At 45.8% G+C, this 144,179-nt stretch overlaps 1 protein-coding gene and 1 long non-coding RNA gene across 2 annotated transcripts; one reads left to right on the top strand and one right to left on the bottom strand.

Annotated features, from left to right (window-relative positions):
* Positions 1-43,231: 43,231 nt before the first annotated feature.
* PLPP3 (phospholipid phosphatase 3) lies at positions 43,232-125,015 on the bottom strand. The gene is made up of 6 exons (XM_002715957.6): positions 124,435-125,015; positions 82,033-82,190; positions 66,685-66,965; positions 66,217-66,274; positions 57,482-57,658; positions 43,232-45,156 (listed from the first exon to the last, which is right to left on the bottom strand). Exons 1-6 carry the CDS (start codon positions 124,571-124,573, stop codon positions 45,031-45,033), a joined length of 939 nt encoding a protein of 312 aa, XP_002716003.1. The 5' UTR covers positions 124,574-125,015; the 3' UTR covers positions 43,232-45,030.
* LOC138850647 (uncharacterized) lies at positions 122,975-133,697 on the top strand. The gene is made up of 3 exons (XR_011390695.2): positions 122,975-123,539; positions 130,999-131,127; positions 132,246-133,697. It is a non-coding gene; the product is annotated as an uncharacterized LOC138850647 (long non-coding RNA).
* The last annotated feature ends 10,482 nt before the right edge of the window (positions 133,698-144,179 follow it).

Raw genomic sequence — 144,179 nt, 5'->3', positions numbered from 1 at the left:
TCTGGAAAAATGATGCTGAAATTCATATGGAGGCACAGCAGACCTCGAATAGCTGAAGCAATCTGTACAACAAAAACAAAGCCAGAGGCATCACAATACCAGATTTCAGGACATACTACACGGCAGTTGTTATCAAAACAGCATGGTACTGGTACAGAAACAGATGGGTAGACCAATGGAACAGAATAGAAACACCAGAAATCAATCCAAACAGCTACAGCCAACTTATATTTGATCAAGGATCTAAAACCAATTCCTGGAGCAAGGACAGTCGAGTCAACAAATGGTGCTGGGGAAACTGGATTTCCATGTGCAGAAGCTTGAAGCAAAACCCCTACCTTACACTTTACACAAAAATCCACTCAACATGGATTAAAGATCTAAATCTATGACCCGACACCATAAAATTATTAGAGAACATTGGAGAAACCCTACAAGATACCCCACAGGCAAAGATTTCTTGGAAAAGACCCTGGAGGCACAGGCAGTCAAAGCCAAAATTAACAATTGAGATTACATCAAATTGAGAAGTTTCTGTACTACAAAAGAAACAATCAGCAAAGTGAAGAGGCAACTAACAGAATGGGAAAAAATATTTGCAAACTATGCAACAGATAAAGGGTTAATAACCAGAATCTACAAAGAGATCAAGGAACTCCACAACAACAAAACAAACAACCCACTTAAGAGATGGGCCAAGGACCTCAACAGACATTTTTCAAAAGAGGAAATCCAAATGGCCAACAGACATGAAAAAATGTTCAGGATCACTAGCAATCAGGGAAACGCACATCGAAACCACAATGAGGTTTCACCTCACCCCGGTTAGAATGGCTTACATTCAGAAATCAACTAACAATAGATGCTGGCAAGGATGTAGGGAAAAAGAGACACTAATCCACTGTTGGTGGGAATGCAAACTGGTAAAGCCACTATGGAAGTCAGTCTGGAGATTGCTCAGAAACCTGAATATAACCCTACCATACAACCCAGCCATCCCACTCCTTGGAATTTACCTAAAGGAAATTAAATTGGCAAATAAAAGAGCTGTTCAATGTTTATTGCAGCTCAATTCACAATAGCTAAGACCTGGAATCAGCCTAAATGCCCATCAACAGTAGACTGGATAAAGAAATTATGGGATATGTACTCTATAGAATACTATACAGCAGTAAAAAAAAAATGAAATCCAGTCATTTGCAACAAAATGAAGGAATCTGGAAAACATCACACTGAGTGAAATAAGCCAACCCCAAAAGGACAAATATCATATGTTCTACCTGATTGGTGACAACTAACTGAGCACCTAAAAGGAAACTTGTTGAAGTGAAATGGACACCAAGAGGAACAATGACTTGATCAGCCCTTGTTCTGAATGTCGAGGAACAACTTACTACTTTATTCCTTTTAGTATTTTTTTGTTCTACTTAATACCATTGGTTGAACTCTTTAATTAACACACAATTATTCTTAGGTGTTTAAATTTAACTGAAAAGTGATCCCTGTTAAATATAAAAGTGGGAATAAGAGAGGGAGGAGATGTGCAGTTTGGCACATGCTCAATCGGACTTGCCCCAAATGGTAGAGTTAGAAACGTGCCAGGGGATTCTAATTCAATCCCATCAAGGTGGCATGTACCAATGCCATCTCACTAGTCAAAGTGATCAGTTTCAGTTCACAATTGATTATAATGATAGGATTAAGAGTCAAAGGGATCACATAAACAAGACTAGTATCTGCTAATACTAACCGATAGAATTAAAAAGGAGAGAACAATCCAACATGGGAAGTGGGATACACAGCAGACTCACTGAATGGCAGAAGTCCTAAACAGCACTCTGGCCTCAGAATCAGCCCTTAAGGCATGTGGATCCGGCTGAAAAGCCCATGAGAGTATTTCAGGCATGGAAAGTCAAGACACTGTGGCAAAAAAAAAAAAAAAAAAACAACAACAACAACACCAACTGACCTAAATGAAAGATCTCTGCGAGTGAGATCCCAGCGGAAAGAACAGGCCATCAAAGAAAGCAGTACCTTTCTCTGAAGGGAGGAGAGAACTTCCTCTTTGACTATGGCCTTATCTAAGTAAGATCGGAGTTGGTGAACTCAAGAGGCTTCCATAGCCTTGGCAACTCATGACAAGAGCCTCGGGTGATTACTGTCTTCATAAATAAGAGTGTCAATTGTTAAATCACAACAGGAGTCACTGTGCACTTAGTCCCCATGCAGGATCTCTATCCTTAATGTGCCATACAATGTGAATTAATGGCACAACTAGTACTCAAACGGTACTTTATCCTTTGTGTTTCTGTGTGGGTGCAAACTGTTGAAATCTTTACTTAGTATATACTAAATCGATCTTCTGTATATAAAGATAATTGAAAACTAATCTTGATGTGAATGGGAGGGGAAAGAGAGTGGGAGTGATGGTTGCGGGTGGGAGGGAGGTTATGGGGGGGAAAAGCCACTATAATCCAAAAGTTGTACTTTGGAAATTTATATTTATTAAAAAAAAGGTTTTTTTTTTTAAAAAGAAATGATCTATCACTCATACTAGATAGTGTGTACATTGGTGTTTCTTTTTTTTTATTCACTTATTTATTTGAAAGGCAGAAATGACAGAGAGATTGAGAAAGAAAGAGAGAAAGAAATCCTCCATCTGCAGGTTCACTCACCAAATGGCCACAACAGCTATGGCTGGGCCCAGGATAAAGCCAGAAGCCAGGAGCCAGGACCTCCATCCAGGTCTTCCTCCTGGGTGGCAGGGACCCAAGTAGTTGAGCCATCATCTGCTGTCTCCCAGGTGCCTTTGCAGGGAGCTGGAGCAGAAGTGGAGCAACTGGTACTCAAGACAGTACTCCAGTGTGGAATGCCAGTGTCCCAAGTTTTGGTTTAATTCTTAGCACCACAGTGCCAGTCCTTCATCAGTCTTTCCTACGCTCTTTTTTATACCTTGAGTGTATGGAAAAACTCTCAATATCTCTTCTAAATTCTGTCTCAACATGTATTACCTTTTCTGGAAATCACTTGGTAATATGTGTTAACTAAAATATACAAATTTAACCATCAATTTCATTAATTATCAATTTAAAATGTACAAAAATTTTAGCTCTAAAATTTTTCTTGTTGGGGGCCAGCGCTGTGGCATAGCGGATAAAGCCACTGCCTACAGTACCCCTCTGGGTGGTTTGAGTCCTGACTGTTCTACTTCCAATCCAGCTCTCTGCTATGGCCTGGGGAAGCAGTAGAAGATGGCCCAAGTGCTTGGGCCCCTCTACCTGCTGGGAGACCTGGAAGAAGCTCCTTGTTCCTGGCTTCAGATCAGCTCAGCTCCAACCTTTGTGGCCATTTGAGGAGTAATCAGTGGATGGAAGACCTCTCTGCCCCTGCCTCTGCCTCTACCTCTCTGTAACTCTGCCTTTCAAATAAATCAGTAACTCAACAATTTTTTTCTTATTATCTATCCTAATAAAATATTAAAAAATAATGCTCAAAGATTTTATGTTTCATACCATTTATGAGTTCTATGAATTGGAAGAAATTTTGAGTTTCATCAATAAGTAATTGAATAACTTATGGTAAATCCATACAAATAGACTATTATAAATATATGTCATTAAAAATAATATAGCAGGAGCAAGCAGGCATTGAGGCACAATAGGTTAATGCAACACTTGAGATGCCCGCATCCCATATTACAGGGCCAATTTGAGTCCCAGCTCCCCTGATTCCAATCCAGCTTCCTGCTAATGTGCTGGGGGAGGCAATAAATGAAGACCGCACTACTCGGGTCCCAACCACTCACATAGGAAATCCAGATGGAGTTCCTAGCTCCTGGCTCTGGCCTAGCCCAGTTCTGGATACTATAAGCATTTGGGGAGTGAACTAGCAAGTAAAATCTCTCTCTCTCTCTTTTCTTCTCTGTATGTCCCTTTCTTTCTGTCACCCAAACTTCCAAATAAGTAAATAAATCATCATTTAAAAATAATATGATTGATTGTTTTGCAATGCACTGACAGGTTAAAAATATCTGTAATAAAATGTTCATGGAAAGAGGAAGAGGACTGCACCACTGAGAGAATGCACCCAGGCACAGGTCATAGAAAACCTGACGGAGTGACATAAAGGAATTGGTCCTTGTGCTAGAGAAGGTATGAGGAAGGGCCACGATGGCCGCAGTGGCTGCCCGGCTGTCACCGCCTCAGGGCCGTTGCTGCCGTTCTTTACTGAGTCCCTTCCCGGCCTACAGGTGACCTCCGGAACTTCACCTTCACATCTGTTTTGTGCACAGAAGTAGGAGGCAGGCAAAAATTGGAGAGGCACACCTCCTCCCCAAGTCGGCACCTCTTACAAACTTTCTGGGTGCTGCACAACCTGTCTTCCATGCTGTCATTGGCCAGAACCCTGCTAAGCAGACACTTCCGGCTGGAAGGAGTCTAGGAAGTGTAGTCTTTATTTTAGGTCAGAAGGTGTTCCACTCTAAGGGGTGTGGTGTGTGTGTGTGTGTGTGTGTGAGAGAGAGAGTGGACGTGCCAGTGTGTGTAGAAATGTGGAGGTACTTGAAAAGGATTGTGGAACTTTGAGCTAAAGGATTAGCTTGTTTTAAGTGCAAAAAAAAATTGAAAACCATGCAGTTTTTTGAATACTACTTCCCATGAAGACCCTCTCATGTATGTTTATATGAATGTAGAATACCGTTGAGAAGTGTGTATACATAAAAATTCTTATGTCTAGGCAATCAAATTAGAGGCTATACTTTCACTTTCTACTTGATATCATAATGAATGAATAAAATTATCTTTAACCAATTTGTATGATTTTACTTTTAAAGCACTGTTTTGAAAATTTGAGAGACAAGAAAGAGAAACATAGACCCGGAGAAAGAGAGCACCCATCTGCTGGTTCATTCCCCAAATGTTCACAATGGCTGGGGCTGGGCAAGGCCAAAGCCAGGATCCAGGAACTCAATCCAGATCTCCCATGTGGATGGCAGGACCCCAACCATGTGGGCCATCATCACTACCACCGTATTAACAGAAGGCTGTAATCAGGAGCCAGAGTTGGGTACCCATGAGGTACTTAATGTGGGACACGGGCATCCTAACCAGTTTTACCTGCTAGGCCAAAAAGCCACCCTATTATCATTAGAATCAGAAAAATAATTAAGAGTATCTCAATTTTGAAGACAAGACAATGGTTTTAAAATTCCATAGTGGGCTAAGCATCCATATGGGCGCCAGTTCAAGTCCCAGCTGCTCCTCTTCTGATCCAGCTCTTTGCTATGGCCTGGGAAAGCAGTAGAAGATGGCCCAGGTCCTTGTGCCCCTGCACCCACGTGGGAGACCCGGAAGAAGCTCCTGGCTCCTCCCTTCAGATGGACCCTGCTCCAGCCGTTGCAGCCATCTGGGGAGTGAACCAGAAGATGGAAGACCTTTCTCTTTGTCGCTCCCTCTCTCTGTCTGCATCTATCTCTCAAATAAATAATAACAATATTTTTAAAAAAATTCTATAGTGTAAGCTTCAGAGTACATTATGAAATTAGCAGGATTTGGGTATGCAAATGTAGGATCATACGGTTATTAAACATCCTTCAAATCTTCAAAATGTGGTAGGCATTGAATAAGGAAAAGGCCGAACCCAGCCGACATGAAAACCTCTTTTCTGACCTGAAGACATCTGAGTCTAGCGACAACACCTTCAGCATGATGCATTGAAAACTTCCTTTCACAAGCATTTCTGTCCCCACAAAGATTTACCCAGTGAACACTGACATCAGCTGAGTGTCTCCAGGGCTCAGGCAACTGACCAGGTCCTTTCCATCTCTTCCCATTGACTTCCCAACAAAAGTTGTCAGGCAGGTAGCATTGTCCCACTTTATAAATAAGTGAAATCAAGGCTCAGAGAAATGAAATAAGTCACTTGATCAAATTCAGCTCAACCCTGAATCCGACTTCAAAGTTCATCCTTTTCTGCCAGGGCAGAGGGGGAAGGGGAGGACTTTAGGCTGAACCAGCCCTGACCCCTCCCCCAGGGGCCAGTGGAAGGTAAATGACAAAGAATCCTCACCACGTTCCCACGCCCCCTCCCTTGGGTGCCTTGGAGTCTGAGGCTTTCTAAAATTAGGTCTATCGCTTCTTCCTTCCGTACCTTGAGCCAGCTCTAAATCTAGGCTCTCCTCTCCATCTTCCTTGCTCCCCCATGTTTCCTTGGCACTTTGTGGACCATCAAACCCCAGCAGTATTTTTCCTACTGCCCTCTTCACTTCCTTTGGGCGTCTGACTTGTTACTCAGTTTGGACCTAGTATCCCATGAACTTGTTCCTGGTCCTCCTTCCTTGACTGTCAGCCGTGACGCAAGTCAGGGTAATCTTCCTGGAGTTGTAGTCATTTTTTACAGATAGGGCTCTGGGATGTCAGGCAGCCCCTCCGTGAACTCCAGTGAATTTCCTGGATGCACAGGACAGCTGTGACAGGGAGATCAGGCTTGGACCCAAAAGGACTTGTGTTTGAATCTTGGCTAAGTGATTTTTCTTGATTTCCATACGTCTAAAATGCAGGTTTTAATACAACTTTCCCATGAACATGGGGGTTCATTGAGAAAATGTATGTGATTTATCACTTGGCATGTGGGAATTGTTTGATAACTTTTGCTATTTATCTTCCTTCATGTTTTCTCCAGGGTCAGAGTTGTGGTGTAGCAGATAAAGCTGCCCCTTGCAAGGCCAGCATCCATATGAATGCTGGTTTGAGTCCTGGCTGCTCCACTTCCACTCCAGCTCCCTGCTAATGCACCTGGGAAAGCAGCAGAGGATAGTCGAAGTGCTTTGGGCCCCTGCACCCATGTAGGAGACCCAGAAGAAGCTCCTGGCTCTTGGCTTTGGCCTGGCCCAACTGAGGAGTGAACCATGCCTACAATTACACAGCAGAAGAGTTAAAGCATAGGCTCTAAGACAGACTGCCTGAGTTTGAATCTCAGCTCCAGCACTTAGTAGCTATGTGACTTGGGCATTTACTTAAAACCTTGCCAACCTGCTTACCTACCTGCATAATGAGTTTTATGATTATATTGACCTTATGAATTAAATAATTTAGAAAAAGTCTCACTCATAAGTATTCCATTTGTGTGAGCAGTTATGATTATTGCTGTCAAACATTGAGTTCTTTCAAATGCCAGGCCAGATGTTCAACTCTCATGCAATTGCTCTCATTTTCACAGTAGTAAGGGTCATGTTGTTCCCACCCTTGAGATGGGGAAACTGAGCTCACAGCAGGGAGTTGACCTAGCCCCCGCCCCACAGCTAATAGGTGGAACAGGCAGAATTCACTGGATTCTTGTCAGACAGCAAAACCAAAGACCCCTTCCCTTCCAGTATTTGGTTATCTCTCCTGATTTCCAGCGCCAATCCAGGAGCCTCCTTGGCTCCTTCATAACTTCCTATCCTGATATCTCAGGGACATTTCCACATTAATCTTGGTTTCCTTTGCTATTTATGTGCTGTTACCTTGTCCGTACTGTATCACAAGGGCTGATTAGTCAGAAATTATGTCTCAGCGGTTATGACCCTAAAGGAAACATACCAGAATGTTCCGGAACCTCCACCACATGGTCCCTGATCTCAGTCATGAGCGATAGACTGTTTATCAGAGGACAGAAGGTAGCCTATTGTGGGGGTACAAAGGGAAAATGACCTGGTTAAAAGGCTTTGTACAAGACATAGCCCTCAAGGACCTGCTAAGTAAGCTGTGTCTATGTGGCCTTTTCGGTAAACAGGATGGGGCTGGCCCCAGCTGCTGACAGGTCAGCCCTGCTCTCTATGAACTGAGTCTCCTGGGATCAGTGCTGCATGGCCACAGAGGCTGTGATACACCCACCTAGTGATCAGTGATAGCTACAGACAGGGAAGCGGCAGCTCAGGGTGGGCCACTCCATGGTCACAGCCCTCATTCTCGTGCCAGCCCCTTCTCACTTGCTCCAAAGAAGCACCAGAGATGCTTCTCTGGCCAAAGGCAACAGAGAACTCCTTCCCTTTAAGACAAAACAAACCACTAGACAGAGCCCTAAAATCTGCTGTTACCTGAGAACGGCGCTTTTCCTTTAAGACCATAAGCTTTTCTGGAGTAATCAGTTGGAGGTTGGAGAGATGATAAATCTACCAACAAGAGCAGCCCCTGCCACTGGCCTCTTAATGAGAAACACGTGGAGATGGAAAGGACTGAAGGCGGGGATGGGCAGAGCCCAACCAGCTCCTCCAGTTTCTAGTGTGGACGGGGACTCATTGCACATCTCACCCTCCCAGCATTCAGAGCAGAGAGCACAAGTCCCACCGCAGCAGGATATAGTGGGTTAGCAAAGGTAGCAAGGCCTCCTGTCAGTCTCACGGTCACTGAAACATCAATGCTGGCCATGCCCATTGCACAATGGTCCCCTGTTCTGTCCTGGGCCTCGTTGTTCACTTATGGATTATAGATTCAGCCCTGAGAGGTCAAGGTCACATCCAGGAGCAGCTGTCAGCCCATCCTCTGTGTGAAAAAAAAAAATCTTTCAAGCTTGCAAAGCATTTGGGGGATGATATCTTGACACTAGTCTAGAATTGAAGGCATTTGCTCTCCTAAGCCTGCTTCCATTTCCATCCTCTCATTAATGACACCAATATCTACCCATAATTCAGCCAGAAAAATACACAGTATCATCATTCTTGTTCTGTGCCACTTCCAGAAGACTCTACTTGATAAATACCTCTCTCCATTCCTGGGGCACCTGCCTTACCACATCTTTTTGGTCTTTTTATTGCCACTATCCTTCTCTACCCTACCCCCCCCCCAATCAACCTGCCCTACCCAGTGGCATAATCTTCCTGCACAATTATCCTGGTCAAGTCGGTCCACTGCTCTAACTGTTGGATCACAATTCTCCTTGGGATTTGTCCAAACCCTTTATTCAGGAATCAAAGATCCTGTGTAACCCAACCTCCTCTCCTCCTCTCCAGTCACTTCCACTTCCATTTTTCTCTCCAGCAGCTCTAACTTGCTCATAGTTGAAACCACATGGTGTCATTTATCACACCCATTGTTTTACTCTCCTTATGCCTTATGCCTCCTTTCCCCCATCATCTCCTGTCCTTTACTGGTCTGCCTAACTCTTGCTCCTCCTTTGAAGCGCAACTCCGGCATCACCTCCTGGAGGAGACTTTGCTAGACCCCCCTCACCCCACAGGTGTCAGTACCTTCTTTATGCTCCCACAGTCCTCTGGACTGCAGTGTGCATGCAGAATGGCAGTCATTTGTCATTTGCCTTTCTTCTCATCGGGCTCTGAACTCCACAAGGGCCACAGCTCCATCTTACTCACCACTGCATCACCCACTGCTAAACAAAGCCCTGGCACAAAGGAAGAACTGAATAAACTTCAAATGAATGAATGAAAGAAGGAATGAATGGACAGTTGATAGACTCAGTGGAATTTATGAGGGAAAAGGAGGAGTCTAGGGTAAGCTGAGGTTTGAGGATGCAGTAAGTGTCTTGGTCTGAATGTGTTTTATAAGCATAGGAAACACAGGATGAATGAAGGCTTGGGAGAAAGTGGTTGCTCCTTTTTGGTAAAAACACCCAAGAGGCATCGGATGTATGAAAATATCCAGAGTTTAGGAAAGGGCCCACCTGTATGAGAAATGTCCCTTAGGGAATCGCTGCAATGGGGTCTGGAGTGAGAGAAACAGTGGAGGGACCCCAAGGAGTGCTGGCATTGCAGGGTGGACAGAGAGAGGCCATCCCAGGCACACAACAGAGGGGAAGGGTCTCCAGAGGTCAGGGCTGCTGCACAAGGAGCCACATCACCCCTTCCTGGGGGGAGTGCAGCTCTGGAGTGACCAAGGTCTCCAAAGGCAACAGGTGTGGCTGTCCTTCCTCGACAATGGGCGAGGCCTTTTGTCATCTAGCCGGTCTGCATGGCTTAAAGTTCCCTGAAGGGGCCACATCATTTCAGCCTCACATGCATTTGCTTAATCATTTCCTCCATCTTAGGGTTCAAGCCCCACACCCCAACATTGCAGTCATCCATCAAAGGCCACTGTTCCTCCTCCAAAGCCCCTGCTGGGTTGCATGAGTTGACCTTTCCCTCCTCCTGTGAGTTTTGCTGTTAGCTATCACCTGTAATACTACAGTTTTTTTCCAGGCCTATCTTCTCCACCATTTGCGTTCCCTCGGCTCAGGCTATCTTAACTGTCTCTATGCCAAGACCAGATACAGATTCCAGCATAAAGAATTCTACATATTTTGGCTGGCGCTGTGGCTTAATAGGCTAATCCTCCACCTGCAGCGCTGGCACACCGGGTTCTAGTCCCAGTCGGGGCGCTGGATTCTGTCCCAGTTGCCCCTCTTCCAGGCCAGCTCTCTGCTGTGGCCCGGGAGGGCAGTGGAGGATGGCCCAAGTCCTTGGGCCCTGCACCCCATGGGAGACCAGGAGAAGCACCTGGCTCCAGCCATGGCGGCCATTGGAGGGTGAACCAACGGCAAAGGAAGACCTTTCTCTCTCTCTCACTGTCCACTCTGCCTGTCAAAAATAAAGAAAGAAAGAAAGAATTCTACATATTTTACTGAATGAGAAAGAACAAAGGAAGTAATTTGCATATCAACATCAGAGAATAAATCAACAGAAGTGCAAAATTCAGGACATGCATTGTTGTGCAGAAGGTTAAACTGCCCATCTCCAATATGGGCACTGGTTCTAGTCACAGCTGCTCCACTTCCAATCCAGTCTCCTGCTAATGTACCTAGGAAAGCAGTAGAGAATGGCCCAAGTATCTGGACCCTTGCCACCCATGCAGGAGACCAGGATGAAGCTCCTGGCTTCCATGTGGTCCAGCCCTGGCCTTTGCATCCATTTGGAGAATGAACAAACAACTACAAGATTCCTCTCTCTGTTTCTCCCTCTCTCTCTCTCTCTAATTTGGCCTTTCAAATGAACACTTTTATTTAAAAAGAAAGTGCAAAACTGAGGATGGTGTTGTGGCATAGCTGATAAAGCCGCCTTTTGTGCCACTAGCATCCCATGTGGATGCCAGTTCAAGTTCCATTTGCTCCACTTCCAATCCAGCTCCCTGCAAATGGTCTGGGAAAGCAGTGGAAGACGACTTAAGTGTTTGGGCCCCTGCTACCAATATGGGAGACCTGGATGAAGCTCCTGGCTCCTGTCTTTGGCCTGGCCTACCCCTGGCCTTTACAGCCATCTAGGGAGTGAACCGGTAGATGGAAGATTCTCTCTCTCTCTCTCTCTCTCTCTCTCTCTCTCTCCTTCTCTCTCTGTAACTCAAAAAAATTTAAAAAAAAAAAAAACCTGCAAAACTCAAAAATCTGGTTAATTGAAGGGTCTCCTGTGTTGAGTTTCAGTTGACTGAGGTTGCATTGGAAATACCCGGGTTTATATTACACAGGATGCATTAAGCAGCTTTTTCCTTGGCCTGAAAGAGCTCCTGGATGTTGCCTCACATGAACTAATCTGGGTGGGAGGGAGCACCTTTGAGGGGTTGTAGAGAAACATCCGTTTGTGTTGAGGCTGCCAAACTGCCTTTCCCCTGCCCCCACGGCACCAAGGGTGTCTCATAAATGTTAAATAATCATAATGACCACGCTCAAGGGGTGTCAGTGATCATAAAACTAGTTTTTATGGGCGCTTCCCCACATCTCCTGGTGGGTGGTTAGTAATTGAGCAGCCCTGACGGCCAGAGGTCTCCATACAGGCTGCATCTAAGAGACCTATACACTTGGGTGGCAAGAAGGAACTCCAGTCACAAGCTGGGACGGCCAGCCATTGATTGATACAGGAGGCCACACACACTGTGCCTTCTGGAATCCATCGGTGAGTCATGGGCCAAAAGCTTATGTCTTCAATATGGGCCATCCCGCCTAATACTGAGGCATTTCCTGCTCACAGCTTAGGGGAGCTGTCCTTAATGAGGGTGATGACCTTTAAATCCAAGAAATAACCAGACGAGAGGGAAACCCTAGTCTCATTTACACCTCGTGGGATATGGCTTCCTAGGCCTTTTCTGTTTGACTCTATGGTCCTCAGGATCTCAATTATATCTATTTTATCACTTAACATTTACTGTATTCATTAATTCGGTGGCCAATAACAGTACCTGTGTTAGATATCAGAAGGACAGAGGTGAATAAGGCAGAGTTCCTACCCTGACTAGGTCAACTGCACTGAAGTAAGAAGTCAGTTCCTATGTGATGTGCCAAGTATTAACAGCCACAGAGGTACTGGCAAAGGAAAGAAACGGGAGATGACTGAGTTTTGAAGGATGAACAGAATTCCACCAGACAGGTCCAAGGGAGTGAGGAGGGTGTCAGATATCCATGGGGTGGAGATGTTTTACACAGTTAGATACACGGGATGAGAGGATGGCCAATGAGGGTGAGGAGCAGGACCTCCACCTTGCGCAGCTCCAGGGTACACCACAGACATGGGAGCCTACAGAGCTGTACTGGGCATACCCTGGTGGTCCTAGTTAGAAGTCCTGGGTTCAACTCTTGGCTCTGCCGTTTACCAAGTGTATGACCTTGGATACTGTACTTCACATTTCCCAGGCTCTTCAAGCACAGAATAAAAAAAATGGATGGGATGACTTCCAAATATCCTCTCCTCTCTAGAGTATTCTACGAGTCTGTGAGTCCAGGCTAACAAGAGATGACTGAGGTTTTGAAGCTTGTCATTCCAGGGCTGCATTAGGCACTGTTCTTGTAAATAAGACCTTAATCTTTCCCCTAATTCTTGATTTCTGTACATTTTTTACAGAAGTTGGTAAAATAACAATGCCTAGAATATTAGTACTAAAAGAATCATTTAACCCAATGGTTCATTTAAAAAATTGTTTATATCTTTATTTATTTGAAAAGCAGAGAGACAAGGCCGGCACCACGGCTCAATAATCCTCCACCTGCAGCACCAGCACACCGGGTTCTAGTCCTGGTCGGGGAGCTGGATTCTGTCCTGGTTGCTCCTCTTCCAGTCCAGCTCTCTGCTGTGGCTCGGGAAGGCAGTGGAAGATGGCCCAGGTCCTTGGGCCCTGCACCCACATGGGAGACCAGGAGAAGCACCTGTCTCTGGGCTTCGGATCAGTGTGGTGTGCTGGCTGCGGCGGCCATTGGAGGGTGAACCAACGGAAAAGAAAGACCTTTCTCTCTGTCTCCCTCTCTCACTGTCCACTCTGCCTGTCCAAAAAAAAAAAAAAATAAAAAATAAGGAAAACAGAGAGACAGAGAGAGATATTCCACCTCTCTAATTGCCTGCAACAACCAGAGTGGGCCAGGTCCAAGCTAGGTGCCTAGAATTCCATCCAGATCTCCTATGTGAGTGGCTGAGACTTGTACTTGAGCCATCACCTGCTACCTCTCAGGGTGTATATTAGCAGAAAGCTAGCATTGGAAGTGGAGCCAGGACTTGAACCCAGGCACAGTGATATGGGCTGCAGGCAGGCCATGGAGGGTCTTAATCACAGTGCCAAATGTCTGCTTTATGAGATGGTTCACCTTTGAGATGGTGAGGCTGTGGCCCAGAGGCAATGCAAGCTTCACCAAAGGTCCACAGCAAGTTGGGTCAGGACCAACAGTGGAGAGAGGATGGAAGGGTTCCTTTCTCCAAGCCAGGCAGTTATCAAGTTTCACCTTGACTCCCTCTAAGACTTTATAACTTCCCTGATACAGGTTCAGGTTTATGAAACAAAAAAGGAAGTGGGAGACCAAACCAACATTCTGTTAAGAAGCATAGTATAGCAAATGAAGCCTGTGAGCTGATGTTTTCCTTGTCTCCTGTTTCCACTTAGTCACCTCCCAAATGGCAGACCATGCAGGTGACAACATCTGCAGACCTAGGACTATAGCACACCTCCACCTGATATTGCTCCAAAATACAAGCATTCCATGCCCTTTTTGAAATAAACCCCCGAAATGTCCATAATAGTCTGCGCTGGGCCAGGTGAAAGCCAGGAGCCAGAAGCTCCATCCAGGTCTCCCACCTGGGTGGCAGAGACACAAGCAGCTGGACCATCATCTGCGCCTCCCAAGTGTATCATCAGGGAGCTGGATTGGAAACAGAGGCTGGACCCCATCCTAGGCACTCTGATATGTGATGCAGGCACCTTAACCTACAACACCTGCCCCCACACCAATGCTCTTAATGCATAGAGATAAGAAGTACTAGGGCCTAAATAATCCCCCATCCCACCCCAGTTCATATGTTGAAGCCCTAGCTTCAACATATAGAAGGTTTCAACATATAGACAATCTCAATCTCTCCCTGTCTCCCTCCCTCCCTCCTGTGTGTGTCCTTCCTTCTTTTGTCACTCTGCCTTTCAAAAAAATAAATAAATTGTAACTAATCGTTGATTTCCCATGTGTCTCTTTCACTGGCGTCTGCAGGAACCTGGAAAGCCTGTGAATCTGTAGCCAAGTGAGGTCTGGCCTAGGTTTTGTTAGACTCCAGGCTTCTGTTTGAAGTGTGGTGAGCTGTCATTAGGCAACGGATTGCAAATTAGGTACGAGGGAAATTTAGAAGTGGGCGGGTCCCTGAGCTTCACGCTTCTGCTGCCTCCAGGCCCAGTGGAGACGGATCACAATAGGAAACTTCACCTGCACTAGCAGAGCAAGGCTGGGTTGAAGGTCACTTTCTCATTTCACTCCTGGTAGGCAGTTTCACGATCTGCAGCTCAGGATACCTGCATATGTGCAAATAGGCTGTTTTTTTTTTAAATTTATTTGACAGGTAGAGTTATAAACAGTGAGAGAGAGACAGAGAGAAAGGTCTTCCTTCTGTTGGTTCACTCCCCAAATGGCCACTATGACCAGCACTACACTGAGCCAAGTGCCTCCTCCTGGTCTCCCATGTGGGTGCAGGGCCCAAGCACTTGGGCCATCCTCCACTGCGCTCCCTGGCCACAGCAGAGAGCTGGACTGGAAGAGGGACTAGAACCGGCGCCCATAGGGGATGCCGATGCCGCAGGTGGAGAATTAACCAAGTGAACCACAGTGCCGGCCCCATGGTGTGTTTTTTTTTTTTTTTTAAGATTTATTTATTTAAGAGGTAGAGTTACACACACAGAGAGAGAGGGAAAGACAGAAGGAGAGGTCTTCCATCCTCTGGTTCACTCCCCAAATGGTGCACCAGCCAGAGTGTGGCCAACCTGAAGCCAGGAGCCAGGAACTTCTTCCGGTTATCCCACATGGGTGCAGGGGCCCAAGGAGTTGGGCCACCTTCCACTGCCTTCCTAGGTCATTAACAGAGAGCTGGATCGAAAGTGGAGCAGCCGGAACACAAGCCGGCGCCATATGGGATACCAGCCCCGTAAATAGGCTGTTAATACCTGCCACGGAAAGGCTGCTGTGATGTGGTAACTTGGTAGACTGAAGACATATTAACTGTTTGATTGCTTGCTTCTTGTCTATTTCCCCCATGAGGAACAAAGGAACTTGGCCTTGGCCACTGCTGAATGCTTGGTATCTAGGATAGTGCCAGTATCTGCTGATTGAAAGGATGTAAGACCGCCCATTCCCCTGGTGGGTAGGGGGATTCTAATTGAAACTATTACTGTTATTAATGATTCTTGGGTAAATACAGAAGAGAAAGAAAATGCAAGCATCCAATGATATAAAAATCACTGTTAGAGTTGGGAGAGCAAAGTAGTTCAACATTTCCTATTGTCCCAAATGTTTTTAAACAGAATAAAAATATATCTTTATAGAAGGAGGTACCTTTCTCTGAAGGGAGGAGAGAACTTCCACTTTGACCATGGCCTTGTCTAAATAGGATCAGAGTCGGTGAACTCAGGGGGCTTCCACAGCCTTGGCAGCTCATGACAAGAGCCTAGGGTGATTACTGAGGCCATAAACAAGAGTGTCAATTTGTTAAGTCAACAACAGGAGTCACTGTGCACTTACTCCTCATGTAGGATCTTTGTCCTTAGTGTGCTGTACATTGAGATTTAATGCTATAACTAGTACTCAAACAGTATTTTTCACTTTCTGTTTCTGTGTGGGAGCAAACTGTTGAAATCTTTACTTAATGTATGCTAAACTGATCTTCTGTATATAAAGAGAATCGAAAATGAATCTTGATGTGAATGGAAGGGGAGAGGGAGTGGGAAAGGGGAGGGTAGCATGTGGGAGGGACATTATGGGGGGGAAGCCATTGTAATCCATAAGCTGTACTTTGGAAATTTGTATTCATTAAATAAAAGTTAAAAAAAAGAAATAAATAAGAAAGATAATTCAGTATAAAAATCCTTAAATCTTTATTAATTAAACACCACACTTCTAAACAATCCAATGGGTTGTCAATAAAGAAATCCAAAAGGAAATTAGAAAAAAAATATATATCTTTATAAACACACACACACACACACACACTGGAAACCCTCCAGGCAGTAGGCAGAGTAAAACAGAAAAGCCCCGAGAATTTGAGAATTTCACATCATTTCTCAGGTGGCCAGGACAGCATTTGTATTCATTTCTCAGCAGCTCCCTTCCTGGTCCACAGGGTGGAAGTGCTCTGTGGCTGGTTCTGGATGAAAGCAGCTCCAGTCAGCTGGTTAAGAGCACAGCCATCAGCAAGCAACCTCAAATCATGTCAGGCCCCGTCTCTTTCTGCTTAGCTCTGAACTCTTCACCCCAATCAATTAAGAGAGATCCCATCAAAACCTCTAATACGTTTGCTTGGCCTGACCTTGACGAGTCTAGTTAAAGAGACATTGCTCCTCCTGGAAGAATCTTTCATTTTTAAATGGCTGGGGAACACAAGAAAGTTAGACTGCACCCCAGCACTCGAGAACACACAGAGTCCATCTTTTGCTACAGATGGGGAAACTGAGGCAGAGATAATGAGTGAGCTTCTGAAGGTCACATAGCTTCATTATTATTATCGTTAAAGGGAATCCCCTAGCTTGGCCCAGCTTTCTACCCAGTGAACAGGGCCTCTGTTCCACAGGCCTCGCATCCATCTCTAATTTCATTTCGCATGCACTGTGTGAACCTGAACAAGTGACTTCACACATCTCAGCGTCCTTGCCAGCATGGCATAATAACACTGATCTCACATGTGTGTCACCAAGATGAAATAATCTAGCATTTACCTAAAGCTAGTACTTTTGGTGTTTCATAAATGATAATTCCCCGTCCCCTTCCTTTCTTCCCACCTTCCTTCCTTCATTCATTCATTCCTCCCCCTCTCCCTCTTTTCTTCCTCCTTTTTTTTTTTTTTTTTTTTTTTTTGGACAGGCAGAGTGGACAGTGAGAGAGAGACACAGAGAGAACTTCCTCCTTGTTTTTACACTTTCTTTCCCTACCTGTTCTTTCTTTTTTAAAAGATTTATTTATGTATTTGGAAGAGTTACACAGAGAGAGGAGAGGCAGAGAGAGAGAGAGAGAGGTCTTCCATCTGCTAGTTCATTCCCCAGATGGTTGCAACAGCTAGAGCTGCAAGCTGCATCCATCTGAAGCCAGGAGCCAGAAGCTTCCTCCGGGTCTCCCACGTGGATGCAGGGGCCCACAGACTTGAGCCATCTTCTACTGCTTTCCCAGGTCATAGCAGAGAGCTGGATTGGAAGTAGAGTAGTAGGGACTTGAACCAGCACCCATATGGGATGCCGGTACTGCAGGTGGGGGCTTTACCCGCTATGCCACAGCATGGGCTCCTCCATCTCTTCTTAACAGGTACTGTGATGAATGAAATGAAGTCCAACATTGGATCTTTGAACAATGGAAATGAATCTCCAGGCTGCATCTGGTTTCCTCATCTGTAAAATGTGCAGGTGCAAACAGGGGGCTTGTGCCGATTCACCCTCCCCTGACCGCTTCTCTGCAGTCTGCACAGATCGGGCAGAGGACTGAGCACCTCCGCTTGGACAGCTCCTGAAAGAAGCTGCACAGATACACTCTCTGACCTCAAGGAACTCACAGGAAAACTGTAGCCGAAGACAAGGGGAAAACGCTTGCAGTGTGCATGGAATTTAAATAAATATGTTCAGGAGTTCAGAAGTCATGTAGAGGAAGGGGAAAATTGCCACGTCAGGGTTCAGCAATGAGATAGTCAGAGGGGAAACCCAAGAAGGACTGTAGTTGTCTGATTTTAAAACAAGCAAACATGTTAACAGGAAGTAGAAGTTCACCAGTCAGGGCAAACTATTTCTGGACACCAAATTTTCTGAAGAGTATTCAGTATGCACCAGTTACAACAATTTTTAGATAAACTTATATTCATCCATTTTATTTATTTCAGAGACAGGCATAGAGACCATGTCCCAATGCCTACAAGAGCTAGGGCTGGCCCAGGACAGAGCCAGGAGCTCAGAACTCAACCTCGTTCTCCAATACTGATGGCAATGACCCAAGTACTTGAGCCGTCACATGCTGTCTCCCTGGATATGCATTGGCAGACATCTGGAATCAGGAGCCGAACCAAATTCTCCAATATGGGATGTGGCCTTAAGCAGCATCTTGAGAGCTAAGCCGAATGCCTGCCCCCCAACTACAAAGCGTATTTAATCTTCTGGGTCCTGTGAGTATTAAACTTCGTGGGGAGAAAAATAAAAATCATATGAGATTTTAAAAAAGAAGAAGAAAGAAAAGGAAGGGAGAAGAGAAAAAGGGTAGAAGGAAGGAAGGAAATGAACTTTGGTTGATGTTGCTAGGTACCAATTCCCATACCAAGTCCCTTCACTGACATCATTCCATGAATGTGTCAGGAGGAGAGGGGAGGGGAGAAGAGAAAGGAGAGAAAGGGAAGGGGAAAGTGGAAAGGGGCAGGGAAGGGAAAAGATAGAAGGAAGGAAGAAACCTGTGGGTTGGGCATAACCCACTTCATAAACATGAGAAACTAAAGCTAAGAGATGAAATGTGTTATACAATGCCACAGAGTTACAGGTGGTACTACCAGGACTCAAAGGCAGCCATGTCTGTTTCCAAAGCTCATGCTCTGTTCAGGATGTCCTAAGCACTAGGGTAGAGTTTAGTTTTATTGTTTTTTGGCTTGCTTTAAAATTTTTATTTATATATTTGAGGGGTGGGGGAAGGAGGAAGCTCCCATCTGCTGGTTCACTCTACCAATGCCTGCAATAACTCTGGGTCTGGAGGTTGAAGCCAGGAGCTAGTAACTTAATCTGGGTCTCCCACATCACTTGAACCATCACAGCTGCCTTCCAGGCAGCTTCCTTCAGTAGCAGGAAACCAGAGTCAGCAGCCAGAGTTGGGAATCGAACCCAAGCACTCTGCTACGGGGCACAGGCAAACAGCCACCCCCAGAGTCAGCTTTATCCCTTGAATGATGCACAATGGTGAGGTGCAGCCTGAACAGCACTAGCCAGGATACTATGGGAGTAGAAGTCCAAGGATTAGAGACAAGGAACCTCCTGGATGCCAGTGAACCCCACCACTCCTGTGATTCTCTACCCAAAACTAATTGCTGCCTTTACTGTTGACCAAGTTAACCCTGGAGAAGTCGCCAAATCTCTCTGGGCCTCCAGTTGCCTTATCAATTAAATGAGTCCAAAATATCTTCCTCGTGGGACAAAGAAGACTGGATTGGCCAGTCTCTGTGCTCCTCTCCAGCTTGAAGTCCTTAGATTCTAGACACATCACAGAAATTCACACCTGGAAAGGACTGTAGAAATATGGGTTTCTCAAGCTTGAGAAATGATGAGACTGTGGAGAGACTGCTATTTGCCCCCTTCATCACTCCTTTCCTTTGCACAGTGATGGGACTTTTAGTTGGTCACAAGACAGTCTGGTTAAAGAGATTTCTGACCTCCCTGACAGCTCAATGAGACCCTATGGCCAGATAGGGTCTGGGTAGTAGGATGTGAAAGAAGTGATATGTGTAATATGTGTCCCTAAAAGGAAACGGAAGGTTCTCCCCTTTCCCCTTTTCTGCTGGATGCAATGCAGACTTGATGGCATCCAGAGCTGATATCATGAGTCACAAGGTGGAAGCTAAGTGTTGAGGCCCACACAGCAATAAGACGGAAAAAGGAAGGGTCTTGATGCTCGGGGAACCAGCATTCTAGCCCTGAACCGCCTTCCTGGACTGTATATTTGAGGGAAGAATAAATTACTTTCTTGTAGATGTCACTGTCCTCTAACAAAGACATCCTTTTTAAAATATTTCACAATTTGGGAAACATACCACATTGAAAGGTCAATACTCTAGATGTTTCCACGGCACTGCCACACTCTTAATTACAAATTCAAATGGGTCTACTGAAATCTCATGTCTATAAATGGAAATCGGGGATTGGGGGTCCTCTAGATAATGCTTATATTGACTAGGGGGAGGGTCGGATCATCATTTAAATGTAAACACAAAGTTGAATAAATTATTATAGAACTTCTAAAAATATTTATTTTTGATTTATTTGAAAGGTAGAGCAAAAGAAAGAGGAAGAGAGACTTTCCTTCCACTGGTTCACAGACCAAATGACTACAACAGTAACAGCTAGGGCAGGCCGAAGCCAGGAGCTTGGAACTTAATTCAGGTTTCCCACATGGGTAGCGGGGGTCAAGTACTTGGGCCACCTTCCACTGCTTTCCCAGGTGCATTAGCAGGGAGTTAGATGGGAAGTGGGGCATTCAAGACTCAAATTGGCACTTACATGGGGTGCTAGTATCACAAGCAGGGGCTTCATCTGATGTGCCACAACACCAATCCCCTGTCAGACAACTTTTACATTGCCCTAAACCCTACCCTGAGTCCCAGGGATACAGGAACCCATTTGAAGAAACTACAATAATTGCTAACTGAATTCTTCAGTGCTCCAGGGCAGTATCTGATAGTGGCAGAAGTCCTGAGAAACTGACCCAGAACAAGGTAGAGGCAGAATAAGCAGAGCCCTAGATCTGCACCCTTGCCTTAAACATAGCACCCCAGTTTTTATCCTATTTATAGGCTGGGATTCAGAGAGGAGTTCAAAGGAATCTGTTGTGTAAGTTTGAGTAAATCCAGCCTATGGTTAATAGAGGAAGGATCTCTCATCCAGCAAAGGGAAGTGGCTTGCCCAAAGTCACACAGTGAGGGGGAGGCCAGGTTTCTCATGCTTGGGACCCAGCCTCTGTCATGGAATCAGACCTACTGAGCAGACTAGTTCCCTGCTTCTAGCCCGGAAGCCACCTGACAGTGCCTCCTGGAGCCAAGCCTTCAGCCCTCTCTTGCCCAGTAGACCCTGTTTCCCTGCTGTTCGCAATGTGTAAAACACTCTCTGGTCTCCATACACACATTACACCTAAGAGAGTTAGACCACAACAGGTACCACAGCCCGAGGATGAGAAGGTGGAGTCCTAAACAGGCCCCAGGGAGTTACGGGCAGTCCAGACAGTTCCTGCAGCAGGGAGGTGTCCCAGATTCCCAGGCACTGGTGTCCACTCACTCAGATTAAAAGTGTTCACTCACAGGAACGACCCAGATAGTCCCAGTTCACAAAGACTTTTACACGTTCTCTTGTTTGGGGGCTCACACAAGGGTAGAGGGAAGGTGGGACAGAAGTCGACAGGTCCCTCTGATAGCTGACTGTGACGCCAGAGGCCCAACAGGACCTCCCTACAATAGGAGATCCTCAAAGCAGGGGATTCTGTTTTGTTCACTAGCATCTCCCGAGCGTTCAGCACACTCTACTTGCACTGGTGCTCCATAAAGTTTTCTTTAATGAATGGGGAATAAACTGCCCCTACCTATCTTGCTAACCTCACTCTCTTCAATTCCTCCAATATTCTGTACCACGTGGGAGTGCCCACATGTAGGTAGCTCTTTTTCCAGGTCACAGGTTTTGTGTATGCTCTCTTCTTGACCTGAAATGGACTCCTCTGCCTTTTTTCCCTACTGACCCTTTATGTCTCAACCTTGACATTCAGGGCTGAAGACCAGGCAAATTTGACGGGCTTGTGGCTTGGCTTGGGGTGAAAATTTTCTGTTTGTATCCTGCATGCCAACCTGAGCATCCTGGTATGGGGCTGCAAGCACCCAAAAAAGGGGGAACCTTTTATAAATTTTCACGAAGGCCCCAGAAGGGCTAACTATGGTACCATTGGCATAAGTGATTCCAAAGGCCATTGTTCATACCCCTGGCTATCTCAGAGCCCACTTGCAATCTCAGGGCTTGTCTGCTCCCCCCACCCCCAGCTTCAGCAGCAGCAGCAGGAGCTGTCCTGTTAGAAGCCAACATCACACCATGTCAGGCCCACAGTAGGGATTCCAGAAACATGCACTGAACTGTGGTGTGAATGAGTGAATAAGGCCCAAGGCCTTTTCCAGAATCACACAGCCAGTAAGTAGCAGGGTGGCTGGAGTCCCCCAGAGCTCCCGGCATGCAGAGCATCCTTCCTCCTGGGAAGCTCCCCTTGCAAACCTTCCTTCTGTGAGCCAAGCCTTCAGAGACACCTTAGCTACTGGTGGGAACAAGCCAGAGGAACATGGTTAATTTTGGTTCTCTCATGCAACTTGTTCACCTAGCCAGGAAGGGTTGCTGACACACAAAAATAGGGGGGAGACTCGTTTTCCCACCCTGACTTCATAATTCCATCTGCTTGGCACGTTTCACCCAATTCAAGAAGAGCTATGATCAGCAGCCCTCATGCCTACGATGCCAGCTGTGCTGACCCAACTTGGCCCCTTCAATTCTTTTTTAAATTTTTTTTATTATTACTTATTTTTTCATTTATTTGAAAGGCAGAAAGACACACACAGAAAGAGACAGCTAGACAGAGCTCTTTTAGCTGCTGGTTCACTCCCCAAATACCAGCAGCGGCCAGGGCTGGGCCAGGCTGCAGATGGGAGCAGAGAACTCAACCTGACTCTCACATGCATGGCAGGGACCCACGACTCGAGGTATCACCTGCGACCTCCCAAGGTGTGCATCAGCAGGAAGCTAGAATCAGAAACAGAGCCAGGACCTAGAGCTGGGCGCTCCTTTATGGGATGTGAGTGTCCCAAGCAGTGTCCTGCAAAGCAAACCAAAGCTGCTTTACCAGGCGGCTTCTCTAAGTCCAGAAGTCCAAAGCAACTCAGTTAACGTGATCCAGCTCTCCTAGGACAAAGCTGCACAGGGGCAATCGAGGACTGTGGGACATCACAGCGTGGGCAACAGGGAGGGCCCAGGGGCCAGCCTCACGGGAGGTGTGAGGAAGTCTGGTGATACCACGGGGCCAGGGCTGCAGCGACTTTGCCTGCAGAAGCCAACTCTCCTGCGGCAAAGTCATCTTTGAGAGTGGAAGAGCACCCGAGGACACTGTGATTGCTTCTCCATCCAAGGTGGGGCTGAGCCAGGAGGAGTCTAGAGAATCCGGGCTGGGTCGCCAAAGCCGGTCGCCCGCCTTCCCACTCTGTGAGCTTGGGCGAGTCGCTGGACTTCTTTGGGACTTTTCCTCTGAATAAGGAGGCAAAGCCTTCTACGCTGCAAGGTGTTCTTGTTCTGTCTCCTTGCCTTGAGATCTCCCGTCATGAATCGCCCTCCCGGAAACCCCTTCTTTTTATCTACTTAGTGCCATAGCTGAGCGCTGGGCCCCGGGACTTCCTGGTGTGATCCTACCTCCATTTCGTCTCTGAGTCTCAGTTTTCTCCTTTGTAAAACAGCAGCCTCCATGGAACTCATCTAAAGACTAAAAGAAAGCTCGGAAAGTGCTCGGGCCATTGTCTCGAGCTAAGCAAGCGTGAGCGCTCTCACATCACAGCGCTGGCTAGGGAGGTATTGAGAAGCAGGGTGTAGCTCCAAGGGCAGCACAGCTGGCTTTCACTCTTGGTTGTGTCACTCCTTTGCTTTGTGAGCTGAAAAAAAAAAATTACTTGGCCTCTTTGGGCCTTCAGTAAAATACGGAGGTGGCCGCTCCCTGTGGGTCCCCGCCCCCTTTGAACCTGCTGCTCCCTGGGCCTAAATGCCCATCCCAGCTGGGGAGCACCTGCTCCCTGCCCGTCCTCTAGGCCAGGGTAGGTTCTGCTTCCTCCCTGCTTACTTCCCTGAGCCACACAGAAGCACGCGCCACTGGCCTCCCCCCCACCCCCACTTTAGCACGCACCTGGACACTGCACTTCCTATGTTGACTTTAGCATTAGTTTCTTTCGCTTCTCTTCCCACCCACCAAACTGCACTCCCTGCCCCGCCCTCGTATCAGAAAGTAATGGGGCTTTGAGGGCAGATCCCGTCCAAAGGGAACGCCGTCACCTAAGTCGCTTCAACTCTGTAAGTGTCCTCGCCTAAAACGATGGAGACAAAATTCCGGCATGGGGAGGGGGGGAGGGGGCGTGGGCGTCCTTGCTCTGGGACAGGAGGCCTTGGGCCGAATCACGTGGAATGACTGGAAACGACGCCAGGGGGTAGCACGAAATAAAAGTGTGGGTGCACTATGTGCTGTGGACCGGGCAGCCCCGGACACCCCAAACCTGCCTCACCCCCGCACCAGCCACCCCTCACCTGGAGCCCCTCGGGAGGGGTTCGGCCTGGAAGTCGCCCCCTCGGGCCCACCCCGTGCCTGGGCGCCTGCCACCTGCGCCCAGCACCACCACCACCACCACCACCACCACCCCGCCCCTCCCCGGCTTCTCTCATTCTTTCTAGGAAGAAAGAAATGCCCTAGGTGCACACCCTTTCGTGGCCACCTCGGCCCAGACCAACGCGCGGCTACCAACGCCCCAGCTGGCCTCGAAGAGCAGAGCCAGACGTCCAGGTGGCCCGGGACTTAGGGCGTGCCCGGCGCGCACCTGCAGGGCCGGCCGCGGGCTTCCCTGCAGCTCTGCTGCCTCAGTGGAGCCTCAGGACCGGCCGAAAACCTGGGCGGGAAAGCCCCTGCCGGAACACACAGGGAAGCCAAGCCAGTGAGGAGGCGCAGGGGCTACGCTGGCCGCTGGCCGTCAGCTTCCTCCACCCCGCGCTTCAAGAACCGCAACCGCGGCTATTCAGGAAGGAACAGAACTGGAGAGGTGGGAAGTGCTGGCTGAGGGTGCTTTGACGAGTTCGCAGAAAATGGAACCAGAAGATGAGGTTATTTGGGTGCAAAAAACAAATGAAATCCGTGGGTAAGAGGAGTCTTCAAGAAGTTCATGGGCGTTGCATATTACTGGAAACCCCTATCCATTATTTCAAGGTTTTACGAATAAGCAGAACTTTTTTTTTTTTTTAGAAAAAAATTCTTTATTTATTTGAAGGCGGAGTTACAGAGAAAGAGAGAGAGGTAACTCTTTCATCAGCTGGTTCACTCCCCAGATGGCCACAATGGCAGCACAATGTACCTGGCCAAAGCCAAAAGCCAGGAACTCCATCTGGCTTTCCCACGTGACACCTAAGTAGTTGGGCCATCTTCCACTTTCCTGTGCCCATTAGCAGGGAGCAGGATGACAAGTGGAGCAGCTGGGCTCCAACATTGCCCGTAACGGAAGGCCAGCATTGCAGGCATTGGCTTAATTTTCTCCGTCCCAATGCTGGACCGTGTATGTAACTTTTCAAAAGTTTATTCATTTGAAAGATAGAGCAAGACAGAGAGGTCTAGAGAGACAAAGAGGCCTTCCATCCACTAGTTCACTCCTCAGATGCCAAGAAGATGCCAAGAAGTCTCCTGCAGTGGTGAGCCATCATCTGCTGGATTGGAAGTAGAGTAGCTGGGACTCGAACGGGAGCATTCTGATACCATATGTGAACATCCCAAGTAGTGTCCCAAGTGCCACAATGCCCATCCCAAACTTATCTTTTAATTCGATTTTCCACGAACTTTTGGATGTACCCTATGTGTGTATGGAAAGAGAATGAAATTAACAACAACAAAAAAAACCACCAATACTCCACCCAACAATTCCCTAGCCCACAGGGATTCAATAACCCATTGATCATATCTCCTTTTCACTGCCCGTCACGGATCCTCATGCCATCCTCATCTGCCTATCCCACCTTAAAGTCCATGCTCCGTCATTTCCATTATAGTATTGTGCTCTGTAGCAATGTTTCACTTAATTACAGACCTTGAGTACCATATCAACCTGTGTCTGTACAGGCGCACTGCCTTGGCCAGCTGGGGCCAAACTCTGATTGCACTCCATGCCCAAACACTTCTCTAATTCAGCAACACTCCGTCTTTAATCTTGCACATCACTTTCCCCCTCTGTGGGCCATTCTCAGTACACAGCACTGAATCGTTGCTTCCCTCTTTAAAAGCAGAATTTGAAACCAAAGCAAAATGTAAAAATCTCCAGCTCCCTACCCATTGCTCAGCTGTGGCTGACAGAACAATCCATCAAGAATAATCTTGAAACTTATGTGGTTCACCTACCTGTAAAGAAAAAGAATTTTGAAAGATTATGTGTTCTGACACACATTTAAAAGTTATATCTAGGGGCCGGTGCCATGGCATAGTAGCTTAATCCTCCGCCTGTGGTGCTGGCATCCCATATGGACGCCGATTCTAGTCCTAGCTGCTCCTCTTCTGATCCAGCTCTCTGCTGTGGCCTGGGAAAGCAGTGGAAGATGGTCCAAGTGCTTGGGCCCCTGTACCCATGTGAGAGATCTGGAAGAAGCTCCTGGCTCCTGGTTTCAGATCAGCTCAGCTCTGGCCATTGCAGACATTTAGGGAGTGAACCAGCAGATGGAAGACTTCTCTCTGTGTGTCGCCCTGTCACTGTCTGTAACTCCACCTCTCAAATAAATAAATAAATAAATAATTTTAAAAAAATGCTACATCTGAAGCTATTACTGATAGAGGCAGGCATTGTGGAACAGCAGGTTAAGCCGCTGCTTGCGGATGCTGGCTTCCCATATCAGGGTGCTGGTTGAATGCTGACTGCTGTGTTTCTCATCCAGCTCCCTGCTAATGTGCCTGGGAAAGCAGTGGAAGTGGGAGACCCTGAAGGAGTTCCAGGCTCCTGGCTTCGGCCTTGCCCAGCCTAGTCCCAGCCAGTGCAGCTATCTGAGGAATGAATCAATGGATAGAAGATTTGTTACTATGTCTCTTCCTCTGTCTGTCACTCTACATTTCAAATAAATAACAATAAATCTTTAAAAAATAAAAATAGAATACAAAGTAAATAAAGCTGCTGATTAAAGGTGTAAATAGTTACAAAGAAAGCATTTTTTTGTAATTTGTAAATACTGAAATTTTTAAAATAAAAGCACTTGGCCTTAAGTATATATAATTAAATTTAAATACCATTCTGATTCTTACCATTCAGTTAAGAAATATATGAAAGAACTCTTCTTTAGCAACTAGAAAATGTTCATAGTTCTTTATTACTTTGAACTCATAATTCCCTTCCATGTATCCCATTCAGAATCTTAACCTCATGCAAATTGTATGATTGAGTCTTTTGTTCATCGTTATATCATAATCCTTAACAGAAGGCAGGAGGAACTCATTCAATACGAACACAGATTTTTTGAGTTGTTTAACTTTTGGGAGAGCAAAATAACCCAGACCCATGTGCAGCTGAATCATCAGGCACACATTATGACTTTTATTATTGTTGTTTATTTGTGATCAAATACATATAACATAAAATTTCCCATCTTGGGAATGTTAGAGTGTACAGTTGAGTAGTATTAAGTAGACTGACATTGTACAACCAAGCTCCAGAACTTTCTTATCTTGTAGCATTGAAACTCAAATCCTACAAAACAACTCTTCTCCCTGAAGCCCTTGGCAATCCTACTTTCTCCTTCCATGAGTCTGACCATTCTAGGTACCTCATATAAGTGAAATCACACAGTAGGTGTCTTTCTGGCTTATTTCACTTAGCATTTTATCTTTAAGGTTCATTTTATTGCAGCGTGTGTTCTTCCATTTTAACTCTGAACAATATTCCATTGTATACTATATTAATTCTGAATTTTATTTCACAATTAGATGGGACTACTGTTTAGCACCTGCTATGCTTCTGTTTACATCTATGGGTGTAGAAGATGGACTCGGAAGTTGACTGTCTAGCATAGATTTAAAAGTGGACCCACTGTCCTGTCCCACCTCTGTGTTCATCAGTGAAGACTCTGGGGCAGAATATTAAGTGGGCACTGCAATCCCAGTGTTAGGGAGTTGGAGCCTTCATGAATACAGCACGACATCACATCCTTCCCCCCAGAAACTCAAACCTCTGCCTAACTTTTCTTTACTCTCCCATAATTGCCATATGTGTATCTGTATCTCTCATGAGATTGTAAACCTGTTTTCTTTTTCTTTTTAATCTGTTAAGTTCTACTTAAGGTATACAAGCTTCATGCATTTCATAAATACAATTTAAGCACATAGTGATTCTTCCCACCACCACCAGACCCGCCTTCCCACCTGCACTCCCTCCCTTCTTCCTCCTCCCTCTCCTATTCCTATTCTTATTGTTTACTAAGACCTCTTTTCAATTAACTTTATACACATAAGATTAACCCTATACTAAGTAAATAGTTCAACAAATAGTATGGAAAAAAAAAACCTGTTCCTCCATAGTGAAGACAAGGGCTGTTCAGAGTCATCACATTTCAAAGTGTCCATTTCTATAGATGACCTTTTAGGTACTCTATTGGTTACCAAATCATGGAGAACATATGGTGTTTGTCCTTTTGGGATGGCTTATTTCACTGTTTAATATTTTCCAGTTGCATTGATTTTATTGCAAGTGACAAGATTTCAATTTTTTTTACCACTGTATAGTATTCTGTGGTGTACATATCCCATAATTTCTTTATTGAGTCTTCAATTGACAGCGATTTGGGTTGATTCCATATTAGCTATTGTGAATTGAGCTGCAGTAAACATGAGGGAACAGATAACTCATATGCTGATTTTATTTCCTTTGGATAAATTCCCAGGAGTGGGATGGCTGGGCCATATGGTATGTGTCTGTTCAGATTTCTGAGGTATCTCCATACTGTCTTCCACAGTGGCCACACCAGTTTACATTCCCACCAACAATGGACTAGGGTCCTTTTTTCCCCACATCCTCACCAGGTTTTGTTATTTGTTGATTTCTGTATGAAAGTCATTGTAATGAGGGTGAGGTGAAAACTCATTGTGGTTTTGACTTGCATTTCTCTGATGGCTAGTGATTCTGTACACTTTTTCATGTGTCTATTGGTCATTTGGATTTCCTCTTTTGAAAAATGTCTGTTTTAAGTCCTTTGCCCATCTCTTAACTGGGTTGTTTGTTTTGTTGTTGTTCAGTTTCTTGAGCTCTTTAGATACTCTGGTTATTAATCCTTTATCAGTTGCATAGTTTGCAAATATTTTCTCCCAATCTGTCAGTTGCCTCTTCATTTTGCTTAGTGTCTCTTTTGCAGTGCAGAAACTTCTCAATTTGATGTTATCCCATTTGTCAGTTATGTATGGCTTCACTTGCCTGTGCTTCTGGGGTCTTTTCTAAGAACTCTTTGCCTATGCCAATGTCTTGCAGGGTTTCCCCAATGTTCTATAATAATTTGATTTAAGTATTTGATCAATTCTGAGTGGATTTTTGTGTAAGGTGTAAGTGAAGTGTCTTGCTTCATAGTTCCACATGCAGAGATCAAGTTTTTCCAGCACCATTTGTTAAACAGACTGTCATTTCTCCAGGGATTGATTTTAGCTCCTTTGTCAAAAGTAGTTTGTTGTAGACATGTGGATTAATTTCTGGAGTTTCTATTCTGTGTCATTGTTTTATATCCTGCTACTTTATTTTTTTTTCCCAATAGTTTCTTAGTGGAGTCTTTTGGAGCCCCTATATATAGAATCATGTCATCTGCAAATAGGGGTAATTTGACTTCCTCCTTCCCAATTCATATCCATTTGTCCCTTTGATTTCTTTTTCTTGCCTAATGGCTCTGGCTAAAATGTCCAGGAGTATATTGAATAGCAATGGTGAGAATGGGCATCCTTGTCTGGTTCTGTATCTCAGTTGGAATACCTCCAACATTTCCCCATTCAACGGAATGTTGGCCATGGGTTTGTCAGAAATTGCCTTTATTGTACTGAGGAATGTTCCTTCTATACCCAATTTGCATAAGGTTTTCATTATGAAAGGATATTCTACTTTTTCAAATGCTCTTTCTGCATCTATTGAGATAATCTTATGGCTTTTGTTCTTCAGTTTGTAAATGTGATTTATCATATTTATTCATTTGGAGATGTTGAATCATGCCTGCATACCAGGTATAAATCATATGTGGTCCAGTTGAATGGTATTTTTGATGTATTGTTGGATTCAGTTAGCTAGTATTTGGTTGAGGATTTTTGCATCTATAATCATCAGGATTATTAATCTATGAATCTCTTTCTCTGTTGTATCTTTTTCTGGTTTAGGAATTAAGGTGATTCTGGCCTCATAGAAGGACTTTGGCAGGATTCTCTCCCTTCCAATTGCTTTGAATAGGTTGAGAATAATTGGAATTAGTTCTTCTTTAAAAGTGTGAGAGAATTCAGCAGTGAAGCCATCTGGTCCTGGACTTGTCTTTATTGAGAGGGTCTTTATTACTACTAAAATATCCATCTTGGTTATTGGTCTATTTAAGTTTTCTATGTGTTCCTGACTCAGGTTTGATAGATTTTTCTGTGTCTAGCAATCTGTCCATTTTGTCTATATTTTCCAATTAGTTAGCATATAGCTGTTTGTAGTAATTCCTGGTCACTATTTTTATTCCTTTAGTATCTATTTTTACATCTCCTTTTTCATCTCTGCTTTTATTGATTTGGACCTTTCCCCTTTTTTTTCTCTTCTTTTTTTTTTTATTTAGTTGGGCCAATGGTGTATCAATTTTGTTTATTTTCTGAAAACCATCTCTCATTTCACTGCTCTTTTGTATTTTTTTGTTTCAATTTTGTTTATTGTCTAATTTTAATTATTGTTTTCCTCTTACTAATATGGGGTTTGGTTTGTTCTTGTTTTTTTAGGTTCTTGAGATGCATTGTTGGGTCATTTATTTGATGCCTTTAAAATTTCTTGATATAGGCTCTGATTGTTATAAGCTTCCCTCTTAACACTGCTTTTGCTATATACTATAAGTTTTGATATATTGTGTTGTCATCTTCATTTGTGTCCAGGCATTTTTTAAATTTCCCTACTGATTTCTTCTTCACACACTGTTCATTCAGGAGCATATTGTTCAGTCTCGATGTGTTTGCACATTGTCAAGAGTTCTTAAGTTGTTAATTTCCAATTTCATTCCCTTGTGGTCAGAAAAGATCATGATTTCAATGTTTTTGAATTTGGTGAGACTTACTTTACGGCCTAGCATATGGTCTATCTTAGAGAAAGTTTCAGGCACTGATGAAAAGGATGTGTATTCTGTAGCTGTGGGATGAAATGTTCTGTGGATATCAGTTAGGTCCATTTGGTCCATACTGTAGGTTACCTCTGTTGTTTCTTTTTTGAATTTTTGTGAAGTTGATCTGTACATTGATGAAAGTGGGTGTTGAAGTCCCCATTATTTTTGTATTGGAGCCTATGTCTCCCCTTATATCCATTTTTTTTAAGTAGCCAGGTCCCCGGGCATTGGGTGCACATACATTTATTAGTCACATCTACCATTTAAATTAACTCCTTAATCATTACATAATGTCCTTGTTTGTATCTTTTAACAGTTTTTATGTTGAAGTCTATTTTGTCTGACATTAGGACAGCTATTCCTATTCATTTTGTTTCCTGTGAACATGGAATATCTTTTTTCATCCTTTTACTTTCAGTCTCTGTGTATCTTTGATGGTGAAATATTTCTTATAGGCAGCAAATAGATGGGTCTTGTATATTCAAGGTTATTATTGATGAGTAATGACTTGTTCCTGCCATGTTTCCATAAATATTCTAATTATTTGTCTTGGATTTCCTTTGAACTTCTACTAGGAGATTTTCTGTCTTAACGTTCTTTCATGATGGTGACTATCTTTCTGTGTTTCTGTGTGTAGTATATCATTAAGCATCATGTGTAAGGCTGGATGAGTGGTGACAAATTCTTTCAATTTCTGTTTGTTATGGAAGGTCTTTATTTCACCTTCATTTGTAAATGAGATCTAAGCTGAATACAGTATTCTGGGTTGACAGTATTTTTCTTTTAGGAACTTTGTCTCCCCATTCTCTTAGCCTGTAGTATTTCTGATGAGAAAATCAGCTGTGAGTCTAACTGGAGATCCTCTGAAAGTAATTTGGTATTTCCCTCATTCACATTTTAGAATCTTGTCTTTATATTTTACTGTTGAAAGCTTGACTAAATGTGTTATAGTGAAGATCTTTTCTAATGTTGTCTATTAGGAGTTCAGTGTACTTCTTGTACTTGGATGTCCCTATTTTTCTCCAAATCAGGGATATTTTCTGCTGTTATTTCACTGAACAGGTCTTCTAATATACTCTCTCTTTCTACACCTTCAGTAACTCCTAAGACGTGTATATTTGGTCGTTTGATAGTATCCCATGTATCTCAAACACTACTTTTGGTTTTTTCGAATTTTTTCTTCTTTTTTCTGTCTGACTGAGATATTTCAAGGATGTGTCTTCTAGCTTCGATATTCTTTCTTCTGCCTCACTAAGTCTGTTAAGGCTTTCCACTGTATTTTCTATTTGACATATTGAATCCTTCACTTCTAATTTTTCAGTTTATTGAAATATTGAAGTGCTATTATGTTCCTTTTGGGGAGTCCTATTGTCTTCCTTATTCGTGTTTGTTCTGTTTCTACATTTATTTTTAGGAATTTTTGGAAACACTTGTCGGTTTCCTCCTCTGTTGGCTTTGATCTTTGAAATTTGCCTCTGTGGCTTAGTGGACTATTTGCTCCTTCAGTATATTTCCAGAGTCGTATGCTGAGTGGGGCCAGGAAGCTTCCTGCAGTGCTTGAGGGTAGAGCAAGAGTCCAGGGCGACACCCATTTTGGGCATAGTAGATCTCCTGTACACTCAGCAGCATAGACATATGGTTGTGGCAGCTGATATGATCACAGAATCAGCCCCTCTCTGCCAAGGTGAATCAATCACCCAGGGTAAGCCCACAGTGCCCAGGCACCTCACTATGCAGGTGTCTGAACCACACAAAAGATCTGAGCACTCTTCCACAGGAACACAGAACTCCAAGCCTCTGAACTCAGACAAAGCAACTGTCCAAAGATATAGCCACATCCTATCACATCCCCTATGGCACAATCACAGAATTCCCACAGTCACAGGGTGTAGGTATCCCACATTCATAGGGAGTGGAGGATCCACTCTTAGCACCAAAAACGTCCCTGGTCCACAGAAAGTGACATGACATTCCCAGAGTCAGCTCATGCTCAATGAGCCCTGATAGGCTCATTGGCACTCTACCCTGGCAAGTAGAGTCCAGGGGCCATGATAGAGTGAGGGGAGGGTGGTATTTCATGGACCTCTGCCCCCCTGCCAACCCTCCAGGACAGATGCTAAGTCAGTGGGAACTGTGGATTTATCCCTCCAATATAATCCCCCAGTCACACTTGGGAGCAGCAGCCTCTACTCACCTTATTAAAATGGCATTTCCTCCCCGTTGGCTGCCAGGTGTGCCTTGCTCCAAGAGGATGGCATGCCCTCCAGCCCCCAGCTGTGGGAGTCACTGGAGGTTTCCTGCTCAATGCTGCATGATTGTAATGTCCCCACTGCTCCATGGCATCTGTCGTCTTTTGCAGAATTTCCACTGCAAACCTCTCCGCTGTCCTCTGGGATGACCGTCCTCCCCTTTTCTTCTGCTGTCTCCCTGGGGTCGCACCATTTCCCCACTCAGCCATCTTGTTTCTCCCAGGTAAAATTATGTAAGGGTCTTGAGATTTTCACCAAGTTGCCACAAAGTAATTTTTTAAATATGCAAACCTTACCATTTTAAAGTCTCTGAAGTTGGATTTCAGAAAATAGTATCCCTAAATAGGGATACTGCATGATTTGGCTTCTATATTCCTCTCTGATTTCAGCTTCTACGACTTCCACTCATGAGCCCTTTAAAACAGCAACCCCATCAGGCTACATCACATTTCATGGGATGTGTTGGACCTTTGGACAGGGTTGTGCTCTTTGCCTAGAACCTCATGCTACCGCTTCTTGGTCTGATTCCTACTCATTACCTCAAACTTTATTGTTAAACATCATCTACATAAGGTATATAATAAAATGTCTTCCATTTAAGTGTTTGGCTTGCGTGGGACTCTAAGCTAACATATCACTTCATCTAATCATCACAACCCTTCTGCACGGATAAGTCATTTCCAGTGTCCAGTTGAAGACACAGATGCTCAATTAGTGAGTGCCTGATGTATTCAAGGGGCAGAGTGGAGATTTAAAGTGAAGTTTGTCTAACTGTAAGCTCACATTCTTATCAGTGCTATTTGCCTCCTGTCTCATCTTGCTTGGCTTCCCTTTTCATTTCTGTCCATCTCCCTTGTTAGACTATAAATTCTTTGAGGGTAAGAACTGCATCTGATTCACAATGTAGGCCTCAGTTAATATGCGTTGAATGAATGATGAATGAATAAACAAACACTGGTTGTACTCGCATAACTCTGACCTTGGTTTTCCTTAATTTCCTTTGCTGTCATTGCGGATGACTTCATGAGTTTGTCTCCTTAGGGTATCACCACTCATTTCCTCTGGTGTCTTGATTCACGCTGGGGTCCTCCAGCTGAGCAGAGGTGACCTCATGGTCATGAACTGCTCGGCCAATAAAGGTGGACCCCAGACAGCATCCGGGAATCAAGCAGAAAATGAAAGATACCAAGTGAGCATGCCAGTGGAAAGTTTCGGTTTGCCCACACATGTCAGTAAGAGGAAGGGAAACAAAAATTGAAGGCAGAGGCTTAATGAGAAAGCAAGAGGAACTGTGTGTGGCAGGAACTGGCCTCCAAGGATTGAAAAGAAAATTTAAAAGTGAAAATTTGATACATAAACTTCTGCCGAATTTGAAAAGATCCGGTCCAAAGGAATCATTGTCCACTGAGGCTGTATCTTTAGTGTAGAAACCCATCCACCCCCTCTCCCCAGCACCATGAACATAAGAGCAGTGTTGCTGTTTTCTTAGATACAACAGATTCTGCCCCCCACAGCAGGCACCTTCCATAGCAAAAGTTTCTGACTGAGAGCCACTTGGACCACATATTCCACAGTTTGGTCACCAAAGTGCCAATTATCCTTTATTTTCCCTCTCCACACTCACCGCAAACATTGCAGCATCTCCACAAGTGCCACCTAACGGTTTGTGTCACCCACTCAAGAGAAGTAGAGTGAACATGCACATATATGCATCTACCTGGACACACTCATATGCATAGCACCTAGCTTGCACATCCCATCATCTACACAATAATAATTATAACACACATACATATGCATATTTGCACATATAATCACAAACACACACTTTCACATACAAACTAAAGGAGGAACTCTGTAGTCATCTGTTAATTGAAAGAGTTTATCAACTGCCTACTCTGTATGGGCCACTGTGTTACATCCTAAGGAAAAAAAAATGAGGATAAGACATTGTCACTGTCAATAGAGTTCATAGTCAATAGGTGAGATAGATATTCATGTATGGAGTCAGTAGTTCAAGGGCAAGGAGTCATGGGAGGCCAGCAAAACCATCCAACCCAACTTCAGGGCTAGGTTTTCCCACTGATGGTAGAGATGGATGTGATATTTTAATATATTATCAAGAAGAAATAACTGCATATACGAAAGCAGAGTGGTATGAATTTAGGAAAATTGTAAGTAATTCAACATGGCTGGGTTTTAGAGGGGAAGGGCAAAAAGTTGGTGCATTAAAAGAAATAGGAATGGATGGATAGACAGGTCCTAGATCAAGAAAGGAGCTACTGAAAATCCAAATTCTGAAAGTCCAAATCTAGCAAGATGATAGACATAGCTGATGTAGAATTACCTCCTTCAGAAGAAAACACAGAAATGCTGTAATATAGAGTAACAGCTCTCTCCACTGCATGAAAAAGGCAACTTCCCACTCCATTAGCAAGTGGATCAGATCAGAAGAAATCCACACATCAGAAAGTAAAGAGGAATAAAACCCAAGCAGTATCTTCAAGTTGAAGTTGAAGTTGAAGTTGGAGAAATAGAGGCCTGATCATGCAGACTTGCATATTTACCCATGAAGTCAAAAGCATTTTCTGAAAGTCCCAAGAGAGTTTTAAAAGAGAACTACTTGATTAGATCTGCCTACCTCAGGGCTTATCCCTGGGGCTCCTTCTTGGCAGCAGCTAACACAAAACTGCTTTCTACAGAACAGGGCCCGTGGGACTCCCACGGAAAACACCAGCCTGCCTGTAGATAAACTCAGAACAAAAAAATCACAAACCATACAGCTTAACCTATTTAGGATCATTAATGAAAATTAAATCCCAAAAGAATTATACTTATCAGATTGTTAAAATTTAAAAGCCTGGCAGTACCAGTGGTTGAGGATGGAAATCAACTAGACATCTCATATTCTGCGAGGGAGAGTATAAATCGGATACAGTTATTTTGGAGAGCACTTGGCAATATCTATTAAAGTTGAGATATATATGCTCCACCATCCAGTGATTTCATTCCCAAGTATATTGAGACAAAACTCATACTTATTTGGACAAGAGGAAAACAGAGGGTGTCCATTACTTTATGATCCGTAACAATGAAAAATAAGAAGCAATCTAAATGTCCATCAGGATTTTACTGGATTAATAAATTATGATGCATCCATAAAAAATAGTGCCAGAGTAGTTAAAATAAGAGTAAACACTCTAGGCCTATGTATAAATTACAAAAACTTAACATCAAACTGTTAGAGATTATACAAATACATGCCAATTTGATAATACTTCAAAATGTATAAATATATGTGTGTATGCGTGTGTGTATACTCTTCAAAAAAGTTTGTGGAAAATGGACATTACGAAAAAACTGTTGATTTCAAAATTTTTTGCAGTAAAATAAATGTCTTTAAATTCTATTTTCCATTAATTTTTTAAAGCACCCTCATATACATTTAAAATCCACAAAACAGCTTTACATAATTGTTCTTTGCTATATGAATATGTCAAGTAAAATAAAAAATCCTGAATTAAAAGGACATACAGTCAAATTCAGGATAATAACTACTCAGGGAGAAGAACCATATGGAAGAGAGTGAATGGGTTTAACTGCTATCTTTTTTTTTTTTTTTAAGATTTATTTATTTATTTGAAAGTCAGAGTTACACAGAGAAAGGAAAGGCAGAGAGAGAGAGAGAGAGAGATGTCTTCCATCCGATGGTTCACTCCCCAATTGGCCGCAATGGTCGGAGCTATGCCTATCCAAAGCCAGGAGCCAGGAGTTTCTTCCAAGTCTCCCACGTGGGTGCAGGGGCCCAAAGACTTGGGCCATCTTCTACTGCTTTCCCAGGCCATAGCAGAGAGCTGGATGAGAAGAGGAGCAGCTGGGTCTCGAACTGGCGCCCATATGAGATGCTGGCACTGCAGGCCGGGGCTTTAACCCACTGAGCCAAAGTGCCAGCCCCTTAACTGCCATCTTAGTTTATTTCTTAACACCAACATTTGGTCTAGGACAAATAGGGCAAAATGCTAATGTTATACTTGAATAGTAGATACAGAATTCTTGTGTTATGCACTGTATTATATTTTTGGAATAAGTCAAAAATTTAAACTAAATACTCTGCTAGTGATTTTATACCCTAAGCAGGTGCATAACCTAGTTAGAGTTGTGCTAAAGCTCCCTCTGATCTTGGTGTGGAAAGTCTTAGAAAAAGGTGGATGTTGGCAGGGAGACCTCTTAAAGAGCCTGCTGCAAGTAGCTCAGAAGGAGTTGATGAGGCCTTGAGTAAGTTAGAGGCCATGGAGTAAAAGGGAAAGAACGGGTTTGAAAGCTGTTTGGTAGGAAAAATTGTCAATATACCATCATCTTCTTTTAACTTTGTAATTTGAAACAATTTTGCAAGCTCCCCTCTTTCCTCCTTTCAATTCAGTCATGACATGTAAGTAGACAAGTGCATCAGTCATGAGTGTACAGCTCAATAAGTTTTCACACAGGGACCAACAGCCAGACCAAGTGTTCTCCCAGAAAATCTGCACCTCCACAGTCAGCCCTCCCGTCAGAATTCTTTCACCATGGATTGGTTCTGTCTTTCTTAACTTCACACAAAACTTTATACTCAGACAATATGTATGATTTGTGTCTGATTTTATTCATTCAAGATCAATGTTGGGCAATTAACTCATTGTATATATAGGAGTTAGTACATTTCCATTACTAAATAGCATTCCTTGTATCAATATTTAATTTCACAATTGTAATTAAACAATTAATTCAATTGTTGGTGGGAGATTTGGGTTGCTTTCCATTTTGGATTGTGCTGCCATGAGCATTCTTGTATGCCTTTGGCTAAGCATAAACACATCTTTCTGTTGGGTTTTTATTTTAGGAATAGAATTTCTGAGGATAAAGTATATATTTTATTAGCTTTTAGATACTGGCAAAGTTTTCCAAAAGTGATTGCACCCAGTTCATATCCTCACCAGCAGTGAATGAGAGTTCCAGTGTTTTCATGTCCATATCAGCATCTGGTACTATTGGGTTTCATTTAGGCAAGAAGGTCACAGATGTGTGTGAAATCTCATGGTGATTCTAATTTGCGTGTCCCCATGACCAAAAGGTTGAGCATGCATATGTTTACATCGTATTTCCTCTGTGATAAAATTATAAAAATAGATTCTTTTTCTTATTATTACACACTGCTTTGGACTCAACAGACAGCTACCAAAGCCTCCTTGAGACTAACATTCACCTCTGATATGCTGGTAGCATCTTAGAAGGCAATATGGAGGCTCTGAATGGGACTGTGTACACTTGAGTGTTTTGGAAATTGTAAATCTCTGTCAAAGGCCTAATTATCATCATTGAAAGCGTTCATGCAAAACACACACACACACACACACACACACACAAAGAAATGGCACTTTTATTTCAGGTCTGCTTCCACAGGGTGGGCATAAAGTGCAGAATGGAGATCAAAGTCTTTCTGACTCATCCCATTTATGCTACCATAGCACTTCATGAAGGCCCCTCTGCTTATTACAATATTGTGGTTACTTACTCATTTATCTCTTCTCCTGTATTTGACAGGGAAAATTTCATTCATTTTTCAAGGTTCATTTTATTTATTTGAAAAACAGAGTGACAGAGAGGGAGAGACAGAGGAAGTGAGTGAGAGAGATCTTCCATCTGCTTGTTCATTCCCCAAAAGGCTGCAACAGCTGGGGCTGAGCTAGGCTGAAGCCAGGGGCCTCACACTCCAGATCTCCCACTAGGATGGCAGAGGACCAAGCACTTGGGCCATCTTCTGCTTCTGTCCCAGGTGCATTAGCAAGGAGCTGGATTCGCAGCTGAGCAACCAGGACTCCAACTGGTCTCAAATATAGGATGTTGGCGTCACAGGTGGTGGCTGAACCCGCTGTGCCACAGTGTCTCATTCATTTTCGGGGGAGTGATGCAAACTGGCTTTGGCCACAGGCAGTTCTCAGGAAAGCCACCCTCAACAGGGCAGGTTCTCCCTCTGAAAGTTCCCATAGCTTCCTGTTGTCTTAGTTTTTAATCAGATTTGCAATTTGATGCTTTGCATTTTCCTGTAGAATAAAAGCTCCTGGAAACCAGGGTCCTATCCTTTTTATTTATTATTCTATCTATGTGTTAACCAGTACTGATTAATAAATTAATTAATAAATTTTAGTTAATGGATAACTGAAACAACTAGGATATTCAACCTTGATCTATGGCATATTAGCTGTGTGAACTAATGTTATGGGAAAACAGTGGCGGAGAAATTATTTACTATTACCTAGATTTTTTGTCTCACATGGAAGAAGAATTTCCAAGCAGACGAGCAGAGAGATTTAAAAAGATTTATTATAGTAAAGACCTCCAGCCAGAGTGTCATGGAGGGGGGCTTCCAAGAGAGGAAAAAACCCAAAGGGGCTCGTGGTAGTGGGGTTTTTAAGTACAATTTCAAAGGAAAAAACTTGACAATCAGATCGGTGTTCAGTTACCAGGCAGGGACAAAACCCATCAAAAGACCTGTCTGGCTTGCTCATGATAAAACAAAAAACCATCCAGAAGGGTGGGATAGGTAACTTGTTTTCACTATAAGCTGCAAGCTCAAGAAGAGCTCCTTTGCTATTCTCATGGTAAATTTGGAGATTCTGAAGGAAGGAGGGCAGCCTGTTTGTTGTTGCTAAAGATATCCTTTTGGGGAAGGACTTGGCAGAGTATAAGATGAGCTTTTGCTTCTGAAAACCATGGTCTTGATACAGAGCTTTACACATGAGATTTTGGTAAAGCTAAGAGGTTACCGACAACTGCACAGCATGCACTGAGTCAAACCTTGGAAGGTATGGCTAGGACAGTGCACACCTGAACAGAATCTGCAAGTTCAGGGAGCAAAGAGTAGGTATATTCTTATGCTTTATTGTGCATATGAATCATCTGATGAGCTTGTCCAAATGGAGCTTCTGGTTTTTGCAAGCCTGAGTGATGGAAGGGGTCCCATTTTTATATTCCTACTAAGCTTCCTAGAGATGGCGATGTTGTCAGTTTGTGGACCACATTTTGAGACTCAAGGGTCTAGGCTGGGAGAATGCCAAGAGCAAAGAGATCTGAGAGCTGGTCATATTCACAGGACAATAAGGCAATGCTTAGAACAGTTAAGAAATATGTGCGGGGCCGGCACTGTGGCATAGTGGGTAAAGCCGCCAGTTCAAGTCCCGGCTGCTCCACTTCCAATACCGCTCTCTGCTATGGCCTGGGAAAGTAGTAGAAGATGGCCCAAGGCCTTAGGCCCCTGTACCTGCATGGGAAACCCGGAAGAAGACTTTGGCTCCTGCTTTTGGATCGGTGCAGCTCTAGCCGTTGCGGCCAACTGGAGAGTGAACCAGCAGATGGAAGACCTTTCTCTCTCTGTGTAACTCTGTCTGTCAAATAAATAAATAAATCTTTAAAAAAAGAAAGAAATGTGTGCAAGGGCACATCACATAGGCACTAAGTGGCAGAGCCAATGCAGCATCCATGTCTCTTTCTGCCATATTTTACTGCTCATCACAAGTGCTCAGATGCTGAGGTGCAGGTACAGTTGTTTGTTAAGTCCTCATGACATGGGGTTGTTTCTGCTTGGAAGTAGCTTAGTCTGCAAAGAACTTGGAGGACAAGTTTTAGGGATGGACCTGGGGACTGGCAGCAAGAGCCTTGAGTTCTGCTGTGACCAGTTCTTCCATTCCCCCTGGACCATCCCAACCCCATCCCTTACCCCAGCAAGAGTTATTTTCTCACTCTGGATCTTTGTCCCTTTGACTTGAAATGAAAAATCTGGATGCCAGCCTTGGAAAATCTTCCTAGCTGCATCTTGGAGCCCAAGAGTACATGGCCAGTTTTAGAAAGAAATTGCTGGGGCTGGCACTGTGGCCTAGCAGGTAAAACGGGCACTGGTTCAAATCCTGGCTACTCCACTTCTGATCCAGCTCTCTGCTGTGGCCTGGGAAAGCAGTAGAACATGGCCCAGATCTTTGGGCCCCTGCACCCATGTGGGAGACCCGGAAGAAGCTCCTGGCTCCTGGCTTTGGATCAGCACAGCTCCGGCCATTGCGGCCATCTGAGGAGTGAACCAGCAGATCTAGTAGATGGAAGACTTCTTTCTCTCTGTGCCTCTACCTGTCTGTAACTCTGCCTTTCAAATAAATAAATAGATCTTAATAAGGAAGGAAAGAAGGAAGGAAGGAAGGAAGGAAGGAAGGAAGGAAGGAAGGAAGGAAGGAAGGAAGGAAGGAAGGAATCACTGGGCTAGTGTGGGGACCTGGGTGGATCTGCTCTGATAGCAGCAACAGATTGGTCTTGGTGGCCTTGAAACCTAATGGCGCTGACCCATCTGAAGCTTGAAATTGCTTGGGAGCCATCACTCCATTTGTTTGCTGTCACATTCTCCCTTTTGGACTAGGAGTGTCTATCAGTGTTATCCTATGCCTGTCTCATACTGACATTTCGGGAGTGGATCATTTGCTTCTTGAGTTTTACAGGTTCACAAATGGAGAGCAAATGTACATCAGGATTAAACCCAGAGTTTCATCCTTGACCAACTGAGATGGTTTGGTTTAGATGATGAGACTTGGGATGTTTGAGTTTGAAGATTTAGATGAGATTTTGGATTTCCAGTTGATACTATAATATATTGATCCTTTGGATGACATTGGGATTGGATTGAATCTATTTTCTGTGTAGGATAGATGTGAATCTTTGGGGGCCAAAGAGTGAACTGTGGTAATCAGAATAATGGTTCCCCAAAGACTTCCACATCCTAATCCCTGGAATCTGTCAATGTAAAGTGACATGGCAAAGGGGAATTAAGGCAGCAGATGGAACTAAATTTGCTACCCAGCTGACTTTAACTAGGTAGACTACTCTAGATTATTCACGTGGCCCCATGTAATCACCAGGGCCATTAAGTGTGGAAAGGATGACAGAAGAGGAGGACCAGAGACAGCAGAGTGAGAAGGACTTTGCTCAGTGCTGCCGACTTAGGAAGTGGAGTTAGAGGGGCACAAGGCAAGGGTGCAGGTGGTGTGCAAAGCCTGGCAACGGCGGGCTTTCAGGCCACTAAGATTGCTGTTATTTGTTGCAGCAGCCACAGGAAATCGATAAAAGACCTGTCCTGTGATTGACTGTTCTAGGATCTTAGACAAATAGTTTCACCTTTGCATTTCTTGATATTACATATATTCAACACAAGAACTGTCGTGAGGATAAAAACGAATAGAACTGCTGGGTACACAAGTGCCTGGTAAATGTGAATGTCCAGCTTCCCCTTTGTTTCTAGTTTGGGGAAACATAAGGGAGGAAACAGGAGCCACGTGCCACTCTCAGTGGTCCCTCCTCATCCTGACGCGGGCTGTGCACAGGACTCCCTCGTGAACTTCCCAAGCCCTCCTTATCTGGAGCACTGGTCCTTCATCTGCATTTGGGAGTCCCACAGCTCCTACCAACCTGATGAAATCCCCCTGTAGAATACGAAGCTCTTTGGAGGAGTCTGAGACGAGCATAGAGCCTGAGCCTCCCTGTGCAAACAGGCTTTCAGAAATGAAAGAGCAGCTGAACCGTCAGCGTCTACACCATGGCTCCCAGATTTCCCAGGGAAAGAGTCAAGAGGCGGTGTCCCGAGCCCAGACAAGCCCATTCAAAGAGGCCGGCCCCCCAACCCCCTCCCCTCCCACACACCCCACACAGAAATACCTCAAACACTTCAGGCTTGCGACTCCTTAATTAGTTGTGTTATGAGCTTTTATTTAAAAAGCACATTTAATACAGGTATAGTTTCGCAGATACAAGTTTTCACTTTGTATGCTACAAAAGTCTTTGAATATTATTCTCTTTACAAAATGGAACCTTACAAAAATACTGACAATTTAATGTTTTTATACAGTTTTCTCTAGTTGCAGTTATTTCTTTCACTGTAAAACAATGTCTACCACAGAACTACATTTTAGTTGATATTAAAGAAAAAAATTAACTCAATGCTTTTTTAAGCAGCTAATGTAAATAACACAGGTCGAGACACAGTTTATAATCATAGTGGATATAGCTAGAATTGTTTCAGAAATAATATTTTACATAGTTAACTTTTAATGTTTTATACATTATTTATATAATATTTATATATAAAAATCATAGCTTGCTATACGTTGAAATGAAAGGACGGATTCCGGAGTAAGGATGTGCATGTGGTTGATCCATGTGGTTACTTGTAGCCCTTTGAAAGGTTTGCATCCAAGATCTAAAGGCATTTCTTCCTTCTTCATTTCCTCAAAGGTTCAGTAGAAGGGGTCCCCGTCTACTGCCTGAGCGAGACCTTGCTTGGAAGGACACTTAACGGGTAGAGAATGAGGAAAAGTCTCTGCGGAGATTTAACCCCTGTGTTCTGCCCAGCAGAACCAACCAAGAACTGCCCCAGGGGTCAACCCTAAGACAATAGTGCTTTACACAGCTTAGCAGGAGCAAGTCCCACAAGGCCCTCGCAGCTCCCACATCTTGAAGGGCAGCCTCTCAGGCATGAGACAGTCTGCTATTCGGGCTCCTTCTGACTCTGAGCAGCCAAAAGGTTGGTTCAGTTTTTCATTCTGCCTCCTGCCGCCTTCCCCCATTTGTTGTACAGAAAGCTGCTGGTGGCAGCCCGTGCCTCTGCTCATCTCTGAACCCTCCCAGGAAGTCCTGGTGGGCACACAGCAAGGATTGAGGGAGATGCAGTAACACCAAGTCTAACCGGTTCTAAAAATGTGCAAGTGCCTGGCGACTGACATATACAAAATCGGCATCCTGCTGCTGACATTTCAACATCACAGGATACTGTGTCAAAAGAAGGCAAATGAGGGCCCGAGTCCTTGATTTCTTCTGAAATTGTGCTATTTGCAAAGTTCATTCATCCACAAAGAGTCTCCTAATCTGTAACTGAGGAATTGTGGCTGCCGGCCTGGGGAGAGGCCGGGTGGAGGTGATAAGGCCTTAGAAAGGGGGAGTTGGAAACTGGAGATCTGATCACTTGACTGAGCCAATGTGCCCTTGTTTTATGATCAAAAAACAAAACATCTTGAACCAAAGTCACAGTAGAGGAGAGAGTGGGATTGACAGAGAGGCCCACAAGGGGAGACCCTCCCCCGACAGGCTAGCTTCTCTATTCAGTGCTATTTCTGGTTTGGTGTGCTACAATGTGAATTCGCGCTGTACGGCACAGGCCTGGGATTCCTCGGGTCACAAAAGGTGACCAGCAGACTCGACTCGAATGGTTTCAGTGTGTACTCCTAAACCAGCCTGTGTTCACTAGAACATGAACACCTCCAGGATGCTGGTGCATGGGGTTTGTTGGCTGTTGTTTCCGCACAGGTGAACACTACCTATTTTGAAGGCCACAAAGTAAGACTCTTTTTTCTTTTTTTTTTTTCCTTTCTAAAAAAATCAAGTTGGGCAAAAAGTTTTTCCCTACATTCTACTGTCTGATGAGATCGGAGAGCAGCAAGAACTTGCTCTCAGCAGTCATTTTACAAAAACAGCTGAGGAGGAGGCAGCACCTACACCATGTTGTGGTGATTGTTCCTGTCAATGATATCCACAGGGGACAGGATCTCCTTCCTGATGGCGGTGGGAGGCAGGGACAGCGTCGTCTTGCTCTTGAAGAGGTCGGACACAAAGAAAACCTAGAAGCACAAATCAGAGATTCAGATCAGTAACCGACATCTGGGGCTGGGGAACAGGCAAAGACAAGGGGAGGTCAGAGGACTCAGACTCAGGGAACGGGAGCTCCAAATCACAGAACTTTAAGCAGGGAAGAGATCATATAGTCCACCTCTTAGGGAACTGATGCAGAAACTAAGTCCCAGAGAAGGATGGTGACACGCCCCAGGTTGCACAGCAGTGGTAGGAGTAGAACCCAGCTTTGTGGACTCAGTGCAGTGCTCCCTATCCACAACCCATACTTCCTTATTTCTCAAGGCAAAGTAGCAATGACAGCTAAGTTCCTAAACAAAGGAAGTCAGTCATACCTAGTCACAGTCATTAATCTGCTCTGCTTTTCCTTTCTTCCCAAAGGAATCCAGGGTGTAACCAAAAAAGATCAGGCAATATGAAGGCCTACCAGCAAGACTGAGTCAGGAGCAGTGGTGAATATTTTTTTCTGGAAATCCAACAGTATCAACCATTTGATGGGAGGTGAAGAGACCAGGGTCTGGGGCTGGTGCTGTGGTATAATAGCTTAAGCATCTGCCTGCAGTACTGGCATCCCATATGGGTGCAGGTTCGAGTCCTGGCTGCTCCCCTTCCAATCCAGCTCTTTGCTATGGCCTGGGAAAGCAGTGAATGGCCCAAGTATTTGGCCCAAGTATTTGTACCCAAGTGGGAGACCTGGAAGAAGCTCCCGGCTCCAGGCTTCAGATCCACCCAGCTCCAGCCACTGTGGCCATTTGGGGAGTGAACCAATGGCTGTAAGACAGCTCTCTCTTTCTCTTCTTCTGTCTGTAACTCTGCCTCTCAAGTAATTAAATAAATCTTTAAAAAAAAAAAAAAAAACTAGGGTCTCACTGCTGAGGGAGTCAGCAACTTACCCAAAGGCAAGGTCAATGGAAAGTCTCCCATCACTCATCCCCAGCATCCTTCCACCTCCTGGACACAGGACCCCACTAAGTGTCTCTTAGAATCAGGAGAGACATTTATTGGATAGATACCCTTGCAACAGTATGAGGATAGCTCAGATATAATTCCTGTCTCAATGAGCTTATGATGAAAGATTCAAGAACTTGAAGCACTACCCAAGTAAGAAACATTCATGCTTTGTATTGGATGGAAAAATAAGCCCACACTTTGCTTTATCTCCCCCAGTTGCCTTCTGTCCTACTCTGTTATCCTACTGATGTTATCACCTGACAGGTGTAGAAACAATGTCCTTATCGTCACCTAAAAATGATCCTCCCTTTCATCCTTCCCTTTGTCTCCAGGAAGATTTTGATCAATCCCTCCCCATCCCTGGCTCTCGATTCCACTTATTCCAGTTTGGCTAGATGCCTGAAATAAGGGCACTTACAGCCTTAATTTCTTCGAGATCCTTCTCCCAGATTCCATTACACCTGCCAAGAGCAAGACAATCTCCCATCCCCACCAAACACCTTCTCCTTCAAGATCCTAAACACCTACCACCTCCATCAGCTGGATTATTTCCAATGTAATTTTGTGGGCTCATAATCACTACACATTAGGGTACCCATTTCCAAACTAACTACAAGATAGAAATAATATGAAGGCTAAAGGTAATAATGGACTTGAGAGACTGAAACCTGTGTCTGGTACATGGTTCAGCTAAAGGCACTCCTTTTTCTAATGCTCTGGACATCAAAGAAATTACTAGACCCAGGTAAATCATGCTTTCTCACATCTTGTAAACTTTGCTTATTGCCCTTTCTTCCTGCTTGGTTTCTGGAGGACAGAGCTGTAACCCTCATCAACCCACAGACAGCCTTGAGTCTTGCACACCTCAGGGGCTCCATAAAAGTTTGTTGTTGAATTTCTAAAACTCTCTTTACTTCCTAGGAAGTAGGCAGTCTCATCTTGGATCTCATTGAGATATCCAATTCCTATAGACCTCAGGGCAACCCGATACTCAAACACCACGTGCACGTAGCCTGGCGGCAAGATCAAGAATTGAGTCAGCTGCGTTTTGCTTTCAGCATGGCTTGAAGTTACACAAACATGTTTTTTGGAATCCTGAAACATGATCCTTTCAAGACTCATATAGGGCTCAATCTCCCTGATGCTTGAACAGCAGACACAGAAAGGACTAGGAAAACTGGCAACTCCCTGATTTGGAGCAGAAAGAAAGTTCCCTTTCTTCCAGAAGAGGATATCCACCCAGATTGGAAACACAAGCGCCCAGGCTGGGGAGGTTCAGTACAAATTAAAGTAATCATTTTCCATCTATGGAACAAACCCATTCCCCTCCCATAGTCCCACTCCACAGATCCTCTCTGCCAGATGAATGAATGAATGAATAATAATAAAATAACAGTCTGCGCAACAAGAAGAATCTAAGTTGCACTGCTTAGAGCATTCGCTTTCAATTCTATTTCTCCAGTTCCTTATTTATAAAACTGCTTGTTTTGAAAATGTATGAATGCAATCAGGAGACTAGAAGACAGAGTCCTTTTTCCTCCAGGAGCTTACAGGCCAATGAGGGAGAGAGCCACATAAAAAGACCACGAGGACACAGAGTGTGAAGCTACATGACAGAGGAGATACGCAGAAAATGTAGCGTGTAAGTCAGAAGGATGGATGAAGAGCGGGCCTTACACGCCTTCCCCCAAGAGATCTATATGTGGGCTTGGCTTTGAAGGATAAGAAGTTAGCCAGATGGTAAATGCCATGAGTAGTGCTTCAAGAAGGGAGCAGATGGTAAAGACCTGGGAGAGAGAGACCACTGCATGTTCAGGGACTGCGGGAAGCTCCTGTGCGGCTGCAGAGGACATGGCCAGATCACGCAAAGCCTCCTGGGACGTGGTAAGCAGTTCAGACCTCCTCCCTCCAGTGCTAGGAATAATCGCCAAAGCTTAAGAAGAGAAACACCATGTTGGAAACACCTGCATTAATGTGACAATGGTATGTAAACTACAGAAAAGGCACAGTGAGCTTCAAGGTGGGACTGCAGAGCCTGGGAGGGATGAGTCCTGAATGACAGCCATACTGGGAAGACAGAGAAGGTGCTGGGGACAGGACTGAAGCTGTTTGAGGGGGAGAGTTGTGTGTGCACAGCGGGGCTTTTCCTTCTAGTCCAGTTTGCAGCTCTGGGAACCTTTGCATTGGTTCCCATAAAAACTCTTACAATTTGGGTAAACTATTCCAGGAAAAAAAACGATAGCTCTGCCTTCTTCTGTTTTGGCTGCTTCTGATAGTGTCTTGGGGGGAAACGATTCTGATCTCCTGCTGAGTCAGAGTGACCGGCTATGCTGTGCTCCGAAGGCGGAAGAGGACCTGGGCAATGCCACCCTGCCTTCAGAGCAAGACTACACGCAAATCAGGTACCGAGCAGCTACAGGAACAGCACATGCCTTAATGAGGAGGTATACAAGTGGTGGCTATTGTTGCTGTTCCGGCAACACCTTATTGCCATCTCCCACTCTCCATTCAACACCCGCGGTGGTAGGAGGAAGGTTTGCTCTTTAGAGTAGGGCAGACTTGTCTCCACATCCAAATGTTGCCATTTTCAGTAAAACACATAGGTGCAAGGGATGACACCTTTCCCAAGGGATTATTTCAAGGATTATGAGGGGGAATAAAAGGCACAACGATGGCACAGTGCCTGGAGCCCAGGGAGAGGTAACTAAGAGTCACACCACTGACTTGTGTGCTCAGGGCCTGCCTGCACAAAATCACTGTTCCTGTGCCCCTTATGTGGAAAGAGAAGAGGAGAAAGAATCAGAGAGAGAGAAAAATTGGAGAGGGCAAAATCGAAGGGTTGAGGATGTGAATGAATGTGTAGAAGCCGACACCACCTCAGGCTGGATACAGAGGCCGTGCGGATGCTCACACAGGGCACTGAGGGTCCGCTTCCCGGATCCTACCACTTCTGGGTTGGTTTTGGGAATGAGTCAGCACACCGGGAAAGGAAGATGCGTGTGATGTCTTCCTGCCAGTATTCCTGTGCTCCAGAGATGCCCGTCTGCCTTGCAGCACTCACAGCTCGCTTGCTGCTGCCGGGCGGCTGCCTGGAACGATGCTTCAAGCACCCAGAGGCCAGAAGCGAGAACCCTGGTCAGAAGCCAGGCTTCCTCTTTCTTTGTGGTGAGTGGCCAACTCAGCAGGTTTTGAGGGTCATTTTGTTAAGGGCAGATTATGACAGCAAAATTGTCCTTCAAACGTTTCTTTGGACACTGAGTGTTTCAACTTGTGAGTGTGTGTAAGCGAATGCTTTGGAGATAGGAATCATGCCCGCTGAGGTTTCCATAAGCACCTGTTACACTTAGATGCCAGCACAGGGCAGATAACCATAAAAGCAAAGGCATGAAGGATCTCAGAGGCAGGAGAGTCCTGACAGCAGTCTATTCCAGCATTTCCCAAAATGCAGTCCTCAAGTTATCTGCTTCCAAATCACCTGGGTGTTTCCTGCAAAAGCAAATTCCTGGGCCCACTCCAAGCCTACTGAGTGTGTCCTAACATCCACATCTGAAAAAACACTACAGGTGTTTGTTATGCAGAAGCACTGGGAGGCAGTCTGGAGATGAACAGACGGGCTCACCTGCTAGCTGTGTGCCTTGGATAACTTGTCATTTTTCTGAGAGCAGCTCCTTTGCACCGTGGGCATCGGGACACCTTCCTTGAGCAGCCCTTACTCCCTCTTTCTGGTACCCATACTGAACTTTTAATGACCTTCCGTCTTTGCATTAGGCCATAGGCTTTGATGCGTGATGTTTTAAATGCCAGATCATGTTTCCTCTTGCTACTGCAGGGCATGGATCATGTTGAGTCATCTCTCTGCTCACAGCCCAGAAATTACAGGTCTCATAAAGCTGGTGCACCCTCCGTGCGTGTATGGAGACCACGGCTGCCTCTCCTGTTGCACATGCTCTTGTGTGTCTCAGCCTTGGGATTTCCTTTTGGTTTCCTGGTCTACCATACTGAACAATCTCACAGATTAAGGGAAGAAAAACTTTTTTTGGAGGAGAAAGCTTTGGGAATTGGCTCACTCTCATGCCCTAAGTATAGTAAGTGCTGTCTCAAGAAAACTCATCTTTGGCAGCTTTGCCTTTTGACTAGAAGGGAGTTACTCAATTGCAATCACTACTTTTTGACCCCTAATAAAGGGATTTCATTGGCTTTTGACACTAGGAAGTTGCCAGAGTATGTGTTGGGTGATATCCTAGCATATCTGGGAGGGAACATGTTGGAGTGGCTAGAGTAAGATTTGGTCCCAAAATTACTTCTGGGTCTTGACTTTATTTATCTGGAATCTTACTATTTCAGATGACTGAATTTCCTTATACTTGTATGCAAACATAATATATATATATATATATATATATATATATAAAAAGAAACTATCTTCCCATAGTTACAGTAAGGTGTAAATAGAATAATATATGTGAATACACTTTGTGCCCGCTGAGAACGATTCAAATCCCACACCAGTTACCATCAGTGAGGACCATCACTGCTACTGAGAAACATGAAGGCTGTTATCCCACAATAAGAAAATCTGGAGGCACAGGAGAAAATGTGGTGGGAAACTGAAGGAGAACAGGAAGCTGGGGGTGGCCAAAGAGGCTTCCAGGAAGGTAGTCCTTGGCTGTCATGAAGGAGGCCATCTGGGAAGGAGGACCCAGAGGCTGACAGCTCTGTCACTGAGGGGTTGAACTGAGCTCAGGAGCAACAGAGGCTGGGCCACCTCTGCAGTAGGGCCACCATTCCCTAAAATCCTCCTAGCTTGAAGTTGAAAGGAGGACGGGGGCCATTCCTCACTGAGTTCACCTCTCCCCATCATCTCACAAATTCCATTGCTCTGAATCCCATGGTCAGAAGACATCCCATGTTCCTTCTCATCCCCCTCCAAGTCTGTGTGCTCTTCCTTCTGCATGGAATCTCTTCCTTATCTTTCATATTGTATAGAAAATACTCACTGGTCTGCCAAGCATCTTCTCCTCCAGGAACAGTTTCTATTCCTCCCAGCTGCTCAAGAAGAATTCGCGATTCCTTCCCTGTGGCCCCATGCCCTCAGCAGTGGATCCCATTCCAGCACCCATGTCCTTCTAGTTTCTTCTTTGTCTACATGTCTGCCCCCCAGCTCAGCCTCGAGTCATTAGTAAGGTACAATACTGGGTGGTCACTCTCAGCATTTCTAAGGTTAGATAGGAAGCCTTACAATGGCTTATTTTGTGACATTTGGTTCAGTTACGTCTGGGTGCCTCTATTGGATTGTGATGTAAAATACGTTTCTTATTATGAATTGTGGTAAAATTTTGGAAAGTTATTGCACTCTTAAGTCCTTTAAAGACCAACTCCTTTTTGTTTGAAATTCCTAAAACAAACACAGCATGTAACATATAATACACATTTAATCAGTGCATTACATGTGCCAAGCGTGATGTATCCTTTAGTCACTCAATCTTCAATCCAAACATCATGCAAGGAATTATCATCCCCACTTCACAGAGCAGGAAAAGGTGGCTGAGAGGTGAAGTGATTTGCTTAATTGGCATAAATCTGCAATAGGCAGGAATACAACTTGCCTTTATGAGTCTCTGCCTCATCATCCACTCCACTGGTCATTCAGCAAGGGAACAAGACACTTTGCAAACCATGGAGTACGGCAAAGATGCTGTCATCATCTATCAGGGACCAGAGTTGATCTCTGCCTTTGCTTCCTTCCTTCTCCCACATCCACATTCCTGCCATCTCAGTGAGTGAGTGCCTATGGTGGCATGGCCAGGGCCTAAGCTAGGCTTCTGCAAGACTAGCAGAGATTTCTGGGAGATCATTTCTTCTATCTCCCTGGGACAAATCCCGAGGGAATCGAAGGGCCTGTGCCCTGTTAGAGAAGGAAAAGATCTGTGAAATTTATGGCATAGACCAACTGTGCTTGAAATTTACAGTTAGAGCCCTTGGAGCGGGAACCAAGAGGCCTGGGACCTGGCTCCTACTCTGCCACCAGGCGTCACTGGGCGTGTCCAAGCTCTGTGCACCGTGGTTTCCTCTCGCAGGGGCTGTCATCACGGAACTCTTTTTTACACTAGCATTCTTGCTGGTCTCTTTTCCCAAGGTCACCTCACTGGGCAGAGACAAAGAATGCCCTCGCCCTTCCCTGCATCCTGGAGGAAGATAGCAGCACACAAAAGAGCGACTGCTGGCCGAGCCACACCCCTGGGCAGAGGAAGACCAGGAAAGACTCTGCTGTGTGTTTATGAAATCCACGAGCAGCTGCTTCCTCTGCTGACCCCACAGCCATGGCGGCCTGGCCCTCCCCTGACCCCTCCACAAGCCCCCGATTTGCCATCTGTCAGAGGGTCAGGGAGGAGGTGACCAGATATGTGAGTTGTCCCTAGATAGGAAATGAACTGATGTCTGTCCCTTCATCTGGGTCCCCGGTGAGCCCAACTGTAGAGTTCACATCTTTGGTGGCAGTAGCTTTGTGGGTGTGAAGGTGGAAGGCCAGACGTGAGTGTCAGAAGGTGTCTGGGCACGACCGAGGTTGTGAGTTCTGGCAAGATTGTGAGAATGGATGTCTACGTGCCTGGGATCCACTGGGTCTGGCCCCGTGCCATTGGGTCTGTCTGGGTGGTGGCTCTCCACCTTTGCCCTGTGTCCATCAGTGGGCAGGCCTGTCTGACCCTAAGTGCCCGTGTCCTCAGTGGAGTCCGTGACACCATGCCGGTTTTCTGTCTGGGTCGGGTTCCGCTGCCTTCCCTTTCCGGTAAGTGCTCAACTGCTAAGTGATGGGGGAGGAGAGGAGCACTCTCCCCTTTGGCATGTGACTTCCGTCTACTGCTTGCTGTGATGAGATCTGTGCTCAGCAGACCTGGATAACAGCTGGGCTGTCACAGCCTGTCGCCCTAGGCTCCGCAGTGACCAAGCCAACATTCTAGGGTGACACGGCGCCCTGACTTGGAAAGGCAGCCCAGGATCCCGCAGTATGGCGCAGCTTCACAGGCTGTGCAGGAACACGGTTCTGTCTGAGACAGCAGGTCCGGCTCAGCTGCTAAGAAGTCAGCAGCACCATGGAATCCCTGGGCAGAAAGGTCAGGAAGCCACAGGGCCTCCAAGTTCACGTCACAGAGGAGGGAACCAGGCTCAAAGGGGAAGTGTCTTGCCTGAGGTCCCCAGCCATTCATCACTCACTCTTTATCCAGTGCTTATCTATTTGGCAAATAGCACCTATTGTGTGTCCATCACTCCACCAGGCACTGAGAAGAAATAACTAGAAGATGTTGCTATTATGGCACCCTTAATCTAGCTGGGGAGACAGCAGGAAGCTGATAGAACAGGTTAAAACCCAAGGCAGGAAGGCAAAGGGCTGTGGGAGTGCTGGAAGACAGCTGGATAATCTTGTCCTTAGAGACTGGGGAAGGTGCAGTAAGCTGAGCACTGGCTCCCTAGACAGGTCCACACACTAAGCTGCAGAACCTATAAGCCTTACACATGCCTTACACAGCATGGACTTTGTAGATGAGATTAGGTTAAGGATATTGGGATGGGGCAATTACCCTGATTAGCCTGGATTATAAGGGTGACCCCACTGTTATCACCAGGGTCTTTATAAGAGGGAGGCTGGAGGTCAGAATCACAGAAAGAGAAGTGATGATGAAAGCAGAGGTGAGAGAGAGAGAGAGAGAGACGTAAAGATTCTATGCTGCTGTTTTTGAAGATGGGGAGGGGACCAGCAGCCAAGGAATGCTGTGAATGGCTTCAGGGCTTACTAGGCCAAGACCCAGGCTTGTGCAGGGGCAGGAGATTTGGGAGGGAGGGCATTTCACCTGTTCCCCCGTTCCCAGGCAGCTCTGGCATAAATCCAAAGGGAATCAACGGCTATAGTTGAGCAAACCCCATTTCCTACTGCACCTTCCACAAAAGAAACCTGTGTGGCTTTAGTTTCTGGAATCCTGTTACAGTGGCCACAGGCAACCAACACTGAGGCTTCATCAAAGCTGGGGTGTGCTGGACTGTGCTCCATCTGAGGGGGACAGCTGTCTAGGGCGATGGCTCAGGGTGCTGGGAGATCTCTGGGCAGTCCAGCATGCCAGGCATGAGGGGTGTGTCAGGAGCCCAGGGAGGGCGGAGGGGGAGAGTGCAGCGTTGGCTATGTGACAGCCTAGGGTCAGCCCTTGCGACCCTGACGTTTCTCCAAGCTATTTGTTTCTGTGTAGCCCCTGTGTTCTCATTCTTGAGTGAGGACAACAACAGAAACTTGAGCATAGGATTTGAGGGAGTGATGAAACTGCTCTCTGCAAGGCGCTTTATGTGATGCTGGGCCCAAGTGAGCTCTCGGCAGAGCCGGCAAATACCGCATCTCTGTCAAGCGAATGGGGGGAGGGGGGGGTTGTGCATAGAGGTTTGGCTCAGGAGCTTATCTGGCAGGGCGGGAAATGGGTTCTGGGTTGCTTGGCACCCCGGGCAGTAGCTTTTGCATCATTCTGTGCCTCCCTATTCTCAATCTTTCTAACCTCAGTGATGTCTCCCTGTTTCAAGAACACTTAAATCGAGCTATATTCAGGGGTGAGAAGAGAGCGTGGCTCTTTGGCAAGGAAAGTTCTGCTGTGTGGCACTACCAGAGCAGAGGCCACAGAGCTGCCCGCAAAGTGAGGACTGCACTGCCCTGCCCCACCAGGGGAGAGGCCGCCCTCCTCCTCACCAGCCCCTCTGCTGCCACTTGCTTCTCCACGCCTCCTCACAGACCCCCCCACCCCCACCCCGGGCTGCTTTTCTGCCTTCGCTCAGTTGCATCCAGGGCTCTTATGGTGGGACAGGGCTGGCTGCCTTCACGTCTCCCAGCTCGGTACTCCCAGACTCTCCCGCTGAGTGGCCGCCGCTCAGACACTTTCTTGCCCTGGCCTCCCAGACAGCCAAAGGAAGCGGATCCCTCAGGGCTGCGATGCCAAGCCAACTGGGACCACGTGGACCTGCTGTGCGCCAGGCTGGACATGAGGCATTCGGAGAAAATGAGAGTAGTGTGCAACCCTTGGCCTCTCATCTTCACAGCGGAGTGGACAAAAGACAGGCACAGGTACTGGCCAGCCCTTTGCAGATCAGCCTCTCATAGACACATGGCTTCTCTAATTCAATGCAGCTCCACCAGCCTGGGGGCTAGGAAGGACCCTGGGACACATTGCAGCGACATTGCATAAACAGCCGACCACTCCAGCCTCAGGTTAACAACGCCAGCTGAGTTTCAGAAGAGCTGGAGGGCAGAGTGGTGACTCAGAACCCTGGAGGCAGCTCGTGGACCTCGGCAGACCTCAGTCACCTCTCTGAACCTGAGTTACTCCATCTGTAAAGCCACTTCCTGGACTAGAGAGAGACAAAATCTAGAAAGGTGTACGTACAATAAGTGCGCAGTACCTAGAATGCTGGCAGTATACAATAGGTGCTTACAAACACTGGGACCAAATTCCTATCCCACGCTGTGGTCAGCCAGAGCCAAACAGGATAAAAGTCAAGTCCCTCATTTCCTTTCCTGCAAATCTGCCTTGGTCCTCCTGAATACTTCTAATTGCTCCTGGCCAGTGCTTGAGGACATAAAAGAGAAGGCTAAGAAGGATCCCCCCCACTTTCTCATTTTTTTAATTGGGGGTGCAGGAGACTCCAATTAGGGCAGTGGCGCCACAGAGAAGGAAACAGAGCAGCAGGCCCCAGGGCTGTTCTCCTGCTGAGAGGGATGCTCAGAAGGGCACAGTCAGCAAAGGGTTACCCTCCAGTGCAAACCCCCATCCTCCACTGTCGCTTCCTATTAAAGGGCCAGGCACGAGGAGCAAGCTGGACGGTGACAGCTGCTCTCATTAACGGCGGTTCGGTGGTTCACCCCCAACTTTTTTCCCTTCTGGCCTTCACTTGAAAAAGGAAAGAATAAGAAAGCAACAAAGAAAGCCATGGAAACAGCCAGTCTCTTAGGCTAGCATTCCCACATCTAGACTGGCAAGTAGGTCGGATGCTACTTTCTTCCTGGGACCCACGCTGATGTGGGAATTCCCTTTCCCTCTTTCTGACCACACTGGATCAGGCCCTGGCTTGCCTTCGGAAGCACCGTGCCCCAACAGGCTGTACAAGCAGGGAGAATGGGATCACCTTGTGAACAAGGCCTCGGCCTGCATCCTGCCTATGCTTTCCAGAGAACGTTCCCTGGAAAGGTTAGAGACGCTCCTGGACTCAAGCCTTTTGCTTAGTTGGCATACATTTACATACCCTGAGTTAGCATCCCTGAGAGGCCCTGCTAAGACAGGGAGAGTAACATGTATGTTACGCATGGGCCAGGCTCCATGGAATGGACAGCCTACAGAGAAGCGACGTCAATAACGAGAACAGTGCTGTTCCAGTGGGGAGTGGGGAGAGGTCATCGCAGGGAGCCATGGGCCAGCAGCCAGGCTCAGAAATCAGGACAGGATAAGGGGCTGCTTCCCATCTCGCCATTGTTCCTAATTCTTACTGTGATTGAGCAAGGATAATACTAACAGCAATGCAACCTCCATGTGTGGTGCTTAAACACGCAGCCATTACTGTTTGCTGGACTCCTGCTGGGCGGGGGCAAGCTGCTTAGAGGGCCGGGGAGGCACAACATCACAGCAGGTGTTCAGGCAGGTTTGCTGGCTAGGCCCCTCAAAGCTTTCAGCAGGCAGGAAAAGCAGAGAGGAGGAACGGGAGGCTCAGAGAGGTGGTGGGTGGTACTCTATGCTACGCTCGCCTAGAGCCAGCATGGATATAGATGACAAGGACAAGCTAGCCATATCCTTTCAGGGCACGTCAGCAGGAGGCCCACCCCCAGGTCAGACTTGGGAGATTTGATGTGAAAGGTGCCGGGCCTGGGGCTTAGCCTTCAGCACATCTCATTTCCAGTCCACGCAGAGCTCAGGATGTGACTAAGTCACTCCAGGGGCATGGTGGGAAGAGCAGACGGCTCTAAGAAGCTGACCCCAGGGGCTAACAAGTGCCTCCCAGACAGCATGTGAGCCTCCATGCGTGAGCTCGGAGGCCTAGACATGCCGTGTGACCTTGGGCACTGAATTTCCTCATCTGCAAAGTGAGCAAGTTGACAATAAACACAGCATCTTCCAATGCAATCGTCTATGACCCCAAACCTGTATTTATACTAAAAAAGGATGCAAAGAATGTCTCAGCTCCAAACTCACAGGTTGAAGCAAGAATTCTTGTTTCACTGAAGGGGTTTTGGGGGTGACCCCCAGACACCAAGCAGAGAACAGGAACAAGGGTTCCCTAGCGTTAGTCACCGAGAAGCAACGGTCCAGGGATCTGTTTGCTCACTGAGGACAAGATGCTACTTACTATACAGCAGGCCACCAGGGCTCCTTGGGCAAATCCCGCCAGGACATCGCCAGGATGGTGCTTGTGGTCAGATATGCGGGACAGTCCCGTGTAGAAGGCCATCATGATCAAGGTGAACTGCAGCAGGGGCCGCAGCAGGCGGGCCCCTCGCCAAGTGAAGCGGGCCTGCAGGTACAGCTGGAGGGAGGAAACAACAGAACAGTGAGTGACTTCCCGGCCGTGAGCACCAGGTCCACACACACACACACACACACACACACACACTACATTGCTGCTAGATGGAGCTACCCGAACCTTGGCAGCAGGGACTCAACAAAGCACTGGACTTGAACATGGCCCTAAGCCAGTGATCTGAGCCTTGGTTTTCTTATACTAAAAAGTTAGAAACAGAATTTAGCTAGTGGTCTTGGCATACTGCTTGGTGCATAGCAGGCACTCGGTCATCAATGTCAGTTTCCTTTTATCTTCTTGATTAAAACGCATGAGAAGAAATCACCAGGGCTGTAAAGGTTTCCGTTTTACAACCGAAGACGACAACTCTCTTAGGGAACCTGGGAGTTACCGACGCACAATCCCTACATGACCTGCCTCTCAGTACTGCTGTGGAAATAAAATACATTCTGATACCAGGAAGTGATCCTGACACTCCCATGGGGCTGCTTCTACTTCGCAGCCTACCCAAGGACAGGTCCCTGAGCCACCACTTGGAACCACGGGCTTGGAATCAGAATGTAAGGAAACATAGAAACCAAGCAGCCTCCGCCAGAGACCTCGCAGATAGATGCTGACTGCTACTTGGACTGGGTGGAGCAGAAGAGCAACCTGAGGAAAATGGAAGAAAACAAAACCACCTCTGGCCAAGCAGAGAGGTTGAAATGACGTCAACCGGGCATTGTCCCCCTCTAAGTTATCTGGCTACAGTTTCCGTCCTAACGTCTGGGCACAAGCCACTTCCCAGGTTCCTGTGGGAACTTGGGAAAGGAGGGGGAAGAGGCAAGGGGCCCAGGGCCACTTCCGACTCCAAATCAAAGCACTCAGGGGAAGAGCTTCCAGGAGCCCTGGCCTCCAGATAGACCCGGGGCAGTGGCAAGGGCGGGGCCTGCCCTGAGGGAGATAAGACAGACACCTTCTTCCGGAGGTCAGGAAAGAGCAAGTCAGCGCCAACCCTTGGGAGGCCAAAGAGCAGAAGATGCAGGAATAGTGTAGGACTGACTCTTCAACTGCTTGGAAAACTATTTCCAAAAAGCCGGGCGTGGAAAACGCCAGGCAACTTTCTAATCAGTGTGAAGTTCCATGATTGTCTGGAAAATTTAACAGTAACAAATGGAAAACTGATAAGTGGCTTCCGTGATGTTGCTGGCCATTCAACCAGTGCCAAAAATCGATGTTTTTCTATGTAAATAATGACCAGTTGAAAAAAATCATCAAAGCAAATATAATTATTTAAATAATTTACCATGAACTACATAGGGCTTTTATGAAGTAAAGGACATAAAGGACCAATCTTAATAGATAAAAAGCTGGGAATCTTAAAAAAAAAAGTCTAAAATCAACTTTTAAATTCAGAAGTTGGTATGTAAATTCAGTTAGATTCCCATGGATATTCTAAAAATATCTGGGAAAAAAACGTTAAAAAAAAGTTAAAAATTAAGCCAAAGATAACCTAAAGACCAACTTTTTGGTGCAAGCCAAGAAAAAAATAGAGAAAGAAGCCATGAACCATGACAGATGCTAGGGACACAGAACTGAGATGTGGTAATTCCTGCCCTGCGGAACATATAGCTGGGCAATACATGAAAACAAAGACGTGGACTATTGTGTGTTCCAGGAGCTGTGAAAGACGGTGGGGGCCAAGGTCAGTTACACAGCGGAGGGATACTTGACTTGAATCCCCAAGACGAATGGTTGCTGGTAGTTAGCGGAGGATGCTGCAGGCACCTGCCAGCACAGTTGCCAAGACTTTAAATCGTTCAGCAGAGCCAGAGAGGAGGGCACACGGTGGGTGATAAGAAGTCGGGCTGCAGAGAGGAGCTGAGGCCAGCTCGTGGAGGGCGCTGGGTGTCAAACTAAGGAAGCTGGGCTTATTTTTGTTACTTTTAATGCTTGTAAGATTAATAAAGGCCATGAGAAGTCCTGCAGTGAAAAAAGAATTGTCAGACCTTAAGTTGCTGCTTTTATTGACTAGCCATCTGCTGAATGACAACTGAAAAACATTGTCAACAATCATAAAACATGAAGTGGTCCGAAGCAAGTGTCTGGGAAAGCGGCAAGTCCAGAGAACGAGGCGTGGTACGCCAGCAGTGCCCGCACCGCGGGCTGGCCTTGCTGCAGCTACTGTGGGTGGTGGCTGGGGTGGGTCACAGGAAGAACACAGAGGTTCCCATCAGAAGAACCTCACTTGTCTCGTGTGTAAAATAAGTGCCCCAACTTCTGTCTTACAAGCCACTGCGTTCTGGATTGGTTGATGATATACACCAATAAATAATAATGATTCCATCTTCAATCACTTGTCTTAATTTGGGCCTAAGAGCCCCAAGATCGTTTTATTTCCTTTCCTGAAAAATCCGAAGGTCTTCAGAAAAACGCTTGTGTGAATTTCTCCAACCCTTCCCCCGCCGGCTGCCTGCAGCCTTTCAGTTCTGGGCCTTGGAAACCAGGGTGGGGCAGAGGAAGGGTGGGTTTCCCAACCGGACAGGGCCCACCTCTCCCTTTGCACTGACTCAGAGACTTAAGGCTGGAGCTTAATAAAAGGGGAGAAAAAAAATACAGCCAGGAGAGGAACTTGAGGAGAGAGGAAGAGACCAGTTTTCAGAATAGCCCCAGGAAGGGAGGGAGGAAAGGTTTATGAATGAGAGAGGAGTTGGGGGCCCTGGGAAAAGCATTCCTCTGGGAAGCAGTCAGAGGTGGAACCAGGGCCGGTAGACTGGGGCTTGCTCCACCCTGTCCATTAGCAAGGAACACTCTTGGAGGAATGTCTTGAGGTCAGGATGGATCCTGGTGCCTGACGCTGGGGCAAAGCGCATTTTGGGATGAGATGACCCTGATTCCTGTCCTGGCCCTGGCCCTGACCAATGATGGTGTCCTTTAATGGACTTCATCACCTATAAAATAGCTTGAACTATAATCCCCCTCTCAGGATCATCAGAATGAAAAGCAGCAGCATGGAAAGGACCCCGTCTGGCAGAGGACGGAACTCAAGACTCCTCAGAATCAGAAGTGACCCTTGTGCCTTGGAGGAAATTTGCTCAATGATGTGATTTTCCCAGGCTGTGTAAGGAGACTTCACAATGACCTTCCACCCAGTGGCTACATCTGATTTGGGAAGTCATGTGGTGCCACCAGGGTTTGAGGTTGACCACAGGCTCTGATAACCCCTGCATCCCACACCAGCCTCCCTGCTAAATGGACTGGATGTTTCTGGTTCAGAGCCCTGTGCAAGCCACCCCAAGCCAGGGCTGGGACCTCACTGGGATCAGTGAGTGCATTCTGGGGCACAATTGGTAACTCAGAGGCTCCATTCATTCCCATGCCACGGGAGGCAAGTATACCAAATTCAAGAGAAGACCGCAAACATCCCTGATCAGGAGGATGCCACACCCTTATCCCTGACCAACAGAGCAAGGCCACATTCTAAGAACCGAAATGCCTGTAGGGGTCCTAAGCACCCTGACAAAGGGTGGTTAGAAAAAGGGTGAGCAGAGCTAGACAAAAGCAGCAAATCTAAGTGACCGTGACCTCTCATAGTCTGCTTCTGAGGTCCTGCCTTGTCTGTGTCCACTTGCCCGAGGTCTACAGAGGCCTCTGAGCTGGAGACACAGCAGCTGGAATCCACTGTGATGCCCATGAAGGGTTTGATGTGCAGCCAGAGCAACAGACCCGAACCTGCACTTTGCTACACATCAGCTGCGTGACCTGGGCCAGCCACTCTGCTTCTCTTTGTTTTCTCATCTACAATACGAGCGTGGCTTGTTTTTCTTTTTGATGTTGCAAGCACTCAACATGTTCAAAACTGAAAGACACAGACATGAGTGATGCATGTTCCATATGCAAATGATCTTAAAGTCCTTTTCTTGTGCTAAGATAATTAAACTGCTGACTACAGTTTAGGACTGTAACAGATTTATGTCTGCCTTCTCTCCTAACACACCCAAAAGTCCTAGGTATATACAACCCTTTCCATAAATGGAATTCTCTCCTCCTTCCTGTCTTAGCATCAAAACTGGGGTCCTGTAGAATTCCAACAAAGCCTTCTTAGACTGCACTCTGCCTGCTCCTCTGGTCTGAACCAGCAGAGTCAGATGTGTGGGTGAGTCACACTCCCATTCTTGCTAAGTCACTTGTGTTTCCTTACCTGATTTGCATACTGGTGAAACAGGTCTGTACTGTCCTCTCCCTTCATTTCCATTTCTCTAGGGACTGCTCAGCTAAGAGTGAAAAGGAGGCTTTTGTCCTGCCCTGGGTGTTTGCCTATCCTCTGCCTGGAAGCTGCTCTAGCTCACTGACACCCAGCGAGAAACTTTCTCTCTTCTCTCATCTTCTCCACAGCTCCTATTTGGCTCAGGTTCAATGCACCTGGTGGTTCACTGACATGATGCAGAACTGGAATTTCTCTCTGGGAAGTTACTTAATAACTCTGAGGACCGAAGAAGAATTTGTGGTTCATTTGTCCTCCTTTAGAAGAAAATCCAACCTTGTCTTCCGTCACTATTGTGGCAGAAAGGAAAGTAAACGTGGCTAAGCACTGTTGTAGATGTGGCTCTCAGTGCTTTAAATTCCATGCCTACAAAGGTTCCAGAAAGGACACTATTGTGCCCATCTTCCAGATGGAGAAGTCAAGGCTACCATGCCCAAATCAAGGCTACAAGAGGCCATACTGGCTCACGGCTAGAGAGTCATGATTCACACAGGGTAAGACTGCCTCCTTCTGAATCCGTGCTGTCAGCAGCGAATCACCTGGTTTCCTTATGAATTACAGCTTGACATGCCCAGTACCGATGCACCTGTCTTTGCAGGAAAGAAGCAATCCGAGATGACTACATATCTGTCGTAGACGAGAGGACAACTTCCAGGAGATATCGCACCTCGGGCTCCTTTTCTCCACCCATCATAGACTCTCAGTCTAAAACACAGGCATGCCACTGTAACAGAGAATCCTGTCCAGCCTGATGTCAGGCCAAGAGTAGCCCACACTGAGCCAGCATGGAGCTAGCACAGCTCTCGGCAGAGACTACAGCCCCTTCTCCTGCCCCATCTCCCGGACCACCCCTTGCTGGGGATCTTGCACTACTGGTTTCCAGCTATTCACTTTGCTAGTCACACAAAATCAGAAGCTCCGGAGGAGTCACCAGGAGCTCACACAGGGTCCAGCACAGAACAGGTGCTTAGAAATGGATGGATGGATGGGCAGAGGGGCAGGAGGAAAAGTAGGCACAGTATCTGCTAGCCTGGTTTATTTCCCTGGGAAACAATGATCTTATTCTCACAAGAGCTTTCAACAGACAGGATGTGTGAGGATACCTCGTGGGTACACCAGATGCCTTGCTCCGGTATCCCAGTGTTGGACAAAACCTCAGTGACTCACAACCACAGCCCAGAGACCACGGCTACCAGAGGACAGCCACATCTCTGTTTCGTTGGTACCCAACAAACCTGTCAACACATAAATAGTTCTCCTGGCACAGCACAGGAAAGAGGCAACGGGTAATGAGTTGAACAAGGAGGACGCAAAGGTCTTCCCCACATCACGCAGGCCTCAGCCATCTGTTAAGTCAGTGATGAGAAGACACAGGAAGTTTTGATGAGAATGGGAAGGAGTGCAGCCTGGGAGTATCCAACAACCCAAGATCCATTCATTCACCAGGCGCTGTTTTTGGAAAGGGGATACAGTAAGGAGTGGTCCAAAAACAAAAAAATCCTTCTCCCCGGAACTGACAATTTAGTTGGTACAGACAAAACAAGCAAGGGAATATACAATATGCCAAGCAGTAGGAACCTGGGTGGGTGGCAGGAGAGAAAGGCTGCCCAGATGGGCAGGGAGTGCCAGTACCTGAGAGGGGCTATCATTTTCAACTGGTGTTTGGTGTAGGCGTCTCTGAAAATGTGACCTTGAGAAGGCAAGGAGGCAAAGTGCACATTCCCAGGGGAAGGGCATAGCATCTGGGCAAAGGCCTGGATGGGACCTTGCTGCTGCCTGACCTGAGCTGTGGCTGTGGCTCCCAAAGGCGCACCCAGCCCTTGAGGGTGTTTTGCACCCCTGCAGCAAGGCGGTAGTGAACTGCCTGCAGCTCCCCCAAATCATCACCTGCACAGTCTCCCTGTCTTCACAGGACTAACACTGTGGGGAGTCAGCCCTGGCTTCTGCCACCCTTTGCTCCAGGCCAGCCTGGGTGAGAGTCTGAATGTCCATAATAACCCATACTGCTCCTCGCCCCGCCTTTACAAGGTACCAAGCTATTATCATTGTCCACTGCTCCTCTAGACTGAATTCCCCAAAGGCTGAGACCATACCTTACTAATCTGTACCTTCCCACCCTTCCCATGATGCTTGGTGCATAATAGCCACTCATTAAATACATGCTGGATGCAGAATGCATAGGTGAGTTTCCTTAAGGGTAGAACCCGGGTCTGATTCATTTCAGTAGCCCCAGGAGGTAGCAGAGACCCAGGCACGACAGAGGGGCTAGCAGGTGTGCTGTGTGAATTGGTGCCTGCCCAAGTGCTGGCATTTTATCCAGACAGCCACTTTATCCTCACCAGATATGGTCCTCTGCCGTGTAGGCCAAGGCTCAGAGGTAGAACACATAGTTTGGGCTTATATATGCTGTGGGGTTTTTCTTATTAGAAATTGCATTAATCGCTAACAAGTCTTAACTTCATCCTTAGGCTTTCTTGCCCAGAGAAAATTCAGTGTTGAGAGCATGGTTTTCCCAAGCTAATTATCCAGAAAATCTGTGGCAGTGGGTGTCATGATCAGCTTAGAAGGAAGGCAAAAATTGAAGTCAGGGTCAGGAGCAGAAATGCAGTTGTACCAGTACTCCTCCTATTATCGCTATTATCATCACAGATGTCAGCGAGAAGAACCTGCCATCACACCAGAGTCATAACGCCCAGCCTCCTACTATCCCCCGTCTCTCACTGACCTCAGAACTTGTGGTAGCAAACTTTTTAGATTTAGGCTTGTTTGTATCTGAAACCAAGAGCATCCACACACACTTCCTGAGACCACTGAGAAGAAATGTTGTGGCACAAGCTTGCAGACAGCAGGCAGCCAGACAAGTCAGCATTTCACCTTCAGGGCAGCTGTGCCCGGTGATGGCTCCAAAATCCTACAGGACTTTTCTCTTGGAAGAAAATGAAGACACACACACACACACACACACACACAAAACACAGCCCAGACTCCTCCAAGTACCTTTACAAAACACTGAAATTACATTTGTGAAATTGCGTCCAGCCCTGGGTAAAATATACAAGCCAAACAGAACCTAGGTCTCTTGGCTAAATTATCCTCTCTAAGAGCAAAACAAAAACAACAGAAATAGGAAGAATGGAGGGTAGCGCTCTTCATGAATAAATAAGATTCAGGTCCAATGTTTTCATAGCTTGGGGCCCACCTTTCAGTGGTCCCTAACAGGAAGCCCAGCGGCCCCCCAACTTGGACAGGCTTGGGGGACAAACACAAAACAAAAAACGGCCTCTCTGTTACTTTTTCCAATCCCTAATTATGTTTTTCAAATAAGTTGCAATCCAAACGTCCTTTTTTCCAAATCGCTTACGCTCCTCTGAGCTACGTCTGACCTCTCAGCACCTTCTCTCTCTGAACTGCATGAAAGCAGCCGAAAGCAGGAAGTGCCTTGGCACTCGGACCTCATTCAAGCAGAGAGGAAAGGCAGGGAAGCCCGCGTGGAACTGACAAAGGAAAACAGCCCAGCCTCGGTCTGTCCAGCAGCTGGAGGGGGGCTGGGCCCTTCCCCGGCACTGTCCAAGCGGCTCCAGGAAATCAGAGCAGACACCGCGGGGGGGAGTGGGGGTGACCTGGGACTTCAAGCTGTGGTTCCAGCACCAGCTAAAGGACCTCCAATTGCTTAACCACTCTGGGCCTCGCTCGCTGTGTCTGAGAAACGAGGCCACAGTTCGGTACTTCAGGGTTTGTTGTGAGGCCGCAAATCCTCGTGGCTGCGGAAGTGCTGCCCAGAGGCTCTCCATGTAGTCAGATAACAGTGAGCTTTCCACTGATGGAATACGGAGGAGGGGGGCTAGTGAACACTGCCTGGCATGTGATCGGGAGCCTTGGATTTGAGCCAACCATCCTGGCATTTATGCAAATTTTGGCAGCTCACTTGAATTCTCTGAGCCTTAATTAATAATCGTTTCCCACAATAGAGAAAATATTATTTCTAAGGTTGGTCTAAGAATCAAATGGGTTAATGGAGTTTTCAGCAAAGAGTGCTTGTTCCACGTAAATTCCATCACATTATCATTTCATCATGGGTGCACCATCCTCATCAAGCACCCACGACAAATGCTATTTTTACTTGAAAAATGGAAACAGCCTGGAAAGCAAATCACTCCTGCGAAGGCAGTGGCAGACCTCAGAATGAAGCCTAACCTTGCTAGCTAACCTGTTTTTCAAGGATTTCATGATGCACAGTGTCCCTAACTATTTGGGGGGGTTTGCCCTCAGAAGGGATGCAAGCTGTGACTGAACCCTGTTGGAAGCTGAGGAAGGTACTTACCACCAAATACAGCATAGTGTACATGGAGAAGGAGGCGTGGCCAGAGAAGAAGGACCTCCTGCAAGAAAGAGAGGGCCATATTTACATTTCTGATACACACGTGTCTCTCGGTCTTCCCTCCCTGGACTGTGACCTTGAGAGCAAGCACTGGGTCTCGCTCACTTTTGCATCCTTGGTGATGCTTTGGACACACGCCTGGATCACAGCAGGCACCCAGGAATGCATGGATAAACAAAAGAATTAGTGAGCAAATAGACTCACCAATGCTGGATCATAATAATAGTTTATTTACAAATCTGTCTCAATCATTTGATTGTGAGTGGCTCAAGGATAGCGGCTATGCCTTATTTACTCATCTAAACCAGAGCGCACTGCTGCCTTGGCACCTAATGGGAGCTCAGTAAGTGCTCACTAAAACTGCACAGCATCAGAGAGATATGTCGTGGCCATCGGGAGGTTGTGTCTCACCTGGCTTCCTGGACTTTGCTCTCATCACCTCTGCACCTGTAGTTCTGAATGTAGCCCTCAGAGCAATTGATCTGGCTGAAGTCAGGGTTGCAGACACTCAGGAAGTGAGGACGCAGGCGCCCTATGGACACTTTGGCAATGTCTGTGAAGGACTGGCTGATGGCACAGCCAAAGAGAAAGCAGCCCACTTGCTTATAGAGTGCTGCCACGTAGGGATTCCGAATGGTCGACCGAGACTTCTCCTTCAGGTAATAGATCCGGTAGAATTCCCCTATGATGATCTAAAAGGAAACCAACAGGGAAATTAGGCAGGCTCAAGATCCATCAGTGACACCAAGGATGTAAAGAATACTTAATGATGGGGCTGGCACTGTGGCTTGGTGGGTAAAGCCACCGCCTGCAGTGCCAGCATCCCGTATGGGCACAGGTTCAAGTGGAGCTGGCTGCTCCACTTCCGATCCAGCTCTGCTATAACCTGGGAAAGCAGTAGAAGATGGCCCAAGTCCTTGGGCCCCTGCACCCACGTAGGAGACTCGGAAGAAGCTCCTGGCTCCTGGCTTCAGATCAGTGCAGCTCCGGCCATTGCGGCCAATTGGGGAGTGAATCAGTGGATGGAAGACCTCTCTCTCTCTCTGCCTCTCCTCCTCCCTGTGTGTAATTTTGACTTTCAAATAAATAATCTTTTAAAAAAATACTTAATAACATAGAATATTTAGTATTTAGCTACATTTTATATTCTAACCTATTCAAATCTTCTCTTTACAGAGTACATAAACACAAACATGCAGGGGAGGAAAGATCCAAGAAGTAAGATGGTTATTATTTCCCCCTTTTTTTATTTAAAGACCTAAATGAAAGATCTCTGTGAGTGAGATCCCAGTGGAAAGAACAGGTCATCAAAGAAGGAGGTACCTTTCTCTGAAGGGAGAAGAGAACTTCCACTTTGACTACGACCTTGTCTAAATATGATCAGAGTCGGTGAACTCAAAAGGCTTCCATAGTCCTGGCAACTCATGACAAGAGCCTAGGGTGATTACTGAGGCCATAAACAAGAGTGTCAATTTGTTAAGTCAACAACAGGAGTCACTGTGCACTTACTCCTCATGTAGGATCTCTGTCCTTAATGTGCCGTACATTGTGATTTAATGCTGTAACTAGTACTCAAACAGTATTTTTCACTTTGTGTTTCTATGTGGGTGCAAACTGTTGAAATCTTTACTTAATATATGCTAAACTGATCTTCTGTATATAAAGAGAATTGAAAATGAATCTTGATGTGAATGGAAGGGGAGAGGGAGCGGGAAAGGGAGAGTTGCGGGTGGGAGGGAAGTTGTGTGGGGGGGAGCCATTGTAATCCATAAGCTGTACTTTGGAAATTTATATTCATTAAATAAAAGTTTAAAAAAAAAGTCATACAAGGCTTTTGCAACAAGAAAAATATACAACCAAATATATTCATACACACATGCGTGCACACACACACATATAAAACCTTAGTAAAAGAGACATCTAAGTACTTACTAACAAACATTAAATTAATGAGGAATCCAGGACACAGTAGTGACCAGGATCTCAAGATTCTGGGATTTCGGGCAAAGGATCACCAACAATCTAACTCTACTAAGTGACTCTACTTAGTGACTACTTGGTGTTACTAAGCTCAGGCCCTATGCTAACACTGAGTTAATGGTGGGAGTTTCTATAGAAGAGATGACAAATACCAAGGCCAAGTCCTAGGTTTGAATCTGGGCTCTGCCTCCTCTCTGGTGTCCTGCAGCAGTAACTTAATCTCTCCCAAGTTCAGCTTCCTTCTCCAGTGAAGGAAGCCAGTCATCTTCTCAGAAGATATGATAACAGGGATGGGAAATAACCGGACTCAAAGAAACAATGCTTTTATTTTACTTTTTAGAATTCTGGGTGCAAAGAAAAGCACACTAGTCTAAAATCCAAGAAAGCTTTAGTGCCATGCTCTTCTGCGATGGTGAATTGCTTCCAATCGGCCTGTCTGCTCAGGTGCTGCAGGACATCAGGAGAGCCACAGTGTTCACCCACTGCCTCTCTCCCACGGCATCTCCCCTCTTGGTGCTGAGGGGACACCTAGGACTTCTAGAACAATTATTGTATTGATTGCCTGCTGCATACCGGCCATTGCTTCAATGCTAGGCTACGTCGAGTAGTTTGTGGGGACTGGAATTAAAATTTTTTATTTTAGTACCAAAAATATTTTGAAATGCATGCATTAAAAGGCATCTTCAGAATGTTCATGGAAACTTGAGTATTATGAAAAAACAATGCATGAATTTCAAAATTGGTTTTCCTCCAAAATAACTTAGCTTTTCATTCCCACATTTCCACTTTTTGAACTCCCATGATGTTTCACTCCATGAAATCCACACTATCATCTCGAGAGGGGAAGTCCCTCACCCAAAACTGCCTGCTTTGACATGAAGAATGGGACCCAGCGCTGCTGGTCAAGGTGAGTGTTAATGAGGTCTACGTATCCAAGGGTCAAATCAGCTTTGATGATGCACAACTGTGCCTACTGCCCTTATCTTAATTCCACAGCACTTCCTGGTTGCAACCACAGCCCAGGGACAGTGATGGCCAACTCATCACTCACCGCAAACGTCCCTTTCACACTTCCTCATGGGGTGGGATGATGAGCCACACTTGCCCATTCAGAGAGCAGACAGTGTGTTCATGACCACAAGGGAAGCAATACACGCATATCCGGATATTCCTCTGCAAGGGCTCCTGTTACTCTTCTGCAGAAGGCAAAGGCATCAAGGCATGGGGTCTGACCAAAGTACTCACGGCTTCGGAAGCCGGAGGAAGGACAGCCATGTTGGACAGAAATAGCAGCTGGGCCCAGAGGCACGAGCAGGTGCAGGAATGAGAACAGCCACTGCCATTGCCAGCACTGACACAGTAACTCTGTGTTGATAAATGCTCTATATTTGTAAGTGCTCCACTTTGTTTTCCCAAACCACACTGAGTGTCATTCTTCATGAGAGGGACGCGGCCAGCCGGTAGCCTGGCTTAGCCATTCCCCGAGAGAGCAGAACTAGTCCATGGCCCTGCATAGGTGTTCGGAGACTACCGCTTGAAGGAACAAATAAATAAAGGGGCGGATAGGAGTCCTCAGAGTTCCCTTGTTGCAAAATTGGAAGTATCCCCTAAACATTACCAAAAGCCCTTTGATAACTTGTTGCAGAGATTAAAATCCGAGAAGCATGGAAGGTCAGAAATGAAAGGGGCCATTATACAGAGAGAAACCGAGGCCCAAATTAACTCACAGCTGAAGATTGGACCCAGGTGTACGGACTCCCCGCCCAGCATTCTTTCCGACCATTCATGATCTAATCCCCCTTTTGAACCTGTTTATACTTTTACCCTATGTAACCTTACAGGCTAACAAGTTCCAGATGTGTATTACCACAATCATGTTTTTTCTACCCTTTCTTACTCTTCTTTATTTCTAAGTCAGACTCACCTGACTTTATATATGGGACTAGAACTCTGACCTAGAAAAGGCAAGTGGCCAGGGTTCCGGTCCTTCGTCACTGTGTCAATTTTGGATAAGCTGTTTTCTCCACGCGCAAATCATGGCGCTAGAACTCTGTTGCATTGCTTCCAATTGCAATGACATTCACCCTCAACTCTCCTGCACTGCCTTCACCGCTAGCTTCCCAAGCAATCAACAGCACCACACAGGGAAGTTACTTGCAGACAACACCACTGGCCAGGAGCAGAAGCAAGGCCCCAGGCACGTTCCCTGCCCTTTGATGGTCCCCAAGCTCCTGGAATCATGCCCCTGCCAGAAATGAAGAAACTGTTTCTAAGTGGGCTCAGCTTGGGCCCGTCTAGACTTCTTGTTTGACGCCGAGCGTGAACTTGTGGGTTTCTACTTGCCAATCAAACAGCAGCAGTTGTGAGAACACTGACTTGTGTCAGGTGAGTCTCCTCTCTGCCTCGGTCATATCAAGGAGGGGTTTAGATGACAATTCAGGGACGACTCCAAGATCCCCTCATTCTAAATGCCATTTCTTCAAGGGCCCACACGAGCTTCAAATAGTAAACTGGCAATTAACACGCTGCTCCTTCTCATGGGAAGATAAAAAGGCCAAAGAGGAACGTTTTATGGTACCTCAAACTCCTAATAAAAATATTTCTAACAGCAAGCCGGCTCTGACATTTCTTTTGTACTTTAGCTCATTTAATCCACAGCTGTGTGAAGAAGATACACCCATTTTATAGATGGGGATAGTAGGGCGCTTGGGAGAGTGACTCTGCTGAAGGGTCCGAGGCCAGCACGTGGCAGAGTTAAGAGCAGAGCCCAGGTATTTTTTCTCTCCAGTTCCAAGACCCATAGCCGTTCTATCACCACAGCAGTATGGTTTCTATTGTTCAAATATTGTTTTCCATGGTGGAACGGCAATCCCATGTTTCCCGGGACAGGGCCAGGCTGAAGCCACTGAGGAGACACAGGACTCCAGGAGCACACGGCTGCTGGAGCAGCCCTGACAGATCTTAGAGTTAATGAGCAACAAATTATGTATTTTCTCTGTCCTCTGGTCCAGAGGGGTCGGGGAGTCGACAACACAGCCATAAATCATCGTTATGAACCAGCCGGACTTGACTTCTTGTAATCCTAACCCTTAAAAGGCCATTTAATGAAATTTGGGCTGTGAAAGGCAGCGCAAACGCCTCACCTCTGCAGAAGAGGCAATGGCTTAAACTGTTCTCGGACACGTTACACACCTAACTCCGCAGTCCCAGATTTACTGCTTGCGGACTTTATTCATTACTCACAATGTTTTTATTCCCAGGTAATAAAATAAGCTCTTCCCTCTCCCTGCCCCCTGCACAGGCTCTGTCCCTGGCCCCAGAGCCCTCCTTTCTGCCGCAGTCAGCAAGGTTCTGATATGTAAATTTCACCGCTGAGAAACATGCCTTGCACACAGCAAGCTAGAGATTCTAGGGGTGCTGGCCGGCTGCCAGCAAGCACAGGCCGATTCTCCCCTACCTGCCTTTTGCAGCGCTTGGCAAACTAATCAAGTGAGAAAGCATGGCAATTAGGCAGTGAGGGGACAGAGAGAGATCAGTCCTTGCCAGAGAGGGGCTGCAGTTTGCAGGGTGGTTCTCTCCATCACATGGCCCTTCTTCTTGTCTTTTCTGGTGAAAAAGAGCTCAACTGCCCATGGATTGACAAACATCGATCTGTCTGGAAGACGAAACGTGCAGCGATGTGAAGACTGACATTTAGAAAGGACAGAGCCAGGCGGAGAAAGCAGCACCAACGTTGGAGCCCTAACAACCTGGGTCCGAATCCTAAATATTACCTTGGGCAAATGACTCCCCCTGTTTGGCCTTCGGTGTCCTCTTCTATGAAAGCAAATTAACATCTGCCTGGCAGGACTGCCAGAGAGTTCGGGAAGGTCAAACGCCCGGCACCTAGGAGAAGAGCCCTCCAAAAGTTTGGATTTTTTTCTCGTTCCATTGAAGAAAGGGGAGGAAAAATACCCAAAACGCTAGCACATCCTGTGCATTTTCTTAATGCTTGAAATATTTTTGGGAGGGGGGTAACTGCAATCTTTAATGATATCTACAAGATTAAAAGGATATTGAAGTCAGCTTTAGTTAAGAACCAAAATGTTTCATTTCACAGACGGGTGCAGTAGTTTGGACACTAGAGTCAACAACATCCTTGGACCCTGGTTCTAGAGGACACAGATGACACACACTTACTTGACAGGGAAGAACTCGTCCAGAAACTCGGAGGAGCTCCTTGGAAGAGAACAGTCCACACTGAGCATGTACAGCCACCACCACCACCACCACCACCCCCGCGCCCCAGGGTGACCAGACACTGTGGGCACAGAGAATGTTAGCTTTGAGCACTTTATCTAGGGTGTCTCTTGGCGGGGAACAGAATAGAAGCGAAATCTAAACCCAAAACTGAAAGGACAATCCTGTCTTCTGTTTGCAGTATTTTTACTGTTTCACTCTATTTATACACTTTCTCGAGAAAAGTCATATTTTTGTCACATAGTGTCTGGACAGTTCCTCTTTTAGAGGCCGAGCACTCATCTTCTTCCCCCGCTGGGTTTGAAGGCCAAGCTTCCCTGCCTTCTAATCTGCTTTAATAATATTTGCAAATTCCTTTACAGCTTAAAAAGCACTTTCACATCTATGGTGTTGTTTGCTTCTCAAACACCCTATGAATCACCAAATTATTGCCAACATTTCTCAGTGAATCAGGAGAGGACCCCAGAGGCCAGTGAATCATCCTCAATCAGAAATGAGGCAGCAGCCACAGCACCCTTCCCAAAGCCCGGGCCTCCTCGCTCCCATTCCTGGCATAGTTCTGACAGCACCAGGCTGGTTTCCTCTTGGAAGTCCCAGCAGTCCCCGGTGACGTCACTGTTCATGGACCGTCTGACGAAGTCCTGTGATCTGGTAAGATACCTGCAGACCTAAGTCCTCACTGCATACAGGGTGCCAAGTGCTGTCTCAGCTCAGCTGTGTGAGTGGATGACATTCATTCCGCAAGCATTTGATGAGGGAGAATCAGGAATTCTTTGTCAGTTGTTTCTCAGTCCTAAGGGAAAGGAAACTTATACCGTATCTGTGTCCTGCTTCTAAGGATGGAGACAGAAGTACAGCTGTCTTTTTTCTGAAGGGTGCCTCACCAGATGAAGTAGAGGGCAGTATCTTTAGTAACTGGCAATAATTGCTTAAAAACTTAATCTTCGGTTCTCCTCTCGCTCGGTTTTCTAAAGCCTCTTGGCAAGAGATCAATACATTCTGGGAAAGATAAGGAGGACACAGGTCTGTCTAAGGCCACCACTGGAGTTTCTGGACTCTACGGGTGAGGCAAAGCTCCAACATATAGGGTGTGGACAGCAAAGAGGCCAGTCAGAAGCAGGAAGCATCATGCTTTCCCCCCAAACCAGGGACTCTGAGCCATGGGCTTCCTGGACGGCCAGCTCTGCGAGTCCAGGCAAGTGTCTCCCGGCCCTCATTTCTGCAGCCTTGTCTACTACCGACCTCTTTTTCCTTTTAGACGCCGAATTTCCTAGGCTACCGTAACAGGGATCCACTAGGCTACGCTTCCATTTCTAAACTCATTTCCCCTCCCTGCACTGGCTTCCTTCTATTAAATGTGCATCTTTCCGAGGGCTGTGTCCCTGCTTTTTTGCTGTGGTTTCAGCTGCTTCGGTAGCCTCCGTTATTACCTCTGTGAAGTGGCCGAGAGGTCATCATTCTCCCGCGCTCTCCCACCGCAGCCTGGTTTTTATCCTTATCAGTCCTATTTCAACCTTCTGCTCCATCTCCCAACTGGATATCCAGCTATCCCAGACTGGGCTCACAGCCAGTCCCTCTCTGATCGCAGGATTCATTTCTGTTCCCTCTATTCTGCTATTTCTGCTCAAGGTGCCACAATGTACCTGGGAAGGCCTGGACTCCTAGCCTCCTTCCTCTCTGTTTTCACTAGGGCTCTTCTCTCCCTCCATTGTTTGCTCTCTTCTCCTTGCACTGCCACCACTGTGGTCCAAGCCTCATCCTTTCCTTAGAGACTTGGCCAAGCTGGTTCAAAATAATCTTTAGCCACCTTGGAATAAAAGCATCCTTGGTATTCAAATATCTTCACAATCTCCTTTTCCTATCTGGCTTTGTCAGTTTTGTCAGCTCCCTTACACTGTTGTTTGAGACACTGCCATTGTTGAAGCAATCCCTTTTGCCTGCAGTGTCAGGTTCTCTGATGAAAATCCTACCCTTACTGCAAGGTACAGTTCGAGTGCCAACTAATGTACTAGGCTAGAGCTTTGGCTCTGTCATTTATGAATGTTGGGCAACTGAGCTTTCTAAGCCTCAGTTTCCTTATTTGTAAAAATGGGCATGGGGGCTGGCGCTGTGGCACAGCAGGTAAAGCCACCACCTGCAGTGCCAGCACCCCATATGACTGCTGGTTTGAGTCCTGACTGCTCCACTTCCAATCCAGCTCTCTGCTGTGGCCTGGGAAAGCAGTAGAAGATGGCCCAAGTCCTTGGGCTCTTGTACCCATGTGGGAGATCTGGAAGAAGCTCCTAGCTCCCAGCTTCAGATTGGCAAAGCTCTGGCCAGCCCCGCCATCTCTTTGCCTCTGCCTCTCTGTAACTCTGCCTTTCAAATAAATAAATAAATCTTAAAAAAAGAAATGGGCTGAAAACAATACCAAGAGCTTGTGGGTTGCTGTGCTAATTAAATGAGACAAGTGCACACTGAATGATAATGATGAAGGCTTGGTTGATGGAAATTGTCTTAAATGAGCTTCTCCTGAACTCCCATATCATCTCATTTAGACCTCAGACCACCTGCAGCATGGGACATTCTTTGTCTTTGAAGCTCTCATTTTTCTAGGACCCACCCCTGTGCCCTGTGCCCTGTCCTGACTCCCTTCTTATGCTTTCCTCTTGAGGGTCCAATAGTGTAGTGAGCTTTGTTCTTGCCTTCATCCCCTTTAGACCGGAAGCTCCAAGGGCAAGATCTGTATTTTACACATCAGCTGAGAGGCCCAGTGTCCACCACAATGCCTGCAGGTGGAGGTACTCACAGGCATCTCCCTGCATTTAAGAGGCTGTCCCCTTCTAGACAAACCACTGCGTGGAAACCATTGACACGTACACTTGATCTGAGGCGGTCATCAGCCCAATGAGCTAAATGTTTTGTCTTCCTCCATCATTTAGCTATCTAAGCCCAGGAATTAAAAACTGTTCTAGCTAACTAAATAAACAGTACTCTGCATAGCATCGAACACACAAGGACCCATTAATAAAGGTCCATTAAAGGGCCTGGGCTTGAAAGCCAGCCAGACCTGGGCTGGAATTCCCACTCCGATTCTAAGCAGTGTATCCTGCAGCTCTGCAAGCCTCTGTGCTATCCCTCACTTGTAAAACGGGGTAAGCGTTCCTACCTCATGTAGCAGTGGGAGACGGCTTAAGATAAGGCACGCGCTCTTCCAGTCCATTGGATAGCTCAAAGCGTTATCGAACTCCGCACCTCATCCCCAGCACACACTGATGCACACAGGACATACTCCTCAGCCTCACATGCTTATCAAAATGGAGACTAACGTTACCTGTATATGAGGTAGATTCTTCAAACAGTCACGCGTCCCTAGGAACCACACGTACCTAAAGGGGAATTGCTATTGTTCTCACTTCTTCCAGGCATGAAATCAAGCGTGGCTGGCGGGGACAGGGAACAAACAGAATCCTAGATAGCACAGTCCCAATGCCTGCGCTTGTTAAATCACAAACACACACACCCTCGTGGTGTCCCGCCCAGGGATAAGACGGTCTCAGAAGGACTCTGTAGCCATCTGAGCAGGGGACAACAGAGTTGAAGATTAATGTGGCCTCTCGCCGTTGGTGGTCCCGGTAATTGCACAGATGTAGTGGGTTGTAAACGGGGGGACTGGGGTCTCCCACCAACACACTGCTGGGCCAGCACAGCTTCTCTTTTTTCAGGGTTGAAAACTCGACTAACCTTTAATGAGGAGCCAACGTTGGGGAACCTTGTTTTCTTGGCCGAGCTCTCGCAGATAAAGGGAGGTGGGGGAGGGGAGAACTAATGAAGTCCAGATGTGGGCAGCCTGAAGCCTGATCCTGAATAAACAAGTCCTGGGGGCACTCAGTTCTTCTTCGTATCTCTCCAACAAGAAATCGGCATGGAGTCCCGAGTGCCATTCACGTGCCTCTTGGTGCGCGCTGAAGATCTTAGGCAGCAATAGGCTACTTCTCTCCGCTCCGTAGAACTGATATCTGTTGGCCTAATGCTTTTGAAGTGTCTGTCCACGATTTAGGGACTTGGTGATTTTTACAAACTAGGTTGAATATCAAGGTTTGTGCCTGGCAAGTACTACTGATCAGATCAACTCAGTGCCCTCCCTGTGCAGCTCACAAGGTAGCCAGGAAACAGACAACTAAACAGGCAAGACAACTTAGCACAGCAAGTGCAAGGACAGATGTGACCCCAGGGCTCTTGGGGATCTTTGAGAGGTGACAGCTGAGGAATGCTTCCTGGAGAAGATGTTTGTAATTGGTGTCCATTTAGTACCCACCATGTTCCAGAGGCAAAGACTTGATCTTTGTCTTCCAGGTCTCTATCGTCCATCTGGGTAGACCTGGACACAAATCCCACGACAAGGCAGTATGTACAAGAGGGATGGTTGGCCTGCTCCAGATGGGCAGCTGTTGGTGAGTGAGTGATGGCGGACAACGTGCCACTTGTTGGGCTGTTGGTGAGTGAGTGATGGCGGACAACGTGCCACTTGTTGGGCTGAGGCCCACACTGTGTCGCCAGCACCCGACACACCAAAAGCTCTGATAAGTGACTGCGGATGGTAGGCAGCCTGCAGAAGGCAGCTGCGGACCAGTGCTTTAAAAGTCTTGGCTTTCCAATCAGAGGACCCCTGGTCTGGCCAGGCCACTATTTAGTGATCGGAAAGTCACTCAAACCCTTGAGCCCGAGGTGTCTTAGCTGTAATATCAACCTCCCCAGATCACTATCAGATGCAAAGAGGAGAAGGTGCACATACAGATCACTTTGTAAACTGTGCAATACTCCAGAAATGAAAAGCATCACTCGCACCAATTACACGCATGCGATCACTTGATGTGACAACCAAAGCAAGCCCAGGGAGTTAGTAACCCATCGTCACCAACTTGTCACTGCAGGGAGGTCCACTGCTTGCCTGCGGTTGCAGGACAAGGGAATGCAGAAGTTGTGGACCTAAGCCAGGAGGCAGAGCCCGAGCTTCCCCTCTAGTTAGGAATATTCCGACGGAGGTCGGGCACAAGGCAGATCTGCGAGGGAAAAAGCATTTTTATGATCAGAGGCAGAGGGGGAGTCACCTGTGACTCACCCATTTGTCGATGCCTACATAGTAAGAATTCCTATAAACCCCTCTCATGGTCCGACCAGGGCAAGCACTGAGCCCTGTTGACTGGGATAGAATACTGAGCACTTCTCCTGTGTTAGAACCCTCGCCCATAATACTCTACACAAGACACTGCGAGATGAAAGAGAGAGGAGGTGAGAGAGCAGAGGCTATTTCCCTGTTTGCTCCTAATCTCACTGCTGTTAGAGTCATTAAGCCTGCACCCAGCAGGGATAGGAACCATTGCTTTGTGGAGTTGGAAGGAATTCCCATTATGCTATAATTCCAGAACCTGAGATACCTCTGAAAAAGAGGTCAGAATGACTGGCTTTTTCCATCACTGCTGCCACAGAAAGGTGTCTGCTTTCTCTATAACTTCTGGTGATCTGCCTCTCAGCACCATGCTGGTCTCCTCCACGGCCACTCCTTTCGTTTGTTGTGGGGCCTTCCCGAGCAGGCTGGGCTTCTCTCGCTGTTTTAAACAAACCTGACATCGCAGAAGGCCCAGGACAGCAGGCGGCAGGATGATTCGGTTGCTAGCTCTAGGCTCCTTCTGCCCTCCATGACCATCACGCGTGCCCTTGGATCACAAGCAGCTTCTGCAGGGAGGCGGCCAGGCTCCACGGCCAGTCGTTTAGGGGAAAGTAGAAATCTGCTGCTATTTTTCATTAAAGTTGTGCAGCTTCCCCGGACCTGGCTGCAGCCATGCTGCTGAGGCCTCTGCTTTGACTTTTTCCATGAGCACACCTGGGTCGTTAAGACCGGTAAGCAGGCACGCAGATTTCATTAGCAGGCTTCCTCACAGCGGGATCAGCAGGCAAAAGTCCTCTGGTGAAGAGGAGTGAGACTCGAGAGGACCTGGCAGCCGGCTGATCTGCTCCAGGGAGAGTGGGAGAGCGTGGTCAAAGGCCCAGGTTCTTCCTTTCCTATTTTAAGCAGGTGCAATGTCTTGGCTAAGTCCCTTCTCCACTTTTTGACTCCGTTCATGCATTTTTAATATAGTTAACATTTATTGAGCATACTGTGGTGCCAGGCACAGAATTCTTTTCTATACAGCAGCCTGTTTGATTCTCAAAACCTTAGTAAATACACTTGCCATCTCCAATTAACAGATGAGTCTACTGAGGCTCAATGAAGCTGATGGATTTGTTCCATGTCCGACTGCAGAGGAGTTCTGTCCTCAAGTAGAGGGTAGGCCTTTAACCTCATGCTAAATGGAGAAGAGAAGAGCACGTAGCTCTTGGACATTCTTCCAGGGTCAAACGAATCAACATGGTGCATGTGTTTGTCCAGCACACAGGAGAACACGGCACAGGATGACAATACTGAGATGTTTTCTTGCCTGTTGTTGCTTCTCTGACCTCTACAAAAGTCACAGCTAAACCTACTTTGCTGACACTGTACAGCGCACGGAAGCAGTGCCGTCGCTCATCTTCCAGCCAAGGCCACAGCACATGACTGTTTCAAAGAAACCTGGGAGGTCAAGGAGCGCTTTAATTAAAACATCAGCACGACACGAGGAAAAGCACAAGCCACGACTGAGCTCTCCAAAACAGATTCTTCTTGGAAATGCTGGCATCTCTCAAGGAGAAAAAGGCTGGCCTTGGCAAGCAGCAGCGGGAGACTGCTGAGCAGGAGATTTGCTGGGGGAAGAAGGAAGGAAGGGAAGAGACGCAAGGTCCGCAGAGAGGCTCCTGCCGCATTGTCCTGTGCCCATCCTGAGCTCCGGGCAGAGATCCAGAACCACTCCACTCCAGAGACTCGGCGCACTCAGAGCTGCCCACTACCAAGTGCATTTCCAGGGATGACAGCGTTGGACTCTCACAGCAATAGCCCTGAGGACCTGCAGCTTATTCCCATTTCCCAGAGGAGGACAAGGAGGGGTGGGGCAACCGAGGAAGTGCCTAACTCACACACCTGGGAGACACTTGGAAGCCCTGGGGACTCTGCCCCCTGCTGTGCCTGGACTGCAGCCCTGCTAAGCAGGCTGGGAACGATCCCATGGAGGCCGTGAGCCTAGGACCATATCTGTCACTGTGCCTTTCCTATCTCAGCACATTCTAGTGGGTTCCCTGAGGGCATTCAATTAACAGATCCTCCAACTGTCAAAAACACCTGTTGCAATCTAAGCACAAGGTACGGTGTAAATTATTTGTCTTCTGAGACAAACACTTTTTTCAGGAAAAGCCATTCTTCCTAGAGAACTCAGGCCCACGACCATCAGATTGGAGCAAATAGTAAAATTAGACCTTTCATTTTTCAGTTTTGGAACACAAAGATCCTTAGTCCACCTTTCAGAACCGACCACAGTTGCCAAATGCACTGTTTTTCTTTTAAAGGTTGGAAAGAATTCTCCGAGCCTCCCTTCCCCCTCCCCAAATTCAAGCTGTTGATTGTGTGCTTGGTTTACGATGTTATTAAAAAACAAAGAGGGGTCTCAAAGTTTATAACCAACCCCCAGAGTGGGCAAGTCAAAAGAAAAACTTCATGAAATGTGGTTCATGAAACATCAGCAGCTTATATTTATTAGGTCCAGAGTAGGCAAGACAAGCTAACTGCCTATCCCCCTGAATGGTTCATTTGGATAGATTAGCCATCCTGAAATTTAAGTCTGCAAGATGGAATGAGTGCTTTAGAATAAACCAGACACAGACTTGAAGCCCAATGTTTACCAGCTATAGACTTTGAGCTTTAGTCTTTCCATCTGTATGATGGGAATACTAGCACGTATCTCACATTTAATGTTCTTTAAAAAAAAAGATTTACTTTATTTATTTGAAAGGCAGGGGGCCGGCATTGTGGCCTAGTGGGTAAAGCCACCACCTGCAGTGCCAGCATCTCATATGGGCGCCAGTTCAAGTCTCGGCTGCTCCACTTTCAATCCAGTTCTGTGCTATGGCCTGGGAAGCCAGTAGAAGATGGCCCAAGTCCTTGGGCCCCTGCATCTGAGTGGGAGACCCAGAAGAAGCTCCTGCCTCCTGATTTCATTTGGGTGCAGCTCTGGCCCTTGTGGCCAACTGGGGAGTGAACTGGAGGATGGAAGACCTCTCTCTCTCTCTCTCTCTCTGCCTCTCCTTTTCTCTCTGTGTAACTCTTTTAAATGAACAAATCTTTAAAAAAAAAAAAAAAGGCAGAGTTACAGAAAGAAGGGAGAAATATAGAGAGGTCTTCCATCTGCTGGTTCACTCCCCAAATGGCCACAACAGCTGTGGCTTGGCCAAGCAGAAGCCAGGAACCAGCAGCCCTCTCCGGTCTCCCACATGAGTGCATGGACCCAAGCATTCGGGTCATCTTCCACTGCTTTCCCAGGCCATTAGGAGGAAGCTGGATTGGAAGTGGAGCAGCCGGGATAGGAACCGGTGCCCATTTGGGATGCTGGCAACTCAGGCAGCAGCTTAACTGCTACACCACTATACTGGCCCCACATTCAGTGTTCTGAATGTTAGCTCTCTTCTTCTTGGCTTTCTAATACAGGCCGAAGACAACCATGCTCAACAGAAAGGCGACTCCAGGATCCACAACAGAGAATTTATGGCCCTGGTGGAGATGATGCCTATATCCCTTTCACCCACATGGCAGTGGTTCACGGGTAAAGACCAAACTTAGAAAACACTGGAGGTGTGGCATGGGCAGCTGTGAATGCAGGACTCACAGATTCCAGGACTGGATTTCAATGACCCTCCCCTTCCCTTGCCCCAAATGAACACATCTAACACAGAGTGGTGGCCTTCCAAATAGGGCCCAGATCGGCTATGCCCTAACACCTGTGAAGTTACTACTATTGCTGAAAATCATCCAAACCTCATCAAAGTCCATTTTTGTCACAACCTCAATGAGGGCCATGACCTAGAAAGGAAGACCTGGACGTGTAAATCCGGACTTTATCCCTCTATGCAGGTAATCTCAGCAACGAAGCTTGCAGAATATTTCCGTATTCATGATCTCTGTCACTCCTTACTGCAGTGCCCAGAAGCAAGACAATGAGCCTTGGCTTCCACCATGCCTCACTCGAGAGTGGAGGACCAGGTCTAGTTACTCCGTCTCTGGGTTCCAAATTCCATGTACCATGGCCCCACAGCCACTGGGCAAGAGAACTAAACAATGGCAGTGGTGTCCTCACTGTGTGGCAGCACGGCAAAGGTGTGCAGAGAACACACAGTGACAGCAGGCAAGGTTCTCAGAAAAGTGCTTAGCATCTATTTACTTCACAGCAAAGGTTGGCTTTCTGTAATAGTATTAACCACCTGAAATAAAGAATTTCAATCCAATGAAATTCTTGGTAGATGCCTGCTGGCTTGGTTGGCCTGTGCTGGGAGGAAGTCTCAGTTGGCACAGCACCTGTCTCTGTCAGCTTGGGTATCCTACAATATTACACTACAGGAAGAAGTGAGACAGGATGGAGCACGCGCAGTCTGAATGCTTACCGCAAGAATGGCAATGACGATCCCCACGGCGCAGAGCACAGCGTCATTGATGGTCTCGCCAGTTTTCACGGGGTACTTGATGCTTTCGTCATTGCAGTAGAACCCTCGGTGGTAAGGCTTGATGGTGCTGGTCTCGATGATAAGGAAGGGCAGGCCCGCTGCTCGAGGCAGAGCAGGAAAAGAACACAAGGAAAGACAAAAACATCAATGCAAGGAAGACAGAGGAAGGAGTTAGAGCAATGCCAACTCACACTCATCACATCATTAGCTCCTTTCCTTTGAACCATTTACGGCCCACGGAGAGCCTTCTCTACACACACCCCCTTCCTTCATCAGGAGAGGAGCACTTGCCCTTGCCTTGCCCAAGAGTTTAAACGGCGGCAGTGGACGAAACGGGACAGGAGTTTCCCACTGCTCTATGACACCCTGCTAAAAATTACAGACACAGTTGCAAGAACTACTAGTATAGTTTCCAATGCAATGGAAGCTCATTATGCCTGCAACAGCATTCTTTTCTTGAGTCTTCACCATTTCACCCTAAGGCTGTGCTACATGGAGTAGCCAAGGCCTTGGAGTCAGATAATCTGGACTTGAATCCCAGACGCCCCACTTCCCAGCCATGTGACCTCTGGTTCTTACTCCACCTCTCTTTCCCCACGATAAAATGAATTTTAATGACAACTAATGGATATCAAAGCCCACAAAATTTCCAGCACAGGGTCTGGCACTCAGTAACTGCTCAGTGAGTTCCTTGGCAAGTCTTTTCTTTCACTGTTCAGAGAGTCACCAACACAACTGAGCAGAGCTGAGTCTGGCGCTGTTGTTTGCAGACCTGGAGAGGAGCCCAAGGGCATCCAGGACCATCAGGCGGCTCTTACAGCTGCCGCTGGTTATCAGCGGCCAGCTCAGATGCCATTCTCTCAAAGGTCATGGCAAATAGATTCCACCACCTGCCAGGAAGAGCCTCTTACAGTCCCAAAGCAAAACGCAGAGGTCTACAGCTCCCACCGAAACATGACCACAGCCCCCTTCCTTGGTCTGCTGCCCCCTCTGACTTCTAAGTATCCCCACCATTTTACTTCCTGAAGAGCTCTGACCGTGAGCATGGCCCTGCCTTGCTATAGTCTCTTCAATGGCTCTCCATTGCTCAGGGTAAGTTAAAGTCCCCAAGTGTAAAATTAGGCATTGCCCTTGAACTGATCCCCTTCTCTGCAGCCTCCTGGCCTGATGCTCCTCTCCATACACCCTCCATGCAGATGGCACACAGAGACTGGGTTCCTCCTACCCTACCCTCCCAGACAGAAATACCTCTTCTTCCTGACTGCTCAGCTTTAATATCAAGCTCCAATGCCCCCTCACAGGGTAAAAAGTGAAGCACTGAGTCTCAGGACCAAGGAAGATCTACGAAAGCATCTTGGTGGTAACAGTTCCATAGCTGTGCACACGCAGTGTGCTAGGTACTTTATGTTCATTTTGGCATTGAATCCTTACTACCCTCAAGAGATCATTCTAAGGCATCCACTGTGCACTCCTCTCTCATCTCCAAGTGGAGAGAACAGACTCAGTGAGATTATTTAGCTTACTCAGGGCCTCTCAGTCCACCGCCCCAAGGCCTAAGTCCCTAATTTAACTTTGCAAATTGGTTTCATCCAATTGTGAAATTCATTAGCTGAAAAAAACCCATGATAAGCAGTTGTTGAAAACATAAAATTCCACCTTCATGTTTTTCAAAAAGAATTAAATTTGCGTCATGTTGCTCGAAGCCCTAGACCGCCACTAACAAACATGTAGCATGAACTCCACAATTTTTCAATTACTTGGGTCCAGCCCGGCAGCGAGAAAAATGTTCGCTTTCTAAAAAGTGTATTTATGTATCACTGTGCATACACACAGGGATTTATTTGGTTTTATTCTTTGAATTTATTTGAATTCTACGGCTATTTATTTGGTGACCCCTAACTGCTTCCTGCTAGAACAACAATTTACTTTATCAAATTCATACTAGAGCTTTGAAAAGAAGGAACAGCAACACACCACGGTATTGTGTTTGACCTTCTCAAAGTAAACACTGAGGGGCCCTGACAGGCCCTAACCACCAGTGCTGGAAACTCTGTGTCTGCCCTGGAGCAGAGCGGGCAGGGAGGCAGAGGGCAAAGGCGCTGGCTTAGAAATGATGAGCGCAGTCAGCTGATCTTTTTGGGTCGGGGGCCCTGGGAGAGATACCATACAGGCCAGACCATCTTCATCCCACTACTTAAACATTTTGAAATGAGACCAAATTGGCCATGAAAAGTGGCTGAGGAGCCAACAGTCTGATATTAATAGTCTGCTTTTAAAGTTCCACGCATCGTGATAAAAATGCTTGAGCTTCGAGTCCAAGCCTGGCTGTGGCCTCCGTGGTGCCTGGGAGCCAAAGCGTTGCTAATAAACTCAGGAAGGGGACGGACTCTGAGTTCCTTACATTTGTGCCCCCTCTTAGGCCTGCAGCTTCTATTTTTAATACAGTTCACATGATAGGCCTGTAAAACATATGTTCCTGAGGACAATAAAGCACATAGAAAAGAGCTTTGGAGTTAGAACTGGGTTAATGATCTCTATTCTGCTCCGCACAATTTGAGCAAGTTATTTCACATCTCTAAAACTCTCTGCCACCTGTTTCAGGGACAAAGGAACTCTCATTGTTGGGGTAACAGAATAAATTAGTATTCACATATTCACACATTTATTTATTTCTAGATTCATTACTATGCATGCTAAGTACAGGGAGACAAAGATGGCCCAGGCCCTGCCCTCAGAGAGCAGCCAGTCTAGCAGAGGAAGACCCTAGAAGGAAGCTTCAGTTGGATGCAGGCAAGGCGACGTCACCAGGGAATGGTGGCCCAGAGTCAGAGTCACAGTGTGGACACTCAGTAAGTGTTAAAAGCAAGTCTCACGGAGATGGCTAGGGAAGAAAATCTGGCGAGCTCCTCTGCCTTCTCTTCAACTGGGAACAATCCAAATCCTTTTCTTCTTTCTTTGCCTATGGCCTGGGGAGGGTTTCCGCTTCTGATTATGTGGCTGGGGACCACAAACAGCCAAGAAGTTGGATCTGAATATTCGCTGTTGATTTTCTTGAAAGGCATGAAGATAGTATTCAGAAAACCCAATGGCTTTCTCTGTCTCCCCTACACACTTGCAGTATTACTGGGGGTGATGCCAGTCAAATCTTGACTTTGCTCCAAAAAGAGGATAAGCTCAAACTCCCTTCTGCTGATGCAAACAGCATAAACATTGCCCCAGCTGAGCAGCTAGTCAAGAGACAATATCGTGCCTTGCCGCTCTAGGACACAGAGAAGAGACTGTCCTTTCCCAAAGCATTTTCTCTGCCTCTAACACTGGCACCATCTTTATTACCAACCAGTGCAGACCCTTCCCAGTCCATCTAAAGACAGTCCCTAGTGCTAGACTGTGGGAGGACTGTGGAGGGGAGTACAGCATAACACCCGCCCTCAAGAAGTGCATCGAGTTGTAAGAAAGTCCCAAGAACAAGTGCATGAAAATATTTCTAGTGTGATGACTGACAGTGCAGACACTAAACATCACTCTGATAGGGACACCTAAGATGGGCTACATGGACAGAACGTTTGCCTTTACCCTTATGTGAGTAAAAAGAGGTTTCTGGAACCCGGGGGCCAAGTATTCTCCAGAAAATCATCAGTGCAGTTTAGGGAATGTGGAAGTGACAGTCACACAACTGATGGGTACTATAAGACAATTTTTATTTAAAAATTGTAAAGGTTTATTTATTTTAAAGGCAAAGTGACAGAAAGAGAGAGAGACGAACAGACGGGGGAGAGAGAGAGAGAGAGAGAGAGAGAGAGATATGCCATCTGCTGGCTCACTCCCCAAATAGCCACAATAGCTGGGGCTGAACCAGACTGAAACAAGGAGGCTAGAGTTCCTCTGGGCCACCCATGTGGATGACAAGAGCCCAAGTTCTTGACCCATTTTCTGCTGCTTTCCCATGTGCATTAGCAGGGAGATGGATTGGAAGCAAAGAAGCCAGGACTTGAACTGATGCTACAATATAGGAGCCGGTATTGTAAGCAGTGGCTTAACCTGCTGCACCATGACACCGGCAGCCATAGAACAATTTTTACATTTTGCTGTAGAGCTGGAAAAAGTATATAAGTCAAAGAAGGGAAGAAAAGGAAAAACAGCACCAAGGATAGTAGTAGTTAACATTTACTAAACAACTATTATGTGCCCAAATTGTATTGAGTATCCCCACTTAAACTATCACAGTCTGCCAAATCTAGCTGCCTCCTATGCTCTCGGCACTGACTAGGCTACTGGGATGAAACAGGCTAAGTCCCAACCTTCAAGTGGTCCAAAGGCCACTGGAGAAATAGTCATAAAACCTAACACGTTAAGCCACCCTAAGCTTCTAAGAGATTAAAAGGACTTACTGGAGTCACTGTGCAATTAAGTGATGGAGCTAGATGAAGTTCAAGTGGCCTGGCTCTAGATCGTGCGTGCTTCTAAAGTGGGTCACGTAAAACAAAGAGAAGGAAGCACCCTTAAGTGTTAACAAATTAATTGAAGGTCAGTAAGTCTCAGGAGCTCTGCCGATAAAATGCAAAAACACTTTGTTTGGAACAGTCAAGGCCACAGAACTAGCTGAGATTTGCTTTACATTCACCGTGTGCCACATGTGTGCTAATTAGATACACAAGCACCTAATGTGATCAAATCAAAACTGGGAAGCCAATATGCTGCAATCTAGATTCATTAATAAGAAAAGGTGCATTATGAACTTTCTGTAGAGCAGGGCCAGAAACAAAAAGCCTGGTGATTCTAGACCGAGGCACAAGCATTTCTCCTTCTTTTAATCAAGGATCAATTAACTTCCTATACCTCCAGGGACGTCTTGGGACATGTAGGCTGCAGAGGAGGCGAAATACGAACTCACCGACAAACACTTAATGGGCAGAAAATCAAAGCATGAAGAAAGGCCCCTGTGTTGGGTTCAGCCCTTTGAAACTTCTCCAGCTTTGAAAAACTAACACTTGGTCAGGTTGGGTGGTTTGGGGGTGGGGTGTAAAACAACATCGGATAAGTTTTCCCGGCCCACCCATTGATAAAGTCATGTGGGAAGTGTTACCAAAGTGACCCAGCCTCAAAGCCTTGCTTCTTGCAGCCACAAGCATCACGTTTGCACAAAATTAAACACAGCCTCCTTTTCTCAGAGTGTTTTCTAGAGAGCCCTTGGAAAGGGGAGGAAGAGGGCAGGGGTGGGAGGGTGGAGGATCAAGGATTGCACTGGTGGCATGGCTCGAATCAGAGCATCAAGGAGGGGCTGCCCAGCCCTCTTGTATCCCGAGCCCTTCGAGTGCCTTCTCCAGAGTTGTCCAGTTTCTGGCTTAAACAGATCTGTAGCTACTTTGAAATAAGTCAAGTCCAGCATGTGCAAGAGTAATATTAAAGTAATATTTGTTGAAAGCCAATCTACCTGTCCACAAAAAAATACTAGATGCAGAATCTGTGTGCAGGCACCTGGCATAGCGTATGTGCTCAGACCAGGCAGCTATTTGAACTCTGGCTGAAACTGTCTCAGTAGAGTTGTGAGTAGGTGCTGTTCTACCCAATTTACACATGAAAAAAACCTGAGGATCACCAAGGTCAAGCAGCTCTCCAAAAGTACAGCATTAGCCTAGGGCGCCAATTTGGACCAGATGTTAGAAACAGGGGATTTAAAGAAGTTTGTGGAAGCTGGAATTAAAAGATAAGTTTAGGAGTAAGCATTTGACATAGTGGTTTAGATGCTGTTTGGGACGCCTGCAACCACATTGCAGTACCTGTGTGAAGTCCTGGCTATGTTGTCCATTCCAGCTTCCTCCTAATGTGAATCCTGGGAAGCAGTAGATGGTGGCTCCAGTAGTTGGTTCTCACCATCCACACTGGAGACCCAGATGGACTTCTGGACCCCTGGCTTTGGCTTACCTATGCTCTCTAGCTGTTGTAGGCACTTGGGGAATGCGCCTGCAGATGGGAGATCTCTCTTTCTCTCTCTGTTTGTCTCTCTGTCTCTCTCCCTGTCTCTCAAAGAAAGACATTAAAAAGATAATTTATTTGATGCAAACAAATTTTCAATCCGTTACGTAGGTTTTTCATAAGCATTTTTCATGAACTTTTTGAAGAACACATGCATAAATAGAAGACTCTGGACTTCACCTTTCAAGGAGTTTAAGTTCTAGTTAGGAATTTATTTAATTTCAACAATAGCTATGAAGAGTTGTGGTTATTATTTTCATATGTACCCAGCAGAAAACAGGCCAGAAGTTTTATAACTTAAGCAAAGTCCCCAAGCAAGTAAATCAGTCACTGGGATTTGAACCCAGGTCTTCTTTCTTTTGGCACAGGTCTGCTTACTCCATGACCTGACCCTCCCTTTCTTTATAAATGTGTTCCCTGTTCAAATACAGCCAATGGACTTTTTTTTTAATCACTTAAGGCCAGAATGGTCAACCCAACTACTACTTAGAGGCTCAAAATACAAATATTTATGTTGCTTGTAGGTGACAGAGTTTCTATTTAAAGTAATTAATTGCTACTGGTCTTAGAAGTGTGCAAACTTTCTTTGGTTTACGATATTTGTCCAGATTTTTAGACTGGACACAATCCAGATGAGACAAAACTGAGTTTACTAGGAGGGCGTTTCTTCACCTTTGAAACAGGCTGCCATGGAAAACACTTGCTGTTGGCTGGTGTGAACAGGCAATATTCTGGGTCGAGAGGTTTTTCTTGACAAATGTTCATTTTTCGGTTCTGCAAAGTTCAGGCCCTTTCTTTACAAAAAGAAGGTTGTCAGAACCCCAAGCGACTACAGGGTAGAAACGAAGAACCTGATGGCAGATCTAGTCCTGGTGTTTGGATTTCCTGACCTTAAGCCCAAGGTCTCTGGTTCAGGCTAACAAGCATGTCTGGACAGTTCCTGAGCACAGGGAGCCATGTTAGGTGCCGGCGACACAGAGATGAACCAGAGAAGGTACTGTGTGCCCCCTGCGGAAAGCCTCGGGTTTTGTGACCAAGGGAAAGCTGCCTGCGTCTAAGTGTGGGTGTTCAAAAGAACTCTGGATGCCCTCTCTTATTTTGCAAGTGCTCACAGTGAGAACATTCTATTCTTTAATAAATGTTTAATTAATATCAGCTTCCTTACAACTCCCAGCTCTGGCTGTTTGGACCTTTTCAGTTGAATTTTGAAAGGGTGCCCACATTCACCTGGAAATAAGACAAACTGGCCAGCAACTCACGGCTCCTGTCTTTCACTGGGAGAGCCCCAGACCTCTGTGGTCACCGTTCCACATGAGGGGGCTTCAAAAGGTTTGTGGGAAAATGAAATTTAAGAGATAACATTGATTTCTGCCATAAAAAAGTTGTGAAAGCCATGCATAGTTTTTTTTATAGTACACATTTGCCACGAACTGTTTAAAGACTCCTCTTATTTCACAAACACGAGGCTCCATCTCTAGTAAGATGTGGCCACCAGAGCCAACGGAACTCACGGTCCTGTCACCCCAGACAGAGCTGAGTCGCTGCCCAAGAGCCCCTTCCTTCCTTTCGTGAGCTCCTTCCTCTTTTAGAAAAAGGACAGGATCAAATTTACATTCACTGGTCACCTACTATGTGCCAGGAGCTTTGCATATATCAACTGATCTAACTCTCAAAACGATCCTCTAAGTTACTTATTAGTATATAGCCAAATAAGATCAGAGAAGTTGTAATTTGTCGCAATGTCCAGTTTGCTGATAAGAGGTACCTCCAGGATACGTTAATAGAACCACCTGATTTATTTATTTATTTATTTATTATTTTTTTGACAGGCAGAGTGGACAGTGAGAGAGAGACAGAGAGAAAGGTCTTCCTTTTGCCATTGGTTCACCCTCCAATGGCCACCGCGGCTGCGGCCGGCGAGAACCACCTGATTTTAAACTTCAATTAGAGATGGGACCAGTTAGTGCTTCTGGCTAAGTATATATGAACTATAACTACACAGATATTAGCAATCTATGAAGCTCCTGAAAATGTGGGTTGACCTTGAATAAGGACAGAAACGAAGGCTCCTCCTGGGATGTGGAGCTGGAGTTACACGGATCCAGTTGCTTTCTTTCTGCCTTAGCCTCCCCTAAGACCCACACGTATGCATTTTCCGTGTGGTTGTCCAGAGCTAGGACACAGAAGGAATGAGATCTGTGCACAGCGTTCCACAGCTCTTACATAACGATATGTGACTTCCCTAACAACTTTCTGAAGTAATGTTTTTAACAACCCTGTGAAAGTATCACTGACAAACTCCTACTGAATCCTTTAAGAGGCAAGTCTCTCCTCTACAAAGGATTCGCTTAGCCCTGTAACTCACCCACAGGGCTAGTCGCTCCTGTCTTTTTTTCCCTATTTACTCATGAACTTTGGAGTCAGACGGACAGTGTTGCACCACCCACTTCCATTACCTTCATGTTTATTGTATGACCTTGGGCAAGTCACTCTACCTCTCAGAATGCCAGCTTCATCACTGTGCAACAGCACTTGTACAGCAGTTCTCAGTGTCCATAGGTGATTCTGAGGACTGAGGTACCAAGTGCAAAATTTCCAGTAAGTACCAGTTCTTGTTCCTGTAGCAACTGACAGCTCTAGGCAGGGATGAGATCTGATGAGAGTTCTGTCCAAGGCTCACCCAAGCAGTGATAGGCTCACTAGCTACTTCTCAAATGTAACCTGATTCCCAAGGGAAAGCATGTTCATAAAATCCTGTAATTCCAGAGACTTCTCAGGATTGGGCAAGCAGCTGGGGCTTTTCACAGTGGTTAGTAGGACCTGCACCCTGACTCAGGGAAGAAATACCACAGTAGAAACTCTGCCATACATTCTCAAAAGATCACACAACACTGAATGGGAGGTAAGTCTATAATAAGGGTGAAGGAAAAAAACACTGCTGTTTTTCCAAAAGTTAAACATGCACTCGTCAGCATGTGCTCTCTTACCCAAGCCATACTGCCCAGGTGTACGAAAAACACCATGTTCACGTGGCGGTAGAATAAACAACGTGGGGATTGGCAGGACATCAGATACTTGGGAGGGCCGAAGTTCAAGGTAGTCAATAGGCAAGCCTAGAGTCAGATGTAGTGCCCAAAATGAAGAGCTGAAGCATTTGTGGAGGCCCTGTGAGAACAAAATCATGCTGGCAGGTAATCCTAGGCATCAGAACACACAACTACATGGTCCAAGTTCTAGGTCAAAGGTCACAGATTGACAGCCTCTGACCAAATCTGGCGTGTAAAGACATTCTGTTTGGCCTACCCAAAGTTTAACATTTTTAACAATTAGTTTTTAGCATTTAATAACAGGTAGCCTCATAATATCCAGCTTTCCCGTTGTTTCTATTGCATGTGGCAATTCAAGCAGTGATAACTATGGTTGCCTTCCATCAGGAGTACACGTCCTCCCGAGGGGCACCGTCCCTGCTGTCTCCCAGACACTAAGGCTGCATGGTGTTTCCCATTCTCACTGAGCTCATACTGTCTATTTTCCTCTGCCTGATCTGCCCGAGTCATGATCCGGTATACACTGAACTTTTCTATCCACGCTTTGCAAGGGTGTGAATCTTTTTTTCTGTCAACGGCCATGTGGATATTTATAACATCATTCATAGACCACACAAAATTATCAACTTAAAAATTAGCCTGCTATAGATTTATTGAATTTCATGCCCCGCCTGTGATTGCCTTGGCAGAGCCAGGCCAAATGATTTCTCAGGCCATATACAGCCTTTGGGCCAGACCTTCCCCATCTCTGCTCTAGAGAAGGGAGTTCTTGCAGGAACCTATAAAAATAGAAATAACTCTTGGTTCAACAATGTCTCCCATAATAAGCCATGGCCACACTAGACATGTGTACTCATGTGTGTATGGGTGTGTGTGTGTGTGTTTGTGTATGTGTGTGTCTTAATCTTAACCCAGACTGAGCCTCTGATGTATGTTTTCAACTGTAAATCCAACATCATTATGTCAAGTCACCAGAGCAAGGCAATTAAGTTGTGCATTTTAGATACGGGGGAGCTGAAGCTCAGAAGCTAACAACTTGCCAAAGATCACACAGTTAATGAAAGGAACAAGCACTTGAAGCCAAGCCTTGTTGAACTACAAAGTCCTTAGCAAGTTTATCCCATTAGGCTGCTGGTGAAGCCAGAGCTGACATCTACCTTAGTGGCCAGGTAAATGTTGAAAGTCTTGATGAGTCACACGGTTATGTTTCAAAAGACATGCATGAGTCGACAACTTACAACTTCTCTGTATGTTATAATAAGAGTTATTATCAGAAGGTTCTATTTTTAAAGGTGATAATTATCTAAAACCAAAATAGCTTCCTCCTGGTAGATATTCATTCTGAAGAGTAAAGGCCAGGTGAAAAGGGACTTATTGAGATATTTGCTGAAACAGTAAATCTTTACCCAAAGTTAGGCATATGCCAGTAATATGCTTACAGAATTGTACAACTACAGGAAATCTTGGATGTTATTTATTTCCTTGCATAGATGGAAAGCTTGAGACCCACCACGTTTTAGCATTGTATATATTCCTTTCCTATAAGTTTCCAGATCAGTCCATACATTATTAATCCCTTATCCTCTGAACACAGAATACTTTCTGGCACTTGATGGATGCTCAACAAATTTATATCAAGTAAATGTATAAGAAACAAACCAACATTCAGAAGCTGGCTCTGCACCAAATATACTGTATGATCTGAGGATCCTATAACCTCCTTATGAATTTTAATCTAATCTCTCCGCACACCAAATCCTGTTTTTCTAAGCAATCCTCCAACATAACACAACTCCACCTATCCTACTAAAGAGTAGACAATTCCACTAGGAATTGTTTATGGAGAATCTAACCAGCTTCAAGTCTCGGATGGTTAGGCTAGATGACCATTCAGACCCCTAATCTTCAATTTCCCAGCCCTTTTCATGTATCAAAACTACTAGAAAATACTTAGTAGGACACCCAGTGACAAACTGAGAAGGCTGTGTATCAGTGACTCAGCTGCCATGCCCTACCCAGCCCAACTGTCCCAAGGGCTAAGGGATCAATTTCAATACACCCCAACCCATTTGCTGTGATCCTCTTGGGAATCTCTTCCCTAAAAACAGATCCAAGTAAGAGGACGGGCACAGATCTCAAGAAAGCAACTGCAGACCAGGATTTGAAAACCAGTTTTACCACTTTACAATCTATGCAATCTTCAGCAAGTTGCTAACGTCCCAGCTCCAAATGTAAAAAGAGAAGCCAATACCCACTTTGAAGGGCCATGAGGATGAAATATCATATGGCAGGTGTTTAACCAAGGTGAGTTCCCTTCCTTCAGCTGTTTACATGGTGCCAATCAACTGGCTTAACTGGCTTCCTCCACGAGGCCTCTGGACTAACCTGGACAGGGCTGTGTCAGCTCAGACAAGGACTGTCACTTGGCTTGAACCAAACTGGAGTCCCTCCAGGATGCTGCGGATAAGACAACCTTCACCCTGGGAGCACACTCCCCATTCCCCACTCTGTCAATGTTCCTTTTGTGAAACACAGAAACCTTCTTCAAATTTGACAGCTGCCACCTGCACAAATAATTCAAGGATGTAATTTTGTAACTGAATACAAGCCCTGAAAGCTGAAAAGTTTGAAGTCCAAAATAATCCCTTTGACTTTCTGCCTAAATGCTCACTAATCACTTTTTAATTTGTATTTGATTTCCTCTCTAGGTGCTGTCCATACAGGCTACACTTTCATTTTAGAAATATCCGTGGATGGAATGGCATTACCAAACACCTGATTAAAATACAAATTAAACTTTGCTCCCAGACTTCTATGGCTTGCTGCGAGTTTTCCAGATGGTACAGGGTGGCAAGAAGGTGGGCTACAGAGATTAATAGGCGGTGCACCCTGCCCTCTAAACACACACACACTTGGAAGGACTTCCCAGAAGCAGAGAGACAGGAACTTCTGTGGGGCATTGCTAAAACAGGGGCACTGCTGGGGCACTTGACTGGCAATCAACAGGCATGCAATCTCTGAGTGCCACCAACCCAAAAATGTATTTCGGAGGCTCCTGAATGCCACCTACACACGGCAATGTACTTAAGTCTACACCAAAACAACAAAACCAACAACGTAGACTGGAAAGGTTTTCTTCCTAAGGTTAACAAAACCACTGTTCATTCTACCCTCACTCCCTTGAGCAGTTTCGGAGGAGCCCACCCAGTTCCTAAAACATAGATACTGAAAAGGCGTGTGCTGAAAAGGAAATAAACTAGAAGCTAGAAATATCCTTACAAGTAAATCAGGAAAAATTTTCTTGGGAAAAAGTTTTCTACTTGAATCATCACTCATCTGACTGTAAAGTGAAATAAGTTGAGGCCAAATAGATTGATGTCTGTTCTAGCAAATTGGTCAACCTTTTCCCTCCCAAACAATGGTAGTCCCAGTGGTCTGAGCAGGGTCAGCTTGGCCAATATCCTAGAAAGTAAGATAATTCAACACGAGTTTTCGGTTCAGTGAAGAAATATCTGCTACCATTAAGATTACCCAAGTGAGTCTGGGAGCATTGGTTAAGTTTCTGTCGCCAATATGTTGTAAAAAATAAATAGCTGTCAACAATTGCAAATAGCTGTCAACAGGAATAATAATAACTTGTGTTGCTCAGTGTTAGTTCTGCTGCCAACCAACCCCCTGGTCGCAGGATCCCACTTTCACTTCTGCTCTCTCAGGCTCTTTCTCTTGGGGTGCAAAAATGAGAGGGGTGCTTTGGCCAGGTGTCTCAGGGACTGTGCGGATGTGAAGGGTCTTCACCCTTTATCCAGGCAGTATAGAATGTCTCACCCTCAGGGACCAAGGGGCCACCCCCCCAACCCCAGCTGGTGGGACTGATGCCTACAACTTTAAGTGTGTAAAGTGAGGCTGGCCCAGCGGAGACCCCATTCATTCAGATAGTGCAGCTCCAGCAAACAGCCTCCCAAATCTGCAGACCTTCAGATAAAATCTGAAGCTAAAACCTGTCAGAGTAGCTGGCACCCACAAAAACGGGGGCTGGGCTGGGCTGGGCGAGGGAGGTAAGAATTGACATCAGCTTCTTCTGCTAACTGGATACTATTCTCTCAAATTAATTAATTGTTGCTTTTATTTATTTGAAAGGTACAGAAAGAAAGACACATAAGCAGAGGGAGATCTCCCATCTGCTGGTTCACTCCCTCAAATGTCTGCAACAGCCAGGGCTGGGATCTCAATGCAGGTCTCCCATATGAATGACAGACAGCCGAGTGGTTGAGCCATCCAAGGGTGTACATTAGCAGGAAGCTAGAACGGAGAATGGAGCCATGGCTTGGACCAAGGCACTCTGATCTGATAGGGGATGCAGGTACCCAAATGACATCTTAAGTGCTGCACCAAATGCCTGCCCCTGGATACTGTCATAGATGCTTTCAAACTGCACCTCCTTTGTCCTGCCCAATAATCCTCTGCAGGCAAGCAGCAGGAGTTCAATTCTACAAAGGCCAGAACTGAGGATCAGGGGTAAGAGGGAATGCCGCTGGGGTAGGTCGACTTTCCAGGGAAAACAGCTCCAGCTTTGGGTGCTGCTCAACTGAGCAGTGGTGGCAGCACCACCCCTCCCCTACCAGGGTGGGGGTAGCCAAGTGTAGGCACTCAGATGCCCTGGGAGAGGCCCTGCAGTAAATAACTCCTGGGTGGCTTGCTATAGGAACCCTATTGTTCCAGAGGGAGGAGGCTCTTTTGCCAGAACTCTCCAGGAAGCCACAGCTCTGTGATGTGTTTTTCAGCTGTTGAGAGAAAGGGGTAGTTCCTAGGATGCCTCTTCAATGGTTCTGGAAGCCAGGCCCTTAATCCTCGTAAAACAGCATAGGAGCCAGCTCCCCTCAGAGGGGCAGAATGTCTAGAATCCCTCTTTCAGATCAAAACAGCAGCCCCCAACACCCCCCTTTACAACCTCTCAACGTGGGTGAATCCGGCGAAAGAGGAGGGGGAGAAGAGGTTGGGGAAGCCCAAGGGGGGTCCAGGCCTTCCCTCCACCCTCTCCCTCATGCCCACCTGACCCCGCTCTTGCACTCAACTACAAAGGCCCCACTGTTCTCTCTGCCCATCCTTCTCCCTCGGCCCCCTACCCGCCCCACACGCACTTTGTAAAGGGCGAGAAGCCAAATCCCATTATTCCCCCTCACCAGGGCACTGCCGCGGGGGCGGCCTGGTATGTCTGCCTGAGAAATGGGAGGTTTTCATGGACCGCTCAGCCTCCACTACAGTCCCTCTCTGTGGAAGAAGTGGATGGATCCCCAGTGGAAATCGGACTGCGAGGACGACAGGGAAAGGCAAGGCTGAAACTGCTCACAGGCCTGAGGAATGAATACCCGACGGTGCCTTTGCGTGCACCGGCAGAGCCAGCCTCTCTCCCGGTCCCTCCCTGTGCACAGAGCTGCACTCACCTCAGACCGAGGACTGTACGAGATAACATGGGGGGGGGGGCACTGAGAGCACATAGGCGATCGAGACGTGCAAACAGGCACGTGTGTGCACAAATCGCTGCAAACCGCGTCATGGCCCATCCTAATCAACTGAACACCAAAAAAACAAGAACAGTGTTGCTTTGGTTTGTGGCAGTGTCGAATCAGCAGACGCAGGTACAAGTCCCGCCCACCTCTGCCAAGGGCAGCACTGTGACACTAAACTAGGGAATGCTGTTTCCTCGTCTCTGCAGCGTGGAAGGGCTGTGTGAGGACTTCAGGAGACAGCCGGCTCGGAAACTCAGCCTGCTCTGGGGCAGGTGCCTCTCCAAGCTTTCTTCCTTCCTCTCCCCTCCGCAGCAGGAAAGGGAGGGGGCGGTTCCTAGGAGGAGGACGGGATCCGTGAGAAAGAATCTCTCCTATCAAGCTTCAAGAATTGCTCGGAGCAGGGCTGCGTCTGTGAGCTCCTGCTTGTCCGTCAAGATGACAGAACGGATCTTGGGGAATTAATTATTCAACCAACTTGCCCTTCACAAACCCCATCCAAAGGAGTGGTCCGATGCCTTTCAGCACACTGACTATACAAGAAAAACTGAAGGACCAGTGCACTTCAAAAGCTTCACAAAAACCCAGGCCTGGGTTTGGCAGCAGCTGCTCAGCCACTGGGTTTTTCTGTGTGTGGTTTATAATAACATGCAAGGCTGATGCCAAGTCCTCATCTATTAAGGGACTGCCAATTAGCAGGAGGCTTAGAGCTGCAGGGTTGAGAACTGAGGAGCAGGTCTAATTAGGCTTGCAGATCGCTTCTCCGCATTGCCCCTCGCAATCGCACACAAGGTGTACCAGCCAATGGTTCCAGAGAGATCCTTTCTATAGTTCTCTGCGCTATTTTGTTTACTTGTTTGTTTTTAAAGTTTCAGACCTGAAGGCTGGAAGGCTGGTGCTTATTTTCATGTCTGCCTTACACGGTAAAACTGGGGATTGAACAAGGTTATCCTCTGGATAGCAATTCTCAGATTTGGCCAATATCATCAGGACCACTTAAAAAAAAAGACTGTAGACCCTGCCCAGACCTACTACTCAGTCACTCAATCAGAATTTCCAGGGAGGGCCTGAGAATTTTTTTTTTTTAAAGAAAGCTTTTTTGGGGGAGGCAAAGAGATGGACAAAGTGGACACACACACTCTTCTCTCACTCCCCAAAATGTCTGCAATGGCTGGGACTGCGCAGGATGGAAGCTGGGAGCCGGGAACTCAAGCCACTCCCACATGGGAGGCAGGAACCCAACCTCGTGTGCTAGCCCACTGCCTCCCAGGATGTGCATTAGCAGGAAGCTGGAGTCAGGAGCCAGCGCTGGGTATGGAACATGGATACTCCATTATGGGACACAGTCATCTTAACTACTAAGCTAAACATCTGCTCCAAATTCTCATTTATAATAAGACCTTCAGCTGATTCTATCCCAAGTTCATTTGGGAATCATTGCTCTAAAAAATAAAAATAAAAAAATAACTTTCATTTTTGAATGGAAGCTCTTTTTAAAAACTTGATAAATAATGTCTATAAACATGAAACTTACATACACATGTACCAAACAAATACAGCTTTACGCCACATTGAATAGCAAATGTTTACTCTGCACCTGCGTGTGCTGGGGACGGGTTCCTGCCCTCAAAGAGCTCCTCATTCCAATGGAAAATCTGCTCTTCCCTCTGCCATGCCTCTCAGGACACAAACCTTCACTTTCCCTCTTCCTTTCTGGTCTGCCTGCTTGTGAACTCAGCTTTCCAATATCTCTGCCAGGACAGATTCAAGAAACGGATGACTTCAAATGCCAAACATCAGAGGCCTCGCTTCTGAGAGGAGAAAAGCCTGGGAAACATATGGCTGCAAGATACGGGAGGGAGTAGGTGCTCGGGCCTGCCTGGCTCAAGACAGAAAGTGCAGAGTGAGGAGGGCAAGTCGGAGGCCCTCGGAGCACAGAAAGAGCTCTGGGCTGGTCTCAGGTGCCCAGGTTGGCTTCTTCTGTGACCTACAGTCCCTTTTCTTCACTGAGCCTTCTTATTATCTGTTAAAAAGAGGAGGCTGAACTATTGGCCATATCCCCAAGGAAACTCTGCATGAACATTTCATCCTGAAGCTTTCATCCACATCTGCTTTTGAGTTTCACTAGGTGGATTGCACCCCAGAAGGACCTGGGCTCCCCAGGGCATTCTCTAAGAAATGCTAGCCAAAATGGTTTCTAACCGACTCTAAAATTACCAGGAACTTCAAAAAAGCTCATGGAGAAAGGCAATTAAAGATAAGCTTACTTTGGTGCCACAAATTTGAAAACCATGCAAAGGCAGGGTCTTCAAAAAGTTCATGGAAATGTGTATATGAAATCAACTATGCCTGGATTTCCAAAAATATAAGCAACCTTTCGGTTCATTTTCCTGTGACCTTTTGGAAGAACCCTCATATGTGTCATGCATGTGGCTTTCCAACAAGCCCAATTTCCTAGCCAGCAGGGCCAGTGGTTAATGTTTATCCTCTCCACGGTGTGGGACTCAAAATTCAGGAAGAAGGGAGTGGTGTGGCCAGGTCACTCTGGTGGCCATGTGCACGAAGCACTGGCGCAAGGGAGCTTTGGTTAGCTGACTCCTGCTAAGTGAGGTATGACCAGCCACCTTCCCAAGGAAAGGCTTCTGTGTTTTTAGACACCTCCCCAGCCACCCTGAATGAGATGCATTAAGGCCTCTCGCAGCCATGACGCCACAGCAGGTCCTGGACAGCACAACTCAAATAAACACTGCCCGCTCTCCAGGAGCGTCTGGGGCTCTTGGTTTCAAACACGTCTCTGAACCCGACTCTGCAGTCTCTCCGCTCAGACTCCCTGGGGTTAAGGTAACACACAGCCCGACACAGGCGTGCACCTAAGTCTAGATTAGAATTCAATGGATAAAGGCAGCAATCTGTCTGCTGGCAATTGAGCTGTGATGGAAGTAGTAGCATGGTGTACCTTTGAGCAGGTGGATTTTGGAGTCAGACACACCCACGTTCCTGGTATCTAACACGTAAGAGTGTACAAATGCTTCATACAGTGCCTAGCAAAGAGATAATACTTAAAAAATAACTGTTACTTTTATGAATATGGGATGGAGTACCTTCTGTAAGAAGGAGAGAGACAACAGTTACCTGGGTCTAAAAAAAGATTCATTATTCATTTCACATACAGTTAGTTACTGAAAATACACAAGCGTACTTCAAAAAGTTCTTGGAACAGTGGAATTAAAAGATAAGCTTATCTTGGTGTAAAAAATTGAAATGCATACTTTTTTTAAAATACAAAATGATTTTCCATTAACTTTCTGAAGATATCATAAGCATGGATTTTAAGATTTTTTTGCAAAAAAATAAATTACCTTTGAATTCCCTTCCTCCAAAAACTTCTTAAAGTATACTTGTATTATGAAAGCCTTTGGTTCTTTATGAGACTGGAGTGGGTAGTTGAAAATATGGAAAGCAGAAAAAGCACAAGCTCTGGGTTCTAATGGTTTGCTTGTGAAGCTTGGATCTGTCTCTTTCCTTTAAGTTCTGTGACACTGAGCAAGCTGCTGACCTCTCAAGGTTAACTATAAAACAGGGCCAGTACAGCCAATCCTGAAGGGCTATGGTGAATACCGAATATAAATGCACTCAACTCAAGGAACCCATTGTCATCACTCATGATCTAAATGTGTTCGAATGAAGAAGAGTAGGGTGACTCTTTGTCCCCATATAAGAGTTCCCTTTCTTTAAAGCAGGGATAGGCAATGATATATGTAAAGTTTTTAAAATACCGAAGTCTTTTCATTCAGTGTTTGATTATTTCCAGTGTGGAAAATAATTGGGGATTTTCTCTGCACTTCACACTGGTTTAAGTGGAATGCCCTTTGGAACTTCCCTGGTGGCTTTATACTTTATAGTGAGATGCTTTATATCTCTGTCTCATGGTGGCATTTATTTACTCTCTCACTCATCTTTTTCCCAGTAAGCATTTCCTCTGTACCTACAATGAAAGAAGCTTAGGAGCCATGGGAGACAGGCAGCAAGCATAGTGCAAGCCCTGTACATTCTATTTATGTGTGGAAATTAAGGGGGAGAAATCATGATTTACCCAATGGTATTCAGTGGAGAAGAGGTACGGGTGGCCATGCACTGGACAACTCCAGGGGACAACACTCAGGCTGCAATTTCAGCCAGGGCCATTTCCACACCTCCATAAAGGGGAACACGGAACCATGCATTGGCAGGAGCATCTATCATTCTCATGAGCAAGGTCACCTCAAGGACCATGGACTGGCTGGGCTCTTTCACTCGTTATTGTTAAACTGGCTCTAACATTCCCTGGGGCCTTTGGAAGGGTGTACGTATATGAGTGTCCATGTATAGGCATATATGTATGTAGTTTACCACAGGCACTTATACAGGAGAAAGCAATCTAAAAACTAAAAAAAAAAAAAAAAAAAAAAAAAAAGGATTTACAAATAAATAAATAAATAAATAAGATGAAAGAGAGAGAAATCAATGGTCAATACATAACATTGGCTATTTCAGAATGGGATGTGTGAAATTGTCAGATATGCCCACAACAGCCAGGTCCAGGCCAGGCCAGACCAGGATCTTCCACATGGCTAGAAATTCTATCCAGATCTTCTGCATGGTATCAGAGTCTTAAGCACTGAGCCATCACCTGCTGTTTCCAAGGATGCATTAGCAGGAGGCTGGATCAGAAGCAGAGGAGCGAAGACTTGACCCAGCTTCAGAGATGCGATGCAGGCATCTAAAGCAGTGGCTTAGCCCACTACATCACAACGCCTGCCCCTAACCTATTTAATATTATTAAATAACTTTATGAGGCAGGTCTCAACACAATGAGAACCTTCTAGAAACCAGGGGCAGAAGCCTGGAACAGGTTTCCACCTCCTAGACCTAAGAAGGAATTCCCCTTGAGTCCCCCTGATGGTGGTCTTACACCCTCCAGAGCTGTGATAACACATTTATGCTCCCAGGTCTGCACTTTGAAACAGAAGCCCTAGCAAACCAACAGAGCGGGCCATGGAATCTACCCCAGAGAGTTTTTATTTGGGGGAGTAGACACAGGGAAAGTGAAATGGTGTGAAAAAGGAAAAACCAATGGTGTGATTAATGGTGAAGCTTAATTCTGAATGATGTTACAGGGTCACTTAGTTAAATAAAGAGAAAATAATTTGAATGTGGAGACTATTAGTAATACAGAAAACTATGTGCACATATCCCTAAATAACTGAAAGGCAATCAGACCAAAATGACACAAAGGAAATATTTCAAAAAGTCCACAGTATTTGTGTTAGGTGGTAGATAACGGATAATTTTCTCAGTCTTTTCCAAACCTGCTATGGTGTAGTTTAAAGCATCAATAGTGGAAAACAAGTTTACATTTTAGGAAAAAGCTTAAAAGAATTACACTAGTGGACTTTTCAATTTGGTTCCATTTCTATCAATCAACTTCGCTCTAGTAGGCCCTGTGCTGGGTACTACTACGAAAGAAGTAAGAAATCCCTGCTCAGATTGAACGGTCAGTGTTGCACATAAACCCATGTTTATTATCTATACCCCTCCCAATATCAAAGAAACACGGCATTTTCCCCAAACTTCAATCTACTCTGAAAATGCTCCAACTCAAAGAGAGAAAACAGTTGCATATATAGTCCAGGTATATATAAACACATCAGAAATTTTTCTGCTAAAAAGTCATTTTAGCTTCTCTGATTAGGTTCAGTTGTCAAAAATTCTACCTACCATGGGAATTCAAACTGGGGGAGCAGCCCACCCTATATTTCATGCCAACATCTAACTAATGTTAGGTCATCTGTAAACAGGTTCAAGACCCTGGCGTCTCTGAATTCAAGCATGTTTCCTTTTGCTGACCATGCATATTTAGGGCACATACACTAGTGACAGCCAGTGTATAAACATGTAACATCACTAATTCCTGCAGATTTGTCCCTTCTAGCTTCCTGTCTCTGAACCCTAAGGATTCAGAGGAATCCATTTTCCAATGTGTGACCCAAGGCCACTGCTCTTCTCTGAGGGACAGTGCTCAGCAGATCCAGCCCAAGTTCTGTTGGCAATGGTTCTGCCATACGCATCTGTCATTGCTAGTGTCTTACCTACCCCATTCCCCACCTTCGGTCTGAGCAGCTGACTTGAGTAGGTTTCGAGTTTTGCTGAATAGGTAAGGTTTAGATAGGTAAAAAGGAAGAACAGGAGGAAAAATGTAAAATAGAACCCACGAGGACTTAAATTATTTTTTTTCTTTGAGTTATGTAATTGAATCTTCTCGTCGTTTTATAGCCTTTCCCTCATGGCACTGTGCCGGCTACACTCCCGGGTGGTCGGTTTGCTGCTAAGAATATCTGTGAAGGTGAGGAGTAGCAGTTCCATTTCAGAGAAGGCCAAATTGAAAACCCAGTTAGATATACGTGGCGCAGCAGGTAAGTCACACGCTGGGACGCCAGTATCCCCTATCAGAGCGCCTGGGTTGGATCTCAGTTCCTCCCATTCGGATCTAGCATCCTGCTAATGCACACCCTGGAGGCAGCAGGGGGTGACTTGGGTCTCTGCTGCTCACATGGCAGAAGTGGAGGGAGTTCCTGACTCCTGGCTTTGGCCAGACCCAGCCTTGGCTATTATAGACATTTGAAAAGTGAACCAGAAGATGAAGGACCTCTCTCTCTCTCTCTCTCTCCCCCCACACCTTTGAAATCAAATGAAAATAAGCAAATAGACATTAAATAAAATATCTTTATTTTGCTGTGGGAGGAGGCCCACGTGCACGTGGATGCAGTGGGATGAACTCCTCAGGAAAGGCTGTCTCCTTCATTCAAATCCTGCAGGTGAGGTCGACTAGATTCTGAGCCCCTCGCGTAGGAATTGTGACATCAACCCAGCATACAGCAGGCGATCACTCAATGCTGCAAAGTGAGTGGGTGAATGAAGGAAGGAACTGCAGTGGTCATCTCGGGTCCTCGACAAGAGAGCACCACTGGGCTCCAGGTCGGAGCCATCGCTGCTGGAAATGGTAACGTTCCTGCGGGCCTTCACGCGTCATTTCCCTTTTCGGCTCAAAGACAGACGATGTTGTCAAGTCCACATTTTCCAAGCGTGCTGATGAGGCCGACAGAGGAAAGATAATGGCTTCTGAAAGCCACTTTCGAGGGTTTTGAAATGGAAACCCCTGCCGTATGGAGAAACGTTATACTTCCTCCATCCATCTCACAGCCCCTCTTCTCCCTGGCCAGTCCCAGGGCGCTCTTCCAATCCCACACTGCTCTGTGCCGAAGCCAAAGCCCAGTTTCCTGCCTCAAAAGGCCCTTTGTTTGGGCTCTCTTTCCCAATCGGCGTATCCTGAGCTTGAACCCCCTTGCTTTTGAGAACCAATGCCTTGGCAGCTGAAGACTTTGCCAGCAGGTTTGTGGTCCTTAACAGCTTTCAAAAACCTCAATGTGAGGGCATGTCTATAGCTAAGAAACTCTTTCCACGGGAGGGAGGAGAAGGAGTATTATTTTAAGAGTAGCAAAAACAACTTCAAATTGACTCTTTAGTCTTTAATTGCTACCAGAAGACTGAGAACTTCTTGTTCTCGTGTATTTAATTAAGATGATAGTTTTAATCAACTTTAAATGATATTGGTTAATATGCTCTGCTCAATCTCTCAGGCAGGGTTTGCCTCAGAACACTGGAATGCGTTAAAGACAAATTTCCAACATATTCCCTCCCAACTGGAAAACACCTTCAGCAAGTGCAGATGGAGAGGTAGCCACATCTGTGCGGCTGCCGCAGGACTCCTTGGGAGGATGCCCACGCTTCTCTACAAAGATCAGATACACTGTGTCAAATCCATACACTGTACCTTGCACAGGCTAGACAACCAGATCCCACTCTCCTGGGCATTTGTCTGTTCCAAAGCTCGTCAATTACCTGTGACAGCAAATGGTTTCCAAACCCTTGGAGGTCAGGGTGTATTAGCACAGAAAAGCCTGCAGTCTGCCAAGCATCTCTCAATCCTCAGGCAACCTGTGATGCAGGCATTATTGTGACCATTTTGCAGATGCTAAAACTGAAGCTCAGAGAAGTTACAGCACTTGTCTCAGGTTATCAGGCAAAGTTATAAGCCAATGATGACATGCAATTTCGAATCCAGAACTATCTCACTGTAAGACACAAATTCCATGGAGCCAGACTGCTTTTTTTTTTATTTTTAAACTAAGGGTTTTTTTTTTTTTTTTCCTTTCCAAAGATTTATTTATTTATTTGAAAGGCAGAGAGAGGCGGGGAGAGATTTTCCATCCTCTAGCTCATTCCCCCAGAAGCCACAACAGCCAGGACTGGGCCAGACCAAAGTCAGGAGCCAGAGTTTCATCCAGGTCTCCCACGTGGATGCAGGGGCCCAAGCACGTGGGTCATCTTCTGCTGCTTTCCCAGGCCATTAGCAAGGAGCTGAATGGGAAGTGGAGCAGCCAGGACTCCAATCTGTGCCCATATGTGATACCAGTGCTGCAGGCGGCAGCTTAACCAGCTGCACCACAGCACTGGCCCCCAGACTGCCTTTTAGAGTAGAAAACTGCTTAAAATTGTGGTCGATGTCTTGACCTCTCCTGTAGCATCCGGCAATTCCACAGGGTCAAGGCCTCCAGCCATCATGCACTGTCATAGGGGTGGAGTCTTTCATACTTGACCTCTGGAGGTCTTAAAGGCATCTAATTAAAATTCCCTTTCTTTAGGTAAGAAAGTTTAAAGCCACCAAATCAAATGACTTGTTCTAGGTCACTAACTAGTGCCAGAGCTGGAATAACTTGCCATCAGGAAGTGAAAGTGCCCCAGGTTGCAGTAAGAAGGAAGGCAGAATGAGTAGAAATCAGCTTCAAGAATGGATACGCTTCCTCTAGGCAGAAGCAGGAAGGGTGTGAACGAAGGCCAGGATGCAAGCATGTGTGTGGTGCTTCCAGGAAGCAGTGAGATCAATATGGATGCCAAGGATTAAACCCGTGCATTCAAAATGAGGCAGGCAGGAGCACATGCTGTTAAGAGCGCAGACCTCTGGGAAATAGAGTTTGGAAGGCATGTGAGTAAGGGTCATTCCCTTTTCAAATAATTGTATTTTTGGATTTTTCTCTTTGCAATGATTTATTACTGTGCTTTGGGATGTTATGTTAAACTTTAAAAGGCTTTGTAGATGACTAACACAAGGAACCAATTCTGATTCACGGAATAACCAAATTCACAGTGTGAAGGGATGCCTTAAACTATGGTATTTCCTGGACTCAAACTTACACCTATACAAGATAAGAGTTTTGTTTCCTGTGGATTTTACCCCTTTTTAAAGACTATTAACTTCTCTGAGCGAAGCTCTCCCATCCATACAATAAGAGTGGAGAGGGGGAGAACTCTTGATGCTTGGAGCCCTCCACCTCCCGCACCTAGGATTAGTCTATAAAGACGATCACTGACCCTGGGCACAGCCGCAGCCGAAGACCCACTCTGCAGAAGGAACTCCTCCGCGCAGTCCCTTCCTTGACAGTGGGGCCACACAGCATTCTCCTAATTTCCTGTCCAAACAACTGCAATGTCTCTGCCTTCAGAAGTCTCCTCCCAACAGCACTGCCCCGCCCAACATAGGGTTAATAATCCCATCAGGGGTTGGTGCTGTGGCATACCAGGTAAAGCTGCCACCTGCAGCGCCAGCATCCCATACGGGTACCAGTTCAAGTCCCAGATGCTGTGCTTCCAATCCAGCTCTGCTGTGGCCTGGGAAAGCAGTAGAAGATAGCCTAAGTCCTTGGGCCCCTGCACTTGTGTGGGAGACCTGGAAGTAGCTCCTGGCTCCTGGCTTCAGATCAGCCCAGTTCCAATCATTTGGGGAGTGAACCAGCAGATGGAAGATCTCTCTCTCTCTCTCTCTGCCTCTGCTTCTCTGTAACTCTGCCTTTCAAATAAATAAATAAATATTTAATAATAATAATTCCTTCCACTCTGCTACTTCTCTACTGAGTTCATTTTGTATTTCTAAGAACCGCACTTGCCCATCATTGTCTCCAGAAGACTCAGGGGCAGGGTCCACATCCTATTCATTGTTAGACCCCAACACCGAGCACAGAGTCCAGCACATGAAAAGTGCCCAGTGCCTGTCTGCTGAGATGGACTCACCACCATCATTCATTCAAGTGCTGTTTAATCATAAAATGGATTGTTGTTATTAATGTTAATTGTTAGTTACCAATGCTGCAACAAATATAGGTGATATTGGGTTAAAATTACAAGAAGGTTGATGCTGTATCAACAAAACCTTTTGAACAATTAGAACTATCTTGAGGGGGATACCACCAAGAGAAATGCTAAGCAGAAGTCTGTCAATAACCAAGAAAAGATTTTCTAAAGGGGCTGTGTTTTCCTGGGGGTGGGAGTGGAAAGACTGAGTAAATGCTAACAAAACACAGGCCCAGGGTTAATTCCTAAGTCTTAACCTCTCTATGCCTCAGTTTTATCATCTGTAAAATTAGAGTAATATACCCAATTCCATGAGGGCATCATGGGGCTCGAACAAAACACCTGACACTTGAGGAACACATTATTAGGTGCTCTGTGTTAACTCTTTTCTCTTCTGAATTGCACATTTTGGTATTTTAGTCTCAGGTCTCTCCAAAATGTGAGAAGCAAGACTGACCCACCCCAACAAACAAACATGTATATTAAGGGATCATCTTCAAGGAGTTTTCCAATGAATCACATATTTTGGAACTGCAAAACATGAGAACAGGTACAGCAATGTGGTCAAACAGAAAAAAAAAAAAGTGAAGGAGAAAACTTGTTCCCTTGTGGGAAATAGAACTAGAGAATTCTTCATGCTACTGTCACATTTCACAGATGGGGCAACAGAGTCCCAGAGAGAGAAAGTTACCTGGCCCAGGTGACTCCCTAACTTAATAACAACGTGAGGACATAAACTCAGGTACCTCTCTTGTCTCTGAGCTCTGTCTTTTCATAGAAAGTTGTGCTCGTCCTATACAGAGCTCTCTTTAAGGCAAGGCTAGGATGAGAAAATCCCTCCTTCCAAGCACAGCCATACCTTTTAAGGTACGCCAAACACTTTGGTAAAAATAAAGCTGTGACGGCACAAATTCGGTTTGTTGATCCAGTTCAAAACACCAGGAGAGTGCAACACTGAATGCAACATTGAACGGGAAGTCCGAGCAGTTCTTAAGTGAGTTGCATACTCCCAATATGTTCAGGTGAGTTAATACTTTATTATGGACTGTTCCAAAGTCTAGCAAGTGAAGGATTTTTTCCATTTCATCACACTGACTTACAAGACGTAAGTATTAAGCACCCAATGTTTAGCTTTATAATTATACTTAATAATAGTTCATCTATTTATAGGAAAAAAAGAAATGCTGTGCCAGCCGCAACACCAAGATTGTGGTCTTATAGGCAATAAAAATTTTATTTTTCTTTTTTCTTCTTGTCTATATTCCTGAAAATAACTTTTTATTTAATTTTTTTAAGATTTATTTATGTATTTGAAATGCAGAATTACAGAGAGAGAGAGAGAGAGAGGTCTTCCAACTACTGTTTCATTCCCTAGATGGCGGCAAGGGCCAGAGCTGAGCCAGTCCGAAGCTAGGAGCTTCTTCCCGGTCTCCCATACAGGTGCAGGGGCCCATGCACTTGGGCCATCTTCTGCTGCCTTCGTAGGCCATAGCAGAGAGCTGGATCGGAAGTGGAGCACCCGGGACTCAAAGTGGTGCCCATATGGGATGTCGGCACTGCAGCCAGTGGCTTTAACCGCTAGGCTACAGTGCTGGCCCCTAAAATTTTTTTCAGTAAGAGTTCTTGTGCATCTATTATATGCAAGGCACTCGGACTACTATGACAGAACAGGACAAAACTATAAAAGAGACATCAAAAGGTTTACATTAGAAAAGTTCTCAAAGGAGTGATTCTGCCCGGAGGAAATCGGGTGTGTGTCAGGAGGTGAGCCGCACATGCTCAGGCCGGAGAAGAGAAGCCGTGGTGGGGAAATGCCTGGAATGGCCGCAGCAGGTGTCCAGTGGCAACGCAGAGGAGATGGGAAGCAGGGGCTTGGGGAGCACAAAGCGTTGAGGATGAAAGGGTAGGTCGGGGCCAGGTTTTAGAAGCTCGCAAATATGCAAGGGCACTTCAAAGAGTTTCTGGAAAAATGGAATTAATAAATAAGTTTATTTTGGTGCAAAAATGTTGGTAACTCATGTATATGAAGGGTCTTCAAAAAGTTCAAGAAAATGTATTTATTAAAAAAGGCATGGATTTCAATCTTTTTTTGCACTAAAATAGACTTATTTCTTAAATTTTACTTTTCCACAAACTTTCTGAAGTTCCTTTGTACTAAAAGAGGTACTTTGTAATCAATTGGGTCTTCAAAGTCCTGTTCTGAAGAGAAGCGCATATGTGATCAGAAATGCAGTTTTAGGAGATGTATGAAGGATGTAGGAGTGAGGATGCTCACCCTTGAAATAGCGCCAATTACTCAAGGGTAGGCATTTGGCACAGCAGTTAAGAACCCACTTGGGACATTCACATCTCATATTGGTGTGCCTGGGTTCCACCTGCTACCAAATGCCCTGGGAGGCAGCAGGTGATGGCTCCATTTTCCGGGTCCCTGCCACCCACTTGGGAGACATGGATTGAGTTCTTGGCTTCCAGTTGAGGCCTGGCTGTCATCATCTGGGGAGTGTACCAGTGAATGGGAGATCACACCACTGTCTGTCTGTCTGTGTCTGTCTCTCTGCCTTTCAAAATAATAAATAAAAACTTTAAAAATCTGTACAGAAATTTTTGTACATCTGGGTGAATGATAATATGCACCCAAAATGAATAGGAAAAGGGAGAATGAACAGAGGAAAACAAAACTCCATTCACGGTGGAAATGAGTTTACAGATCCAAAGTCTCTTTCTGGACCTACAGGCACCATATCATTTGGTCTCAACATTTTGATGAGGAAGGGGAGAAACTACTTATCATCCCCAATTGTAAAGTGAGAACAATCTGCCCCAAGGGACCCAGCTAATACAGCAAAGCCTGGACTAGACCCCTGATTGGCATCACGTAGCCTCTTGGATTCTGTATTTTACACGTATCTTTGAGCTATCACCTCGAGACACCTGGCCGTGTTTTCTATCCTCTCACTTGTTCCATGAGGCCAGGACCCACATCTTTGGGTCTCCTTCCGCTCTCTGTGTTTATCTCAATAAATACCCAAGCAGAGAGAAGATAGGCCATTGACTCTCAGGAATGTTCTCTTCTGTGGTTTTCTGACAACAAAGAACGGTCAACAGCCAATGCTGCCCTCTTCCACTGGTCCAGCGGCGTCGCCCATTCATCCGAGGGCCAGCCCTTACCATGATGCCTGTGGCCGGAGCGCCTCTGGCCAGCTGCTGCGCTGTCCTGCATTCTAAGTGTGAAAGATCTGTACAAAATGGGCCTGCTCTAAGTCCTATTTAACTTTTCCACGGCTCTGTGTTTGTCAAAGTTTCATGCCAACTCTGTCCGAAAAAGAAATGCCACAAAACTTCTTTTAGGAAAGGGAAGAAAGACTTACTTTATACACTTGCTCTCATGCTAATCACACCCCCATTCAAATCCCAGCTGAATAGGAGCACCACAAAAGCCTGGGAAATACACGGGAGCCTCTGCCAAAGTGCAGGCTCCCTCGCTTGGAATGTTGCCTTTCTCTGGCTTTTTCACTCCTTGAGAAGACTGATAAGCAGAAGAATTAACAATGCAATCTGCAATTGCTAGCCCTCTGTAGAAAGCTCATCCCACTTCTCCAAGAAACCAGCGAAGGAGTCTCCGACCATGGCTTCTGATCTTTCCTCCTAGGGCTCCACAGCACTGGAACTGAGAGTCTCTTTGATATGTTTTCAATAAAACTGGAAGCCTGGGCCAAGTGACCAGCTCAAAGCGGATTCTAGAAAAGCACTTTCCCTAGAATCTTGGTAAGTGATCCCCGCTCGAGATTAACTGGTTGAATTATTAATGCGGCGTGTCACCACACACCCCTACAAGCTGAGACAGGCATTGCTGAGCAGCTTCTGAGAAAACTGGAACGAACTCCAACCTCCTCCATCACAGGCTTGTTGTGAAATTCAAGTAAGTTAATAATGCATGAAAAACCCCTCGCTCACCGCCTGCCTTACCATCAAGTTCATGCCCTTCCCTCCCAGCCTAAAAGTCCAGAGTCAGACCTTTATCCTCTAAGACTTTACAAAGAAACAGGAAGTTCTGAAATGCGCTAAAGGCTTGAAACCCCAAATCAGGCTCCAGCACCTGACAAGCTCGGATAGCTTCATTTAAAAATGTTGTGGCTTGTTAATGAAAATAGAAGCCCTAGGAAATTCAAAGGCCAGTCTCCATTCTAAGAGGAAGGAGCTTGGGTATTGGCTGGTTCACTCCCAGGAGTGCCACCATTTTCTGTCCCGAGATCCCCCGCCAGCCTCTCAGCCTCTCTGAGTGGGGACTGCATGATCTGGAAAACCAGTTAGAGGAATATCTCTCCTTGGGGTTGTATGATTTGATGAGATTCCTGCATGTGCCTGACTACAGTGCAAGTGTTCACAAATGGTCGCTTCCCAGCCTTGTTGCAGTTGACATGTGAAAAATGATATTCTGGGCATGGTGGCTTTGGTGCTTTGTTTTGTTTGCTTTTTGAGGCCTGGGGACTGGAGAACTACAATGAGGAAAATTAATTGAGACAAGAAAGAATATTTAAATTCAAATTGTCAAACAGACACTGTCATTTGGTAGAACTGTCTGGTGAAAGAAATTATTTATAATAAATCCCCGGGTCTCGTAGGTGGGCCAGCATAACTGCAAACAACCAATTTAAGGCCAAACCGTAATGAAAAACTCTTCAATCCCATCAATGGCTTTAGGAAAACTAAACCTGAAACTCAAGACAGCGTATTTTCCACAGGATTGAAAGCTTCGTATTTTCGATGGTTTGCTGCAAGAAGTGTATTTTAATTTCCCAGCTAGTCCTGCGGAATTCTGCATTCATACAAGGCCTGTAGTACAGATCTCTCAAAAGCAATCATCCACAAAAACTCCAAACAATCATTCACAAAAATGAGCGGAGCCCACCACCCCTCCTCCTGCGTCATGGGAAGAGGGATGCTCTCCAAACACATTTAAATGAGAAGGCTGCTAAACAAAAGACCCTCTAGTAAGTTGGTAGCACCTCTGGAAATATTTTAAAAATCTCAGCTTGCTGGCAGTTCCTCCCTAGGAGCACAGTATGTGCAGTTATTTCAACAACAACAACAAAAGCTCTATGCATTTAATCAAATATCCATTCAGGCCAAGATGACAGCAAGACAAATGCAAGGCTGAGGAATAATGTTCTTGGCCATTCCTCCCAAGAAGCCTACAGAGGACAAATTGACCAAAACAGCCACTTTGGGCAAGTGTCTAATAAGCTCCGCTCCGTGGCTGAGAAGCATGCCTGCCACTTCCTGTCAGTGGTTGCTAACTCTACAACAATGTGGGTCATCTGTGGGGAAGAGGTTACTGGTGCAAGTTCCATTGACTGCATTTAATGAACAAGCTGCCTTCGCAGCCACTAACCAGCGAAACTCAATGTTTCTCAGTGCAACCCAAAGGTTACACCAGAGCACAAGTCCAGCCAGGGGAACCTATTCACAGAAAGGGTCACTAACAGACTGACCCAGTACCGCTCCCTGAAGTGAGCGGCAAAAGTCCTAGTTCCTGGTCCTCTTCCCCTTAGGAAACTTTCTCAGTAGACTCCAGGACCCAGGGGGCTTTCCCTCTAAATCTATAGAACCGCAGGTCCATTGTGGGGTGGTCCAACCTTTTTCACCCACAAAGATCCCCAAGTTCTTTCTTGCCCCTCTGTGACATCTGGAAGGTATATTTACTTCCTAAGTAAACTTAAATCAGTTCTCCCCTTTGGTTCATCAAAACATAGAAAGTGCCAATTCCATCTCCTGATTTGTGGAACAACATGGCAAATGCCAGAGTGAACTGGCAGGTGCCAATCAAAACTCAAGGGTACATCTCCGAGCGTTTAGGAAACTAAGTTGTGTGTTACTGCACAGTAGTAAGAATATGGATAATGACAATGTATTGTGTATTTGTGAAGAAAGCAAACTTTGAAGAAATGGCTTTGAATGTTTTCACCCTAAAGACATATTCGGTGTTTATAGATAGATATGTTTACCCTGGTTGGGCATTGCAGACTGTATATATGTCTCAACATACATGAAAATACACAGTTTTATATATCTGTTAGAAATTTAACAAATTAATAAAAAAAGCATCCCTCTGGTGAAAAAAAAAAAAAAAACTCAAGGGTACAATGCCAATGCTTTGACTAGTCTAGGTCAAGGTTGATGCTTGGAGTTAGTCTTGGAGGAGTTCATCACTGCGGAAGCACAGTACACATTAGCTACCTGAGGTGAGGAAAACACCAGAGGACTGCGCAGCATTGCCACAACAGACCTCACTGGCTAAGAGAACCCAGGGAGGGCATCACAATTTCTGGATTACTCTTCGTTAGCTGCCACTGACTGGTGTGAAAGCCAGCAGAAGGGAGTGGGGGAAAATTGGGGTTTCAGAACTTGGAGAAGGGTCAGTAGAACCTTGGGGTTAAGATAGGCCTCACAAGAGAGGCCTAACCCCAGCTCTCAACCTGCTGCACAACCTAGGGTCAGCTATTTTTAGCCTCTGAATTTCAGTAATGAAAGAGAGTGAATAGTAATAAGTACTCACAGGCTCCTTGGGAGGGCAAAAAAAAAAAAAATTGAGAATGCATGCGCAATGCTCAACCCCATTGCAAAGTACATAATTAGCACTCAGTAATTGTTAGCAATTGTTGTTATTTAGTTAGCTTTGAGTCTAAATCCAAGTCCTGGGAGAGATTAGCTGTGTGAGCTTGGGCGAATCATTTACCTTCTCTGAGCTACAAAACCAAGTTATTTACATTGACCTTATTCTGTTACTGAAAAGGTCAAGTGAACATCTAAGAATAAGGGTGAGCACCATTCCTATTTTTGGTTTAATTTTTCACACACTTACAGCTTGGTGTTTAGCATTTATAGCTTGATGCTTCAAATACTTCCTCAAAATATGTGCTCAAAATATGTCTTCTACCCATGAGTTTAAAAGAGTTCCCAGCTCCCCGTTTCAACCTGGTGTGTGTAGTAATATTAATTTCTGAGAAGATACCTATGTACATATTTTAAAAGAATTAGTAATCAGCCCCACCAGGAACTGAATGGAGGAATTTCTATTCCATGGCCTTAATGAAAGCAGATAATCAGGACATGTGGATTTTAATATTTGCACTCTTGACAGTTTTCAAGGTACACTGAAGATCCCTTGTTCATTCTGCTGAGACAAATGCCAGCAGGGCACACCTGCTTTGTGGCAGGGTAACTCAGTGGGTGAGCAGGGCTAGCTGACCACCCAGCATCTGTTTTTCAGACAGCTTATTGTTCTCTGCTCACTCATCTTAAACCTAGTGACATTACCAACCTGATTAAAAACTTGGTTTCTTTGTGAAAAATTCCCCTAAGAACAAAGTGATATTCTAATGATTTCATGAATATGTTAATTTCAAAGATCTTCAGTCAAACTTTTGTGCTTTTTTCCTTACATATTTCAATTAATCTTCAGATATTTTTAAATGATGCAGCTATTATGGAAAACAGTTAAACACTGAGTTACCAACTTATCGAGCAATTTCCATCTAAGAGGAAAGAAAAAAATATACATGAATGTTCATGGTACACTAGCTATTGCAGCCAAAAGGTGGAAATAAACCAGATCATTTTATCCATTAAAGTGACAAATGTGTCATTTAACCATAATATCTTCACATCATGAGCTATTTGGCAAATAAAGAAATGAAGTACTGTCACATGCTATTCTGTATATAAACCCTATAAATACGTTCAATGAAGGAACTCAGCCACAAGAGACTATACATTTATACGGACACACTTACATGAAATGTCCAGGATAGGCAAACTTACAGAGAAAAAGAAGTGGATTAGTGGCTGCCCTGGGATGGCAGAGGTGGAGAGGGAATGGGAGTGATTGTTAAGATTGCGCATAGTTTCTTTTTGCCATGATGAGAATGTTTAAAAATTGGCTGTAGTGATGGTTACTTAACTCCGTGAATATACTAAAAACCAGTGAATTGTGCACTTTAAATGGATGAATTCTACGGTACGTCAATTATATCTCAATAAAGCGGTTTAAAAAATACTATTACAACCCAAGAAAAACCCCTTCTCCAAACCAAGAAGGTTTCAGCCCATTTATTTTAAAGGGCATTTGAGAAATGTCAAAACCCCAGGGGCGGGCTTTTAGTCTAGTAATTGAGATGCTGGCTAAGATGTCTGCCTTCAGTATTGGAGTAACTCAGTTCCACACCTGACTCTGGCTCCTGATTCCAGCTACCTCTTGATGCAGACCCTGGGAGGCGGTGGTGCTTGCTGGCTGCGGTACTTGGATCCCTGCCACCCACATGAGAGAACTGCACTTGAGTTCCCCGCTCCCAGCTTCAGCCTGGTGCAGGCTCTGCCGTTGCCAGCATTTGGGCAATGAAGTAGAGGTTGGGAGCTTTCTCTGTATGTCTCTCTGCCTCTTAACTAAATAAATAAATAATTTCTAAGAAATAATAAAAATTCTAGGACAACAACAATAAGATCACAGAGAAGCCTTTAGTAACCTCATCACTTGCATTTCATAATCCATCTATAAATATCTCATTTAAAATGTTTGTGGAGGGAGTGGCCTGACCCCAGCTCAGGCTCCCCCAGGAGTCAGGCAGGACCTGAATGTCTTCCTCCCCACTCCCAGGCCCTGGATCCCGCTGTCACCAGCCTCCTGGGCTGGGCTTCCAGGGACGTCTGGCAAAGCCCACTCAGGATACACCCATCCTCTCTTCAGAACTTTCCACACACATGTTCATTCCAGAGCTCTTTGCTTAGACTCTCGCATTGCTTGCCTCATGTATTTTTACACATTTCTAAGACAGTGTAGTTGCTGTAAAAAGAGAAAAGCAGCAATCCCTAGTAAGTGCACTCCTAGGTGTACACCTTGGTTGGTTCCTGTACAAAACTGTCCACATGAAGGAGTAAAATGAAAACTCTCCTTGCTCTGCCGGTCCTCCAACATGAAGCCCAGACTCCTTGAGAGGCTGCCACTTACCTTCCCTGTGACAATCCAGCTCTCCTGCCACATCTTCAGTATCCTCTCCCACACACACACAGCCCAGAGCAAATCCACAATCCTTAAACCCCAGCCCCCAGCCACCTGGGAGGCGGCGGTGCTTGCTTCACACATAACAAGCTCATAGAAAACCAGAATTTTTTAAAAAGTGTATTTTGGTGCCAAAAAAAAAAACAAAAAAAAACAAAACCTGAAATCCATGCATGTTTTTTCATAATATGCATTTTCCATGAACTTCTTGAAGACTGCCCATAAGTCCCTGCTGCCCTGTCTCAGCACTTGTGCTTGGTTCTCTTTGCTGCAGTACCCTCCCCCGCTTCCTGGCTGTGAGCTATTATTTATCTCGCAAAATCCAGCTCCGTGTCTCCCTGTGCTGCTCTACCCACTTCCTTAAGGATCAGAAGCCATTGCACAGTGGGGTCAGTTTGCAAAAGTGTGTTTCCCTTTCAGCAGCCCGGAATCCCTTAAGGGCAAGAAATCCTTAGGTCCTAGCACACAGTCGGGGTTCAAGACAATCTGCAGAAGATATGGCATCTACTTGAAAGTCTGGCACAGACTTAGTTAAACAGACTCCAGCAACTGCACTGATTGTACCACAAACTACCTGGGGGTGGGGGTGGGGCAGATAGAAAGCATCAATGCGAATGGCTTCCTTCATGTCAATATAATCATGTGTATTATGCGCTTTGGGGGCGCATAAACAGGAACCTCAGCAAGCTGCTGCTGTTTATTATGACAAGGCGCTGACACTGATTTGCGTTTCTCTGTAAAACTCTCCAGGCATATAATTTTGTTAATTTCTGACAAACCTCAAAAACACACTTACCACCAATACCCTGATTGCAATGTATACTTTCAAAGCAGGCACACATCAACAAGTTTCTTTCAAAGGTTTCCAAAGGAGCCTTGTGTGTGTTGCATTGTTTCGGGTTTGGGGAAGTTGAATGGAGATCATAATTTATAATTTAACCTGGACCAAAGGGGCAAACGGTTTCACAAGGAGGTTCAAGAACCTGACCTCGCCCTCTTTCGAATGTTGGCACTGCTAATTAATCTGTGACCTTGAGAAAAGTGTTTCCTCTGAGGTAATCCTCAGTGTCCTCCCCGGCCAAATGGAATCATTTCAAACTCAAGAGGTTGCTGAAAAGTTTTTAAAAAGCAAAAATTTCAGCTCAGCAACACAGGTTCTTTCTTCTCTCCCGGGGTCCTTGAAACAGGTGGCTCCTGTTCATGCACGGATCACTCAGCAGTGATCTCGGGTAATAAGCACTTGCTAGATCAAGCAGCAAATCGGAGAACAGTAACATATCCAAAAAACTGCCTCATCTCAGCTCTGCTCAAGCATCTGGGGCCTTACTCACCCAAGACCCACTGATTTGCAGTGAGAGTTAAACCTGTTTGTCTTGTTCTTTCGCATTGACACAGGCTAGGGAGAGACCAGCGCAGAGCTCTCTGGAGAACTCTTCCAGGAGGAGAGCACATTTCAAACAGAGAAACAAACATCAGAAAAGCCAACCAGCCTGACGAGAAGACCTTGCTTCTAGGTCCTGCTCTTTCCCTGTCATTGATTACTTCACTAGCCCAGCTAGGCCTCCGGCCCCCAAATGTGAAGCGAGAGCATTGGCCCGGAGGTGGTGACAGCAACTCCAATCTGAGGAGTGTCAAAGCGCCACACGCAGTACCAGGCACGCCCTCATGGCAAGCCTAACATCCCATCTTACAAGGAGAAAACGGAGGCCTCTGTGAGACAAAGTAACACGAAAAACTCACAGCTAACAACAATGAGCAAGCTCCAGTCTGCCCCTCAAGCCTGCGCTTTCCCCCTCCGACCCCTTCCCCTGTCCCAAAGGCCTGTCATGCTGACCAAGATAAAAAATGACCTTGCTATTGTTGATAATGAAATCTCCAACGTACTTGCAAAGTCTAAAGATTCCATGCATCTCGGCAATGAAGAATTGCTCCAATGGTATTTGCTTTATTATGTCCACAGAGAGGCCAATTCATCAAACTTTGAGCTATTTCATAATCACTTATGTCTAACTCTGAATACTCCATGACCAGTAGAATTTTTGAGTTAAGACTCATATCTACGTCCTAGACCTAGCCCTGTAGAACATGTTGTATCCATTTGGGCTCAATCACTCTTCTTGCATTAATTGCATGGAAGTGAGCAGCAAGATACAGTGACAAGGGTTCTGGAAAATGTGGTAACCACAGAATAGCCGGGTCAAGTTCCTTAACTCCTCTGAGCTGCAGGTTCCTCACTTGTTAACAGGCACCAATGTCTACAGCCCACAACCCACCTGAATGGTAACGTAGAGAACTAGTATGCTATCTCCCTACCCCAGAGAGCAAGCATTTGATCATTTCTAGTCATGGCTGGGCTGCCAAGTAAGACACAGAGAACAGACCATTTGTCGGCATTCTCTCTGGCCCTTCCCAAGGTATCTTCATCTGAAGAGGAGTTGGCCGCCTTCCTTCCAACTGGAAGAATGCCTGCTCCAAGGTTGTGGAGGCTCCTGAGCTTTGACTTCCCCAAATGGGGTCAGAAACCAGGCACTGCCTTTCCTCAGAGAATGGAAAATATTCCTGTGCATCCTGCCTGGGTTCTTCCTGGGATGCTCTCCGTAACTTTTCTTCTTCATTATTTCAGACGACTTTGATACCGCAAAATGAAAGGGGATTTATTTCACAGATTCAGGGCTCTTTAACTTTGCAAAGTGTTTTCATGTCAGTTGAGCTTCGCATCACCAGGATGTCCCTAAGTTTGTGTATTTTACAAATGAGGAAACCAAAGCCTGGTGAGGGTCAAAGGTTTTTTCCCAAGTCACACCAGTGCGTATCAGCTTTATGTCAGGAGACAAACCCAGGCCTGGGCAAATCCAAAGTATCGTACTGTCTCTATGAGACTTGGCTATGTGAAGTTCAGTCTTTCAAAGGCTCCATGTAGAAATCTAACTTAGCCCTGTTTCACCTTTCACTCATGCACCAACTTCAATATCTCAAAGAAAAATATTTGGAGTTAACACCTCGTTTATACCAGGTGGTCACTTGGCTGGCAACCTCAATGGCACAGAACCCAGCTTAGAACTGGAAACTAATTAAAGATCCTAGCCTCGCAGCCATGAGAGACAACACCACGTCTTGTCACCAAAAGTCACGGGACACCTTCAATCCTGTACCCAGAAGTAATTTTTCCTTTAGAAAGAATTCTAGCAAGCTTGGTTATCTTTACTGGGGAAAAAAAAAAAAAAAAAAAAACATAGGTGCATTGGCCACAAACACCAACAAAAAAGTGCAGGCAACCTACTAACAATGCGGAAAGGGCCAGAACATTCAGTGCAGGGACAAAGAGGCCACTTCATAATTCAATTGCTATTAAAACATCACCTGTTAAACAACACAGTGAGTCTATAATCGGCCTGATAAGAATCATTCCAAGCTTTTATAAAATACAGAACCCGGGGCCCTGGCCCAAAGCCTGCTGAATCTGAGTGTTCCATCTAACAAGGAGGCTGACAGTCTGTATTTCAAGCCAGGAAGGTGAGTTTATGAAATACTGACATAGTAGGTGTCCACCCCCAAAATGCTTGCTCCTCCAGAAATGTGGGTGGAATGGAGCTAGCACACAGAGCAGGATTTCTCTGTAAATTTAACTGCCTAAGCAGGGAAGAAGCCCCTGCTATGGTCTCATTAGCATCAAGCTGTGACCAACTGGGCTTGCCAGCCCAAACAACTGCACAGGAAGGGGAAAACAAGAATGCAAAGCTGACAAGCAATCCAAGGGGCTGAAAGTGGAAAAGGCCACCAACGCGGGCTTTCGCAGTCTCCCACAAAGGCAGCCTCCCTCCTGGCTGATCCCTGAAGCAGAAGACAATGCTAAGAAAGAAAGAGAAAGGAGAGAAGAAAATGAAAACAGCTAGCCATTTGGAAAAGGAGGAAATTGAGGTGTTCAGCCAACCTAGAAAAGTCAGCAGAGCTTGTCTACCAAATAGAACTTCCCTTCTTTATGGAAATCCATGAGGGATGTTGGGTTGGGCAGGTCATCCGTTGATTAATGAAAACCTGTTTCTACCTTCTGCAATCCACATGGTAGATCATCAAAGCCTACTAAGTCATTAAAAATATACACTTAGTGACTATAACAACAACTGAGTAAAAAGAGAGGAAAAGCCACCAGTTGTGTTTGCTTGTTTGCTTCTGATTACCATGAACTTCAGGCAGCAGGTGAAAGAACACATCTGGCCAGGAAAAAAAATCTATCTAATTTCTCAGCATATTGATAGGATTAACTCTGGTAAAAGCATGCTGGGCTTCCCTCTGGAGTTAACACCAAGTTAGACTCATTCCAGCAACATTCTTGAATCAAACAACTAACAATTCAGTTAATGATAAATGGGCCAAGAGAAACAGTGACTGAGTTTCTACATCAAAATATCTACCAGCATAGACTCCTGAAACTCTTAGAGCTAGAAGAGGGTTTAAGAGACTGGTCCCGTCCATTTATTCTCATGATTAGAAAACACGAGGCCCAGGAATGTCAATAGAATTTCACCAAAGTTGCACAGCAGCGTAATTGTAGCACAGACTAGAACTCATGTCTCTGGGCTCCTCATTTTTGTGATGATTCACAGAGCACTGAAGAGCTCAGAGTGCAGGCATAAGGTAGACATGCGTCATTCCTTGCCACTAGAAATCAGTAGACAGCAGAAATAATCCCACCCAGTCAGTCACCATGCCATTGGAAAAAACCCAAAACCCACAGAATACTAACTTGTCCACAACCTCTCACATGGACATGGCATTGGTCAGCCTGAAAACTCAACCAAGTCTCCCATTCCCGTGATGATAGTCTACTCGCCTCCTCTCACTCTTAGAAGACAGTAAAATACATGATGACTCTATCTAGCCCCTTCCGGGAACCAGGCCTAGAATTCTATCACTCATTTAATTGCAAATCACAAAGTGTCCAAAAGCTTCAGGGATAACCAAGTGACACACCCTTGATTGTCAACCACTTAAATTCTGTATCTCTGACCACAACAGCTGAACCACCTTGATCCATCTGCTTTGGACACATGGTAACAGAAACACAGAGAGGCAAGACTTCTGCAAACTGGGCTGCGGGGTTTTCTGACGAGAATCCAAGTGCCAGGAAGGAGCCTTCACTCACACTAACGGAGAATTAGGCAACTCAGATGGACCTCAGTGTGTAACTGGCCTGCCCTTCCCTGAAACTTGATTTTCTGGTCCATAGAGCAGACAGCATTTCTTCCTAAGGGTTATAGTAAAGAGTACACAAGTTAATTTACCCTTGATGGGGCCAGCGCTGTGGCACTCCAAATGGGCACTGGTTTGAGTCCCAGCTGCTCCACTTCTGATCCAGCTCTCTGCTATGGCCTGGGAAAGCAGTACAAGATGGCCCAAGTGTGCTTGGGCCCCTGCATCCATGTGGGAGACCTGGGAGAAGCTCCTGGCTCCTGTTTTTGCATTTGCCCAGTTCCGGCCTTTGTGGCCATTTAGGGAGTGAACCAGTGGATGGAAGACCTCTCTCCTTGCCTCTGCCTCTCTGTAAATCTGTCTTTCAAATAAATAAATAAATCTTTAAAACATAATAATAAAAATGTACCCTTGAAGCTAACAGAGCTTAACAAGACAGTAGATATTCCCCTCTTGCCTGCGAATTGTGTCTCTGCTGCTCTCATGTAACTCAGATACCAGAAACAATGCACAAAAAACAGGAGATGATGCATAGCCCTTGATTGCTGCAAGAGCCTCAGTTTCAGGAAAAGTGTCCTGCAAAGATTCATCACGGCATTTCAGAGCAATTCCTTGCCAAGCACAGCTGTTCAATGGGAGGTAGACTCCTCTTGGAGGCCCTGTGACTCCAGATTCTTATGGCCCACAAATAAGGGTGGACTTCTTGCTTTTTCCCCAAGATCTGAACATTCCAAAAAGGTATGTGAAACACGTTAAACTACGTGTGTATTTCCACTTGCATAACACTTACAGAGCACATTAGCCTTTATTTTTCCAGAGACTAGGAGATGAGGTTTGGTATATATTCCTGGGGGAAAATAAACAGAAAACTGTCTCTCTTCTTAATATATTAGTGCTCTTTAATCCAGACCATATGATCAGTAAACCATCTAAAAATTAAATCATACTGACAGTCTTAGGCAAAAAGCAAACTAAGTAGACACAATTTTTTTAGGGCTGTGGTGTGTGGAATATTAAAATCACATGTTGTGCTAATAATTTTTTCTTTTGGAAGTCAAACAGACTTCTTTCATATACATCTCAAGATATCTGCTTGTCTTACCAACAGTTTTTAAAAGTATCAGAGGCATTTCACTGGTGATATTGTAGTCTGGCCTGCGCTCGGGGGAGACTCTGGTCAATAAGTGACTTTGAAAATGATTTTCTTGTCATGGTTTCCACGGCACAACACATACCCTTTAAAACAGGTGGCTATGTGTCCCTTATAATAAAATACATGGCCCTGGTATCTGATTGCATTTTGAGTTAAACAAAATCATTTGTTCAAATGTAAGCTTGACAATGAATAAACACAAGACAGGTTGAGAATATTGACTTCAGGGACATGGAGAAAGCCAAGAGCTTGCAAGCCAAGAGCTGCAAGGTGCACCATGCACCTTACTTACACTTTGCATCATGGCAGAACTTCTTGGGGTTTCTGCGTCCCTGGCTAAACTACAGCTGATGGGTATGGCCTTTTGCAAATTCTTTGGCAGTTTCTTTTTCCTATGTGGAATACATCATCATCTCTTGGGACTGCGTTCTGAAATCGTCAGAGTAAAGTCAGGAGAACAAAGAAACTGTACAAAGGCTGTCAAGCGTGTTCCAGCCCTGCCTTTCTGATCACAGAGCAAGAGGTGGGAGGGTACTCAGCACAGGCAGCCTAGAAAGAGTGCCCTCCCACCACCAAAACAGCCAAGGGGCTGCCGGGAAGCACCCAGGCCAGCTCACAGCAAACAGCTTCCCTGTGTCCAGGGTTTGCCTGTATTCCTCCTGGACCCAGGAGGGCTTTTAAGAAATTCAATCCCTTGGTTACAAGACTTTAAGTACTAATCTGTCCCATTGTGTGTGACAATAAGCCAGCAGCTTTCAGGAAGGGAGGCCCCCCAGTGACAATTCCTTTACATAGCATCTTCAAGGTAGAATTCCTAGTAAGAGCGGAAGGTTAGGATCTGCCACCTGCACCCCCGCCACTCTTCTCCTAGGCCGCACAGCACAATTTTACCTTCGGCTTTCTCTCCTGATCTGCCCGGGGCTCTTCTTATTTTTTTTTTTTAAGAACTCCACCTTTCCTGACTCTTAACATTCACCATGGGCAGTGACACCAAATGCATGGGGGACTCTGTACCCGCAGGCCACCACAGCAGAAAGAGCCAGAATACGCGGGAAGCAGAACTCTAGCCTAAGAAGTCTCAGCTTTGCACGCCCTGTGTGGACAAATCCACACAGGGGGACTCAAGTCTCCGTGCAGGAGTTTCTATTTTGAGGGAACTGACTTGGGAACACAGATGTTTCTTCAGTTAGTGGAGTTGGCAGAACAGCTGCTGGACCCCTTCCGAGTTCTCCATGCAGGAAGAAGCCTTGGAGAGCATCTACCTCAACCAAGTCATTCAAATGAGGAGAAACTGAGGCCAGGTAGGTGGCACACCCAGCGAGCGGCAGCGGGCCAGTGCTCTGATAACAAGTCCTGTGCGTTTTCCATTACACCACGATTCGCTTACAAATGCAACATTAAAAAAAAAATGAAATCCTACGCTGACTTTAACCTAGGAGCTTCTGTAGATTCGTGTCAAGAGGGCTCTCCGCCCCCCCAAGTTCATAAATCCTCCTCGCCCTCCCACTCCAATTGCTTGAACTCCCACCGCTCTTCAGCTTCAGCTTCCAAAACTGCTTTGGAAACCAGAAGCGGACGATCGCCTCAACTTTCTGAGAGTGCAATTCCACCCCAAACAAGGCAGTGGCTTGCTATCGCAGTGCCTCGGCGTACCCATCGGTGAAATGGGCTTCCCCACCCTCCCCGCACCGGGTCCGGGCTGGTGAAAATGATGCCCGCGGAACTGCCTGCCACCTGGCACTCAGCAGGCTCTGGGCAGGGGGCTGTCGGGTCGGTCCCCAGCGCCTTCCCCACCCTAGGGGCGTGCAGAAGGGAAGCGAGGGACAGGCCCGCGCGGCCGGGGCGGCGGAAGAGCTGAGTGTTTACACGCAGCCGGCGCAGGCAGCGCAGCTCCAGGCAGGAGCCGGGCTCCCGGGGCGACCCATTGGACTCCGGCGGAGGGCCCCGACTGCGCGCGGGCTCTCGACCACGGTCCAGCCAGCTCCCCGCGGGAGACGACTCGCAGGGAGCTCGCCCAGAGTCACTGATTCACAGGCCGGGATCGGTGGGTCAGGGAGGGCGGGCGCCGCACGGCCAGAGCGGCGCGCAGCCTCCCGGGGCAGCTGCGGGGGCCCCCCGGAGCTGACAGCGCGGCGCGGGTCCGGGGCGCAGCCCAGGCCCGGGGCCGGGGGCCGGGGACCGGGAACGCGGGCTCACCCATGATGAGGCAGAAGACGTCGAGGCAGACTAGCAGCGCCCGCTTGCTGCAGCTCTTGCGCGGGTCGCCGCCGAGCGCCGGGCTGCCGCCGTTCTTGCTGTCCGGGACGATCGCCTTGTCGTACTTGTAGTTTTGCATGGCGCTGGCTGCGGCGCGAGCCTCCCGCCCCGCGACAGCAGCCACACACCCGGGCGTGCCGGTCGCCTCCCGGCTGGAGAGAGAAAGCTGGGCCCCGGCTCGCGGCGCTGCGGCGGCGGCGGCGGTGCAGCCCGGGCCGGCTGCCTGTCTCCGGCTGCGGACGGTGGGTCGTTTCTGTTGCTCTGGGCGCCCCTGCTGTCCTCTCGCCAAAACGTTCAAAAGTGCAAGGGGAGGAGAGCGCGAGCAGAAACTTCTGCAGAGCTGGGGCGCGCAGGGCTGGCGAGAAGGCAGCGCCGGCTCGGCCCCTTCCCTGCAGCTGGGGACTTATGAATGGGAGCCGCGGCGCGGGGCAGCTCCGAGCGCCTGCCCCAACTCCAGCTCTGTCGCCGCCGCCTCCGCCTCCTCCTGCTCTTGCTGCTGCTGCCGCCGCGGCTGCTGCTCTGATCGCTTGAGTTTGTTTTCTGCACTTTTATTTCACGAGGTCCTTTAAAAAAAGAGAGGGAGGGAGAGAGAGAGAGAGCGCGCGCGAGAGGGACCTCCTTACTTGGCTCTGATGGGATTGCGAAAGCACAGCCCCTTCCTTAAGCTGCCTAAGACGTAGGATAATTAAGGCCACATTTTCCCCCACCCCCTTCCAAAAAAAAAAAAAAAAATCCTAAAAGGAAAAGTTACTCTCCAACCAGAGAATCCGGGAGCCCCTAGCGTTCAGAAACGCCAAATTGTCACAAAAGGAGAAAAAAAAAACTGAAAAAAATATTTTCTAGCTGGCCTAGGGTCAGGCAAAAGTTAAGGGCTCCACAGCCAAAATGCATTTTCCCTCCCTTACAGATCTGGGGCTTTTAAGAATTTGACTTGAGTTGTATTATCCGAAAAAACAATTTTCAAGGAAAACTGTTTGCTTTTTTAAAATTATTATCTAGGATTTTTACACCCACCCTCAAGCACCAAGCTGGATTCTGAGGATACTGTGATTCAAAGGATTGCTTGTCTCTGGAGCCAAAGCCTCTGGATTTGAATCCGGGCTGAGTTCCTGTGCCTCAGTTTCCCCTTTGGAAACTAGAGTTACTGACTGCCCGAAACAGAGTAATTGTGAAGGCTCAGTTTTGTAGAACAGACAGCAGTGCAGGGTGATGAGCAGGGCTGAGCGCGAGCCCCTATCTTCATTCCTGAGTTTGGGGAGAAGGAGCCCCAAGCCTTGCACCCCTCTGCCCCGCCGCTGGCCCCCAGCACACCTGTGCCACCGTGGGGGACTCCGGGGCACCAGGGGTGCTCTCCAGTGCTAGTGGGGCCTTTCCTTGGTGGCCGCCATGTTGTACGTGTGTCCATCTTTCTTCCAGTTAGGGGGTAAACACAGCCAGAGCAAGGGACTTTCCTTATGTCCTCAGCACGCCTGGCAAGGAGCTGGACGCACAGTGGCCGACACCTGGACCTTTCTTCCCCGTGCCTCTCCGTGTGCCTCCAGCAGCGGGAAGGGTTGGAGCTGCAGGAGGTTCTGGGGTTCGGCACCCCCACAGGCAGCTCCCCAGCACCCGCTCGCCCTGTCCTGCACAGGCCTTTCATGCTTCCTACCCTGACTCTCCTACGCTCTCTGCCTATAACGCGCGCACCTTCGGCTTCTCTGGTGAGCAAAATGCTTCCTTGCTTTCGGTGTTCTCTAGGTTGGCCCCTCCTTGCTGAGCCCTTTCTTGACCCCCTCACAACATTCACTTCCCCCTCCACACGTTGTTTATGGCTCCCCGGTGCTCGCCCTAGGCTGCTTCCCTGCGGTCCTTAGTAACTGACGTTGGGGCTGAGTGTGCGCACTGCCCAGCGCCTGCCCAGGGTTTGGTGTCTACCAAGTGAATTCACGTTGGGTCTGGTTAAGAAGTGGCGCTGGCCCAGGAAGGCGAAACGCCAAGGCAGTTTGGGAGCTGAAGCAACCAACCGCCAGTCACCACACCTAGTACTTCCACTCCTGTGTAGTGGCAGGAAAAAGCCAGGGAGGGCAGAAAACAGATCCCACACACAGCTTTTGGAGGGAGAATTCGCCCCTCCAGGATGCATTTATTTGTTTGAAAGGCAAACTGACTGAGAAAGAGAGATCTTCCATCGGCTGGTTCACTCTTCCCATGGCCTGAACAGCCAAGTCTGGGCCAGGCTAAAGCCAGGAGCCAGGAGCGTCTGCCGGGTCTTCCACGAGGGTGCAGGGGCCCAAGCACTTGGACCATCTTCTACTGCTTTCCCTAGCCACACGCCTTTTCTTGAAACATTAAATAGCAGAAACAATCAGAGGCAGGTTTCAGAATCAACGGCATTGTAAAAGGAATTCAGAGTTTCAGCGTCTTTTCCTTGCCCACCCAACCCTCTTTGTAATTATAAGCATCCTTGGAATTCTTTTTGTTGTTGTGTAAATTTGTATTTATTTATTTTCATTTCATTTGAAAGGCAGAGACACACAGATCTTGCATCTGCTGGTTCACTCCCCAGATGTCCTCACCAGCCAGGGCCAGACGCAAAACAGCCTAAAACCCTATGTTGAAGTAGAACAGCCAGGAATTGAACCAGGCACCCCAATAGATGCAGGTGTCCCAATCAGCAATGTAAGCCACTGTGCCATCTGCCACCTCCCCACCCCAACACACACATACACATACACCTTGGAATTCTAAGTCACAAAGCAAGTCCTTGAAAAAATCCCATCTATAAATAACTACAAGCTTTCTTGAGGCTGCAGCCCTCTCTGATCTTTCCCTCCATGGAGTTCCAAGCCCTTGGGTGTCTGGGACACTTAATGTTCTGCTGTATGCCTCCCTGTCTTGTTATTTCACTTTTCACTTGTGGTCATAATTGTCTTTTAAAGGGACAATGGGTTTCAAGACATGATGTCGAAATCTGAAGCTGGAAAAAGACAGTGACTCCATGAATTCTGTAGTTATCAAACTCTTTATGTATTCTGGCTGCTTTTCCTCACCTGTGAAAATACTTTAACAGTTGAAGAAGGAACATGTTTTTCAAAGCCAGACTTCTACTAGAGATAATTGGTATCATGGCTCAGTGAGTCATCGGTGGTCGCTTTGGGAGGTCACTGCGTCAGACGGTTCTAGATTGACTGCTAAGAACCTTTTTTGCCTTAAGGTTCTTTGGATAAGATCAACTACTTATCAAGATAAAATCTGTTTCAAAAGCAGTTAAGAGGAGGAAATAAATGGATGTTTAAATCGGAGTTTTGCATTTCCATTTACAAGGTTTTTTTTTTTTTTTTTTTTAAAGATCCTAGTGTTAACTGATGCTAGGTCCATGCTAACAAGAAGTATATTTGGGAAAAAAAAGTATATTTGGATAACTCTTCAAGGGAACAGAGTGCTACAAATACTCATTCAAATGGACTTGAGCAAGTCATAAAATAGAGTGTCAATATCATTCTGTAGATAATAGGAAAGAAAACGATCTGACCACATACATCTATTTGAAGGCCTCTCGACTTTAAACCCTAAAGTAGAACAATCTTACCAGCAAATAAAATGCAACAGAACAGACTTCCTAGTTTAGAATGGTGTCATTTCAAAGTAATTAAGTAATTAAAATTCCTGGTGAACATAGCTTACCAAAATTCACGCATTAAAATGACATCCAGTTCACTAAGCTAGTCTGTGTAAAAACATCAGCGGGGATAAATGCCTTTTAAGATTAACTTATTATGTGTGGCAACAACAGCACATCATTCTTAGCTCACTGATACCTCCCGAGAGACCGGAATGGCCTTCATTTCTAAGATCTCTTGTTACCTCGTAATTTTCTCTCTCTCTCTTTTTAACCCCTGACATTTAAGAATTAATCATTTTTATTTTTTGAAAGGGTATGAATTGGCTCTGGAACTATTTAAGAGACAAGTAGCTGAGTTCCCTTACATAAAATTGTGTAGTCAAAAGGTCAGACCCCAAATTTCTGAAGACATTGAACTTAACGGAGGCAGACTCAAAGGTCTTGGCAAAGCATTGCCCATTGATGGGGGACTTCACCTAGCCTAGACACACGTGCACTGCATGTCTGGCCTGCTGCTGGGAGGGCTGCATTTGATGCCGTGCTTGCCTCCAGGGCACTGAAGGGAGGTGTCCACAGTGACACTCGCGGAGAAAGGCAGGAAGGAGAGGTTAGAGGCAGAAAACCTCAGATGTGCTGGTGCACTTCGGCGGCTGGGTAACCACTCTGAGCCTTGGTGTCTGCACCTTCTAAATGGGTTGACATTTTCCTTCGGTTCTGGGGAGAACTAAATGACATAGCGAATTTGAAAATAGGTGGTACACAGTAGACAGTCAATAAATGTTGGTTCACAGTTCATGCTTTCAAGTAACACTTGCTGTCTACAGTTTTGCTTAATTTTAACAAAGGTATTCAGAAAGCATTTATCAAGTACCAACTCTGCATAGGAAATCAATATCATTCGCCTTTCCCTAAATGCAGTCACACCTTCAGCCTCTCCGTCCTGTCTGTTAAAAATGTGCAATTTCTTGGGGTTTCTGCAGTTAGTAAAACAAGGATGGTTGTTTTTTTTTTAAAAGACAATTTAGTAACATATTGTTTTCCTTAGGATTGTTTGTGAAATCTAAAAGAAGCCATTTGCTTAAACTAGTAACCTCATCCCAGTGAGGGCACTCTCATTGTAGATGTACTTTCACATCTATTATCTTATTTTTTCCTCACAGCTCACAGCAGTAGGTGGGGTTGCTATCATTAGTCCCATTTCACAGATGAGAAAACTAAGGCAAGCCCATTTAACTGCAGAGAACTGGTTTCCCTCACAGGTAAAACGGGGATGATTCTAACATTAGCTCATGCGGTGTGAAGTTTATAGTGCTTTCTGGTTTATAATGCAGGTTCTGCCCCTTACAGTTTATGGTGCCATTTTGTTTGAAGATTTATTTTATTTATTTGACAGGCAGATTTACGGGCGGGGGGTAGGGGGCTTCCATCAGCTGTTTCACTTCCTCAATGGTCCTGTCGGCCTTAGCTGTGCCAGGCTGAAGCCAGGAGCTTCATCTGGGTCTCTCAGGTGTGTGCAGGTCCCCAGAGAATGGGGCAACTTCACTGCTTTCCCAGGTGCATCAGCAAGCAGAGAGCTGGATCGGAAGTGGAGCAGTCTGGACTTGAACCTGCGCCCATATGGGAAGCTGGCGTTTCAGGTGGTAGCTTAACTCACCAAGCCTGCAACGCTGGCCTGATGGTGCCATTTAGGTTCACTGACCACATTTCCAAGTACGTAATGCAGACATTCTGGTCCTTGTTCTAGAAATAAATTGGCTGATGGAAAGGCTGAGAGACGTGCTTAGGTTGGAGGCATGGAGCTTCCTGAGCACCACTGGAATCCAGGTCTGTTAATTTCTGAGTGAAGGTTCTTTTTTTTAACACCATGAGATATTACCCTCAAAAGTGCTCAGAAATTTCTGCTTCTCAACGGTGATTTCCGAGTAACTTGAAAGGTCTGTCAAAACAGAGGAGTAGTTTTGCGTCATTGTTTCTTATGGGATGGGCCAACATGGTTACACCTAGTTGGTCTGAAGGAAGAGATTTGGGTTCATCATTTGTCAAGCAGTCTTTGTTACAAAAAGGCTGTAAAAACCCAGAAAAAGGAGACTTCTGTGGTAAAGCAAATTTGAACTCCTAATAATATTTTTACCTTCCTGGAAGGAGTCATTTTTTTCTTTAGCCACAAATTAGGACAGTTTGGAGCTAGTCTGTGATAATTCAAATAATTAATGTTGTGTATTGATGAAAATTGAATCTAGATTGGCTACAGAAACTTGTGAATACTTTTAGAACTGGTACACTAGAATTTTCTGGAAATTTCAAAAAGAGGCTGATGCTGCCACCTACTGTCATTGCAGAAAAATGCTATGGCTCCCAAAGTGAAAATTCCAATTAGGGGGCCCAGGGAATGGATGCAATGGAAATTCAGAACTTTTTTTTTTTAAATCATACAAGTGACACTTTTTATTGTAATCAACTGAGGAGACATTTTATTTGCTCTGAAATTCATGTTAAATTCAGAACTTTTATATCATTCATATAGTAATAGCCAATAGTTAATCAGTTTTAATGACCCAGATATTGTTCATCCACTCAGTGGACATTTAATGAGCACCTACTGTGTGCCAAACACCCTTGTAGGAGCTAGAGATTATTAAAGCAAACACAACAGACAAAAATTCCTATCTCATTGAGCCTTCAGGCTTCTAATTGTTTTATGTGTATTAACTCTTTCTAAAACACCATGTGAGTATTTTTTATTTGACACATGATATAACTGGGACACTTGGAAGTTTAGTAACCCACGGAAGCTTTAACACCCACTAAGAGATGGATCCTGTATTTAAACCCAGGCAGTCTGACATAGGAGCCAAGACTTTAATCATTAATCAATACTGAGTACATTTTGTCTTCTCTCTAAGGTGCTTGGCGGAAGTATTAGTGGCTTCTGAAGTTATACTTTAGCTGTGTGTGTCCAGGAGGAGGTGCGGAAAGCTGTGTGTCCATATTTGTTTACTGAATCCATGTGTCTACATAGTCCTTGTACTCAGGTGTGTATATAATGTGTATTGTCTATATATGTGGACCCACTCATTTACTCACACATTAAATTTTCATGAGCCCCTTTTCTGTGCTATAATTCATGGCAGATGCTGGAGATAATCAAGATAAAGCTTTCTTTAACTTGATGATTTTCTTCAAATAACTCATGTATAGTAGGAGAAAAACATGTAAACAGATACATGCAATGGTACATAATACAACTTCAAAAAGTAGCTGCAAATCAGGCAAAGTGTCCCAGAGCAGGCAAGCCATTGGTGCATAGTAAAGTTGGAAAGATCATATAATAACTTGCATGAACAGAAACAATGGCACAGCATCTGCCATTCACACCACACACAAAACTTAATCCCAGGTGAACCGTAGATGAAGGAAAGCTTCAAGAATAAAAGGAAGGAGAATATATTCGTGACTTTGGGATAAACAAAGATTTCTTGTATGTGAATTAAACATGCTAGTAACAAAAGAAGAGTTGATAAATTAAAATTCATTAAAATGAAGACTTTCTATTTATAAAATATGTGAGAACTTGCCAAACTACTGACTGTGATCTAACCCCAGCCTGCTTCCTGTCTTTGTAGAGCTCATGTTCACACTTGTATATGCTTGGGAAAAAAAAGTCAAAAGACTAAAATTTCATGATATATGCGGTATAAATAAAATTCAAAGTTCAGTGTCCATGGATAAGGTCATTGATAACACATCAATGGCAAGTCCATCATCTGCTACCCTCCTAGGTGCATTTGCAGGAAGCTGGATAGCAAGCAGAGTAGCAGGAATCACAGCAGCACTCCCATATGGGATGCAGACATTGTAGGAAGCATCTTAACCCACTGCAGTGCAGGCCCCAGCATACACATTCTCCATGCACTTTTTGAAGGTCTCGCCTGTGTGGGTGCCCTAGAGAATGAGGAAAGTACCCAGAGGAGGACAAACTTGTAAAGAGGGAGGTCTCGCCCAGACACTGTTAAAGAAGACATGTGGGATCATCGAAAAGCTCAAGGGAGATATGTACCATGAAAAAAGCATGAGTGAATTTCAAAACTGTTTTGCACTGAAATTCATCTGATTTTTTTTTTCTTTTCTTTTTTTTTTTTTTTTTTGACAGGCAGAGTGGACAGTGAGAGAGAGACAGAGAGAAAGGTCTTCCTTTGCCGTTGGTTCACCCTCCAATGGCCGCCGCTGCAGCCGGCGCACCGCGCTGATCCGATGGCAGGAGCCAGGATCCAGGTGCTTTTCCTGGTCTCCCATGGGGTGCAGGGCCCAAGCACCTGGGCCATCCTCCACTGCACTCCCTGGCCATAGCAGAGAGCTGGCCTGGAAGAGGGGGAAATTCATCTGATTTTTAATTTCCCCTTTCCATGAACTTTTTGAAGTACCCACATGTACCCAACCCAGTGGCTACAGTTTCAAAGCCTGATTATATCAAGTGGTGAGGATACGGACTGGCTGGAGTGGAAACTGGAATAGCTGCTTTGGAAAACTCTGGGACAGTACTTAGGAAAATGAAACATATACCTATCCTATGGCCCCAAAACGCCACTTGGGGATACACCCACTCAAAGAAAGCATGTGTCTATTCATAGGATTTGTACAAAAAGAGCACAACTTTGTACAAGAAGATGCACAGCAAGTTTATTCATGATAGTTCACACATGGAAACAGCACAAAGTTTTCTTTAAAAATTTATTTATTTATTTGAAAGTCAGAGTTACACAGAAAGAGAAGGAGAGGCAGAGAGTGAGAAAGAGAGAGAGAGAAGTCTTCCATCGGCTGGTTTATTCCCCAAATGGCTGCAATGGCTGGAGCTGTGCCAATCTGAAGCTAGGAGCCAGGAGCTTCTTCCAGGTCTCCTATGTGGGTGCAGGGGCCCAAGGACTTGGGCCATCTTCTACTGCTTTTCCAAGCCACAGCAGAGAGCTGGATCAGAAGTGGAGCAGCCGGGACTTGAACCAGCGCTTATATAGGATGCCAGCACTGCAGGTGGCAGCTTTACCCACTATACCACAGTGCTGGCCCCCAACAACACAAATTAGAGTAACAAACTAAATGGTAATATATCATAAATTAGAATACTATGCAGTAGTGGGGAAGGATGAACTACAGCTACACAGAAGAGCTTAGATGAATCTCTCAGACACAATATTGAGAGAAGCAAATATGCACAGGAACTCTGTGAACTTATAAGGAGTTCAGAAACAGGCAATTAAGTCTATGGTGATAGAATAGTGGTACCGTGGTGGGGAGGCAGGTATTAACAGCCTCTGGGCATTTGGTTTGACTTGTGGTTACATGGGTGTGCGCATCCAAAAAATTCATAGTGTGCAATTAGTGTATGAACCTAATACCTATTGCATATATATTACACCACAATAAAACTTAAACTATTCAAAAGTAGAAAAAGTACAAATGAAAGCATGAATGAGAAAGGCAACCTAGTTATGTAAAGTATAGATGGGAAAAGGCAGAATTTCTTCATTTTTCCAGATAGTTAACATTTATTACATTTATCTAGTGGATGCTTGGCCAACAAACAGAGAATTAAAAATTACTCTGGAAATTTGACCTACTTTGTCATTGGAACTCCAAAACACACACCAGGGCCATCACCTTGTGCTTAGCCCACAGGAATGCCTACGACCACACACACGGGCACACATACACATCTCCATCTCTGATCATTCTCAGTCATCTGCCTCATGGAGTTCTGTAATCAATACTGCCTCAGAAAAGGTAAGGAGGAAAGGTGGGAGGGAGGGAAGGAGAAAACATGGTAGTTCTAAATTAAGACAACCTTTCAACTTGGGGAGGAAAAATGGGAAATGTGAGGAAGTCCCAAAGAAGGGCAAAGAAGAGACCCCCAAAGCCCCTCACCGAGTGCAATGGATTGAAGGTAGCTCTCCAAAGTGGTGCTCATGTCCTAATGGTCTGAACTTGGCCTTGTGAACATACGTAGAAAAAATAATCTGTGCAGTTATGGGTAGGTGTTTGTTACAGCAGTTAGGACCTGCCTGGGACTCCTGCATTGCATATTGGAGCGCTTGGGTTCAAGTCCTGGCTCTGCTTCCATTGCGGCTTCCTGTTCAGGTGCACCACAGGAAGCAACAGGTGGTGGCTTAAGCGATTAGGTCCCTGCTGCCCCCATGGGAGCCTGGAGAAAGCACCTAGCTTTGGCCTGTGGGAGTATGAAGACAGAGGAGAGAGTGGATGGAGTCAGGAAGGCTGAGGCAGCTCTCAGAAGCTGGGAGAGGTAAGGAATGGGTCTGCTTAAATGTCCCCAAAAGGAACGTGGCCCAGCCAGATGTTGGACATGGGAGACCACAGTTCTGTTGTTTTCAGCCACCCAAATTGCAGTCATTTGTTACAGCGTCCCTGGAAGCCAATACCCCTGCATGGAGTTTACTAAGTGCATCATGGAGCTGAGTCTGTAAGAAACCTTGGTATTCCTGTAAATTTGGAGGACAGGAAAAGGGGCTACAGAATGGCAGCAACAAGAAGAGGCAGACCCTGTGCTGGGGATGCTGCCTTGGCTGGAAGGCGCTCCTCCCTCGGGCCTTGACTCACACATCACCTCTGTGTCTCTCCTGATGGCCCTGATTTAGTGTCCTCCCTGGAATTTATCCCACACTAGGAGTTCTACGTGTTTATTTTCTATCTTTCTGCCTTGGGCTTCAAAGCCATCATAATAAAAACCTCTCTTTGTCTCCCCTTCTTGCCTCCCTTGAGCCTGGAACAGATGAGTGGGTGAATGAACGAAGGACTAGCAAGGATGACACACACAAAGGCTTCAGGAAGGGTTAGTGAGGCTTTTAGATATCATTGAATTAGTGCCTTCAGATATCTGGAGAGGCCTGCGTCATTGGTAATCACTGGATGAAAATCCATCTCGTAGCAGCCAGTGCTCCAAACTCCCCACTCTTCTCCGGCAGTCTTCACAGAGGTCTGTATTTGTCTCCACAACTGGCATGGTGCTCCCCCACCCCTTAGAAACTCCTGTCTCCTTCACTGGACTTTATCTCCCGTCTTAAACTGCTGGGCCACTGAGTGGGCTTTTTCATAGTGAGAAAGTGTCCACGTCTACAAAATCCAAAAGAAGGTAAAGTCCATTTGAAACAGAATTCAGGTGGGACAATAAGAAGGGAGACTTTAATGTCTGAACAGCAAATACATGCTGATTGCTTACCTGTGTATTAGCTCACCTCTTCATATCAACCCGGTGAGATAATAGCATCAGCTACACTTACATCTCGTGCTCTGTGTCAGCCCTAAGCAGTTTGTACGTATTATCTAATGCAAGCATTACTTAACGACCCTATGAGATAGGCACTATCATTACCCCCATTTTAGGATTAGGAAAATGAGACAAAAAGGTCAAGGAAGCTTCCCAAGGTCATACACCTACAGTCACAGTGAATCCAGAATCAAACACAGGCAGTTGGAGGTTCAAAGATTGCTTTTAACCAACAAGCTGTAATAGCCCGGGGGTTGTTATTTCGCTGCTATAAGTTAGCTCCATTTTACATATACGGGCACATACATGCATGTACACACATGTGGAGTGAAATTGTTATTGGTGTAGGAGACTCACTGTTAGGAAGGTGCCTGAAGGCAATGGAATCCTGTAGTAGGTTAAGCTACTGCCCGTGATGCATCCCACATGAGCACCGGGCTATGCCCCAGCTGCTCTGCTTCCAATCAAGCTCCCTGCTAATGTACCTTAGAAGGCAGCTGAAGATGTCCCAAGTGCTTAAACCCTTGCCACCCAAGTGGGAGACCCAGCCCCAGTGTTACAGCCTGGCCCAGTCCCAAATGTTGCAGCCACTGGGAAAGTGAACCAGTGGATGGAAAATCTCTCTCTCTATTTTTCTCTCTCTCTCTCTCACTGTCACTATGCCTTTCAAATAAATAAACAAATCTTATTTTTTTAAAACAAGACTAAAAATAAAAATAAAAAAGAATGTTGAACCACTACAGATGAAGGAATTAGGTAAGAAAACCTTTCTCAGGCCCACATTGTAAACAGCAGAGCCAGCATTTGAACCCAATCTAAATTACATATCGAACTGTCTTTGTAAATATCTACTTGTTGTTTATGGAAATCATCTCAAATGTAGCACATTCAGAGCTATTCTTCTCCTTGGCTCTGCATCTATGTAATGGAATCTCCATCTGCCCATGTCCCCCCTAATGCCACACATCCAGTCACACACTTTCATTGATTTTCTCTCCAAAATACGTCCCTAAGTCCATATCTTATCTCTGTCATCGCTTTAGTCATCTTTTGTTCCCAGTCCATTGCAACAACCTGTATTTGCTCTCCTTATTAGTACACTGGCCACACATCAGCCATGCAGAATGCAATTTTATGTAAACTGTGATTAGATCACAGTATATTCCAATCATTACTAACTTGCTCAAATCCCCTTAAGTCTTTCTTTGGGTCTTCTGATAAAATTTAATACATTAGATTAGGTCTGCTCTGACCGATTATGTGATCTTGGGCAAGTATCTTCCCTTAACTATGCCTCTGTTTCTTTTTTCAATTTATTTTTATTTTTAGTTATTTGAAAGGCAGAGAGGTCTTCTATCTGCTGATTCAATTCCAGGTCAAAGCTAGGAACCCAGAACTCAGCCTAGGTCACCCACAAGCATGACCAGGACCCACTACTGAATCATCATCTGTGCCTTCCAGGGTACGCATCAGTGGAGCTGGAATCAGATGCAGAACTGGGAATGAACCCCAGGCATGCTGATACGGATGTGGAGATCTCAAGAGGTGCCTTACCTGTTGTGCCAAACACTTACTACTATGCCTATTTCTTTAGCTTTAAAATGGAAGTTAGGCAAGACAGCTGCCAAGGTCCCTCCCAACTACACATAACCACACACACCTCCTAAAAATCCTTCAATTTGCTGTTCTTAATAGAAAATTGGTTTCCTCTGATGGCATCATTTCTTTTTTTTTTTTTTTTTTTTTTTTTTTTTTGGACAGGTAGAGCGATAGATAGTGAGAGAGAGAGACAGAGAGAAAGGTCTTCCTTCCATTGGTTCACTCCCCAAATGGCCACTACAGCTGGCGATGCGCCAGTCTGAAGCCAGGAGCCATGTGCTTCTTCCTGGTCTCCCATGCAGGTGCAGGGGCCCAAGCACTCAGGCCATCCTCCGCTGCCCTCCGGGGCCACAGCAGGGAGCTGGACTGAAAGAGGAGCAACTGGGACTAGAACCTGCGCCCATATGGGATGCCGGCGCCGCAGGTGGAGGATTAACCAAGTGAGCCACTGTGCCAGCCCCTGTTGGCATCATTTCCCTGGGTACCTTTTCCTTCTTCCATTAATTTACTGGGCAAGGAAAAAGAATTTGGTTTAGACACTCTTGCCACTCCAGACCATTATACCCTAGGCTGATATGGGAATACCATAAGATAACTAATGTGGAATTCCTTTGCAGACTAAAATGATTTCTATTGAAAAAATCATTTCCAATAAGACATGGTATTATTATGTTATTTTTTACTGTTATAATCACCAAAATTCTTCAGTGGAACAATGTATCAAGCTTCTACTTTAATGCTAAGATTTGACAGGATTTTGACCCAAGAGTCACACTCTGTAATTCTCAAGTGAGGGGACAGAGAAAAATATCCATAAAAATTTTGAAAATTGACATAACCTTGGACTGCACATGTAGTCGCCCAACCCCAGGCTCTCTATTCATGTAATTTCAACTGAGCTGTTGAGATTTCACACCCTGCATTGGCAGGCCTGTATTTGGTATCTGGATCTGGCTCCTGACTCCTGCTTTCTGCCATGGCAGACCCTAGTGATAACTTAAGTAACTGGGCCCCTTCCACCCACATGGGAGACTTGGGTTGAGTTCTTGGCTCCAGCTCAGTCCATTTGTAGCCATTTTGTGGACATTTGGGAAGTGAACCAGCAGATGGAAGATCTTTGTCTCTCTCCACACTTCCCATAATCTCTCAAATAAATAAATAAAACTTTGAAAGTATTAAGACAAACATCCAAAGAGATTGAGTTGACAGGGTTGGCCAACTTGCTAGAGACACAGGTATAGATATATGGGTAGGTTCTTCCCCACTTGGCCAAAGTGCCTGCATCATTTTATTAATGTAGGTCTGGATCTCATTCTCTTTTTTTAAGATTTATTTATTTATTTATTTATTTATCTGAAAGTCAGAGTTACACAGAGAGAGAAGAAGTGGGGGTTGGGGAGTCTGCTGGTTCACTTTCCAGCTGGTCGTAACTGCCTGAGCTGCACCAATCTGAAGCCAGGAGCCAGGAGCTTCCTCTGGGTCTCCCATGCAGGTGCAGGAGCCCAAGGACTTGGGCCATCTTCTACTGCTTTCCTGGGCCATAGCAGAGAGCTGGATCGGAAGTAGAGCAGCCAGGGACTTGAACCAGCACCCAAATGAGATGCCGGCACTGCAGGAGGCAGCTGTACAAGCTACACCACAGCGCCGGCCCCTGGATCTCATTCTTTGATAAGAAGTGTTTCAAAACCAACTCATGATTATAATTTGCTAAAAATTGCATATCCCAATAAGTAAGTCATAATGTCTAAAGTATACATGTGAATGCACTACATATTATATTTGAATATATAAACCTGTGCCACAAAACTGTCATCATGTAACATAACTATTAAGCTTACTGAACAACTATGTCTTATCAACTTATCCATTCATTTGAGTCAACATCAATTGGACTTTTCCTTGGTTGTCCTAGAAAGAAACAGCTGTCCTAAAAAATGTTCACAGATATTCACTGTGGACCCTAGGGTTTCTGTGAAGCAGGAGGTAAACTACATCTGATTATGCGGAATCCAGCATGAGTGCATTTAAGCCTAAAGAAGGGGAGAGATAAAGATCATCCCCAGTTTCTATGGGATAGAATCATCCTGAGGTAGCAAAGAGTTTAGTCAGCTTGGAACTCTAGGGGATCATTCAACAGAGGAAATTTTCCAGCCCCAGGGAAGAAAATGCAAAGCTCTTGGCCAAACACAAAGCTATTCAAGCTAGAAGGCACAGACCCACTTCCCCTTCCCAGGCAGTAAGGGAAGCTACAGCAATTCAGGATTGAGCCCAGCAATAGTCAGGGCAGCCAGGGACACAAAGGGAAGCCATTGTTCCTCATTTGCAATACAAGAATAATAAACTTATTTATCTTTAAGAGTAGAAGATCTGGTTGGCACTGTGGTGAGTGGATTAATTCTCCACCTGCGGTGCTGGCATCCCATATGAATGCCAGTTCGAGTCCCGGCTGCTCCACTTCCCATCCAGCTCTCTGCTATGGCCTGGGAAAGCAGTGGAAGATGGCCTACGTCCTTGAGCCCCTGCACCCACGTGGGAGACCTGGAAGAAGCTCCTGGCTCCTGGCTTTGGATTGGCTCAGCTCCAGCCGTTGCAGCCATTTGGGGAGTGAACCAGCGGATGAAGACTTCTCTCTTTCTCTCTCTCTCACTATCTGTAACTCTACCTCTCAAATGAATAAAATCTTTTAAAAAATGAAAAAGAGTAAAAGGTCTTTTTTACAATATGATTTAAAATAAAAGTTTCCCCTTAATAACCAAGTTTGTATTATTGTAATAAACAAGGCATCATTTTACAGTTGAAGCTGGGAGAAATATTTTGTCTAATGTGCTAACCTGTGGGTAGGAGTGGAGGTGACAGTTAAGTCTCCTAAGGAAATCACATATATTATTGCCTTGATCATTCTTTCCAGGTCATTCTCCTGGAATCACCAGTATTTATTCAGATCCCAAGATTTGCTAGATACTCTCACTTAAAACAGACAAGAAAAAATTAATGCTACTGTTTGCAGACGTGTCCTGACTTTTAATAGACATGCTTCTGAATTCTCTTTTGTAAGAGTAGACTGCCCATATGCTTCATTTAATCTCAATATTGCTATAGTTAGGAGTTTGGAGTCAAACAGACTTTACTACTTACTAATGTGTAACCAGGGCCAAGTTACTTCAGCTCCCTGTGCTCAAGTTTCCTGTGTCTTAAATGAGGAGATCCGTGTGTGCTGCAGTATAAAGTGTAAAGCTGAAGTGTGTGTGCTGCAGAGTAAAGAAGGGAAGTATATAAAGTGTTAAACAGAACGGCCAGTGCTTGCTAAGTGTTTCTATTCCAGCAACATATTGGGACTGAGTTCTGCTGAGAGATTGCACTATATGATGGTTATTAACGCTTCATGTTTGGAAATTAATTGAAATGTTCCAATTTCCAAAATAGAGACAAATGAGGAAAGAGGTATAATATAGTCTTCTAGACCCAGCAAACAGATTCAGCTAAACAGGAAGGACTGAAGTGGAGGAGGGGGTATGCATTGTTATTCCAGATCCTTGCCATGTACAAAGATAAGAATTCTTAGTGCTGTCATGAATAAGGTGAATGTTATTCAAAAGGTGAGAAAGCAAACACACACACACACACACACGTGTGAACCTGGGTTGCCCCACACAGATATACCTATCATGAGTGGGCTGTGGGCCCTGAAGGAGAAGTGGGTGTGGGAGGGGAAACACAGAGAGTGGTGGGCAGAGGCATCTCTAGGGATGTGACACCACCTGTGATTTTTATGACACTTCCATAAAAATCCACATGGGTCTTTTTTTTTTTAAGATGTATTTATTTGAAGTGCAGAGTTATAGAGAGGCAGGCAGAGAAAGAGAGAGAGAGAGAGAGAGAGAGAGAGAGAGAGGTCTTCTATCTACTGGTTCACTCCCCGGATGGCTGTGATGGCCAGAGCTGTGCTGATTCAAAGCCAGGAGCCAGGAGCTTCTTTCAGGTCTCCCACGTGGGTGCAGGGGCCCAAGCATTTGGGCCATCTCTTACAGTTTTCCAGGCCATAGCAGAGAGCTTGATCAGAAGTGGAGCAGCTGGGATTCGAACCGGCACCCATATGGGATGCTGGCACTGCAGGCGGGGGTTTTACCTGCTAAGCCACAGTTCTGGCCCCTACACGGATCTTAACACACATATTTTCATGGTGCCTTACACCCTAAGAACAGTTTAATCCTGGGAAAGGGGATGTTTTAATTGACAAGTAGAAGGAAAATAGTATTACATACTGGGCAAGGGGTTGTGACTTGCAGCTTAGTGATCCTGAACTAGCTGCCTGCTCATCCCATATCAGGGCTAGAGAAGAAAACACAAGACTATGAGCTCATGTAGGCCAATAAGGACCTTGAGCTGAAAAAGCTAAGGAGGCTGTTGAAATTCTTCCTGGGTTTGTCATCCCAGCCTCCAGTATCACTCAAGAAGGGTTGATGGAATCTAAACTCCTCCCTGCTGTAATTTACAAGCTGCTGAACTGGTTGGAGTGAGCACCTTTGCCCCACAGAGAAGACACCTCAGCAAAAGTACTCCTTTAATGCACAAAAACAAGTCTTAGAGGTGGAGAAACTGCTAATGGTACCTGGGGCCACTGTCTCTGTCATAAGATGAAATCAACCAAGAGAAACTAAAAATAGAAAAACGCCAAGATCCCAGGTCTCATTTCCAAGCCTGTGTGCTTTCTACCACACCCTAGCACACTGTTTCTGTTTGGTTTGGCTGTTGTTTTGCATGTGATGGGTTCCATTTTACCAAAGAATTGGAAGCAAGAAAGATGTTTTAACTTCACATATCCCTGTGCTTTCTAATCTATGACTCTGTGACATGTGATTTTCAACCAAAACCATTGGATAGTGTGTGATACAGTTTTGCATAGTTGCTATGATTGAGCGTTGTTTCATTCACAAAGTGATTGAGACCCAGGAATGCTGTACAATGCAGCATAATAAACTATCTTGCACAGGTGTAACTGTGATCTTTGGGGCAAAAAATAATGCACTTCCCATGGTCCAGGCAATGTACTGCTAAATGCTTAAATGTATCACATCTCATTCAATTCTCATAATAGGTAAGAGAGAGGCACTACCAACATCTCTATTTTGCAGAGTAGGAAATCAAGGCACTGAGGGAAGTCCTGCTTATATGTACTAAGGAGGGAGAAATAAGGGCTGGAATTTTCTCAAATTTGATGAAAACTATAATCTCACAGTTCCAGGAATTTCAATAAATATAAAGCAAAATAATCTCTCTCTCTCTCTCTCTCTCTCTCCAAACCAAGGTACATAACACCACTGCTTAAAAAAAAAGTCTAAATGCATTGCACAGAGGGGACATTGTCAGAAACAATGGTACCTAGAAAAAACAGTAACAACACATTTCAAGTGCTGAGGGTGGAGGACTGTCGATCTGGAATTATATGCCCAGAAAAATGTCCAGTAAAAATGAAGATAAAATGGAGATTATGGAGATTCAGATGGAGAAAAACTTAGCAAATTTCTTGCCAGCAGATCTGCATGATAAGAAATTCTAGAGGCCGGCGCCGCGGCTCACTAGGCTAATCCTCCGCCTTGCGGCGCCTGCACACCGGGTTCTAGTCTCGGTCGGGGCGCCAGATTCTGTCCTGGTTGGCCCTCTTCCAGGCCAGCTCTCTGCTGTGGCCAGGGAGTGCAGTGGAGGATGGCCCAAGTGCTTGGGCCCTGCACCCCATGGGAGACCAGGAAAAGCACCTGGCTCCTGGTTCCTGCCATCGGATCAGCGCGGTGCACCGGCCGCAGCGCGCCGGCCGCGGGCAACCATTGGAGGGTGAACCAACGGCAAAGGAAGACCTTTCTCTCTGTCTCTCTCTCTCTCTCACTGTCCACTCTTCCTGTCCAAAAAAAAAAAAAAAAAAAAAAAAAGAAATTCTAGAGGAAGTTTTTTAGTCAGAAAGAGCATCATACGAGGTAGAATTTGGGGCGTGGATTGTCCCTGGTATAAGGTGAGGCCCAACTGCTAAAACATTCACAGTGGAGACTTAAGGGAATGTTTCAGGGGAGGGGGATGCCTTGGCTGGAGGCAGTACCTGCAGGAGAATGGAATTGGCTGGCTGTTAATGTTGTATTGACAATTCACAGAGGGATAATGGAAAGCTAAGTGCAGTTACCCATTCAAACCCAATTGTGAAGGCCTGAAAGCCTCATTAGTGTCTTAGAAAAAGGCCCTTATCTCCTGTAGTAACAGAAAAGCCAAAAACCAAATGGAAGATGGAATAGTTAGAATTGCCAAGCTCAGGGGCAGGCATTGTAGAGCAGTGAGCTAAGTTGTGGCCTAGGCCGGCAGCCCATGCTGGAGAGCTGCTTTGAGTCCTGGCTGCCCAGCCTCTGATCCAGCTCCCTGCTAATGCAGCTGGGAAAGCAGCTAAAAATGACACAGGTACTTGTGCCCATCCCACTCATGTGAAGTCCCAGATGGAGCTCTGGGCTCCTGGTTTCAGCCTGGACCAGGCCCCTGCCATTGAGGTCTTTTGGGGAGGGACTCTCTCTCTCTATCTTTCCCTATCATTCTACCTTTCAAATAAATAAATAAATCTTATTTTAAAAAAGGAAAGATTTGCCTGATTTAAAGACTATAGAACTTTACCAAGGAAAGTCTATAGGATATTTCAAAGAGTCCACGAAAAATGAAACTAAAAAGTAAGTTTATTTTGATACAAAACAACTGAAATCCATATCCCTGAAGAATCTGCAAAAAGTTCATGGAAAATGCATGTCATAAAAAACTATGGCTGATGGGGCCTGCACTGTGGCATAGCGGGTAAAGCCGCTGCTTGCAGCGCCAGCATCCCATATGAGCACGGGTTCGAGTCCCCGGCTGCTCCACTTCTGATCCAGCTCTCTGCTGCGGCCTGGGAAAGCAATGGAAGATGGCCCAAGTCCTTGGGCCCTTACACCTGCATGGGAGACCTGGAAGAAGCTCCTGGCTCCTGACTTCGGATTGGCGCAGCTCCAGCTGTTTCGGCCATCTGGGGAGTGAACCAGTGGATGGAAGACCTTTCTCTCTCTCTGCCTTTCCTTCTCTCTGTGTGTGTAACTCTGACTTTCAAGTAAAATAAATAAATCTTTAATAAAAAAAAAAAAAAAAAAACTATGGCTGGGAAACCCCGGGCTCCTGACCCATGGGATGGAGATATTTGACGGGATGCCCCTG

The sequence above is a fragment of the Oryctolagus cuniculus genome, chromosome 7 (genome assembly GCF_051225735.1).
Source record: "Oryctolagus cuniculus isolate XC-2025 breed Fujian yellow rabbit chromosome 7, ASM5122573v1, whole genome shotgun sequence".
Classification (NCBI taxonomy): Eukaryota; Metazoa; Chordata; class Mammalia; order Lagomorpha; family Leporidae; genus Oryctolagus; species Oryctolagus cuniculus.
Note: the sequence above shows the minus strand (reverse complement) of the source record. Positions and strands in the feature narration are given on the sequence as shown.

Excerpts from the sequence above, each read along its gene's own strand:
- PLPP3 (XM_002715957.6), bottom strand. The coding sequence starts at position 124,573 with ATGCAAAACTACAAGTACGACAAGGCGATCGTCCCGGACAGCAAGAAC. Across the intron at positions 82,191-124,434 it reads CGTCTTCTGCCTCATCATGG|CGGGCCTGCCCTTCCTTATC; the intron begins GTGAGCCCGCGT and ends TGCCTCGAGCAG. Across the intron at positions 57,659-66,216 it reads ACACTATGCTGTATTTGGTG|CTGTACCTGCAGGCCCGCTT; the intron begins GTAAGTACCTTC and ends TCCTCCCTCCAG.